The sequence below is a fragment of the Ptychodera flava genome, chromosome 21 (assembly GCF_041260155.1).
Source record: "Ptychodera flava strain L36383 chromosome 21, AS_Pfla_20210202, whole genome shotgun sequence".
Taxonomy (NCBI): domain Eukaryota; kingdom Metazoa; phylum Hemichordata; class Enteropneusta; family Ptychoderidae; genus Ptychodera; species Ptychodera flava.
Window position 1 is genome coordinate 14,389,387 of NC_091948.1, and position 144,179 is coordinate 14,533,565.

Genomic DNA, 144,179 nt, shown 5'->3' on the forward strand with positions numbered 1-144,179 from the left:
TTACCAGGGGTATTTCCCGACAGGTACGTGCCAGTGATGTATGTAGCACTGTACATAAGCTTTCACATTTGACCAGGTGATCCCAATTTCGAATTTCAGGGTTCAAAGGTTAGATGATGGACATGTATATTATACGAAAAACAGTATCACAGAAAATAAATTATCAACTATAGCGTAAATGCTCTAAAAGATGCAATGTCACTTGTGGATGGGGTGCACTGCAAATACGTGCATAGTGACTTCATGATTTGTCTGAGAAAGAACATTTTAGTTGATTTCAAAACACTCATTCTTGGGTTGACAATAGTGTACATAGGATTTGTCAGGAAGGATTGTAGTGTACACAGTTAGTATGACATTTAACTGTTGTAATCGGTATTGTGAATTTCTCCACCACCCAGCTGTTACGTAAACGGCATAATATTGGACTTGACTTAACACGAGTCATCTTGTTTAAGGCCCTTTTTGTCTTTGTGCATCTATTATTTATACTGCTTTTTCTCTTCCATGACGTCATCAACGCATCGCAGGTGAAACTAATACAATTTAGAGACCCAACTAGTGGTAAAGAGAAAATAACTGCGACTTTTCCTAACGTCTTCGTTATTTTCCGTTCTCTAAAGCAAACATGTCTCCTTATTCCTCTCCCTCGAGTATCTATTGAAATACCAGTATTAATCTTGTCAACACAACTAAATGATCAAAATATGGAATGCTGTTGTTGATAAATGACTGCTGGCGTGGATAAATATTCTGTTGTATAACATCGGATACTACACACATAGACTTATGAGACTCTTCAACAGTGTGGTTGCTTCCACAGGAAATATATAGCATTTCAAGACAAAAGGTTTTGTTAAAATACTTGCCTGACATAAGAATCCAGAGAAAGAGACAGACAGATAGACAGACAGACATACGGACAGGCAGATGCAGTGACACTCGTCCAGAAACACATACAAAGAGGTCAATAACACTAATGTAAAGTTTCACCAGCCGTAATGTTTACAGTGTTTTTTCTAAAATTTTTGTCTTGTCTGTGCAGAGAGGTCAGTTTTTTCTTCTCCCATTACACCTTGATAAGTGTCTGACGTGTCAATGCAGCTTTTATGTGTGAAAGGACCAGCATTAATATTGTTGTAGACGATTCAATTTTAGTTTGGATGATTTACATTCATTGCCAACGATGACGTTACTTATTGTGCTCAATGAATCTTATTGTGAGGCTTTGTACGTCGCATACTTCAGAGAGGAAAATAGAATACATCTGTTTTATAGAAGGGAATCAACGAAATTAAAAGTTACAGCCGCAGCTAATGTATACCTTTTAAATCCTTTTAGCGCTAAAATCGATTTTTGACGCCCTTTACAAAATATCCCCTGTCAATTTTTTTTCAGATTTTTTGTACAATTTTGATAAAAAGTTTAGCCAATGAAATGTGATTACTGTTTGGTCCAAGATTGTCAAAAAAATTACAGAAAAATTCATATAAGCTTAGTAAAATGTTGCACTAAATTTTGGTAGGAAAAATTACAGCACTCCAAAGTGTAATTAAAACGGAGGAGAGAGATGATAATATTTAGCATCTGCAAGTAATATACATGCTTCATTGTTCATCACCTATTCATACAATATACCAGTAGCTGATTTACATTTGACAGCAATAGTATCGTACAACTACACTGATTGTCTCTTTGATGTGAAAGTTACTTAATAAAACAGCATTTTTTCCTTTTTGATGTCCAAGGCGTTTTCAAATTTGTCCTGTGGCTATGACAACCCTCACGAGTGTAAGTCTTCCCTGAATCATGAGAAAAACATGTGTCAAATTAAACACGCTTTGAAGATTTAAAGGATTGTACAGAAGTACCCTGCAGGGATGAAGGAAGAGCGACCACCCTGGATTCATTTTCTAATATCAGGCCTTGGTCTTCGCATGGCGGCGATCGGCCACATCAGCAAATTTCAAGTCAAGTGTGAGACTCACTTTGCCAATCCTGGCTGGTCAACAATCAAGCATTTCAAGCATTCGCCAGTTTGTGGCTAAAGCTAATCCCACACTGTGTGATGCCGGAAAGGTGTAAACAAAAATTACTAGTTTTCTCCTGTTTGTGGGGTCAACGGCCGTCAGTACAGAGTAAAAATGCCCGGCGATCATTTCGCAGCCTTGTTTAAATATTTGACTGACTGCAAGGACGACATACATATTACAGCTGGTATTTCACTCAATTTTAATCGTAAAATGATTTCTGCTTGAAGGTGTGAGCAAAAGCTTCAACCCTAAACGATATGTCTTAGTTAAGTTACAGCGGTCATTCAACTGAATTGTGTGCAGTTTGTAACTTAAGAAATTCTTGGGGTTTTTTCTAATCGAAATAACAGTCTTGTTTTCATCGCCCTTTAAATACTTCGATTTCTTTTCAGGGCTTATTAATTAAGTCCTCTTTTGTAACATGATCTCGTGGCGTGTCTCTCATTTCATCGTTATGGGAGGGCATTTACTTTGGACATTGTGGATTGTGTTTTTTATTAAGTGGATATAGTTGAACCTGAAAGATGCCCGACCAACAACTGGGCATACGCATCACTTGTTCGCAGGTTCCTTCTTCCTGGGTTCATAAATAAAACTGATTATGCAATTTGCAGGAAATCATTACGCTGTCACATCGCTGAATAACGCTGGAACTCATCGTATAATGGGATTATGATGGTTCATTGACTCTTTGTATTGACAATATAGTTTTATTTTGTCAGTAATTGGAAGGCTTAGGTATTGCTCCCTGTAATCGTGATCGGTTTGTTTTTCACATAACTCTGCACTATACAGCAAATCGGCAAATCAGTCAAGTGGAGTGATTTTAATTATATTGTGAGAGAATGCACGAAGGTGAACAGACTTTCGGTCAGTGACCACAATGTAGACTTATGACGTTGCAGAAATGGCATTTAGTTGGCCGAGTTTAAAATTTGGTTTAATGACTCCAACTCTCATTTGCTTTTCATTGACGTTTTAGATAACCTCAATGTCCCTGAATGTGGACTTTGTGATCGTTATGAAATGGCAAAATGTGCCCTATGTAATTACGTCTAAATGTTCACACTTTATGCATGGTGGGTTTTTCCAAACCAATATATCCATGTATATCATCTTGATTGCGCTGCACACTTTTTTACTGCATAATCACAAAAAGCAGCGAATTTTCCTGTATCGTGGCACAATCTTAAATTTTCAAGATGGTCTCAAAGTCTTAAAAATGGTTTCAACAAAATCATTACATGAATTCGCAGATTTTAACATGCATGAATGCAGTAGAAACTAAAGAGTACGAAGAAAGATGCGTAAACAAAAATTTTCACGCACCATGCCAGGCATTTTGCAGCGTCAATAACAACGCGCGCGTTCAAATATTTCGGCAAGTCATCTATATTTTCACCGAAATACTGCAGGGGAACGCGGACATTTGAGACGTTTTGCTTCTTTTTGTGAAGATATCGGCACTATTCCCGCTATGGAGAATCGCCGGTAAACTTCTCATAGTGTATTCATTCTTTCACTTTTCAATTTCAGTGCCTTTACATCGATACATATTTAAAACAATAAGATGGAAGGGCATGAGCATGTGGTCTGTTGTAAAAACCTACAACCTGGTCTTTATTCGGGCAATAGCACCTGTTTATCAACCTTCGTGGCCTTGCGGTACCAAAAACACATCGCTATACGCCTCGGCCTACGGCCTCGGGGAATAGCGTTGTGTTTCTGGTAACGCACGGCCCCTCGGAGTAATAAACGAGCATTATACTCTTTCATGGCCAGGTAATAGGTGTTTGATACGGGTGTGACTTTAAGATGCAGAGAAATATGGCCATGAAACTCATACACTTCTGTTGGTAGATTGTATCAACTGGAGAACAGGTGCCTCGACAAATTCTAAATTTCTAAGGTCGAGTTTAGAAAAGACAAAAAAATCTAGAGAGCGCCTCCATTGCCAACAAACAATACACGCAAGGGCTTTTTAGATTAAAGAGTGTAGCGGGCGCCACGCTGCCTGAGAGAAAGTATTGGTGATGGCATGCACTGTATTGCAGTGAACATTGCCTCGCACTACTCTTTCTCTCTGCTTCTCAAATAAAAATAGCTATTCAGTATCAGCTGTTCTCTAAAAAGTGTGAGTTCTTACAAAAGAGTAATGTATCATGAGGTATCGGAGCATACAGTTATTATGACCTGTCCGGAAGGAGACTTCACAAGAATTTATAAATTATATCGAACAGCATAGAGGACATGTGAATGTGCTTGTGAGTAGCAAACCTCTAGACTACGGCAGAGGCTTCGGGGAGAAGAGGAGCCGCTAAGCAAATACATAACGCAGCTCTTGTAGAGCGTTTTGGAGAGTATACAGAAAGCAATTGTCTACAGTCTATGCATACTTATGGTTTTGACCAATAATTGGAATTCCACTAGAGAGCGCCCCTATTGTCAGTATTAAGCAAAGGCTTTCTTCTTCATCCTCCTATAGTTTGGTTCCCTGCCCCCTTTCTACCGTTGGCTGCGCTACAGAAAGGGGGCAGGGAACCAGACTACATCCTCCTACTTAGGGACGAACCATTAGATCTTGGAAGGGGGTGGTCAAAAACAGAAAAAAAAAATTTCAGAGCAGGAAGTTAGGAAAAGAAATCTTAAAACTAGTTTGCAAAATAAAAAAAATAAATAAGAAGACATGCGTAAAAAAATCTGCAAAGTCTTTACAATCTTGAAATTGTTTTTAGATTTTTAACTTTCTGTATTTTTAGTACATCCGCCAGGCACATTTTTAATTTTAATTTATAATTTAGAGTGACTGTATCCCTTATACTGGAAGTTGTGATTATCTTATCTTTCCAGGACTTTTGTATTCTGATCACTTGAAAATTATAAAATTATAGAGCCTGTTTTCTACTTGTTTCCTGCGTACAAACCAAGCAGGTACACTAGGTAAAACATTAAAACTATGGTATGGTTGTCAGACAGAAAGTTATATTTGCCTTTTTAAGATCAAGGTAAACAGATGCAGGCCACATCGGGTTCTTTTTTTTCACAGCATTTTATTGCAATGTTGAATGCAAGAAGGGGTGAACAAGTAGAAACACGTCAATAATGATAATACAAAATATCAAGTCATTATGCATTATTTTGCTTTTAAAAAGGCATTTTCAATTCTTTTTTCTCAAAAAACAGCCTCAAAAAACAACAGCAACACATTTTTAACATTCAACAATACACTACGTAGAATGCCATCTATCCAACAAATCCCAACACAAAAACACACAAAAGGGTTGAACTTTGAAAGTTTCTCGATAGCAAATACTGAATAAATCTGCAGTTCCAGACCGAAGACCAAAGGCACTGGATGCCTTTTCAATTCCCTGGACCAACATGTTTGCGTACGCGTTTCCTCCAGTGTCTCTGATTCCCAGAGTTCTAAGCAAGATGAGACACGAGGAGTGTGTCGTTATTCTGATAGCGCCGAATTGGCCAAGACAACCATGGTTTCCTCCATGCTGGAGTTGCTAATAGAAATTCCAATAAAGTGACCAAAGACCCTAGACATTCTGAGCCAGCCGTTGTCGGATTTTCTTCACCCAGATCTATCAGTCCTCCAGTTGACTGCTTGGAAACTGTCAAGAAACGTTTTTGCTCAGAGTGATTTTCAGCGAGAGCTGCAGAATATGCAGTGAACTCTCGTCGATCATCAACCGTTAAAGCATATAATTTTACAGGCTAAGAGTATTCAGTGATTGGTGCAAAGAACATGATGTCGATCCCATGCATCCACCTCTAAGTTCTGTGAGTGACGTTTTGGTTTTTTCTTTTTGAGGGTAGATGTCTAAAACCCCAAGCTATTTCAACGTATCGTTCAGCGTTGAGTTCTTTCCTTCCGAGTTATGGTGAACATAGTGTAGGTCAGCATCCTCTTTTGGATCGTCTGATTAAAGGTTTTTTTGTTAAGCGTCCTCAGAGGAGGAGACTTTTGCCTTCTTGGAGTCTTCCATGAGTGTTAGATTCATTAAAGCTGCTCCTTATGAGCCTATTAGTGAATCTGATTTGAAGTATTTAACTATGAAGACTGTTTTTCTCGTAGCTGTGGCATCTGGAGGTAGACGTAGTGAAATTCATGCTTTGTCTATTAACAGTGCTTATCTCAGATGGGAGCCTACAGGTGTTAGATTGTTGCCTAGGGCAGGTTTTCTGTCAAAGAATGAAACTGTATCTCGTGTTGGTACAGATATATTCATTCAGAGTCTTGAAGATATGTCAAAAGTGATCCACAGGATAAACTTATTTGTCCTTGTAGGGCTCTTTGTTACTACATTAGGATGACTGCACATCTTCGTGGTAATATAGAACAGTTGTTCATTTAGGTGTCCCCAGGTCAACATGGACCAGCGTCCAAGGACACTATTTCTAGATGGTTAAGGGATACAATCCAACTTGCCTATGATTCTTCCGATGGCCATTGTAGACTTGTGCATTCCATCAGAGCACATGATACGCGAGCTATGGCTGCCTCGTGGGCTTTGTTTAAAGGTGTGTCAGTTGATAACATTTGTAAAGCTGGTTTTTGGGCTTCTCCAAATATCTTTATTAACTTTTACCTCAAGGATGTGTCTATGGAAGCTAGTTTTGCTTTAGGTTCTTTGAGGTGTGGCTCTTCCTAGGTTGGGAGAATTGTTTGACATACCCCCCTCCTTTTAAGCTTTGGATTCTGTGTAAACCCAAAAGTAACAGTGACAGGTAAGTGGGAGGATGAAGCAGAATGAAAGTTCCCCCCCCCCCCCCAGGAAACATCTTTCTGCGAGAACTCCTGCTTACCTGTCACTCCTCCCTCCCTCCTCCCCACTGTTTTCATAGTCTAGATTGGAGGTTGAGAACTGTTTGAATATGGAATCTCATGGCGGTTTCCGCCTGGGATGAGATCACGTGTATTTAAATTTTTGCCTCGTTCTGGAAGGCAGCAAATGAGATAACCCAAAAGTAACAGTGACAGGTTAAAGTAGGAGTTCTCGCAGAAAGATGTGTCCTGGGGGGAACTTTCATTCCAGCTTAAAGTTTGTAGAGGGCGCCTCATAGTTTAGGAGAAGGTCCCTGGAGAAAGTGCGGTATACATGCCTCACAATATTAAATCTTTCTTTCTGCTTTTCCTTACTTAACTTTCTCAAATAAAGAGCTATTCAGAATCAGCTGTGTTCAAAAACTGACTTCTTACAAACAAGTAATGTATCATGAGGCATTGGATATCTTGCTAACGGAGCATACAGTTTGCCAGTCCGGTAAGGGGGGTTACTGAAAAGGGGTTTACATTTTTTCACACAGCATACAGGACTTGTGTATGTGCTTGTGTGTAACATACCTTTAGAGCAACGACTTCCGAAAGCAATTAATGAAGAGAAACGAAGCGGCTCAGCAAATACATAGGGCTAGACTTATCAGTGAAGTTTTAAAACAATAAAATTATTTGCAACAGTTTCTATTGTGTCTCTTCTATTTTCATACAAACCTATTGGACATCAGGTTTGCCGAGCGATCGAATGTGTTACATTTTAGTCTGCGTAGCAATGAGTTATTTTCTGCCAAATGATTTTTGGTGAAACTCCCTGTATTGCGTTCAACCCACTCATCGCGTTCATCCGACTCCTATGTTTCATTTGAAAACAGAACCTAAATCATTGTCTTCAACCCACTTACACATTCACTAATTACATTGTCAGCAAGAATATTTTAGTAACTGTGTATCGTTCGCTTGTTGAGAGCATCTTAACGTTTAATATTGTATCCTGGTACGGGAACCTCTCAGTTAAGGACAAAATGAGATTAACACAAGTAGTCAATCTGGCAGGAAAGATTGTTGGTATAAAACAACGGCAACTTTCAGTAATATATTACCAATCTTTGAAGAGGAAAGCCATTCAGATCCATCAGGATCAAACACACCCACTTAGCACAGAATTTAAAATCCTCCCGTCAAGTCGACGACTTAAGGTACCTTTTGCGCGTAAAAACTTGTACAATAAGTCTTTTATACCTTCAGCTGTGGCAGTTTTAAACTCGGAATTTTATGCGTAATTTATTGATTTTTCTTCAAGACTGTGTATATATGTGTGTGTTTTTTTATTGTAAGTCAGGAGCTTTGTGGTGCCGAAAGAAAATTTTCCATTTGTGGAAGTGCGTGTTTCATTAATGGACAATAAAGTCATTTGAATTGAATTGAAAATGCTTTTCTCACAGAATAGAGAAAACAATGTTTTCACCAATAGTAGCAGATTTGGTTCAAGTCTGTGATTTGTGAATGTTTGAGTGGGTTGATCGCTATCTGTTTTCATGTGAAACGCGTGAGAGGGCTGAACGCAATGAGTGGAGTGGACGCGATAAGTGGGGTGAACACTATACAAGGGAGCTTCACCCGGAATCCGGCAGAAACTCACTACTGCACAGACTCAACGGTAACGCGTTCGATCGCTCAAAAAAACCGTACTGGGCTGTCAAATTCTGAATAGGGTTGTGCAAAATAGGAGAGACACAAGAGAAACTATTACAAATGATTGTATTTTTTTAAAATTCACCGACTTGAACCAAGTCTACAATAGTAGTTAAAATTGCCCTCAAAATTTGCATATGCAAATTTCATCATCATTTCAGCAACCTGAATGAGTTTATTCCCACGAACTTACAAACTTTGATTGCCGTAAGATAAACTGTTTAAAGAGGCCGATTTGACGAAAATTGTTGAGAAAAACAAAAAAATAAACTCGAAATTTGAAAGCACAGACATTCTGCAAATTTAAATTTCACTTCAAGTAGTACGCACCTCCAAATTAAAAACGTTTGGCTTAAACTTTCCTCAAGAAAACTTTCAACCATTCTCTTTCAAAATCAAGAATAAAACTTTGGAGTCATCATGTAGATGTTTGTATTATGGCAACAAGTTACCCCAAAGTTTTCGACATTGGAAATTCAAAATGGCTGCCATCTCAATGTTAGCTCTATGGGGAAAAATTTGATGTTCAATTGCCACAAAAATAAGCTGGTGAATACTGTTTATTCCAAGAGTTTCAAAATGAGCATCCACAAGTGGTAGACCAAAAACTTATTGCAAAGTCTAAATATCTGTCACCGAGGAACATTCCACCTTAATACGAGCATCCCTGAGAAGTTACACAAAGTTGAAGGCTGTCAAATAGCAGTATACCAGAAAAAATGTTTAACCAAATAATGAGACAATCAGCAAAAGAATCTGCATATGCAAATTTCCTCATCATATGACCCAATCCAAGTTTGTTCAAGTTTGTTCATGAGTGACTTGCACAAAAAATGTGAAAGTTTTCTGAGCAGTGGTTTCAGAGAAGATGGGCAAAGTTGACGAAGGACAGCAGACGATGTGGCCGGTAAGTCAACTCTACATGTATCCTTTTATAGCCTGGCTCTCTAAAAACTATATGAAACAGATTTAAAAGCTATCTGACTGGTGGCTTAAGGGATTGGGAGTGTTTTACTAGGAGAGATGAGATGAGAAAATGTCTGAAAAATTTACATTAAGGTAGTACGCTACCATTCTACATAGGAGAGCGCCCTCTTTTGTCCAGAAGATGTACATGTTCCTTTTAGACTACCTAACCTGGTGAGCGTGAATAACAGGACAAAATGGCAAAAAATCATGCTAGTGACCTTATAATATTTCTTTCAGAAGTTTTTAGGAATCAAAACAACCGAAATCATATTTTTGCACTGAAAAATCGACAGTTATTTTTATTTTGAAAGATCAGTAGAGAATAATTAACAATTGTAGCTCTGACATAATATCAGTAAGCTAGAGGGTCAAATCTCAGGTCTAACAAAACTCACCTTTTTTAGTCACTTTTTGCTGTTTAGTAAGAAAATTTGCATGGTGACCCCAACTTTTTTTGCTTCTAAATCAAAGAACACTGTCTGTTTGATAGATATTGCTGTACTTTTTAACATTTTGAAAATTATTTTGTGCATTTATGTGAAGTTATATTTTTAAAAAAGACTAATTTTACAGGTAAATGACAAATTTAGGGTCTAATATTTAATTTTTAAGACAAGACATCACAAATTTTAGTTGATTGTCCTAATTCAGCTGTCCTGGCGATGCAAAAATGTGGTATGCACACTGGAATCTGTTAATCGTTTGCGATAAAATAAAGATTCTGCTTGTAAGTGCAAATTTCACAAAATGGGAGATTTAGTGGTTTTCTGTCAATTTTGGCATGTGTTTTTTCAAAAATTTTGCATGGGTACCCCATATTTTTTTCATATCTTTGCAATGTACACATAAAGATTATTTCAGAAAAGTCAACTTCAAGAATGTCCCAACACTTTTTGGAATGGTAGCGTACCTCCTTAAAAGGTATATGTTAATTTGAAAAAACCTGGGTCTGGGCATTGTTTGCAGTACACATAGTTGGACCAGTAGTTCCTAATGTTTTTACTGTTTTCTCATTTAATGATCTCATTTGCTTATTTAAAACTGGAGTCATTTGATAAAATTGAATCAACGACTTGACTACATATCAAATGCTATAGACATTGGTGCAACAGTATGTTTTTGAAGTTATGGAACACAGATATACAAGCAATATGCCTGAATACATGGGTTTATGTGCCCAAGAGCAGGTGACAATTTGTCCGATGCTAGGAGGGCAAATAGTCTCCTGCTGCTAGGGCACATAAACCCATGTATTCAGGCAATAATATTTTTATTACATGCCTCTTCACAGTTAATGCTATATGACATTTAGTTACATGCAGGGCATTTTCAAACAATTTTACCATTATCAATCAGTATCAAGCAGATTTTAACGGAAGTCAAAATAGCAGTGCGGGCATGGATATTTTACATTCAACATTACGCGTCTACTTTGACGTCGAAAAGGTCGAAGGGCTTCACTGGACCAGGCAACCATGGAAAATGGTCAGTACATCGTCCACAGGCCCGTTAACTCCCCAGATGTTCCTATTCAAATCAATGGACTGATTTGCACTAACATTGAGGCATGTAATAACATAGATATGTACAGATTGATGTACATAGTGACTGATTTGCACTAACATTGAGGCATGTAATAACATAGATATGTACAGATTGATGTACATAGTGACAGGCTTTTGCTATCATTACAAACAGCTCCTATTGCTATGTAGCAAATGGCAGTTATAATTGCACCTATGCAGATTATGTCATCATATTTTGTGCATATCTTAATGAGGTCTTTCCTGAAAACCTAATTAACAAATTAGAAAGCATTTAGATTAGTTGCCATAGAGAAACGGTTTCAGGCAAACAAACAAACAAGGATATTGCAAAACAAATATTTTACATTTGCAAATTTCAACATCTATTAAATGAAATCATTTCTTAGAACTTAATGTTAAATCATAATATATTCAAAAGTTTACAGACAAGCTGTTTAAGATGATAGATATTTTGGAAGGAAAACTAAATTACACTGACGTCCAATTTCATAGCAATTAAACAAAAATTCAATGAGGTCACAGCTAAGAACCAACAACTAAATCTAAAATCAGACTAGCAATTTAAAAGAACTAAGTTTTGTAGAAATTTGAAAAAAATTTTAATTGACATGTATATAAATTTAATGTTGATTTGCATAAATATTATTATGGCACTCCACGGACTGCCTCTACCAAATACTGTAGTAATTGGACAAGTGGTTTGTGAGAAGTTCACTCGCATAAGTTAACTAGCACCTGACAATGAGCACTAGATGTAACATGACAGGCAATGCCGGCAAGCTACACCAGACAACAAACATTAGATAGCAGACAACTGGCAACACTGGCCAGCCCACTAATGTAACAAGTCATCGTTGATGACACAGTCCCCACTTGTTAATGGGTACATTGTTTACAGGTCCTGAGAGAGGATAGAGTCCTCTTCAATTGGTCTGTGATAAAAATACTTTGAAACAGATGGCACTCAATGGCCACTTTCCTAAAGGTCATTAAATGAGTCAACTGGGAATTAGTGTACAGGATGTTGCAAAACATTTTTTCATACTATCCTAACACTAATAGATTATCACCGGTACCATATTTCATAAAGTTTAATGCAGTATTTACAACACTATGAGATCAACATCTGTATCAAGTTTCATCAAATTTGACGTTGTATTGTGAATATATCACTCTACTTAGGAAAGTTCATTACATATGCAATTACAAATTAATTAAAATGACACTGATAAATGTCTTTTTCACTGTTAAAGCAATGTGAGCTTAACATCTGTACAAAGTTTCATGAAATTTGATGCAGTATTTCTTGACACATCAGCCTATTTATGAAACTTCAATAATTGACATGATATGCTGCATGACCTGAAACAAATTGACGAGCATGTATGAAATAGGTCAATGTCCTTGTACCAACTTTGAATGATACTGGTGGAAATATGTCTGAGTTATGGCTCAGTACATGAGAAAATCGTAACAAAATTGCCGCCATGCAGCGATATTTGATCTTACTGTTTAAAAAATCAACACGTATATGTATGACATAAGTCAATGTCCAGGTACAAACTTTGAATAAAATCAGTTGAGACTTGCCAGAGTTATGGCTCTCGACATGAAAAAAACCATAACAAAATTGCCACCATGTGGCCATATCAGACCATATTGAGAAACAAATCAACGTACATATGTATACTATAAGTCAATGTCCTTGTACCAACTTTGAATAAATTTGCTTGTGGATGTCTGAGTTATGGTTCAGGACATGGAAAATCGTTCAAAAATGGCCACACGGCAGCCATATTGGATCGTATCACAAAACAAATCAATGTGCATATGTATGACATAGGGCAATGTCCTTGTACCAACTTTGAATAAACTCGGTTGAAACATGTCTGAGTTATTGCGCTGTACATGAAAAATTTGTAATAAAATGGCCGCCTGGTGGCCATATTGGATCATATCACAAAACAATCCACATGCATATATGTGACATAGGTCAATGTCCTTGTACCAAGTTTGAATAAAATCGGTTGAGATATGCCTGAGTTATGACTCTGTACGTGAAAAAATCATAATAAAATGGCCAGCTGGCGGCCATATCGGATCGTATAAGAAAACAAATCAACGTGCATCTGTATGACATATGAAGTAATCCTTGTACCAAGTTTGAATGAAATCGCTCCAGGCATCTCTGAGATATGTGCGTGAACGGGCAGACGGACGCACGGACATGACCAAACCTATAAGTTCCCCCGGACGGTGTCCGTTAGGACTAATAAGCTCAGTGTCACTGACAATGGACCAAAAAAATTGACGCCAGATGAAGACATTCATGTAAAGAAACATGAATTTTTAATTCTTAGGCTGCAATAATGCATACAGTGGTGCAAGACAGAAATGTTATTGTTGAAAAAACTTTTCCTTTTTTTTGCAAGTGAGAAATGATCTCGTTTTCATCTTAGAGTAAACATCAGGTAAAGACAGTGAATTATACAATACAGTTTGTAGCTCAGTTTAACACAAAACAAAAGGATTATAACATTTGTGATACTAAAATATTCATATTTGTCTGTCCAATACTTCCACAAAGTTATCAATTTAATTGATCTTCTTTTCATAGTTTTTGTGATGGAATAAGGAAGAAATGTAATATTGGTTTCATAACTGCTGTTTCAATATGGCACAACACAAATGTTTACATGCTTCTATTGTGCAGGGAACTATGGAATAACTTCACATATGTTTTGTACAGTTTACAGAAAAGCATCCTTTCAGCTTGCAATAAAATTATGGTAATAAAAGACATGTTGTACATGAAGCATGTAGCTAAGCTATGTGTGTACATTTTTCTCAACCAAAAAATAGCTACTTATGGACACATTAATACCTTCAAAAATACCCCTACATAACTGCCATAAAATTCTGACTGTTACAATAAAAGTAATTAATTTTCAATTATCATAATTCTGCATTAATCTTAGCTTGGATTATAACATATATATTTAAAAAAAAACAACCATGTATACTAATAAATTGGTAAACGATTGGAACAAGTATTTCAGATAAAACTGGGACAACAATTCATGCATGAACAAGACTAAATAAAATTACCGTACGGTAGGAGTCCAAGATGAAGATGTTATTCCACACATTGTCTGGTCTGAAGTCATTCATTAGCTCATGAACAGATAAATGCACAACATGTAAGTGATACGTCTGAACCTCCAGTTGAACTTACAATGGGTTGGATAATTGTTGTTTCAACTACATGCATATATATCCTGGGAAAAAACTGAGCTACAACAGCTATCTGGCAAATACCGACTTGGGTTGGATTTGTGATGTCAATACAGTTTCTTACAGTTGAATAAAAGGTCAGCACTTAAAGTCCTCTTAATGTATCCACATTGTAAACTGCATATTTCCTTTTTTGGTTTTAAATGGACAAAAGCCACTTATTTAAGCTATCAATCTCAAAAAATATATATTCAGACTACGCTGTTGACTACCATCAATATTGCTTTGCGAAATCCCCCTATTCTATTCATTCTTGATTCAACTGAACTGCATTTTCACAACGTTAAATATCCTTCCCTCCTTCCATAATCTTCCAAAGGACTGATCTATCAAAGATAAGACTAAGATCAACCCATAATTGAAGAAGCAGTGCTGTTGGGTTCCCCCATTTGGATTGTACTTTAAAATATGTATATTTATGAAAAGCAAATAAGAATTGTCCCTCTCCATCTAAATTTTAGCACCAAAGAAATCTGTTCATTTTTTTCATTGAACAACATGGATTTCTAACTTCAAGATGTGAGTATGTTTTGCATAGTCTTTCTTCAGCACCTGTTCTAATTCCACTTCATTTGGATTGGCTTTCAAGAGGCCAGAAATTTCTAAGTGGAAAACAGATGGCCTGGTGACAGTCTTTGCAAAAGACACAATTGTAGAGCCATGCTTGTGTCGAACATTGAAGTAACCTTCTTCATTACCCTTGGTCACATTGTACTCAATGTCACCGACATATGATGCGAATGATGAAACAAATTTCAGCACACGGGAGCGCGACTTGGCTTGTGTTAGTTTGACTTTCACTGCTATGGATTTGGGATGATCAATCTTCTTTTCTGTTTGGCCATCTGCGACAGTGTTCTTCTGTTGACTATCTCCATTAACTTCTATTAGTTTCTTATGGTGGTGAACTGTATCAGTTTTGTCATTCTGCTCTGAATCTGTCTTATTGGCGGATCGCTTGTACCGACTGTAACCATAGTAGTTGTCCTGAGGTTGTTGGTAGCCATAACCACGACCTTGAGCTTGTTGGCCAAAGGGCTGTCCATACGAAGCACCACCAGGCTGTCCATAGGAGGCACCACCCGGCTGTCCATACCCGCCTGCAGGCTGTGCATATGAAGCACCACCAGGCTGTCCATACGATCCACCATTTGGCTGCCCATATTGTCCACCGCCATACTGGCCGCCAGCTTGCTGACCGTATTGTGGTTGGCCATACTGTTGATCGTATGACCCACCATACTGCTGCCCATAAGGTTGACCCAGTGGCTGACCAAAAGTGTCACCACCAAGAGGTTGACCATTGCCTTGGTATCCTTGGCCATCATGAAACTGCTGCTGGTTGCCGAAATCAGCTCCTTGACCTTGGTCAAAGCCTGCATTGGCACCGTCATTCAGATTTGTTTGTAGTGGTACTCCTTCAGATGGTGGTTTATCAGATCACACGAGTAGCATCCCTCAGTTGCCTCCCTGCCAAGAGCTGACACACATGACCTAGCATGAAAACACAAAAATTTTAAGAACAAGGTTTTGCTGGAATGGCATATTCTTCTCTCATCACCACTATAAGGACACTGACAAGAACTGACAAAGGTAGTCACCCAATGGGAAACATATTATCTATTACCAGACTTATAAAGTCCTTGAACAAGGCGTGATCCATCACCAAACTGGTGCATTTGCAAAATATTTATAATATTCAAGCACTGCAAATACTCACTATCCCTTAAAATGAAATTGGTTTAACACACTATTCTTTGTCTTTGATGAGAGATCTTACCTTGATGCACATTCTTTGAACAACATTGCAAAGAAATTTGACATAACTGAGTAGTTTATGTTTTAGGTACACAACCAAGCAGTCAATATTTTGTTTGTGGATGCTGTCATAAAGTGTTTCCTGGTGACGTGGAGTGATTTTGATACTAGAATTCTAATAAAATACATGCACAAGTCACAACTTGATTCTACATGCTATATTATGTCAACAGAGATTATTTTTGTGACATATTACAACACTTGCATGAGGTAATTGTATGGTGCATTTTTATATTTGCTTTCTATAGGCTTATAAATGTGCTTCAGCTAATCTTATTTGAAGTGCTTTTGTGCAGGCCAATACTATTCTTCTGGTGATTTCACAGAAAGCAAACTGACATTTGAAATCCTCTTCCTCTTTCTCTACTGTGGTTTTACATCTTATCCGGACACCAAACTTGCTAATTACCCAGCAACTTCGCTGATGATATTGAGACTTTGATCAGTAATTACCAAAGCACTTCGGTAATTCACCTCAAAGTTGATACTTGATCTGGCTGCAGTAACTCCATGGGTGGCAAAGTGTAAACACAGACGCCGACATCTACAGTGCATACAGTGATAGCATAAACCAATTTGAGACATGAGTTTGCACTCAAAGTATTCAACAGTGTACCCATACAAAAATTGCTGAACAAAGTGATGAAAATGGCACAGGACTAATACAACTTGCAATGCAGTAAACCTGCCCACTGCACCAAAAAGATTTCTGTAACTTCAATGGACATCATATCTGATTGAACAGTCCTACTTAAATACTTTTTCCGCTCAATTCGTGCTGATTTAGGCACAATTATTGAACACCACTCAAACTTTCAGTCACTTTCCTAAATCAACTTACGCCTGCAGAAATGGTAAAGGAAGCTAGAATACAGAAAAGATTTTCAATCTCTCTATCTCCATGAACTGGCATTCCTCGATCACATTTATGCTGATAGACAACCATTACCAAAAGGCAGCAAAACTCCGCAACGATTTCGAGCTAAACTGAAACAGTATTTCATATCCCTGCATCAAATGAAATTGAAAACACAATCCTATCAGTGACATTTGGTAAAATTTTCACATGAATCACATCTTGAAATAAAAAAAATTGACACAAAACCCCTTGTACTTTGCCAATCAACAGCATAGTGTGAACTGTAAAGTGGCATTCTGCATTGCCTGCACGTAAAAGCAACTCAGTGTACTCAGTATCAAGTGGTCTGCATCTTATGAAAACAACAACTGGCAGTGAAAGTTGTAATAGTCTCGGTAAAAACTCTTCACAGATGAAAGGATAATAGCTTCAAACAAATGAAACTGCAGGTTTTATAGGAGGACAACCAATGGCGGATGCGCGGATTGGGACTATAGGTGACGGAGACGGAGGGTCATAGGATTATAATAAGGGGAGAACCATTTGATTTCTGGGGGGGGTATGGAGGATTTTGAGAAAAAAAAATTGTCACCAGGTGAGAGAAGAAAAAAAAAATTGATCCTGTCATGGCCTGAGAAAAAAAAATTGTCATAACAGACAGAAGAAAAAAAAAAATTGTCACAATGCACAAGAAATAAGCAAAATTTGGAAACCTTATTCTCATGTATTCCGCCATAGGCGGCGCAAATGTTTTACCACAAGCAATTCTTATGTTTCTTTTCCCAGCACTATGATATAAGCATGCACTACATGGGTCTACTTTACACCTCAGTACACTCAATGTTTTCCTTCCATTTTCTGACCCAAGAAATCATATTTCAGGATTTCTGTTGCCATATCTCAGTAGCGTAGGCACTATCTAAAGGGACTATTTGACTTCTGTAAATTGTGAAAATTTAAAACACAAGACAGGAGTCAATAAACTAGTGTTAAAACCAATATTATTTTCTCAATATGAATTTGTTAGAAAGATGTACCTTGACAATGAAAAATTGAGGAACAACAAATATGATGAAATACAATGTGTGAGCCTGTTTTTCTGACCACAAACACCGGATCGCAAACATACCATATTCAGGCTTTTCATTAGAAGCTGGTAGCTGGAGAAATGACACAAGAAGGTCACAGATTTCCGTTCCTGTATATTCATTTGTCTTCAGTCTCTGGCAAACAGAACTGTTTTTTCACAAATTGTATTGTCATTGTTTGGTTGTTGAATATTGTGACTCAAAAACTGATCATGCAAAAAATGTAAAAAATATCAGTGTTCAATGTCATTTTCAAACAGTTTTACCGAGTGCAAAATAAACTGAAACTCCTCTCAGATTGCACCATTAAACACATCAATTTCTCAAAATTTCCAATACGAGAGGGGGAACCCCCCTCTCGTGCTCTCCCCCCTTGGGGTATTCTAATAGTTTCACTTAGTAAACAAATTAAAAAACTCTCAGATTGCACCAGACTGCACCATTGCACACATCAATATCTTAAAAAATTCCATGTAAGATAGGGGAAAGCCCCTGTGACACTTCCCCCTAAGCCTCTCTCATGTTCTCCCCTGTACTTTCAAATTTTGCCCGTCAGATATCCTACTGGAAACCCTGTCATAATATCCATCCAAATTAAACAATATACTATATGGTTAGATACTGCGTGATCTTTTATATTTTTATTTTATTGTGACTTTGAATTTCATTTTGATGTGTTCACCTTTTTGAAACCATCATGAGATAACTGATGATAGTCTAGCAGGGTACATCAAGATTTGAAAGGTCTTTACTGTTGCTGTAATTACATGTATTGGTATTTAACTTTTCTAAGTGGGAAATGGTCAAAATTTCAGAGTTAGAGAGGGAGGTTACTTAAATTCATCATGGTTGGTGAAGGGGGGAGGGTCACTCAAATTTCGGAGTTTCAGGCCATCAATAATGACGGCTCCCTTATATACAACACATTACAAACTTGATGACCAATAAAAAAAATTTGCACTGCTACTCCATTTGGAAAAAAAAATTGATGCAGGTCTGACAGTAGAAAAAAAAAATTGCTGTCACTCTGACAGGAAAAAAAAATTTGCTCCCATACCCTCTTCCTCCATACCCCCCCCCCAGAAATCAAATGGTTCTCCCCTAAACTGGATAATGTAGGATTTTCCTCACAATACTGTAACAGGAATTCCAATGTCCCCTTGTTTTAACGTTAGTAATAGTTTTTCTGCTCTGAAGAGTAATTTAACAAACTCTAACAACCCATTATACTCTCGTAACCTCTCTGTAGTTGAGTTTTACATGTAACACGGATGAACAGCACACATGTACATATCTATTTTTACATCCATGGTTTTACTGAGGAATGCTGTTCAGTGGAATGCCAATCCCTGGTCACAAATTAGTTTATGGCACTACTAGTATGATACTTATCAGTGACTTTGTATACACATTGTGTACCCCATGGAGCACTCATGCAGCCAGATCAAGTATCAAGTTGAGATGAATTACCAAAGTGCTTTGGTAATTACTGATCAAAGTCTCAATATCATCAGCGAAGTTGCTTGGTAATTAGCAAGATTGGTGTCCGGATAAGTTGTAAAACCACAGTAACTCATTTTTTAGACCCGCCCTCTCCCATCTCCATCCTGTATATCTCAAGACATAATATAACACTGAACTAATGATTGTTGACTCACCCTTGGAATGCACTGCTGTAGCCTGGTGGACAACCACAGGTAAAACTGCCTTGGGTATTTGTGCAGTCATACGAGCATGGACTCCTAAATCCGCTACATTCATTGATATCTAGTTTTAATAAACAAAACAAATTCATCAGATATTACAACTAATTTCAGTGCACATTTGATGAGATACATAAATATCTTAGCTAGCGACTAATCTAGGTTGTAGACTAGGAACAGACAGCAGCAATAGCAATGTGATTCACAACACAACTCTAGAGAAACTGGAACATCAATTTAGATGTGAAGGCAGTCCATGAAATGAAACACTGACAATATGTCTACAAAAAAGTCTAACCACATTGGAAGCAGCTGTAAACCTGAGTAAGGCTGACCTTGTGATACATGATGTTTGGGCGATTATGAGGATATCATGTCGTGAAGGAAAAGAATTTCATTGTTTTCAGTTTAAAGAGACAAGATGGCATCATTTACACTGTGGTTGATTGCTCACCTTGGCATGACAGGTAATAAGAGTTGAAGTTAAACCCAGCAGAGCAGCCACACCTGAAACTTCCTACTGTATTGTAACAGGTAGCAGATCCACATATACGGTTGTCAACACACTCATTGTCATCTGAGAAAAAAGGAGGAGAAGGTTTCAAATCTATAACTACTTTTGTACATCGTTACAGCAGTTATAACATGGCAGTACTATAGCTGGACAGTAGGTCCGTCATATTATATTATTATTATTTCACTTTATTTCGGACTAAATATGTCCATAGAATATACTTATTGGTAAATGTCAAGTTATATAGGAGGACAACCAGTTACCACCATTTGAGTGTGATTTAAAACTGGGCAGATACTGTCCTTACAATTTCAGTAAAGCTGTCTATTCCTCGACAAGTTTTTTTCTATTTCCTGATTTTGATTGGTTATCCGCTTGTGGTCACTATGATCTACTCTGAACGTGCTCCCATAAGTAAACTAATTTTTCCAATCCAGATAAATCAAAGAGTACCATAAATGTGTTTGACAATGAAGGTTTATAGGTGATTGTTTTGATGTCTTGCTAAGCATGGACACTTTGGTCAAACAAACACATCTCAAACAGTTAAGAACTTAAATTTTTAAGGATCTGATCCTGGTTGCTTAATACTATATTTTTTGTCGTGAGAAACTCTCCACTCATCAGCTAGTAATCGGCACATGTTACTGTTACTATCAGCTAAATGCTATTGAAGCAGGATGACATACCAACACACTGGTTCCAGTAGTAATGCTGAAGGAACCCTTGTGGGCAAGTGCAGCGGTAACCTCCAAGAGTGTTCTGGCAGCCATGTTGACAAAGGTGATTTCCAACACATTCATCGACATCTGTTGGGAGATTGTCAGAGAGGAAACAGCCAATAAAAAAAAGACTAATTATGGTATGTTTGGTGCACAGCATGACTATTATTGAAGCTTTTTTTCCAGAATGAGGATTGAATACCCCATGTTCAAACACATTTATGCTCATTTGTGCATTGTCTTCGTCACTAGTTCTTTAGTAGCTGTTGCCATACTCTATAAGTTTGATCCTTGTGAGAAATAAAGGAATAGATAGCCATCTAAAACATGTTCAAAGGTACCAAGCATTTTGTGTACAAATTTATGGTCATTATCGTTATACACAGTTGATGCACACACTTCATGAATATCAATACATAAACAGTAGACCTCTAAAGTGTACTCAATAATATATTCATGATAAACTTTTGTCAAATCAGGAAACACATAAAATACCGCAATAAATTCCACAGAAAGTCTATAGATATCAGGGACAAATTTCTACATTAATCATCAACTTCTGTCTATACAGTGAAAAAGAAACAAAATTGGTATTGATGTAAACTCAAGGATCAGATTCTCTCAGGATATAACTTACCATGACAGATAGCGAGATGTGGGTCAAATACGTAACCTCTTTGGCACTCACATCGATATGTACCTTGGTCATTCTGACATGTTCCAAAAGGACCACACAGTTGAGGATTTTCAGCACACTCATCAATGTCTTTGGATGATGACAAAGAGGCAATTTGTAAGATTCATGCAGAGACTGTTTACATAATGACAACTATTGCAATACAACCCCTTCAATAAATTGTTGAAACTATAACATATCAGTATGGCTGTATGGCTAGTTTGACAATTGCTGATTGAACATCACTGATAGTAACATCATAGCATATAGGACAACTGACATAACTAATGTCCTATACACAAACATTTCTTCCAATGGGCACTACAAAAAATCAAGAATACACATATTACTGACAGTATTTTCGATTTCATGGTAATAAATATAATTGTTGTCATATCAGACATCAAATCCACATAGAGGACAATCAAGTTCTGTGATGGACCAGGATCAAATATACTGAAATGACAAAATGACAAGTTAGTCACAATCTGAATGAATCTTATAAGATAACCTTGGAGACTGATGCGTTACTACAATTGCAATTTCAGTTTCTTTCAGAACAGGTGAAAAATTAACATAAAAAAACACAATGATCGATTGCCTTTTTAATGAATTGAAAATTGTCAATGAGACCTACAATCAATGTAAAATCTAGTCTCTTTCCTTACCTACACAACCCATGCCATGTTGAGTGAAACCTTCTGGGCATGTGCACTGGAATCCTCCAACAGTGTTCTGGCAAAGGTATTGGCAGTTGTGTGTGTCTGTGGCACATTCATCCAGATCTGTATGAAAACAACCAGGTATATAAAGAACACAGAACACTCTTGCCATATCAAAAGCTTTCCAAAACTAAGAAAACTTGCCTGTTACATTTGCACTAAATACTAAGCAGAAGTTTATCACATGGTAGTATTGGTAAGCATGTATATGGTAATGCTTGTAAGGTAAACCATATAAAAGACTTCTGCTTTCAGAATTTGGTGCAGAGGTCTCACCTCTTCAGTTTTGACATATTCAAAGAAGTTGGAGTACATTAACTATTTTGTTGATGAACGCAAAGCTATGTCCTCTTACTTCCTAATCTGCATTGAAGATGTCCTAAAACATTTTTCACCAAGGTACAAAACTAAGGATTGCAAATAGATAGAGCTGTTATAGATACACATACCTTTACATAGGCCATCTGGACCTTCCACATAACCTTGAGGACAGCCACATGCATAACTGCCTTCCATATTGACGCATTCATAGTCACAGGGAGCAGGAGTCTCCTCACATTCATTCAAATCTGCAGGACATTTTTTACACTCATTTAGAAATGCATTTCACACAAAATAAAGTAACAGAAGTTATCACTATTGAGGGAAACAAAATAAGGTTGTTTCCAGTTGATGGAGTCAGGTGAACAAACAAGTCAGTGATTTCTTCTCTCTCTTAAAGGTATACTGTCACATGTTCCAATTTTGCCACAGTTACCTTGGAAAGAGAAAATCTAACAATCACAAATTTTAAGCAGGTGGCACTTTTAAAAACAGCTCCCTCAATGGGCATTTTGAATACCAAGGAACGCCCCTTTGACCATATATGGACATATTTAGATTACAGGTGACTGTATACCTTTAAACTACATAGCACATCAGCTTCATATCAGCAACACCCTGACATCATTTGATTACTTCAAATTCAATATTCACAAACTCACTTCAATACTTTTCTTACAAATTTATGAAAGATCCTAAACATCTTGTTTTTTCTGTGGTAAACTTTGTGGAAGGAATCAACATACAATCACCATTATCATTTACCTTCTTTCAACTATTTGTAAGCACAATAATAACAAGTCATCCTTGATGACACAGTCCCCACTTGTTAATGGGTACTTTAATTACAAGTCCTCGGAGAGGATAGAGTCTGTGATAAAAATACTGCGATACAGATGGGGCTCTATAGCCAAGAATGACTCTGAGTTCCATGGTGGTGAAAACATAAAACCTCATTAAATGAGTCAAATAGTAATTACACGCCAGGAAATTGCCAAACATTTTTGCATCCTATCCTAACACTAACAGATTATCACCGGTACCATATTTCATAAAGTTTGATGCAGTGCTTCTGGACATTCACCCTAAAAACAAAAATTCATTATGTAAATGCAAACTAGCAATTAATTTATATGATACTGCTAAGTGTCATTGAATTGTATTTACAACATTATGAAATCAACATCTGTACCAAGTTTCATCAAATTTGACGCAGTATTTGCGGATATATCACTCTAATTAGGAAAGTTCATTACATATGCAATTTCAAATTAATTAACATGACACTGATAATTGTCTTTTTCACTCTTAAAGCAATTTGAGCTTAACATCTGTACGAAGTTTCATGAAATTTGATGCAGTATTTCTTGACATATCAGCCTTATTACGAAAATTCAATAATTGACATGATATTGCTACATGCCGTGAAACAAATGGATGTGCATATGTATGACACAGGTCAATGTCCTTGTACCAACTTTGAATGATACTGGTGGAAATATGTCTGATTTATGTCTCTGTACATGAAAAAATTGTGACAAAATGGCTACCACGCAGCCATATTTGATCTTACCGTCTAAAAAACCAACATGCATATGTATGACATAAGTCAATGTCCATGTACCAACTTTGAATAAAATCAATTAACACTTGCCAGAGTTATGGCTCTTGACATGAAAAAATCCATTACAAAATGGCCACCTGGCATATGGCCATATTGGATCATGTCGTAAAACAAATCATCATACATGTATAATATAAGTCAATGTCCTTGTACCAACTTTGAATAAAATCGCTTGATACATGTCTGAATTATGGTTCCAGACACAAAAAAATCGTAACAAAATGGTCGCCATGCAGCCATATTCAATCCTATCGTAAAACAAATCAATGTCCTTATGCATGACATAGGTCAACTTCCTTGTACCAACTTTGAATAAATCCATTGAGATGTGCCTGAGTTATGGCTAAGGACATGAAAAGATTGTAACAAAATGGCCGCCATGCGGCCATATTAGATCATATCATCAAACAAACTGACGTGCATTTGTGTGACATAGGTCAATGTCATGTACAACTTTGAATAAAATCGGTTGAGACATGCCTGAGTTATGGCTCAGGACATGAAAAAATTGTAACAAAATGGCTGCGGATCATATCATGAAACAAATTGATGTGCATATGTATAACATAGGTCAATGTCCTTGTACCAACTTTGAATAAAATCAGTTGACATATGCCTGAGTTATGGCTCCGTACACGAAAAAATCGTAACAAAATGGCCGCATGGTGGCCATATTGGATCGTATCACAAAACAAATCAATGTGCATATGTATGACATAGGTCAATGTCCTTGTACCTACTTTGAAATAAATTGGTTGAGACATGACTGAGTTATGGCTCAGGACATGAAAAAATTGTAACAAAATGGCCGCCATGCGGCCATATTGGATCATATCGTGAAACAAATTGACGTGCATATGTATGACATAGGTCAATGTCCTTGTACCAACTTCGAATAAAATCGGTTTAGATGTGCCTGAGTTATGGCTCCGTACATGAAAAAATCGTAATAAATGGCCGCACAACGGCCATATTGGATCTTATCACAAAACAAATCGATGTGCATATGTATGACATATGAAGTAATCCTTGTACCAAGTTTGAATGAAATCAGTCAAGGCATTTCTGAGATAACTGCGTGAACGGACGGACGGACGGACGCACTCACGCACGCACGGATATGACCAAACCTATGAGTCACCGTGTCCGTGGGGACTAAAAACTGACATTGGTATTGGTTTGAATTGATAATATAAAACAATAGAAATTGCACATTCATTGCTACATTTATTTTTTTTAATACACTTTATAGCATATTGTGATATCTTTTTCGATGCCGGTTACTTTACATTAAAAATATCCCTTTGAGTTTAAAATAATTCAGTGTTGGAAATGTTTATGTGGGGAAAAAGTGTTTGTTAGAGTTTGATTGATAGCTTTTATAGGGACATGCTCTGAATGTTTCTACCATGTGTTTTATATATGTAATGTAGTTGCAGGGTCCATTATGCTGACCAAGAAACATCGCTGTTCATGCCACTGCAAGTTTTAGAATATATCATGAAATATAAGTCACAGCAACAATGTCTGTGTCTCCGAAGAGTGTTGACTGATTTCTACACAACCAGGATATGTAATTGGAACTTTCATAAGAGACAATACAACTTGATCATACTCACCAACGCACTTAGTTCCCTCGGTGTCACTAATGTAGCCATTGTTGCACACACATCTGTAAGATCCCAGAATGTTAACACACATGCCATTGATACAGAGATTGGGAACATCTGCACATTCATCAATGTCCTCTCCACCCTTGCACAGTTCTTCAAAGGCAACTATGTGAGATAGGACAATACAGTGTATTGCAGACTTAAAGCATCATTAGCTGTGGCATTGATGGTATCTTAAAGGCATGTGTTGGCACCAGATTGTCTCATCAGAAAATTTACACACCAGATTACAATTTCAATGGAAAGCAAAAGGCTATCACACCTCCATAATCCTTTAACAGACAAGAACAAAAGCAATCCAAGGGATCGCGAACAGAGCCTTTAAAATATGCTTTCTTCTTCTACTTCAAAGATAATCATGTCCCAATGCCTGGAGTTCAACATTTTTAATGCTGTCAGCATCTGTGCCATAAACAATTGTTGATGACAAAATTTCAGTCTAAAAGAGAATTCACATGTCAACAATAACACTGCATATTGTATACAGTGCAGTATTGGTATGGGTAATGCTTTGCATGTATTTTTACAGACGTATTTTTTCAAGGAACAAAAGTGATTACAATTCTGTAAAAAGTTACAGCTACATGCCCTTCACCACTAATGCCATACATCCATAATATTCACAACTATAGAATAGACCGTCAAGTCAGAAAGATGTGGTCAAATATGTCAACAAGTGATGTAAACAAGACAAGCTTCACAACACATTCACTGAAATCTTTTGAAACTTACTTTCATACTACAATACTACAACAACGATTAGCAGTACAACTTCTTCAAACAAACATTACACTCAATCATATCAAGCAACCAAACTTTCAAACAACCCTGTAAATTAATCTTCACACAATTACCAGTCCCACATTTGTTTTGTTTCATAGAAATAATATATCTATATATATCTATATCTATACTATATATATATATATATTAATATATATAATATATATATATATATATATATATATATATATATATATATATATATATATATATATATATATATATATATATATATATATATATATATATATATATATATATATATATATATATATATATATATATATATAAGGATATTTCATTTTCCAATAGAACAGATAAGAAAGAAAAATACAGACACATTAAGGATTAGTAAATTGGGTAGGGAAAACTATATATCTATCTATCTATCTATCTATCTATCTATCTATCTATCTATCTATATATATATATACATACATATATATATATATATATATATATATATATATATATATATATATATATATATATATATATATTATATATATATATATATATATATATATATATATATATATATATATATATATATATATATATATATATATATATATATATATATATATATATATATATATATCTCTCTATATATATATATATATATATTTATCACATGAACTGGCCCGTATCTCCACCTGTGTGACGTACACCAGCATAGACATAGATAAGAAATCCATATTACCCCTGTTGTACGTCATCAACCGGAACTTTTTCCTGCATGGTACCGTTCATACCTGCACGTCGCGACGGACACAGACTGATTTGTCGTGATCGATGCCGTGCTGTCATGACATTTTTACAAAAATTTGACTTGACAAATCCATACATGGAAACATAGAAGGCATGTCCAACGAAAATTAGAGTCGCTAAAACTATAGCTATTCCAGAGAATTGAATAGGGATACCATCGATCGTTATATTTTAATGGCTCAGTAACGTCGCAGCGAGGCTTCAGTCGAGTTATAAGGCAAGGCTCACTGTGGACGTCGTACCTGGGGATCCCGGTTGGTGATAAACCTGAAACCTACACCTGAACGTAAGTTCACAACTGAATAAATGAGTACAGTATAATCTTCAGGAAAACGACATAGGAGGCAAAAGCATAAAGTCATTCGACTAACAACGATAAGTGTCCTTCATCACACAAAAAGTTCAGTAAATTCTTGCTCATAATCAAACCTGCAGCATAAGGCTGTAGCGAAGACAGCTGTCAAGCTGTATCTTAACTCTGCAGTGCAGTGCTGTGGAATCCGATGTATTTCAAAAGTTGACTCTAACGACACTCACAACAGAACAGAGTTTCTGTCAAGTAACAAAATTAGGATGTATCTACGGGTGAGATATGTGTGTCACTGCAAATATAAAAGTCCGTCAGAAGAAAAAATTGACGAGAGATCAGGATCCGAGTTGACACTGGCGGAGACCGGTGACGGCAGTGTTGTTGCCACAAACAAACATGCAATTGGCCTAATATGTGTGTCATCGAACTGAATCTTTCGCGCTTGCCAAGGTCGAAAACGTGTGTGATACTTTGAAAAGCCACTGCATCCCTAAGAATGAGAATTACTGTTTCGATCATGTTGTTGCATTTTACTTCATAAATCTATTCGTAAATATTCTAAATCACTATGGCTATCTGTTGCTAGCGAGGTGAAAGCTATGTTTGCCGATGGCCGACTTGCCTTGGCATCGACAGCACGAGACAATGATTGACACGTTCACGTGACTGAGTCCGTATGTCTGATTGGTAAAGATACCATTCCATGTATCACAATTTCGACTTAATGGGATTTATGAATGAAAGTATCTCCTGGGTGACAGGCCGCTTTACCCGTTAAATGAAAGTACTCCGCGTAAATAAAACACAAATCGCGACGAAATTAATGCAATTTGTTACAATAATTTTGATCCATCTACGTCAAAAGAAAAATAAGAAGACTGTTCATGTGATAAATATATAATCGCATGGAATTTTTTCTGTTTGACGTCATTGTACACTCATGTTTTTCGCAGAGCCGCACAACTTCTCTCACAGAGAAAAATACCATGAGATTATATATATATATATATATATATATATATATATATATATATATATATATATATATATATATATATATATATATATATATATATATATATATATTATAAACATACATATATATATATATATATATATATATATATATATATATATATATATATATATATATATATTATAAAACATACATTTATGAGAAAAACTTCCAATTGTTCAAACTACTGTTAAGTTGAACGGAGACATAACTTGAACATAACTTGAAAAGTCTAACCTGATCCTCTCCTTGGACAAGTATCACAGTCTGGACCCCAAGCCATACCCATTCCGCAGCAACACCTGGCTTTGGTCATTGGTATTGCAAGATTAGGTGTAGTCTGACACATGCCATTGTTGACCGAATAGAAACAACACCTTCTCGGAAATCTAAAGAAATAATGATATGTGTATATTAAAGTATATTTGTACAGAGAAGAAAAGTACAGATGAGGTTGCTTAAACAACATAAGTGTGATTGAAACAAATACCCAACTATAGAACTACCAATGTGTTTTTCTTTGCCAAGGTTTAGGAACATATGAACAAAGTAATTAGAACTACCATGATATTTGAAAGGTTTCCTAATGTGAAAGTGAACAAATACCTTAATGCAAGACAGAAAGTAACCATTGAATTGTCAAAGGGCATTATGTTCACCAGATGTTCATTATGAATAAGCAACTTTGCTTTTTGACTCTCATATAATAGTAACCATTACGTTTTCAGTAGTTAACAGATAACAGTTGCCAATCCTTGAATTAATACTTCAGCAACTTGTGGTCAAAATCGTGACTTCAGATGCATTATGTATTCTGGAAACACTAAGTGCCATACCACTGCCAGACCACTGCCAGACCTTAAAACAAAGTACACCTTGTGGATTATATGAAAATGTCATTATTTCACATTTCTGAGTTGAAAGCATGGTTCTTACCTATACATTTCTTGCCTGAGTCATCCACTTCATAGCCTTCATTACATTCACATTGGTAGGATCCATCTAAATTGGCACACTCACCATTCAGACATATACCTGGATCAACTTCACATTCATTGATATCTGGTCAAAATAGTAATGGACAGATTTACTATACTCAAAGTTCATTAAGCAATTGCATGAAAGAGAGACAACAGGTGCTGTTGACAATATGCAGCAGCAATAAAACATAGAGGAATGAAGAATATAAAAGTAACATATTATTTAAAGATACAATTACTATTTATGACAGGCTCACTTACCAACACAGATATCCATGTTTGATTCAAGAGGTTCAAGGCCTTCTGGACAGAGACACATGTAGGAACCAATCAAGTTCTTACAGATGTACGGACAGTCATCTAGGTCTGCCGCACATTCATCCAAGTCTGTATGAAAGAAAAAAAACATGTTCATTTTCATGTTGTACAGTGCTAAAGGAACTTGCCATCTGTGTGCAAAGATGGTTTATCAGCTCACGGGGTAGGACGTAAAAAAGCACACGGCAGGAGCTATACAGTGTGACTGATATTTAATGAATGATAATGGCTCCTACGTCTTGTTTACCATATATGGATGTGTGTTCATTTGTTGTGACATGGTGATCTAAAGTTTAGGTAAATTGGTCACAATAAACGACTAAGGCTGCGTTCACAAATAACGGTGAGGTGAAGGGGTTGGAGGAATCAAGATTAAAATCTTTTTTTTCAGATCCCCCCTCGATAGCCTCAAAAAATTTTCAAGTTGTCCCCCCTGTCTAAATGATCAAAATTTTTCAAGTACCTTCCAAACTATCATATGGCCGTATATTTATTTGGGATGCACGCAAAGAAAAAATAAACATGTTAGCAGTTCTGCTTACAGATGTTCGACACTACTTTTTATTAGCAGTTTGTAGAGCTATATTCCTACAGCAAGTTCTTAAATTGATTCATTTTCAAATGCATCAGTGACTTTTTGGATTTAGCAGTCTAAGCTGACTTGAGTTAATCCAAATCTGGCCAGGTCAATGGCACCTGCTGAAGAGCACATAAAATGAAAGTCATTAGAGAGTGTGCAAATTGTGAATTCCTGGCTTCATTTTGCCAAATTGTGAAAAACTGAGCACAATGACCAACCAAAAAATATTTTTTTCAAAAGTATGAGAAATGTATGACTTCGATGTTACTAAAAACAAGTCATCGCTGATGACACAGTCCCCGCTCATACATGCACATGCACACTACAATACAATGACTGTGTGCCAAGTTTGAACGAAATCTGTTCAGAGATAGTTGAGTTATGGTTCAAAACATGAAAAAATTAAAATAACAAAATGGCCACCTGGTGGCTATATTGGATTGTATCGCAAAATAAATTGACGTGCATACATATGCAAGAGTACTTTATCTGTGTACCAACATTGAACAAAATCGGTTCAGGGATAGTTGAGTTATGGTTCAAAAACATGAAAAGATAGTAACAAAATGGCTGCCAGGCGGCCACATTGGATCATATCACGAAATAAATTGACGTGCATATATATGCCATAGTACTTTATCTGTGTACCAACATTGAACGAAATCGGTTCAGGGATAGTTGAGTTATGGTTCAAAAACATGAAAAATTCGCAACAAAATGGCTGCCCGGTGGCCATATTGGATCGTATCGCAAAATAAATTGACGTGCATATGTATGGCACAGTACTTTATCCTTGCACACAGTTTGAAGAAAATCGGCTCAGGGTGACAGACGGACGGACAGATGGGACCCAATCTATAAGTCTCCGCTAGACTGCATCTGCGGGGACTAATCAGCAATACTGGAAAATTAAATATTCCATCAAATAAATGTTTAAATCTCTGAAATTTTAGGTGTAATAATGGCAAATTTGTTAAAAAATAAATGTAGTTCCATTTAGTCACATGTTTTTTCATTGAAGTTTTAGTCTTTACTATTCAAAGTTTTACTTTTATGTTATTTTACATTGAGAAAGTAAAAATTTAGAAAATCAGCATGGTGACCCCATCTTTTTCTTTATATAATATTTGATTATTCTCATATGCCAGAATTCAAAAATCCCCCGATAGCTTTCAAGTCTCCTGGTCTTTCATGTGTTGCTCTGTGCCTGATCTTGTGTACATGTTTCACTGTCATGAGTGTCATATGACCAAAACTCTTCTTCAACTACAAATGTACATCAGAGTCAGCGCTATCTCTGTCACTACTGGTATGCAGTGACAGTGACACTGTAGTAGCAGGGCAGTAGCTGTATAAGTTTGATAATTTTGACAATATTTTTGTACAGTTTACACCACTACGTTCTTGTTCTACTCCTACAGCATGTTGTATTGTCCAGTATTCAGCTTGCTAACACAGCATGTATATGTGTACCGTGCATTTGTATCATTGACAAGTGACTTTCAGTCTGGACTCAAGTTCAATTATCACTAAATACATATTTACATATACAGGATATTGTATGTACTGAATATTGTATGTTGCAGCATGTCGTAGGGAGACAGCAAGAAACTGTATTTGATATAATGCATAGAAATACTGAAAAAATTGTCAACAGTTGCAGCTTCTGCCCCGTTACTACACCCCACTCGTTTGTTAGTTTACAAAAATTCATACATGTTAAGATTTTGTCAAGATAAAAGTCATGAAATGTGACAAAATGGTTCTAGATTTTATTATTACATACTTAACCTTGGAATCGGAAAACTTTAAAAAGTAAAAGGGAACCACAAAACCCGTTCAGGCAGAGTGAAACTTTCAAGTCCCCTTTCTACAACCTCAAAAATTTTCAAATCCCCCTTACTATTTTTGTGTACACAGCCTTAATTTTCTATGTTATGTTATCTAGGTGTTTTACTCATGTGACAATATGACAACATGACAACTAGTAATTCTGATGTTTGTTCCATTATGAATATGCAATTCACATTATTCTAGAATGATAGCTGGCCCAGTCAAGTGTCCAAGATATCAGGTTCCTTAAAATGATTAATGGTAAAAAACAATTACTGCCTCTTAAAGGTTTTATTTTAATTCAACAGAAGCATCAGTCTATGATAACGCCATACAAGGAGCTGGCAAATTCTGAATAAAAGATTAATATTCATATCGTGCTGACCAATCAGTGATAGTATATACCACGCGCAATAAATTCACAGCAGTTAATTCCGGGTTACAAACGTTGATATATCTGTACCCAGAAATCGTTACTATGTAAAATTTCAATCAAGTTTCGCATGTATAATGTGATATAAAGTCTTTTTTTATGTTTTCGACTTAGCTTATGATAATATATATTGCCCAGTAAATGACAAATGTGTAGCATAGCACCTGTGGGCAAACCATGCATCATCATGCTTGATTGTGGGAAAGCAGCAGCGTACTATAGTAGCAGCATGTTCATGGTTTTGTGGAGTGGCCGTGGCCGTGGCATGGCTGGCCACTGGTAGAGTAACTATGCTTGAGCTATGATGATTGGACATCGAATGACAGGAACACACAAAAAACCCAGAAACTCATGAAAACACTACAGAAGCTGGAGTGATGATGCGATGGTTGGGGGGATCGAAGCGTAGCCCCAAAGGCCAGCGAGTAACCGTAAGGCAGCTACAGCGATGACCGTCGTAATTATCCGACTGTTGTAAAGGCATCGTCTTGGTGACTTTCAACCCTATAGTTGGTCGTTACCAAAAGGACATACATGAGTGTCATGCAAAATATTCATCTTTGGCATTGAATTGGATGAGATGATCAGCACCAGTGCCTACCTCCACAGTGCTTTCCATCCGCTAAAACAGTGTAACCACGAGGGCAGGCACAGGTGTAGGAACCGTCTGTATTCTCACATCGGAATGCACATTCAGATCCAATGAGCGCACACTCATCAATATCTGGAATCAAGAGGAAAGAGCATTAGGGCATGGCAGAAACTAGTCAGTAATTGGCAGAAATTATGAAACTAATGAAAGGGTCAATTCCATTTTCCATTGTGCTATGAACAAGTACAGGTGGTTGTGAAATTTTCAACTATTTGGCATCTACTATTTTATATAATGTCAAGAAAATGTTTGATAGCTTTGAACATTGCAGATCATCAAATTGCTTTTATGATGCCACACAATAGACTGCAATCCGAAATACTGTTCACACACGCTTGATCATTGTTACATGTATGTCCAACCCTTTGAACCCTGCTTGGATGAAATGGGCTGTTTTACATCTACATATCATAGATCAGCAGGCACTTAGGATTGAAAGGAATAAGAAATGAGGTAAAGTAAGATACCTTTACAAGTGTTATCCATTCCATTATCATAACCTGCATCACATTCACACTCGTATCCACCATCTACGTTATTGCACACACCATTACCACATGGGTTAGTGCCAGCAGCACATTCATCATCATCTGTTGGGAAAAGAATGATAAGCCTTCACTCTTACATTCTCCTACGATATTGCTAAGTCAAATCATACAACTTGAACTGGATTGCCCAAAAGTAGATGTCCTTGATGAATCCTTTTGGCCTGATATTAGACTAGAGAGTGCTCAAGTTCACAGTACTTCTACAGTCTATGGTATTTCTAAACATGGCCTTTAGTAGAAGTTTACTAGACATTTGTGGGGAAATTTATGAAAACTAACATTCTATAATTAAGCAATAAAGCACACCCAGAGACGGTATACCACAAGAGTTTGACCAGTTCACGACATATATGCACGAGCGATAGCGAGTGTATATATGAAGTGAACTGGTCAAATCGAGTGGTATACCGTCGCTGGGTGTGCTTTATTGCTATTATATCATAACAGTATATTGAAGTTCTGGTGTGGAACGTCAAAAATGGATTTTTGCTCAAGCTGAGAGCTCGAGCATGTGCCAGCCGTGGTATATTGCCAATATACGAACAGTTGTTTTCGCGTCTCGACCAATCAGATTGCTGTATTCACGCCATCAATATACTGGTATGATATAATACTCTATATTTCTTTTAGTTATAAAACTAAGAGAAATATAGAGCATTTAGCACCAACAATGATGTTAGCTCTCAGTTAGGTACTCTGTAAACATGGCCTTTAATAGAAGTTGATGAGACATCAGTGCGAAACTCATGAAAGCTAACATTCTATTATAGCTAACAGAGATATAAAACATGTAGTACCAACAATGATGTAAGTTCACAGCTGGGTATTCTATAATCACATGAGTTATCACTTGGCTTGGTCTTCCAGAATCAACAATGATATTAGAGAAAATAAGACTTTTGATCATGTTAAAGTTAAAATTACAATTTCCTTTTCTTTAACCGTTTCCTTCTACATACCAATACAATTTTGTTCAGTGTCATCTAGGACATAGCCCATGGGACATTCACAACGGTAGGAGCCATCTGTATTAATACAGTATCCAGTGCCACAACGGTCAAGAAACAGTTTGCATTCATTAATGTCGTCCATAACATCTGGATCAGTACCAGGAGCAATGCCAAACCCATCTGGACATAAGGTATTGAATTCGTCTGCAAAGAGAAGAACATAATTACTGTACTTGCTATAGGTATACTAACTTTAAGAAAACTGCATGTGACTGCATTCAAAAGGAACAGTTCATGTTTCAATGTGCTCAGGAGCAGACAGTCACAGATACTAACGTACTATATCTTGTCCCTCAACTGCTGTGATTACACTATTTGAAATGTCCTGAATACAGAAAGGGTACATATATTTCTTTAAACAGGAAATTGTATTTTATGGAAGATGTCTGGATGTAACCTTCCAGATACCTGCTAGATAAAATGAAAACAATGGGAACTCACTCTCAGCTGGATCTGGACAGACTTCACATTGGTCGTCGGTGCCCCATGCTTTTCCCTCGCTACAACAACACTGTGCTTTGGTGGACACTCCCACTCTTGGATCTGTACACTGACCCTCTTCAAACGTATCAAACATGGGTACTTGCGCATATCTGAGGACAGAAAATAAGAGTTGCTGAAATTTTAAATATGCAAAATATCAGTGGAAAAAATATTTATCAATCTAACCATTTTAGCATAAATTAAAAAAAGGCAAAAGTTACTAATATCTTTGAAGCAAGGGCACAGTAGATGACCACTCATTCTATACCTTGTCTGCGTCTAACTTTGGAGGAATTGAAACTACATTTTCCATCAACAAATTATCCTGTACAACAGAGTAATTGCTTTCTTATTAATCTATACTGACAAATTTGCAAAAAATGATTAATTCTTGCGGACATGTCACAGTGATCAGATACAGATTCATCAAATTTTTTGCCTGGTTATGTCACTGACTCAATGCAAGTAAAATTTTGGCATCATCTTGACATGGACAATTTTATACTTTTCTCATGGAGTTTTTTTAAATGTCTTTCTACTCTTTTTTAGATTTTAAGCTTGCTTGCATTTATCAATTGGTTTTAATGACACTCTTTTCTCTCTCTGAGTTATTTTGTATTTTCTTCAAATTTTTTATTTGTACGAGTAGTTTTCTGTACTTTACAGACCAATTAGACAAGGTGTAAAGTGTTCACGTTTACACAAAAAATTGCGTATTTACGCATTGGAATTGACTTGCTACGCATTTTTTTCATTGTTATGCGTTTTCTATACACAAAGGAAAATAGTAAAATGTTTCAAAAAGCACTCCCCGTGACTGAGCTCTTGTGACAACCAGAGGATATTAGTGCCCGCTTGACATTCAATTTGTTGCAATCTGTCAATCACTTGTTTTGTGTGGAAAGTTTCAGATTCTCTGGGCGTAGTCTGAAAAATCAGCATCCTAGTTCAAAGGCCATGTCATGGCCATGTCAGCTGTGCCTATGAACTACGTTGCTAATTTTCAGGAAAGCAATAGTTTCTGAAACTTATGACACAAAAGTAAGTGATTGACAGAAATGTTGCAACAAATTAAATGCCAACCGTGCATGATCATCGCATCTTGCTGTCCCCAAATTTGATCGAAGTACACGCAGGATGGTGTCGAAGCAAAAAACTCTATTTTCTTTCAACTTTGCTCAACGAGTCCGTGAATAAAAATGATTCAGAGGGTCAATCGAAAGACACTACTGGGCAACCCAACATGGAGAACACGGAGAAGCGCAGTGAAATTGAACCCATGTCGGAATCCATGACGTATTGTCCTGTTGTCGCCGATACAAAAACAGGGGATCAGCGCCATAGTGAAGCCGTGAGCCATGATGATGATGCACTGGTTACCAAAAAACCCCATCCACAACCACATGCAGGTTACACTTACCAAGAGCAGTGGAAGACTGAATATCCATTGTTACGTTTTGATGTATAAATATAAATGTATAAATTTTGAACACTGCTAGTGCCTGGATTAGCTGCAATAACTCTAACCTTTGGGTTGCCCGATGTGTTTTGACGGTTGCATGAATACCCTTCGCTGTTACATTTCACGATGTTTGAAACACAGCCCAGTTGTTCAAGTTGTTCATTGAACCGTTTTCATTAAAATAATGTTACATTTACATCGTACAATCCGAATTGATAGTGTAGATTAATTGAACAGCCCATCGTGTTTTGTAGTCAGTTTTTTCCATCGATCGAGTGTAAAAGTGAAATTACATATGCAAATACAGCCATTATGCAATTTTAGCAGACCAATGCTTATGCTGTGCACAAGGAGGAAAAAGTTACTGCGAACACTGGTGTAAGTGGTCTTTAAAGCCATTCCTTGGGTAACAAAGTCATCGTTGATGACACAGTCCCCACTTGTTAATGGGTACTTGATTACAGGTCCTCAGAGAGGATAGAGTCCTCTTCATTAGGTCTGTGATAAAATACTTTTGAATAAATTTGCTTGATACATGTCTGAGCTGTAGTTCAGGACATGAAAGAAACGTAATAAAATGGCCACATGGCGGCCTTATTGGATCGTATCACAGAACAAATCTATGTGCATATGTATGACAGACATCCAGCTCTATGGGTTTGCTCAGAATTAGATATATGCATAATTAATGAGGTACAGTATGAAGCATCATAAGGTCTCCCATCATACCATATATGAAGGGTGTACCACTTGTGGTTCCTGAGTTATGGACAAATATGTATATTTAAGGTCAAAGGTCATCGACGTCATGTGACATTTTGTCAAAAAAATTGTAGTGCTAAGTTATCCCTATATACCAAAAATCAGACCTCTAGCTCTATTTGCTTGCTCAAAATTAGATATGCACATAACTAATGAGGTACAATATGTGGCGTCATAAGGTGTCCCGTCATACCATATATGAGGGTGTAGCACTTGTGGTTACTGAGTTATGGACAAATATGTATATTTGAGGTCAAAGGTCACCGAGAGGTCACATGACATTTTGTCAAAAAAATTGTATTGCTAAGTTATCCCTATATACCAACAATCAGACCTCTAGCTCTATTGGCTCGCTCAAAATTAGACATGCGCATAATTGATGAGGTACAATATGTGGCGTCATAAGGTGTCCCGTCATACCATATATGAAGGGTGTACCACTTGTGGTTCCTGAGTTATGGACAAATATGTATATTTGAGGTCAAAGGTCACCGAGGTCACGTGACATTTTGTCAAAAAAATTGTAGTGCTAAGTTATCCCTATATACCAAAAATCAGACCTCTAGCTCTATTTGCTTGCTCAAAATTAGATATGCACATAATTAATGAGGTACAATATGTGGCGTCATAAGGTGTCCCATCATACCAAATATGAAGGGTGTAGCACTTGTGGTTACTGAGTTATGCACAAATATGTATATTTGAGGTCAAAGGTCACCAAGGTCACGTGACATTTTGTCAAAGTGTCTGAGATATCTGCGTGAACGGATGGACTCATGGATGGACTCATGGACGGACATGACCCAATCTAAAAGCCCCTTGACTTTATCTTTGGGGACTAAAAACTGTGTAACTGCATCCTTTTTGCAATATGAATACGATGAGAAACTAAATTTTTATTTTTCTTGGCCTTATACATGGGAGTCTATGGACTGCCTTATACATGGGAGTCTATGGACTGCCTTATACATGGGAGTCTATGGACTTCCTTATACATGGGAGTCTATGGACTGCCTTATACATGGGAGTCTATGGACTGCCTTATACATGGAAGTCTATGGACTGCCTTATACATGGGAGTCTATGGAGGTGAAAACTAAAAAGTCCTCTAACACGGCCAAATTTGATCGCATTGTGAAACAAATCGATGTGCATCTGTATGAGGTAGGGTACTATCCTTGTACCAAGTTTGAACGAAATCGCTCCAGGCGTCTCTGAGATATCTGCGTGAACGGACGGACGCACACATGCACACGCACGCACGGACATGACCAAACCTATAAGTCCCCCCGGACGGTGTCCGTGGGGACTAAAAAGGAAGCAGAACCCTAACTTCGTCGGTATACTAATTCTTTTTGACACCAAAAATATGGCTTTTTTATGGTTAATGTTATGATGGCTCATCCCAGGCCTGCTGAATGATTCCAACCTGTGATCGCCATCAATATAATAAACACGAACCACGGTATGATCATGAACGACGTGACCGGTGGAACGAAACTGACCGCACTGTCATCTCATCCACAGTACATTATGATCCACAGGCTCTCCGAACGTTTCAAGGCAATAGTCTCAACAGTCTTACAACATTACATTAGAATCCGTTAGTGGCTAAATTTGAAATACTGCTGGGTCTGAAACCTAAACGCATTGTTGAGTTGACGTCTCTAAGAGAAGCCAGCAGTGTACCCGGTCGGCCTTAGACAGCTCGGTACTGTACAAAACGATTTTTGAATGTAACGATCATGACGGTAAAAACTACCCTGTCTTCTTGTAATATCGTCTGTTTTGTTTCCTTGTAGTATATATATATATATATATATATTTGTATTCAAATAAAACAGTCTGGATTAGGATTTCCTACAAAAGTGGGTTCTTATCTAAGCTGATACTGGCTGCAACACAATGTCAACATTGATTTGCATTCATTATTCATTGCCACTCCTGGACTCTGGGATCGCGAGCGATGGCTTTAAACAATAAATAATTATAAAACTAGAATTAAGGGGGACTGGACAAGCATTTTTAGAAGGTAAGATTTTTTTGAAAAAAACAAATGCCAAAGAATCACAAAACTTAGTTAATTTCATGTAAACGGCATGCTAATAAAGACCAAAGTTAAATAAGAGAATCATTAGGAATCAACAAAATCAAATCTGAGGTCTGTGGAGATATTTCAACCAAAAGTGATGAAACAAGCTTTAAAATCTGAAGGCTATTGTATGAGTATGGAGATCTTCCAACCAAAAGTTAGGAAACAAGCCATGAAAGATGTCATAGTTTCAGAGAAGAAGTGTAAAAGTAAGGACACTACAAAACAGACAATCAGCTTTGCTGTTAAGCTTCACTTTACTTCACTGACAAGCAAAGGGGCAATTTTTGGATTTTAATTATAAATTCAACATCTACTTTTGACAAATGAAGATGATCAAATTGATTATTTTTCAGATAATCAGTGAAACTAATGGAACATGTTGCAGATAGTTCGAGTTCATGAAAAATTGGCTACACTTGCTTGTGCATTCAGAAATGGCTATTGTGAACATGAACCTCTTGAGAGAGAAGACCAAGAAGTCATTGTTCAGCCACTAGGAGTCTTGACTTTACAGCTCCATTAGTTGTAATGGATTTTTTCCAGCACTTTACTTACAGTTCAATGTCGTACACCAAAATTTTGTCAAATGCCTGGTAATGGCTGTCAACTTCTTTTTTTTATTGACAAATGAACTACAGTCCAGATTAGAATTCAATTATTTGTCAACAAGAACACTGCATATTCTACACATACATTGAGCTGGCAAGAATTATTGCATTTCGACACAACGGAGGAAGAAGCTAGTGTTTTGGTTTTACAGAACAAAAATAATGAAAATGTTATAACAGTAAAAGCTTCTTAATTGTACGTTTATAAGCTGTCGGATGAGCTGAAAACAAAATGTAAATTGAAAACAGTAACATCCAAGTACACACATGACACACGATGTGCTCTTGTATTTGATAAGACAGACATGGTTTACTTTACCTCGGCAAATCCTCATGTCTTCTGTGAGCATGAAACCGTCTGGGCATGTACAGGTAAAGCTGCCGTCAGTGTTGCTACACTCACATCAACACACACCCTGTTGTCACCAATACACTCATTAATGTCTGCAAAACATTAAATGTAAATAGGAAATGGTGAGAGAGAAACATATGGCAGGAAAACATATCTGTATTTCTATTGGTGCCTCACACCTTCACACAACTTGCAAACATTTTTTATTTCATTTGAAACATACAGTGAAAATTTTTCATTTTCCCGTTTTCTTACCACCATAGCAAGTAAGATGTAAATATGAACATTCTATCAAGTACATTGCCGAAATACATTTTCAACATCACGTTAACCTGAAGGAGATATTTAATATCTGAAGAAGCATACTAGCTGAAACTGCACCTTGAAAAAGGGTAAGGATACAGAGAAAGACAGCATCTTTTGAAAACTTAAATTACTTTCAGGAAACCTAATTTCCAGGGTAACTTGAAAATCAAAATACCCCATAAATGACTTGACCATATGATCCTATCAACATTCTGAAGACTGCAACGTCGAGCAGTTCTGTGGTGGCGTTTGTCCTCTACAACTTTGTTAAACCTGTAGCACTGCTGCAATTACAGAATACACTATAAACTGTGGGAAACAGAACCTACCTAGGCAGAGGATTTGTGACACGCTCGCTTCATATCCATCTGGACACACACAGATGTAAGAGCCGACATTGTTCTCACAAGAACCTACACCACAGATATCAGGTTCTTCAACACACTCATTGATGTCTGTTGGCAAGAAAATGTGTTAAGAGAGTGGCAATCTTTACACAAAGGGCCAATATGGCATTTACAGCTTATCATTATATAGTAACTGGCAAATGTATTTTCCAAAATGCTCTAGAACTATTCTTTCTTGTGTTACCATAAGAAAATCAACTGATACAAAAAGTTTCACATATTGACAATCAAACATGTCAAGCATGGATTGTACATTTCGTATATTGTATTAATGCCAGAGTTACTGGGTATTTTGGTAGCCTTTCATCAATATAATTTATGACAAAAGTGTTAAAGTGACTAAAGTAGTCAAATTTTTGTGTACAAAAATTATCAACAAAAACAGTAAGAGTATACTCAGGCACAATAAACTTGTGAAAAGAAAAGTAAAATGAATTCAAAAGTGTAAAGAGATATGTGAAGCTCCTTCTGTGACAGTACAGTGCACATGAATATACATTCTGTCACATGCATGTGTAAAAGCTTAACTAAATGTTTGGGAGGTCCACTGTAATGTGATTGTACTGTTTTTTTCAATTGTTTGAATTTGCTAACAATCATTTGCTTTGCTTTTCTTAACCATGCACAAAATACCTAACTTCAAAGTCAACCTATGAAAAATAACTTGTCATTATAATAATTTTATAATTGTAAAACAAGGGCTTTTGGACCCATTGCCTCTAACAAATAAAGCTCTTGCATGAATTTCAGTGACTGTGTTACTGTTACCGGTACTCTAACTTCATCTTTCAAAGTAATCAAAACACTTACCAACACATCCATCTCCATCTTCATTTAAGACAAAGCCAGGTAAGCAGACACAGATGAAGCTGCCATCTTCATTAATACAATCACCATTCTCACATATACCTGGTATAGTTTCACACTCATTGACATCTGAAGGAAGAATCAAGTAATTATCACTAGTTACAGGGTTGATCAACACAAATTGTGGCACAGTGCAGCTGCAGGACGGATTTTCAGACTCTCAAAATCTTATGCTACTTTGGTGGCCTACAGAATTGTAGTTTATACCTAAACTAATTTAGGTTAGGAAGTGACAATTTCCCCAAACTACTAGAAGAACCGCCAGGTGCAAAAAACAACCAAAAAAATGGTTAACCAAGTATTGAAGGGGTACAATACACCAATTAAGGTAGCGGTAAAGGCTAGAGCGTCAATTATAAACTTCAATAAAACTATTAAAACATAAAAGTAGTCAACAATCTCTGTGAAATAAAAAAAACTAGACATTTGGGGTCATAGGCATTGCAGAGTTATAGCCCGTTGAAACTTCTGAAAAACTGACCAAATAAGAGGAAGTTGGGGAGTCCTTAGTGTATTAACTATGGTAGAGGTCCCCTAGCTTTTAAAAAAATGTTTGAAAAGGGAAAGTCTTTTCTTACTGTTTTCAGGAAAGTTTGACAAGGCAGTGCTTGCATTCAGAATGCGGACTGCTATTGTAAATGCATTTTTAGATTCTTTGAGTGTCAAAGAGGTGTCAAAAGTGAGATTAACCAAAACGACTGCTCTGTGACTTCAAAAGAGGGGTGCAAATATGGCTTGTTTTCAACATTTTTGACAGAATAACAGTTTTCCTACATAATTTTATACCAATTTAATCCAACCTTTGAAATGAGATATGGACATGGAATTTTTACAGCCTATTAACAAGGTTACAGATAAGATTTGTACGGCACAATTTTCCTGTATTTGAAGTACTTTTTGAAAGATCACATTTTGAAATTTGAAAGAATTTTTAATAATTTTTTGATATGTAAACCCATGTAAAATCATAAAAACAAATTTTATCTACAAATCCTGCTGTACAAATCTTACAATTAATAGTGTCAACATATTTATAACTTATTTGGTAATATTAATACTATCCAAATTCAAATATGTAAAAAAAATATGAAAAATTAAATTTTAATATTGATTGGTGTCATATTTCAAAATCATGGCTACAAATATACAATTTTTATATTCTTTGGAGAGAATATTAACTAAGGGAGTTATCCTGAAAATTTGAACTAAATATCTTGATTCTAACACTTGAAACTTGACATTAACTCTGAGAAAAGAATTGGTGCAAAAATAGCCTTTACCGCTACCTTAACCACAAATTAGTGTAACACACTTCCCCAAGTTATACAAAATACCAAGTGGGGAGGTGGGCGGGTGTGCTGGGTGAGTATTTCTACATAGCAGAAATTAGTTTAGGTATAAACTACAATTCTGCTTATTTGAAATACTCACCCAGATACTATCAGGAATCAAGTTGTCACTACCTGGCTTATATCAAAATTAAAGGATTGTTTTTCCAATGGAGTTGATCAGGAAAGAGGAAACTAGTCAGGATTTCAATTATCAGTAAAGTTTTGGTAATTTGCTTTCTTATCAACTTGTTTATCATAAAGACTCTGATTTTTGTTCTGACAATTAAAGAGAATGTCCTGAATTTTTTTTGGTCCACATACGGTATTGTACAAAGGTTAAATGTAAACCTACCACTGTGTGCTACCTAAGTGGTATCTTTATTGCTGCATATTATTCAACTGTACAACAATATCTTTCGGACAACCATTGAGGAATTACAGTCATCACTGATTTTACGATGACAATATGACATCTAAAAGATATGTAGTATGACATTAGAATTACAAACTGCTGCATCGTAAATGGCTGAATGTTTCTGCATAAAATACATGAACCACTCATGACCTCAAAAGACATTGGGTGTTGAACATTAAACAGCATTTTTTGCCCCAAATCACGTTTTTAAATTTTCACTCAATTTTCAGTGACTTGTTCACCCAATATTGATGGCGTTAGCATGACAGGCAGTCATAAATTGGGAAAGAAAGAAGTGTAAATTTATGCAGATGTTTGCAAATCACCCAATTTCCTGGCTTCTTTGTTGTCCTGTTTTCAAAGTTTCTATAGAATATACATGTAACTCCACTCTGGCTGCATCAGACTGTTTGGAAATTTTCACATTTCATTCTTGAAATACTATGTAACAAAATAGCAAATTTTAATTGGCAATAAAAGTTCTTACATTCAAAAGTTATGTCAGGCAACATAGTTTGGTTTATTTCACCATACTTTGAATGCACTGCTAAATTTTGATTTGGGAAAGTTAAAATTTACATGCCTTTCTGCACTAATGGTTGATGTCTATATCAAGAAATCTACCTTACATTATGCTACTTTAGGTGGATTGTAAATGCTGTCAATTTCAAGCTGCACAAACAACACAATGGAAGTTCCTGACTCCTTTCATTTGTGATAGACAATCCTAGAAAAGTTTTATCTTCATGGGTGTGTTAGTATCTGTAATCTTATCAGTCTTTCAGGTAGAGTCAGTGGCCTTGAAACTGAAATTTTTAAACTTTTGTTCATACTTTGCTCAAGATAAACCTTAAAATCATTCTCTGTTTTAATCAAGGATAAAAATCAGGGGTCATTGTTTAAATTTTGGGATTAGAGAAACAGATTACCTAAAATTTATTGCCATTTGAAATTCAAAATGGCCACCCTACCTTGGTTAAACTCTATAGGGGAATTACATTTATGATTTTCTCAAAAGCAAGATGCTGAAAACTTCATTTACTCCAAAAGTTTCAGAGCGAGTCCAAAAAAGCAACAGACAAGAAATGTTTATAAAAATCTGAGAATCTGAATATCGGTCCCTAAGGTACTTTCTACCTCAAAAGATCATCGTCATTTTTGTGTCACATTTCAGAATTATTGATGTCTGAAAAGGTTTTAGATACACTTGAACTAACACAAAGTAGTTGGTATGTTTCATTACTAACTGACTCTTGGGCTTGTCTGATTCTAAATCATTGGCAGTATATTCTTGAAAAATTAAATAATAGCCATAGGCTGAAGAAAATATTACCTTGAGAAAAGAAAATAAAGGAACACACAAAGAAAGAGTTGAAAGAAATTCCTACCTCTGCAGTCGTTATTATCAGTCAGTTCATATCCATCGTAGCAGTTGCAATCAAAACGTCCGACGGTGTTAACACACTCACCGTTGACACATATTGGAGGTTCAATAGCACATTCATCCTTATCTGTAAAATAAGATGAAAAGTGTCATATCAATTTTCAGTCTGTATGTGGCTACAAGTAATCCCTGAGGCTCATAACAGATTACATAATGTATACATAATATGTGGGTCCAACAAAGTAGCAGACAAGAAAAAGTTAGAAAAATCTGAGATGTGTATATGTGTTCAAGATCACACACTTCACTAACTAGTTTGATATTTTGAGCCAAAGAGAGTACTATACTAAACATCTTACTACATGCACAACAGAATGGAACCCTCTAATTTTAGAGAATATTTGAAATATTTAACTTTTCCTAGCATGGAATTCACCTTTTACATCAGCTACATTTGATTGACCAGTTATACCCTAATTTCTGTAAGCTATTTTCCTTTCAAAAATGTCTCTTTATAGATGAATGAATTTGCTCTGTAAGGCTCCTGCCCTTCCCTGGCCATCTATCAATCCCTACAGTAGGTTTATCACCAGTGTGCTGTATGTTACATTATAATATGCCCTGGACAGTACATTTCAATACGCCGTGTGTGCATATATCCATCTGGTTAGCTCAAACCAGGGTTCATATTAAACACCTATTACCTGGTCATGAGGGCTATAGCGCCTGTTTATTACCCAGAGGGGCCCTATGTTACCAGAAACACATCGCTATGGCCCTAGGCCGTGGGCCGAGGGGTATTGCAATGTGTTTCTGGTAACATACCACCACGAGGGTAATAAACAGGCACTATAGCCCGAATAAAGACCAGGTTATAAGTGTTTTATAACACACCACTCACTCATGTTGTATTATGTTATAGTTTTTAATGTGTTTTGATATTTTGCACCGCTAAAATCCATTGTGACAAGTTTACTTGGCTTTATTTCCACAGCGGTTACAGTTGTACGTGGTACCACTTTCCTTCAAAAAATATTCTAAGCATACCTAGCGACATCCTTAGTTGCACTTAAATCTTTATCGTCATGAGCTGTTCAAGTTCCTACACTGTTGGAATGTTGGAAAATCTGTTTTAGAGAGATGCTCGCCGCTCATCCCGGACGCACATCACGTTCTAATCACCTGCCATTGTTGCACGTGACAGGGCACTTTTCCAAATTTGGTCAAAACCATTTCCCTAGGGAAACAGCTTTTCAAAAAATACCCTCTGATGTCACTTTTGTAGATTCTGTGGGGACTAGACGTATCTATTTTTTCGTCACGTGACGTATTCTGGCAAATCGCGACACAGAATGAGCATGTGGCGTGTTATAATATAAAATAGAAGACTCTGGCCCTAAATGATTAATTATAAACTAAAAAATGAAACCTAACAATAGCTGGAATTGCAGTCAGTAAGCAGGAAGAGTGTTTGCACAAGTATGTATAGTTCCTCTTGACAAATGTTAAAACATGAGACATGCCCTTAACTTGTTGGATTTATCCTAAAGCATAACATTTGAAATATCATATTCTTATCATGTTTTGCCATATTACAAGGTTCACACAGTGATTTTAACATGCAAAGTATATCACTTTTTCCCAAGACAAGCATATCTACTACCAAATACACTTGCTTGCCCTTGATAATCTCTACTTAAGCTGGTACATTTCAAGCTTACCTACACATGTCCTGTTGGGTGATGTGATCACTTCATATCCAGGATTACAGAAACAGAGGTAAGAACCCATTATATCAAAGCATGATCCCTCTCCACAGATGTCTGGGTTTTTCCTCACATTCATTAATATCTGGGGGAAGAAAACAGGCAGTAGTGTTGGACTGATACTGATGCACAAAACAAAAAAAACATCAGTGACAATGTACTCTAATTTGATCAGAACTGATTTAAGATTAACATACTAAACTTAGAAGCTGTCAGACTAGCAGCTTTAGAGAAGGTGCTTTGACCAATGATGAATATACTTGGCTTAATCTTTTAAGCCAACTTATCACCACACAAACAAATCTAAATGAGGTCCTCTTTTAATTTTGTTCCCATTTTCAATATACCTTCCAACCAGACAATTCAAACATCTATTGAATGAGCAATTAATATTCATTTATTGTAAATACAAAGAATTAAACAAAACTAAATAACAATTATTCCTTTATTTATTTTTTATTTTTTCATTGATTTTATTTACCTATTTATTTATGGCATAATTGATAAATATGTAAACATTTTCTACCTGTATTTAGGGGGTGATGAATGAGTGCATATAATAAAACTACACTAATTCATGGTTGGACAATTACCACAGTCATTTTATGCTACCAAATAAATAACTTACCTATACAGCTTCGCTTATCTGATGTCAATCGCTTACCAGCCTCACAATCACATCTGAAACTTCCAGGCTCATTGACACATATTGCAGTAGAATAGCAATTAGCCATTCCCTCAAGGCATTCATCAACATCTGGAAAAAGAAATTTCAATCTTATCAAAGTTACTTTAAAAACAGTCATCGTAAATGACAAAGTCCCCTACCAGTAATTTACGTGATCATACAGATGTAACTGTATTGTAATCAAAATTCTATGCACCAATTAGAATGTGTGACTGGGCAGCAAAGGTATATAAAGTCAAAACACCTTGTCTTTGTGCAAAGTTTAAATGGAACTGGGCTTGTAGTGTACATCTAAGTAATGGCTTCAGCCTGACAAAAATTAAAACAAAATGGCCGCCCAATGGCCATATTGGATCATATCACATGATCAATTACAGTTACTGAAATCATCGCCATCCAGACTGATACCTCATCTCACATTTCCAAAGGTACAAGCTTGATTGAGCTGTCTTGGCATGTCTGGGCACTGGCTTGACACTGACAAAATCAAAACAAAATTGCCACCAAGCATACGCATCTAATTGTATTGCAAAACATGATGACAAGCAGATGTATGTCATCATACTACATGTTTGTGTCAAGTTTGTATTAAATCAATCTAGTCATGTCTGAGTAATGGCTCTGGAAGCACAAATATTAAAAAAGAAAATGGCTGCCAGGCTGCAATATCGAATGGTATTTTGAGATAAACTGAGATGCATCTGAATGCAGGTATGTGAGAGGTCAGAAATCGACAGTCTGCGCCCCCAATCTGCGCTAGCGCATTTCAATCTGCGCTATCAATCTGCGCTCCTATTCTGCGCTATCAATCTGCACTCCCATTCTGCTCTCTCGTTCCATGAATGTTTTGATTTTAGTCATTACGGTGGCATTTGTGACACTGCCGCGATATAGCTGCCCGCTAGATAATAAGACATGGCATGGTTTAGTGTTGAAATAGACTTGTATTTTTGTACACCATACCGACACTTGTACACCATACCGACCGTCAGGAAGACTGGTTGTAAGATCGAATGCAATTCCGAATCAAGCGCGACATACAGTTATAGTCTCATGGATCCTTAGGGCTATGAAGAAGACATTCGATGAATTTTCTTTCTCATATAAAAAGGTTGAGAAATGATCAAGTACATGTAGTAAAAAGGAGTGGCAGGGCTTGCTACCAGCGACTACAGCAACCTTGCGACTCGCGACATTGATTGAAGCAGTTTGTAGGATGGCCTACGGAAGCGCAAGTGGATACAAACTTTTGGTTTGGGTTACCGTCACTATTTAAACCTTTTTTTACGATTTCTCTGTCGATATTGAGCATTTCTGTTCATGTTCAGAGAAACGTTTGAGCCCGACACTTCTAACGTTAACCTGTTCGCAATGTCCGTGATGATGATTGACAAGTCTACGTCAATTGACGTCAAGCTAGCTGAATACACGCGTGTGCGGCCGGTGACCTGTAGATGACGTGACACAATGGCTATCTGGCTATGTACTGATCAGGAAGGTAGGTTGGGAGTAAACTTGCCAAAGTAATTCACAGTAATTGTGCACAAAATCGCGAAAATCGTAAAGGGAAATGTAAATCATGTCTTTCTGTCTCACATAACGCAATACAATGCCTGGCCTGTCACTATAAATATTGTTTCTCTGACTGAGTGCTCACGTTGTGAGTTTGACTCCGATTGAGGATTTAATGAATTTCTCAAATAAAGATGACATCACTGATCTGAGAGAGTGATGTCGAAGAAACTGATACTATGACGGTGACGATTAGGTAAGTTGATGCCATAACACATCGCAGAAGACAAGTAAAAACAATGATATATTTTCTCGAGATGTTTTCGATTTTTCAAGATTTGCACTTGATAACAGGAAGACGATTTACATGTAGTCCTATCATGCAAGAAGTGAATGCCTGTGAACTTGGAACCGCTCTGATTTCTACCAGTCATTTCAACTTCAGTGGTTGGTTCGAACTGTAAATAGTTTTTTCAATCGTCCACAAGGACGACCCACGACTAAAACTGCACAACTTTTGTGGCACTTTCAATGCTGCTCCCTTGTTTTCATGTATGATCGTAGCTGGCATTGATCAACAATTATGACATTCGTTCTAGCTTTATGTTTATATCATGCGAGGAGGTCAGAAACGACAATGTACTCCCTTGTCACCGCATCAACCTGTCCTGATATAATCAAGGCAAGGTGGTGTCACGTCTGCAAAGATAATAAATTACGTACTATAATTCCATAGACACACGCTCTCTCATAAATGTATGTACTCCTCTTTCGATTGTTGAAACCATGTTAATGCGGAACGATTGGACTAACAAGCACAAAATTGCGATTGAAGTTCCGCTCTTGTAAACAATGGTCAGTCCGTAAATCTTTCTCTGGTCACAATCCCTCACGAGCATGTCCCTGTAATTTCTCAATAATTTCACAAGCTGAGCATCTCTATATCAGCTCATTTTCAACCCAACTATCACTATTACAGTAGCTAAACCAATAAAATAGTTAATTTGAGTGGTGAAAACTAAATAGATTCGTTCGAGATTACTGCAAACTTTTCCACAGATGTGAAGACGAAATATCCAACTCTAGCCAAAACATGACTCTGCGTTTTGGGCGGTTGCACTCGACGTCTTTTTACCAATATTAGCTACAACTTTATAGCAAGGAAAACGGTTGTGCGACAGGGCACGTTCAATTCGAAAATAGAGAGCAACTTGAAGGCAAACTTGATCGAAACATGGAGGTTTAAAAAGACCTCCTTTGACTAAGTTATGATTGGAAAAATCTCGCTGTAGGCCTAGTGTAGCGAAGCCCCTTCAGACAGCTTCCTGCGTGAAATATTACATATAAATGGACAATATGTGGAACTCGCGGTAGAGAAAGTCATGACCACTGTACTGTCAACAGTGCGCACGACGTAACGAGTCAATCATACAAGGACGCCGTGTAATTTGTCTTCGCTACCGCTGGTAGAGTGCCCAGTAAAATGTTTTACACCCTTGGTGTTTAGCTTTTAATTTTCAAATTGAGCCCGTTTGCGAAGTGAAACGTTCATACAAGAAAACAGCTGGTATAGTCTTTGTCAAGAAGGATTTTATAAAAGAGAGATTCGTACATTCGTACAACGCAACGCATCAAAAATAAAGGTCGCGGTTCTGGTTCAAGGACGTTCACGAGAAGACTACGTCGACTAACGTCTATCCCAACATTTTTTTTTTGACGTTCTTTATTTGGCTACGAACGCTTGTTGCTCTGAAGATCAGTAACCTAAAACTGATACAGATAGTCCCGAATTTAGTTCTTTAGCTTGCTGGGTCTGTAAAAGCATCCGGTCATCATTGCACATCGCATCGACATGAGTTTCTAAGAACTTTTACGCTTTGTATCACGGTCCCTCTGTCATAACTTTTGTCACTGTCCCTCCACAAACTGTGGAAAGACGATGATTCGTAATACCATGGAGCTAAAAACAGAAGAGGTATCCCTCATGGTAATTTAGAACTGTCGTATCTCTCGTCATGTTTCCTGGTCAAACAAAGCCGCATATGCAGCAGTATATGCTTTAATCCATCGAAACCTGGAATCATATCTTACAAGACACGACGTCATGCTCAATTGCAATGGTATAGACAGTAGACACTAGGATACAGCGACATTGCACTTTTATGTGATATCGGATATTTTCAGGAAATTAGGATTGTTAAGACAGATATGAGGAGAGGGGAAATCTCCAATATATCGGATATTTACCCGTGATTTGACAAGTCTGTAGTATTGTCCAGTATTGTAAATAAAATCAGACTGACGACGTCGGGCTGAACCAGATCAATGAGGTGGTGAAATCTTCGGTAGCACCTACATTGGATATACTTACCTGAGTTTTGGTAAGTCTCGTATCACCCAGGTAAAGCATATGACAAATGTGACTTTTCGTACAGTGCTTGTATCAAAGTTAGAGTTAGACTGACAACGCCGGGTTGAGCCAGATCTATTCATGGGTGAAATCTCTGATATTTATCGGATAGAATTACCAGCGATTTGACAAGTGTAGTCTCGGTATTAGAGTCCCAACATCGCCGATAAAAATCGGATAATCGACGATTACGCAGACCCAGCGTGCCCACATACAAGGTACCTCGTTGTGGTGACGTCTAGTATTGACATGGGACTCAACATATATTCCAAGTCTGTTATCTATAACAGAAATATATATCTATCTATAACAGAAATATATGGGACGTCAAACTTCGATAGTGGACAGTAAATAACCAATATTTAAAAATTGTGCAAAGTCGCTCCTTCATGTGGAAATACCCGATCGGTTAGGTTGTGCAGTTGACTTTCCCGATACTTTGGTGACTTATTAGTCATTTTTGGAACTAGATTTTCAACATAATGACACGTCAACGATGACATTTAATTTAGTTTTTTGTTCCACAACTTCTAGCTTTTCAGTGACCACAGTTTAGTGACCACAGTTAGTCCCGCAGTGTTCTACCTTTCTGAACACAGTTCATGCGTACGTCAGTGCGAAGATATTTTTGAAAACAGACACGACAGTCAAATTCGGTGTTCGCGTGTCTCAGCAAGATGTTGTGCCGATTCGGCAACTCAGAAACTGTTCAGTCCGATCTTTTTTGAATGAGGTAAAGCAGATTTTAGTGAGAAAAAGAAGTTAGCCAGTGAAAACACTTGCATTCACCAATGCACTTTTATTTGGGGACATTAGGTTGACCTACTGTGCGGACACATAAGCTTATAACGCAACAAACCATCTACCACAAAGTTACTATAGACAGTTTGAGCAAAGTCGTTCGGAAAAAAGTAATGGACAAAAATACAAGTTTTCAAAACAATAATGTAAATTGTTGTCCCTTTTACCTTGGATATTCTTTGAATTCTAATCACTACATGATCTGTACCCTGAGAGTTGGAGAGCGCAGAATGGGAGCGCAGATTGATAGCGCAGAATGGGAGCGCAGATTGATAGCGCAGATTGAAATGCGCTAGCGCAGATTGGGGGCGCAGACTATCAATTTCTGACCTCTCACATAGCTCCTGAATGTCGTGGTACTGTCCTTTTGAGAAGTACCATTGAAATCAGTCCACTTATGTCACAATACTGGCTCTCGACCAACAAAATTAAAACAAATGGCCATGTCAATTCAGTGAATTGAATTTGATTTGTGGTCAAGTGTTAAATAATTTGTAAAATTATGCAAAGGAGCTCATATCTGTTAGTCATATCACCAAATCTTCAGCATGGTAAGACAATAGAACAATGTGAGAGCGACTACATCACAGTTGGTCATATAATTCTTTTAGCCAATTGCACAAATTCATTAATTATGCAAATGACCAAAAAGTGCAAAATTATGCAAAGGAGCTCATATCCGTTAGCCATATCACCAAATCTTCAGCATGGTAAGACAATAGAACGGTTTGGGGGCAACTACATCAGATAATTCTTACAGCCAATTGCACAAATTCATCAATTATGCAAATGACCACTAATTATGCACACAACACCCTCCAAAATTTTATGAGAGCTAGATATTTCAATAACTATGCCATAGGCAAATTTATAACATTCTGAAAAGTTATGATGGCATGTGTAAATCACACAAAATGGCCAATTGGCAGTCATATTAGATGATGAAACACATGTAAATTCTTGAGTACATGTATGCCATAGTGTCTTGCTCTTATACAAAGTTTGAGAAAAGTGGTCAATTCTTGTCTGAGAATGCTCTGGACAAACAGACAGACACACGCAAAGGAAGATGAAAGACAAAAATCTTGATCATTCTACATGTGACACCTGCAGTGACACTGGACATTTCATTGGTTATCACTCATGTGAACACTAGTATTTGGGAAATATATTGAATTTTAAAAGAAGTCCGTGTCTTGATATACAGACAAATGATATCAAATTTTGGATACATTCTACTGAGGTAAAATATGCCAAACAGTCACTAAAAAATATAAGGTTTTCCGAAAGTTTTCTGTTTTGAAACGTGAAAGACTAACAAGACATAGGAATGAAGTATAATCGAAAAAGTTCATCCTCCCATTTTTCGAAATGTAACAATTTATCCTTTAACCTGAAATAGGACTGTAGACCAAAATTTCAAAATCTTTGATTTTGTATTTTTGACAATTACTTGTCCGATAAAACAAATTCAATCTCTAAACAAATTGTTTGAGATCTGCTATAGGTCTCTGGTACACATTGTCACTGAAGATGACAACTCAACTTTTCTTGGCATTTACAACCTCAATCTCATGCTTTTACCCCTTTCACCATCACGGTTTGAAAAAACTCGATTGTTACCAAATGTGATTATGGACCTGTTTATAGGCAATAGAAGGTGAAAAGGTTAAGATAGACAGAATTGACAAGTTCCTCTTACCTTCGCATATCAGTGATGTAGGCCAAACGATATCCTGGAGGACAGTCACATCGATAACTACCCATGGTGTTGATACAGATTCCATTTTGACACAATTCAGGAATTTCTTTACATTCATCCATGTCTTAAAGAAATATAGCATTATATTTAATCAATATTTCTTTCAGTTGATAAACACACAGGGATACAAAAAGGCCCTCTGAGTTGTAAGACAATGAATGCCACTTATTCTGTTTATTATCATTTCTCAAGTTAAACTTTTTCACAATTATCATAAATCTTGATTTGAATGACATGCATGAAAACTGTTTAAACACGTGCATGGGTAACCTGGAGGAGATGAGATCACAAGTTCAATAATAGCCAAAAAGATCAGTGGCAGCATTTTTGTACTTCAATCAAGGACTAAGCCCATATCTGTTACTTTCACAATATTTTCATTATTTCATTTTCAAACTACTGTAATACATCAAGTTTTTGCATTCCAATTTTGTGTCTACTTTAAATTTATTTATAATTAGTAAATGTAATACATTGCTAAATTTAAATGATTGGTTCATATGTCAGGTGCATCAAGAATATACCTACCAGTATATACGTTTCATATAAAAATTGGACACAGTGGGTTTGTCATGCCCATTCTGTGTAATAGTACAAAGCTTTGCAATAAATTGCCCTCCTACATTCACTGACAAACTCTGCAATGTAGTTATAGCTTTCAGCAGCTTTTCTAAACCAAAGCAAAATAGTTCTGACGGGAGAACTGTGCAAGTGGCAGTAACAATCTGAACATGTCCAAAGTTTTCATGTGAGCCCTAGGTAGTCAGTGGTATCACATGACTTCAACACACTGCCACACAAGTTTTGTATATTGATTCACAAAAAAATTATGCTAGGAATGTATAACTCGGATTAAGGAGAAATCAGAATAACAATGAAGCAAACTATACAGAGTTGATTCTGTAGCTTGTGTCTCAATTGAAAATTGCAAACCCAAGAGCACTGATGAGATGAAGTTTTCTCTTCAAATGTAATGTACATACCATCAACTGTTAACTTGGTAACTCTTCCACAAAGCCACCTTGACAGAAATACTGATCACTTAGAAACCTAATCAATACTTACCCATGGTTTCACCAGTTTCAGGGTCAATAATATATCCTGGTCTCTCCCCACAAATTTGTTTGAAGGCAACTATGACCAAGAGATAAAACAAGGTACGAATTAATGAGAGCCCTGTCATCGTGCATCAAGTGTTTTTTCTCACAAACTTATGCATGAAAAGACACATACTCAAGATTTTGGAATAAAAGATTTAGACTGAACATTATCTAACTGTGTCTAACAGTGATTGTTTTATTGGATGCATACAATGTAATTAGCTGGATTATCTCACACCCGATTGTGTTGATTAGCATCTGCACTACCAGTTAAATTCTGAGACCTTGATCTTTCCTTCTGGACACAAATTTACTTCTCATCAAATGGTAATCTGTACAGGGTTCACACACTCTTATTGCATATCAAATCAACAACTGAATAGTGAAAAGCTCCTGCCTTTAATCAAATAAATTTATGGAGCTTGTCACAGGGCTTGCTGAACGGTAGAGTAGTTTAGTCCATTAGTCTCTGTTTGAAGAGGTTAGGACATTCACCTTGAGGCTTGATTAAATACCTGTGATGGCCATGAGTTTTGCATGTCTTTTGTTCAGAGACATAAATACGCAAATATGCATGTCTTTTGGCAGCTGAACACTGTGTGACATATTCTGTATAACATCTGACATCACAAGTCTTTGATATGTTCTTATTGTTTTCTGGAGGTTACATGGACCTAAATACAGAGAACTGTGGATAAAGGGGTCAAAAATGGTCAGTGCTTACGTGTGTAGGGCTGCGGACAAGCCTCACATGGAATATGCCAAGCCACTCCAAGGGCACAACAGCAAACCTTCTTGGTAACATTGAAAGACAATGGATTCTGGCAGAGTTCAGGTAACTCTTCAGTTGCATTCTCATACTGTCTGTAACACACACTGAGTCGCATATCTGAAACAAAGTTCCATTGGCAAGATTATTAAAAGCCACGTCAAGACTTTTTGATCTCGCCAGGCCTCCTCTGTTCCAGTATTTTCTATCTAGGCTTTGGTAAATGTGTCTAAGTATTGTGCTGAATAAAATCGATAATTAAAATTGGAGTAAGCTGAGTTAACTGAGTTAACCAAGCCTTTCAGTAATTGCAAACTACTCTTTTCCCCTCTCCTCTAGTGATGGGATGCCTTTCTTAATGGCAGACTAGTTCCATTCATAAATGTAATGAAAATGAATGGGTAGAACCCTATATTACAGAGAGCTACATCTGATACTCTTGTTTTGTTAATTTCATGATGGTATAAAACTAAAATTCTTCCCATAGAAAAAAAGTCACTGTTTTTGGCATTTTTTTTAATGAATCAAGAAAAACTGCAGTATGCTCTTTAAACCTACCATGTGCTGAAATAATTATGATAGGGTGACAAATAGAACCCCGCAATACTAATACTATTAATTTGTCAGAGCAGCCACAAAGTTGCAGGAATACATTTCTGGTTGGAGCAAAACATCCAGCTACAATAGTACAAAACTGACAAAAGTGATGTCCCAGGATGGGCTTGTACTTTGTCTCTTGACCCCTTTGAGTGCTGTGCTTGTTCCCATCAAAATTTTAGTACAACATTTTTTCCAGTTTTTATGATTTTTTCTGTAATTTTTTGATACTTTTGGACCAAATAGACATCACATTTCATTGACTAAAGTTTGTTATCAAAATTTTGACAAAAACCTGAAAAATTTAACTGGAGTATATTTTCTAAAGGAGACAAAAACTGACTTTGGCGCTCAAAGGGTTAAGATTGCCTGGGAAATGGGGTTACACTGCTTCATCAGGATAGGCAAATAGTTTCCACAAAAATTGTGATATGAAAACCTACATGTATGTACAGTTTAAACAATGTATAAGACCAAAGAGAAAAATTCTCCATAAACATTAATAAAAGCCTTTTTATTTATTTGTTTCGCGTTTTGATAAAGTAGCAAGACAAATTTTTGACCAATTCCAAATGGGTAAGCAAGTGGATAGCTGCAATGTATAAAACCAGTTTATGTCTGTACATGTTATACTAATTCACTGTGATAGATTTTGTTGAAACATTCATGGAGCCATTACATAGCCCAGAGGTCCACTCTGTCATGATGTAGAAAAACAAACTCAGTTACGTCAAAGCAAACTTGAACTTACCCATGCAGTTCTTCCCATCATACATCTCCATCATCATGTGACCCTCAGGACACATACAGGTATAGTCTCCAACTTTGTTTGTGCACGTGCCAGCTCCACAAAGATATGGTGCATTCTCACATTCATTGACATCTGAAAAGGAACAAGTCATTTTCAATGACATAGTCCCCACCAAATATAAAGTTTGTCAATTTGCTACGGTGAATGTGTGGAAATGTGTTTGTTTATAAATGCACTTTCAAGTCAAAAGACCAGTTGTGGAAGATAGTCACAAGGGTGTGTACACACTTTGTCAGGATACAAGCGTTGAAATATGCTGAAACTGCCTTGTGCTCATTTGAGTAAATGAGATGAGAACATGGATTACTTGGTCAGGAAAGGTTAGCAGTGAGACTACAATTGACTTGAAGTTGTATAAATAGGGGATTGAAAATAACCTTGGAATTGTTTTCTTGACCAAATTTAATACAGTTCAATACCAATTATGACTATGTTACACTAGTAACATGTTTTATGTTGCTATAGGTCTTTTAAGGTGGTCAGAAGAAAAAACCCCAAAAATATTCATAAAAAATACAAACTTAAAAGTATCCTGACAAAAGTTACACATTTGAAAAGGACTTGTGAAAAGTACCATGAAACATGTATCAACCTAATCTACAAATTCAGAGTTTTGGCAATTTTACAAATTTTACCTTTTTAACTATTTGCATATTTTTGACAAAAGCATGTTCAATAAACAAATTCACAACTTCACCCTATGCTGCACCTGCACACCTACCATGGGAGCTGTAGTTATTAAGTTTTCCATATGGACATACATACATACATACATACATACATACATACATACATACATACATACATACATACATACATACATACATACATACATACAACATATACATACATACATACATACATACATACATACATATATAATACATATATATACATATACATAATACATACAGACATACATACATGCATACATACATACATACATACATACATACATACATACATACATACACACATACATACACATACAAAAATAAATACAGAATACATACATACATACATACATAACATACATACATACATACAAACAGAGACTTACAGACAGACCATACATACATACATAAATACAAATATAAATGCATAAATTCAGACATACATACAGACAGACAGACATACACACATACATGCATGCATAGAGACATACATGTATGCACATACATACATACAAATAGACATACATACAATATTCAGAAAATTGCATTGCATCGCATTGGATTCCGATTCGTTTTATGATTCAGAAATGTTTACATTGAATAATGAGAAATTGTTACATCATATCACAACAAAATCAACATACATATGTATGCCAGCAATGACATGACAGCAGTAAACAAATACAATGTTGCAAAGTAGAAGTCCTTGTCGTCATTAGTTACCATTGCCACACAGTACAATAATTACCCACAATTCTCTTTGATTTGTATTCTTGAAGGTTACTTATCTCATAACTTTTTCAGTTCTACATATAAGCAATAATGCTCAGCATCATAATAATTTTTAAATAATATCTAGTAAAAGTACGTTTAGATATTTAGGTGAAAGTTTCCAAAAAACCATTGAACAACCACAAAAAGTTACATTCTGTAGGTACTACAAATGCCAAACTTTTCAGGCAGCAAGTAATGACGAACTGAACGGGTTATTCTCTGAGAAAACTAAGAATGCAAATTTCTTTTGTCATTTCCATTGGAAAAATCAATATCTTTTTGTTTCAAAAAACAGGTGCAACTAGTCTCCCTACTTTCCATCACATTATTCTGTATGGCTGAAGACACAATCAGTGAAAAATTTTACGAAAATGCTATCTCCTCTCTCAATCTTGCATAATTTTCCAAATCATTTAAAATGTGAAATTGAGAAGATTGGTGTCCTTAAAAGTACGTTTTCAGAATTTTTACAACTAGTCTATGAATTTGTCTACACATGGGAGACATGGCACAGTACTATAAATTTCCCATAATTCATTGCGATTTGTATCCTCAGAGATTCCCCAGAGAAGTCTACCAGGTCTCCCATGTGTAGACAAATTCATAGACTAGTTGTAAAAATTCTGAAAACGTACTTTTAAGAACACCATTCTTCTCAATTCTCATTTTAAATGATTTGGAAAATTATGCAAGATTGAGAGAGGAGATAGCATTTTTGTAAAATTTTCCACTGATTGTGTCTTCAGCCATACAGAATAATGTGATGGAAAGTAGGGAGACCAGTTGCACCTGTTTTTTGAAACAAAAGGATATTGATTTTTCCAATGGAAATGACAAAAGAAATTTGCATTCTAAGTTTTCTCAGAGAATGACCCCTTCAGTTCGTCATAACTTGCTGCCTAAAAAGTATGGCATTTGTAGTACCTACAGAACATGACTTCCATGGTTGTTTAATGGTTATTTTGAAACTTTTGCTGAAATTTCTAAACGTACTTTTACTGGATATTATTTAACAATTATTCTGATGCTGAACATTAGTGCTTACATGCAGAACTGAAAAAGTTTTTAGAAAAGTAACCTTCATGGATACAAATCAAAGAGAATTGTGGGTAATTTATTGTACTGTGCATGGTAGACTTCCCTAGTGAATCTCCCAGGATACAAATCATAATGAATTATGGGACATATACAGTACCATGTGGCATAGGAGGGGGGTTTGTAAGTCTGCATGTCATAGGTCACCTGGGGTGAGGGTTCAAACCATTAAACAATTAACAACCATTTGAACCTCTCATCACCGTAGTTTGGCTTAATACAGTTGTTATCTGCAGCAAAACAGGATCTGATACAATGTGACATGGGGTAATAGGGTTTCAGTTACAGTATGCACAATTCAATATCATTTAATCAACTGGTTCAGTTCTGTTAGGATGACTTAATTGACACTTACCGATACATACTCTCCCAGTATCATCCAATTTGTAACCCATAGGACATGAGCAGGTGAAACTACCAAAGGTATTAGTGCATGTTCCTCCAATACATGCACTTGTTAACTTTTCACATTCATTGATATCGAAATATGCAGAGGAACGAACTTCAATGGGATTATAATTTTGAAAATGTAATAATCAATTTTTAACATTGATCTACATAACATTGGCCTTAATCTAATGGTTAGAGATATTGGGAGTGAACTTACAAGTTTTAACACTAACTTTTGAATCTAAAGTTCAACTACAGATTTAAAAATCCCTTCACACCATATATCTTAAACTTCACTTTCACTAGTGACATATGTTGATGAATAGTTGCAAGGCAACAAACACCTAGGGCATGTTCCCAGGGTTAGAACAGTATACTTTTGGCTATTCTAAAAATCACATTTCTACATGGGACCCTCTTTATACCCTCTATCTGAAGCAATTCAAGACAGTAACAAAGCTCAAAGCTAAGCTCTAATATGGCAAAATCCTGTACTATGAGGAAGGGTTCATAATCACAAAATTTGACATTCACAGATATTCTGACATGATAGTACGTATGACTTTTAAGTCCTTTGATGGTAACTGTGGATAGATACAGTTTTAAATGGGGTACACTTTGTCCGATGTTCAGAATTGATCATCACAGATTCACATAGAATGTATCAGAAGCATCCTTGTAAACTGTACTTCAAGTTAACGTAATACTATGATAAAACTTCCAGAACTGGTAATAGTAATTGCTGAGATGAATACTCTGGAAAACTATAGGCACAAAATTTAAGTCAAAATTGACATTGTACAACAATGCCTCTAATTATAGAGGTAAACATGTTTGCAATAACCTTACCGCCAATTTCAAGTGTAAAGTCATCCGGCGTCGTGCCACGACCTCGTGGACAAAGCTGCCTATCTTCAGCTGTGAACAAGGACAATGATAGAATATATAAATTCTACACTTGAATTCTTCTGAGGTAAGCCTACATAAGATCTATCAATAAATGCATCATCACATAAAAAATATACCAAGCAAAATCTGTTATAATTATAAACACACGTCTTTTGAAAACTTTTTCAAATACAGATATTGACTATTTCTCCCTAACATTCCAAGTTGCATTATAGATATAAAGTTTTGTATTTGTACCAAACAAAACCAAAAACAAGAATGACAAAAGTAAATAAGGTCTGAAACTTTAGGTACTGGAGGTCAACTTCAGCAACATGCATAGCAAAAACAGCTAGCCACTCTTAGTTTGAGCATAGACAGTCTTCCCCCCTCTACTGTCTATGGTTTGAGCAGGTCTGTTAATATGTAACAGTTCATAAACAATGACAGGAAATGACTAAAGGTCAGTGGAGTTCCTGTTTCAGTCTCTGCACATTTGCAGGATTTCCCTTTTTCTTACCTCCTCATTTGCACATTTTTGACACTGACGTGTTCATTTGAACAACGTCACATTTCAACCCCTGCATCTGCCTGTACACCAAATACTGAGATGGTAGCTTTGGCGGTATGGGAGCCTTTGCGTGTGACGGGCATACATCCGCACATACATATCCACATACATACAGACATACAGCCGCCACCGACTCATCATATAAGCTCTTTTTGGTATTTATATTAATACCAAATATGAGCTAAAAAAATTCTTCTGTGACACGTCCATGTTTAAGTGATTATTACATATTGAAAGGGGGTGAAAAATGTTGACATCTTTTTACAAACTCAATCCTTAAGAAGTTTCATTGATATTTTTCGACTTTTTATCTGGTTTTCCTGTTTTTTCTTTACCTTTTATTTTTCATTATTTTTTTATTATAACTCGAGTAGCATATTCATTTCAGATTATTTTAGATCTTTTACTGTATGCTGCTGGTACTGTACTTCACAGCATCTTCAAATTATTAAACAACTCAGTGACTACTTTATTTGTCCATGGAAGACAGTTACAATTAAGTCCTTCTTCTTTCGCATTATTTAACTGAGTATACATGTGTAGGGAAGTCTGAAGTGCCTTCTTATGTCTTTGGCATTTTAATTTTCCCTTGTGTGCATTCAAACAATGAGTAAGGCTTATGGTAATTAAGTCTTCTTTAACGTCAATTCATAGGGCTTATGAGATCGATGATTATGATAATCAAAGTGACAATTAGATGACAATAGATAATGATGAAAATCATCATCAATATCATCATCATCATTAGTGGTAGTAGTGGCACTTTCAAACTGATCATTTATTCATACTAAAGTCCCTGATCACATAAATACTAAATTTAAAGAGAAGTGAACTCATGATGAACAACACATGTACAAATCAGTGTGATTGTACTCGATTAAAATTCACAAAGAGGAAATCAGTGTGATTGTACTTGATTAAAATTCACAAAGAGGAAATCAGTGTGATCGTACTTGATTAAAATTAACAAAGTGGAAAAAGGTTATTATGGTGCAAAGAAAATGAACAAGGTAGTAGCAGTATTTAGAGGAAAACTGTCTATACACTGAAAAATTATTGTTCATAACTTACTTGAGTTTTATAGCAGGACACGGTTCACAGGGTCTGTCTGCTTCTGCCCAAGCTAAACCAAGCGTACAGCAGCATTCTGCTCTGCTAATATCGTCACCCAATAGAGTAGTACAAACTGAAGTATCCCCTCGCGTCCCTACATAATCCCGATAGCATGTACCAGTTCTAGGATCTGGATACAGTGAGAAAAAGTTTGTGTAAAGTTTAGCAGATATTACAATATCAATGATTAAGAAGAAAGAAAACTTTTTTTTACATTTTTCAAGCTAACATTTCTCACCTATCATGTAACTGCAGCATCTAAAGTCGATAGTTTGGTTAAATAAAAGTCAAATGGAATAGAGCAAAAAAAAAGTAGATCTAAAACTATCTGGCACTTTAAGAACTTCTGCATTATACTTACAGAATACAGAGAAGAAAGAATAATGATTTCAGTATTCTCTATCAATATTCTAGGTAATTTTGCTTTCTTGTCTGATAACAGGCACTTTGAAATTTTCTTCCTTGCCATTTCAAATATGAAAGAAATAAAAGTTCTCCAAAGTATAAAGGCACTCTGATTCTGTATTCTATTTTTTGATGACTTTACCATCAGCATGTACAGTAAGCAATGCAAGTGACTATAAAAAAGGGATATAAAGTATTCTCCACAGTTCTAATTACTGAAGAAAGTCTCTGAACTCTAATCGAAAGGAAATGCAATCTTGACAGAGGACACTTGTGCAAATATTAAAAGAGAAAAAAGAACAATATCAAATGATTGGTTCAAAACTCACCTATGCATCCTGTTCCAACTTCCGCAAGAACAAAGTTGGGAGGGCAGGTACACGTATAGCTGCCAAAATTGTTGATGCAGATGCCTCCTATGCAATATGTGTCTGGATCAGAACATTCATCGAAATCTGGAAGGAAGGAAATTTATTGATAAGATTTCCTGCCGAGGGAAAGGATGTAAAAAGCTGATTGCGTTCCACAGGAAGATCTAAGCTCATAATGAGTTATTTTATAGAACAGAAACTTCCTGCTTGAAATTTGTCATACTTTGTCTCCTTGAACATACTATAAGTTCTTGTTGAAGCACTATTTTTTACATCACAGCATGACATGTAATTGAAACAACGCAGGCAAATATAAATGAGCGCAAACATGCACAAGTGTTTTTGATTATAGGAAAGAATATTTAATGCCCTTGTTACGGTGTGCGGAAGTAACATTACGTACCTGTACAGTTGGCTCCACCATTGTCTAACTCATACCCCACATCACAGTCACACTTGAATTGACCAGGCAAGTTGATGCAGCGTCCAAACACACACAGATTGGGGAAGTCTGTACATTCATCAATGTCTTCAAGACAAAAACACATTTGCAACATTATAGTGATGAGGGGAACAGAAATGTCTGCTCCTTTCTGCTAAATGAAGATCATGAAGACTGACATTAAAAGCAACAGAGGGCAATGACTTTATGGCCAGCATGTAAGTGTAATTTCCACAGCCTTACACAATTCTGCAAATGATAACATCATGTGTGACCCCAAGTAATTTGTACGGCATTGAAATAAAGGAGGAAATTTCTTCAAGATTGAATTAAGGTAGTGTGTTTATTCTTGATTTTGAAAGGCAATGGTTCAAAGTTTCCTTGATTTAAGTTCGGTAAAATTTTAAGTCTTTCAATTTTGAAGTGCAAACTACCTTGAATGTGAGTTTATTGGGCTATTTTAATTGTTTGAGATTCTTTTTCAGAGTGAGTTAATTGGTCTTACCATCACACCTATCCTTATCATCAGGTGCATAGAATCCCATATCACATTCACATTCATATCGTCCTGGGACATTAAGACACTGGCCATTGGTACAGAGGTTGGGATCAAAGGTGCATTCATCAATATCTGAAAGACAAAAGAGGAAGCAACATTTGCTTATCTGACATCCTACCTATGCTTGCCTTTGTAACATTTCCTTTCTGATGCTATTTATAAGTTTATCATCACAAAGAGACAACACCGTTAAAGACATCTCCTCTTGCGCAATGTCATAACAGATTGGGACAGGCAATTTTCAACCACTGTACTATTTGTCTTATAGACTGAAGTACACCAGGCCAGTGCTTGGCTGTATTACAAATGTCTTCCATATAATTTTGATCAAGATTTAGACTACCTTACTGATCCTTGAAATCTTTACAGAAGAAAATGGCTAACTATAAAAAATGTGGTCTACGCTGTACTTTCTGTACAGAGAACACATTAAAGAGAGAATCTCTAACTTTACCTTCACAATCAAAGCCATCCCCTACAAAACCGCTTTTACACTGGCATTGGTAGGATCCTGGTGTGTTCACACAGTTTGCATCATCATGACAGTCATCCGACTCACTGGCACATTCATCAATCTGATGAAGAAATGCACATAAATAGAGTTAGAATGGTTCAGAAGCAGACACCAACAACATTAATGTATCCGTATTATCGAATCATCATGACTTTCTCACATTCTTTATATCTATATTCTCAGTTTCTATCTTACATGAAGACACTGTGATTCAACAAATACAGTTTTTCATTATAAACATTATTGGATCATAGTTTTATAAATAAAGTTTTCCTGAGCACAAGAAGCTTGGCCACTCAACAAAACTTAAATAAGTAAGAAAAGTTAATAACCAACTTTCTATTTGTCGGATGATTACCTGAAAGTTGAAGTTGAAATATTCAGGTTATCTGTCAGACATTGGTTACTTCACATTTTATTCTTACATCCACATACAATCTTTCTTTTAACTTTCTTTCTCTTTGATTATATATTTGTGGAGGCATCATGGGCCAGTGGCTAGAGCGGTGGACTCACGATCAAAGGATGGTGAGTTCGAGCCCCGGCATGGCTGTGGTGTTGTGTCCTGGGCAAGGCACTTTATTCCTCATTGCTTCTCCCCACCCAGGAGTGATGGGTACCTGGTAGGACAGTGGTTGTTATGTGTGCGTTTAGCTCTGCTGCGCTTATTGGCTGCACATGTGAGCTGTTGTTTGCTCCCCAGGGAGTTGAGTGGTATCATATTAGGTCCAGTGACCAGGGGTAATAATAATTGTAAAGCGCCTTGATCACATCTACTTGTGGATATGTGCGCTATATAAGAACCAAATATTATTATTATTATTATTATTATTTGCACTAATTAAAAAATACATTCTCAGCATACTGCAAAGCCGGACAGCTACTGATTACTCACCCACACAATTGACTCCATCACCAATGAATCCAGGACTGCAATTACATTTGAAAGAGCCCTTGGTGTTGGCACATTCTGCATTTATTGCACAGTTATGTACACCTAATTCACACTCATTGTTGTCTGAGAAAAAAGCAAACACAGAAAGAAATTAATCAATCCGTTTTGGTATTAGCAACAAAGATTACATGGAGATATACTAGTGGTACATCCTTCTGTCTTTCATACTTTTCTGTCTCAGCATTACGATTTGTCCGCAATCTATCCTCCAGTGCACACATGTACATCCAGCTACTGTTTTAATTTTTAGCTAGACACTGGACAACCTGACCATCTCTTCACCAAATTTGCAGGATTATTCCCTTAGAACATTTTCTAATCCATATGAGACATACACTATATTGAGTTCTCTGTTGCATATTAAATACATTATGCTGCGTGTATGGAAATCTTTATGCACATACTGTTATCAATTTTATGCCTCCTAACCTAGACAGTACAATATTCTTTTGCTGTCCAATAATTTGATGATGGTATTGTGGACAAGTTAAATAATGAGTGTTACATACCAACACATCCCATTCTGCCAGGTTGCAGAGAGTACCCTTGATCACAGAAGCACATGAATGACCCTTCAGTGTTTTTCACAAGTTCCATCAAGACACAGATTCCCTGGGAAACTGCACTCATCAACGTCTAAAAAGAAAAAGAAATAAAAACCATTGCCTTCAAATGGGCAATACTTGTGGTACGATATTAATTCAACTTTTTTATTGTAGATGTTTAATTCATGTCTTCACTGATGGAAGCATACGAGGAAGTCCGGAATGCTAGAAAATGTAGTTATAGGTTCCTCATATTGTTTACAGGGAAGATAGTCAGCAAACTTCTATAGGTAATTGGCTAGATTACCCACTCGGAGGACATCTCAAAAACCCACTACAGCTAATTTTGACATCTTATTCATTAACCTCAGGTGATTTACATTTCCCTATTCGTCATTTATGAAAAGTGTAACTCCATATTAGCTTACCAAGACAGCTCTGCAGATCCTCTGACGGTCGGAATCCATCATAACAAGTACACTCATATGCACCTGGAACGTTCTCACAGATGCCACCTGGTCCACACACACCTCAGGACCACGAATGCATTCATCCACATCTAAGCAATGGGTATGGAAAAAGAAAGGCAAAACACTGTAGCTATAAATAGGTGAAACCTAAATTTCAAATGAACAGGCAGTGCAGTACAAACAAAACCACATGCAGAAACTTACACTGAACTACGGATATGTTTATCTGTCTGTATTTGTTTGTATCTCTATAAAACATGACTATTTCCTCTGCTCCTGATAAGAAAATGCATGTAAAATCAAATGTCAAATGTTTTTCTTTCAATCATACACCATTCTTCATCGAAGAGACACTCACCAAGGCAATCTTTTCCGTTTTCCATCAGCATGTAGCCATTATTGCAACTGCAATCAAAACTTCCCTGGATATTGACACAGTTCATTTCACAGCCTCCATTATTGATAGCACACTCATCCAGATCTGTAACAGTAAAGAAGCAGACAAAAACTTTCTTATAAACTCAGTATCCACATGGGCACTGACCACTCCACAAGAATTATTTCACACATGGTTACAATGTACCTCCTGTCCAAAGTCATCGCACTGATACATTTTTATCATCAAAGAGATCTACCATTTTGTGAAACTTAAATTCAATACCTAATTTTTGTATCATCCAACAGTGTTACACTGCAGATATATTCCTGCCAATATCAGACACATGCTGGTAAATCCTACAGTCACCTCTACCATTACTGAGATGTTGTTGTACAGTAGTACATGCTAGTGTATAATGATAATGAGAGACTTGAAAAATAAAGTTACTTTTCATATCTGTGATCTGCTGATATCCATGTATCGTGTAAAGCAATATTTTTCATGTAGGATAATTGTAGCCCCATGAACTGTTGCTTTTTGCACTCTTTGCTACTAGATGGTTTGAAATAAAATGCAACTTATGTAAAAGTGCTTACTGAAGTGTGACCACCAAAATCTTTTTCAAATATTGGTGATGAATGCACAACTTTGACTTAAGGTAAAGGGCGACGAATTCGGACGCGCACACGCTTTTGAACGTTTCTGCGCAGATTTACTCCAGCCTGTGCAAATGGGTTATTTTGTAGCACTTGTATTTAACATCACCTGTCATTGTTGAAATTGCGCTTTTACCTAATTTTTTGACCCAGTGTCTTAGAAATACATGTGACCTATAACCTTGTCATATTTTGACCCCCTAGGAAGCTGGTTTTTATTCAATATGAGCGAAAAATTAACATTTCTCTCCCATTTGTATGGCGCAAATTACCCATTCACCTGGAGATATTGTAAAAAGTAGCGTGGTGACACCCTTTTATTAAAAGTGTAAACTGAATGGTATTATGTCAGGTGTTTATTTGCCAAGTTTGGTCAAAATGACACCATTCAAAGCGACAGGAAAAAAGTTCGAAAATTATGTAGTGATATAATTTCGATATCGTCATTTTGTAATCGATACTTGTGTTAAAATTTCTTCACAAACATCATGAAAACTATACATTCGATAGATATGGATCTTAAGTCTTGGTATTTATTAAAATTAACTCATTTGCTAAGCGTTTTATAATTGCTTTCTTTAGTTTAAGTGAATTATATCATTTTTATGTATTTCTAACGACGCCATTTTAACGTCCGTTTCCATGGAAACGAGCGTGGTGACCCCCATTTTTTATTTCATTTTTGTACTTGCACAACTTCCAAGAATATTTGTGTAAAGTTTCAAGAAAATGACACCACAACTTAATTTTGATGTGATTCGTAGTACTTCACCTTAAAATGCACAACACATAATTTTCAAGTTGCAAATAATTTACGAGTAGGCACCAGACTTAAATCAATTAAGGCAATCATCAAGGATTGAAACAGCAACACTTTCAAAGACAATGCGACTAAATACAGGTCATTGCTGAAGACACAGTCCCCGCTCATACCATTAATTGACATGCACATGCACACTACAATACAATCACCACGGCCCAAAAGTATGCCTCAATGTACGGTACTCCGTGAAGCATAATTTCTATGGAACAGCGCTCTCAGCCGGTCGCTATTCACAACAGCGAACATTGTATCAATTTATTTTCAATAGATTATCGATCGAAAATCTGTTTGGGCACCGCTTGTGCCGGGCGCTCGTGTGTTGAGGTCACGTCATAAACATTTCCACAATAACCCGTATATTGACTTATACACTTTAACATCAAGGTATCCGTTGGTTTCTTGTACTGAAATTAAATCGACGACACTTTTTTCAGTTTTGGTGATACTTTTACGTACGTTTCAGCACATTTTGGCGCAATTTGGCGTAGTTTGGCGCCATTGTGAACGGGGAACTACACGCAAGTGAGCGAGACAACAATGATCATTTTGGAAAAAGGATATCCATCGATAACGTTCACTGCACGATTACAGTGGAGACTCTACGCCCGTTCGCCTCTGTTCTGTGTTATTTTTGCAGTTTACTGGAATTTTCATAGTTGATATTCGCCAAAATTTGGTATAAATTACAACAACCTGACTGGTATTTGGTCTGTACAATTTAAGAGACGCTAACCGATTAAAATGGGTCAATATTAGACCCTGATTCTGCATATGCAAACGCCGTAAGATCGCCATTTTATTGAGGGCAAGAGCAAAAATTCAGCGATCAGAAAAATAAAATGCAACTAAAACAAGTTTCGTCGAGAAATTCAAAAATTGTATATATATCAAGAAAACACCGTGCCACTTTTACTATAAGTGGTTCAGAATTGAGAAATTTGAACGAGCGAAAGTTGTACGGTCTGTTCAGTACATTAAACGCCATTGTTTTCTATGGGAAATCGAGCAGATTAGACACATCGTAAGAAAAATACATCTGAAAAACCGTTGGTTTAACTTTTTCATTTCGCTGTTATTTTTTATAATAGTTGGTATGACACATATCATGAAGGGTAACTAAAACTCTATGGTTTTATTTTTTTGAGTTTTGCTCTTATTTTTATGAAATGACGAGTTGAAGATCATTTTGCTGTTGACTGTGTTTTTACTTGATTTTGCATTTTGCATATGTCTGTTATCGCTTACGTATTTTTGGAATTCCCTTGTGAAATTCTTCCCAAAATATTGTAATTGTAAGGGCAGCATATACGGGAAATAGGACCTGTTGCTCTTTCATTAATATTTAGATGTGCAGCAAGGAAATACGGCGAAATTTTCAACATGACGCGGGAGGTGAAATTGACTCTCTGAACGCGCACTCCACGTATGTGTGGCGAAAATTCGGGACGCTATTACCGTACAAAATGGGGCGCCTTTGGGCCGTAGTGAATGTATGTGTACCAACATTGAACGAAATCGGTTTGGGATAGTTGAGTTATGGTTCAAAACATGAAAAAATCGTAACAAAATGGCCGCCCGGCGGCCATATAGGATTGTATCACAATAAATTGATGTCCATATATATGTCATAGTACTTTATCTGTATACCCGAAATCGGTACAGGGATAGTTGAGTTATGGTTTAAAAATAGGAAAAATTTGCAACAAAATGGCTATATTGGATCATATCGCAAACTAAATTGACATGCATATGTATGCCACAGTACTTTATCCTTGCACACAGTTTGAAAAAAATCAGCTCAGGGGTGACAGAGAAACGGCTGTTGACAGACGGCTGGACAGACAGACGGGACCTAATTATCTATAAGTCCCCGCCGGACTGCATCCTCGGTGACTAAAAAAGAAACCAATGCATAACTCCAAAGATTTGTTGGTATGCAAATAGATGCAGATAATGGGGCTTTAAGTGCTATCATGTAAGTATTACATCAGACTGTCTGACAATGGTTCATAGCAATATCATGTTCCGTAAAGTTTAACCTAAGTAGGACATGAATCCCTTTGCATAACATGTTCATTACATTCATACCAAATAAGTGTATGCATGCATACATACCTTCACAGGACTGACTGTTAGCTGAAGGCGTAAATCCAGGGTCACAGATGCACTGGAAGCCACCGAAAGTGTTGTGACATCTACCATTAGAACAGATGCCTTGGGTTGTGGAACACTCATTGACATCTGATGACATAAAATAGGAAGGTGAAGGTCTTTTCCAAAAAGTTTGAATATATATTATTGATTTGAATGTTCTATATGTTAACATACGAGATCAGGAAAACTAAATAAATGTTCTTGAAATAAAACAGTCAGCATTAGTATGCTAATTAAGTGACAGCTCAACAAGAAATAACAGTAGAAACATTGGCTGGGTGTCAGAACACTCTGTTCATCTGCTCCTTGATGAAATATGTTACAATCATGCCACTTTCAAGTTGCGCACTTCTGATGACAGCAATGATTTCAACCAAATTTATCATTGAAACTACATGTATGAGGATCATAATCCTTCAGCATTGCAAACAGACACGAAATCAAAACAAATCTCATCAAAGCAGTTTTTTTCCCAGTATTTTTTTTTTAACTGTATGAGTACAATGATGAGTATTTTGCAGTTTGCCAGAATTGAAACCAGACAAATAACTCTCAGTAATAGATAAAACACTAATGGGAAACTGGGTAGAAGTGATAGGACACATGTCTCAGTCACTTAAGAGAAGCTAGTGATAACTCACACCAAGTTCAATTACAATAGACTCACCAATGCAAGACCTTCCATCAGCAGACACTTGCCTGCCATCAGGGCAGATACATTTAAAGCTTCCAATGCTGTTGATGCAGTCACCCCCTCTACAAAGACCAGGAGACCGCTCACATTCATTGATATCTGCAAGAGCGAAAAAATGATACAGAAATGAAAGTCTTTAGTATACCCATACAAGTAAATTCTTGTAAACAATTCAAATGTAGGATGCTATTAGAGACTTTTACATTCTCATGAGATAACAAGGGATACATAATGACTGTTACATGATATTTTTCCAAAGTGCTTCCAAATTAATGAAGAGATAACTTGCACATGAAAATAAAGTAAGTGGTTTCCACTGTGACTTTAACGTTTGAAGCCCATAAAGACTATTACTATTAGACTACAATGATTGAATAAAATTTTCTTCTGCAAGACAAGCATTTGGGATTATTTGTGAAAATGTGACATTGTTTTCAGACAAATCCTTACTTGATACGTGCTAGTTTTCAGGCATGGTAATATTATTTTACAAACCTATTTTTTGCAAACTTGTGAACATTTGAGTATTTAAGAAATGAGTAACTTACCCATGCAGACTTGCATCATCATAGTTGATTCAAACCCTTCATCACATTCACAGAGGAAGCTACCAGGAGTATTCACACATGTGCCATTTCCGCAGATGCCTCTCGTGATGCGACACTCATTGATATCTGGGAATTAAGATTGGTTTAGAAAACATAGTCATTGAAGACTCAATGGAAAATTTTGCTATACTTGCTTACCCTAACCCCTTTGTGGTTGATTTAACACTCAGATGAATAAAACAGCATCACAGATGTAACAATTTACATCTACAACAGAATCGATCACACATACACGAAAGCAGTATTTATTATTATTACAAGGGCCCTTATTGGATAATAAACAGCCTTTCTCTCCAAATGCAAAATATTATCCAATGGCACGATGAGTGGCATACAGATCGGAACTACAAAGTAAGCAGTGGCAGACAACAGCGTTGTCACGATTTTGGATAATGTTGTACGTCGTTGGTGACAGACTCATAAAAGACAGTCAAATTTCTAATAACTAGTGAACATAAGCCACTTGCAATATATCACTAATTTTTCCTATGGAAATATCATATCAAAAGCAGAAGTTGAGGTATCGGCAGTGAAACTCGCCACAGAGTTCGTGTTTAGTGACGCGGAAGAATGCATGGGCCATAAGTAGGATAGTCACTGACATAGTTCAAATATTGATTCGGTGTTTACAGAATGAATCATGACGGTACATCTACAGGACTGCTATTACTTCCAAAGTACTACATTTATTCTTTGAGCTGTACCTATCAATTTCACAATCAGCTTTATTGGAAATAAGTCATATACAATTGGTGAAGAGTACAATGTGACTAGCAAAACTGTTTGTAATGTACCAACTAGATAATACAGCAAGAGTAGCTATCAAAACTGCCCCCTCCCCCCCCAAATGAAAGCATCAAGTAAATGATGAACAGGAGACTTACCGGAGCAGTTCATGCCACTTGGATCTAGAGAGAACCCACTCATGCATTCACATTTGAAACTACCAACTGTGTTGCGGCATATCCCATTGGCGCATAATGATGGAAACGTTCCACATTCATTGACATCTGGTGAAACAGAGTATATATCAAACGTGGCAGAAAATCACAACAACATCCAATGCAAACTATCCAGTACTGTCTTGGTTGTGTTAGCATCGATACACATGTATAATGTATACATATAACATAGTGATGCAAACAAAGTTACATATCCCTGAGATATGACTTTGCATAAATGTAATTTATATTAGTGAAACTGATTTGCAACACAGATTTGAACATGGAAATGTTGGCAAAATTCGGGTTACACAGCAGCATTCAATATGTGATTGGTTGCTAATGCTGACAAAGCATTCTTGCATCCGAAAATTTGTATAATTTCCAAAGCTTTTTTAGAATTTGGACCTTGTATCAATTAAAATCTACAAAATGTCCAATTGTAATGATCACTCTCGGTTAAAAACTAAAACATACAGCTCCCCCGTTACATTCATTTGCAAAAGTTACAGTACAAAGCTGATGCAACAATGCGTACATTCGTATAAATTACTGTACAAGATTGTACCGCTTCAAACTTTCATATGATTGCTGTCTTATCAAACAAATAACAATCACTTTTAAATTCATTCAAATTTGCAATGTGAATGTGAGAATAAACAGATAACAGGTGCAAAAAGCTAAGTTCTCCAAAATTAATGAAACCCAAATGAATATCTGTATATCAAGCACATTTGCCAAGTTTTATCCTTGTGCGAACTAAGGTTTAATAAGTGGCTCAAATTTCTGCAGAAAGTGACCCATGGAATTGACAAAAGCAGGTTTACCTGTGACAAGTCGTTTTTCTTCCTTCATTATCACAGAGATCGGGCGAACATCAGCAAATCCTGGGCCCCTTGGGCATATCGCAGTATATTCATCTGTTGAGATAAAATATGCAACATTGCTCATCACAGTATTAAATCAAAAAGGTAAAATATAAAATTACAATCCTGACCTTCAGCATTCCATATATGTAGTCATAAAAGATGTATACAACATACTTTCAAACAAGTATTGAACTGTCAACAATGCTCAACTTCAGATTGAGAAAAATAAAAAAAAGGATAGTCTAAGGCAATGTAAAACATATGCAAAAAGAAATCCACATTAAAGAGTGCCGGAAGGACTTTTCATTGATGGAGACACAGTTATTGCTTCATGTAGAAATAAAGACTCACTGGTTCCTTTCAGTGGACACAGTTCACAAGAAGCACCCCATGCAACACCAATGGTACAACAGCATTCTGACTGCCTGTAAAGACCACGCAGCCCATTTTCACAGGATGATGTTTTCTCATTGTAGCTGAGACTACAAACGTCACTTCTGAGATCTGCATCAAAAACAGGGATGTAAGAGATTGTAAGAAAGTACACTCAAAATTTAAAATAACTTTGTTCTTCATTTGCAGCAAATTTAAGTGAGAACATCTAAAGAATCTCTCATCAAGGAAAGGTTGGCTCACATTAATAATTTTAACACCTGTACTGTACACTATGCCATTCCAAACTTTAATTGGTAATACATGTCACATTGAAATGATAGGAAAAATTGTTAACCCTGGTGATTAAACATTTCACAAACTAAACACATAAACCTCGAGGTACAATAGCCAACTGTCACTCTCTTGTAATGAAAATGAGTGTTCTATATGTATGACACCTGAAATTTTCAAACACATAACACATTTATGTAAATTCGCAAAAAGAAAGAACCTTACCAAGACACCTGGATCCTGTAGTGTCCAGAGTCAGACCAAAATCACACATACAGTTGTATGAACCTTCAGTGTTTTCACACTGTCCATTTAGACATGCCATTGGGTTGATTTCACATTCATTCACATCTGAATGGAAAGAGGATTACAAAGCGATACTGTCAAAAACAAACAACATGAATTTTGATGCGCATTTATTAAATTGTTTCTGTCATGTCTGTGACAGAAACAATTTAGAAAAGTTAGAAAATTTCATTTAACAAGGCTTATAACTTGTCTGTTGGTATGCATGTCAACCTCATGCACCACAGATAGTAAGATTAAGTATACTTTCGTAAATCTGTTAACCCTTTTGAGTGCTGTAATTTTTCCCACCAAAATTTTAGTGCTACATTTTACCAATTTTTATGATTTTTTTGTATTTTTTGATAATTTTGAACCAAATGGACGTCACCATTTCATCAGCTCCAGTTTTTAATCAAAATTTTGGCTAATATGTAGGAAATTTGACTGGGATGTAGTTTGTAAAGGCAAAAAAATTGACTTTGGCGTGCAAAGGTTTAGATTTAAATCAAATGTTTGGCCACACACTAGAAAGTAGGAGACTTAGTTTTGGTGTGATACATACCTTCACAGTTTCCACCTGGCTTCTGATGATCCAGGCTGGCATTTTCTGTCTGCTGTTGAACAACGTTCACAAGGGCTACCCCAGGCCAAACCAAAGGTAGCACAACATTCTGCTTTCTTCATCAATCCCATCAGGTCTCCCTCACACCATCATCACGGAGTTCGGACCAACATTTGCCCAGTCTGTTATCTTTAATATAGACGTGTTAACATTTTGTAAAAAACTTAAAATTCAGTTGATGAATTGAAAAAACTTGCTCTTCTCAGCAATAGCAGTGTTTTTTGCAAAGGTGGAGAGCCAGTGTTTTTGCTAAAGTTAGGGAACATTGGTTAATGATTTTGGGAGCACCAGTAAAATTACTGCCATCCCCTTATTCTATTGTATTAATATACCAAGGGGAACCCCAGTAAAATGACTGGGTAACCCCGGTAACATTTACCTACTTACCGCCCTTAACAAAAAAAACAGAGAACGTTGGCAAATCAAATGATTTAGGAAGCCAGGAAACATTTCAACTGTCCCCTAATCTGAATGCATTGATACACAAAGGGGGGACCTTGGTAAAATGACAAGGAACCCCGGTAGGATTTACTTGCTTCCCACCACCCTTAAAACTCTTATTAGCTATGGTTGTATTACATTTCAATATCTTGCAAGTTGTCAATAAAAGTGAGGACTAAGTTTACTCAATTAAGACCCTTAATTAAAAGCAACTTAGATTAAAACTTACATGATCAAAGTTCTACAATTTACAATTTTATATTTATTTCTTACAAAAGTTTCACACGTCCACAAGTTTCACAATTTCAAATGTTACAGTCATTTTCTTGATTAAAATAAATTTATTCAAGCCATAAATAGAAACTCAGAAAAATATAAATTCAGCATCTGGGAAATATTTCAAATTAAGTTTTATACTCTGCAGAAGGAAGCTTCCTCACAATGCTTTAGGGCTGATATGATACAATGTAAGAAAGTCATTTTCTTTTTTACAATGATAAGCAGTATCATTCAGTGTTTTGTACATTCTGCATAAATGTAGTAAATTTAGTGAATCCAGGAATTTGTCTTTTTACATCATGCAACATCAGTTAATTTCTTTGCTTACACATGTAATATCAGTTATTTCTTTGCTCTAAAGGGAAAGAAAATTTTGCAACTACCGTTAAAACTGGGCAGTGGTGTTACCATTTTTGCCCTTAAACAATTAAAGTGCTCAAGGCTTTAACAAAAATCATTATCATTGTTAACTGTCTCTCAAATACAGAAATGACTTAAAGCAGCATCTTGAATTAGTTGAACTATTTTTCCAGTGAACAAGAATGACAGTGATTTTATTGTGCAATCAGACAACATCAGGGCTTCCAATTTCAAAACCACTGACATGTGTTCACAAGCCTAAGCAGAAACACAGCATGAAAAGGGTGTAGAATGTTTGCTATATGCCGTATAATACAGCAAAAGTAGACAAAAGTAATCTAGCAAATGTTCAGAGGGTACTACATGGTCTTCATGATCTTAATAGGCTTGTTTTGTCCAACAGACATTATTTAGATTTAAACCAAGAGTTTTTAAAGTGCTTTATTCTCCAATGCACCATTCTCCTTAAGATTGGTGGTGTCACTGCACTTTGTACAATGCACGTATTGATTAAAGGAACATAAACATCTGCATTCTCAATCAAACTGCTGTATCTTAAAAGGCTGATTTATGATGACTAACCCTGACAATTTCAGAAGTAGGTCGCCAAATTCCCATTGAAAACATAACCTGCAGATCCCAATAATCAAAAGCAATGTGATATCAAATAACTATGTGATAACTTCTGAGAAATCCAATTCTACGCTAAAAGTACACAATTCCCTGTGTTTTCATGATTTTAACAAACTCATGTAGATCATCCCTGAGGACCTTCATATTGAATTTCAAAGCAACCTGATATAGTGACAAGTGGTGTCAGACAGAGAAGAAGACTGTCCCAAAAAAAGAAAAAATTTGCTCAAAAGATACAAATACAAAGACTTTACCTCTATTTCAACAAACCTGACTGACATCACCCCTTGGAACATGCATACCAAGTTTCAGAGCAATTAGAAAAGCGATTTCAGAGAAGATTTTTTGAAAAAATTGTGGAAAGTTGCCCCAAAATACAAAATATGAAAATTTCACCAAAATTTGAACAAACCTGACTGGGGTCACCCTGAGGAACATGCATACCAAGTTTCGAAGCAATCAGACAAGCACTTTCAGAGAATAAAATTTTTTGACCAAAAGCAGAAAAATTACTCCCAAAATATACACTTGCAAATCTCACCAGAATTTGAAAGCACCTAACTAAGATTACCAAAAGAAACCTGCATGCCAAGTTTCAACTAGTTACAGAGTTTTAGCAATTTGCTGCAGTTTCCTTTTTTGACCTCATATGCATATTTTTGACAATGGCATATTCGTTTGGACGAATTCATATCTCCACCCCTGGGTACAACTGTATATTAAATATTAAGATGGTAGGTGCTGCAGTTTTTGAGCTTTGATGAGGATGGACATACATACATACATACATACATACATACAGATAGATATAGATACAGACGTCATCGACTTACCATTTATATATACATGTACATACATTTTGGAATTTTCCACAATGAGTTTGGAAGGTGTACCCATAGGTAAGTAAATCTTTTTCACATTTTGTGTTCCGATAGATAATATGACAGTTTTAAATTCCATAGTGCTGTCCTGTGGACAACATTGTTAGTCAGTTATACTTTTACAAGTCAGTTAAGTTATACCGTTACTCTCGGTGGTCTGTCAGGCCATGACAAATCATTGATCAGAGGAAAAAGCAGGGGGTCCTAAACCAGTGGATTTGCTCACCCTAGGCTAGACTGGTGTAACAAACCAACAGATCACTCTTTACCTCAGGATTACCTCATGAGATCTGGAGTAACTGTGGTGTTTGCAGAATGATGTGTGGTAACATGGGACAAGCTGCACATCATATAATGCACTGAGTATTGCCAACAAGTCACTGGTAGTTTTTGTCAAATAAGAGACACCACAACTACACAAGGACTAATTGTTTCATCCATTTGCAAGCAGCTGGTAAGTTTACTGAGTCCTGCAAGATGTCACCACAAATAGAAATTCATCTATTTATCTACTCTGTAAGGACACTTCCAAATCTATCAATATTCTCCAAGAGTTGGCTGGCCGACATCAGGATTGTGTTATTGATGGCTACCAATGTACATCTCTCATTGAAGCTTGGGATTGGACACTTACCAACACAGATCCTCTGGGTGGAATCCAGTTTAGTGCCTGGTTCAGTACACTCACATCGGAAGCCGCCTGCATAGTTGATACAGATACCATCAACACATTGGGAGGGGACAATATTGCACTCATTGACATCTGTGAAGAATAGATGATGAAAGCAAAATAAGCATTCTTGCAACATCAACTTAGACTACTTATACAAGATCTCTTCTCCTCATATCACATCAGAAATATCATTTACTTTCCAAACCCAAAGATCATAATTTCGGCTTTAACACAAAAATCCTGAGAAGGAATAAGATCAGAAGATTTGCTCTGAAATGTTCTGCAGCACATTACATCTGAAGTTGGATCTTACCACTGCAGCCAAGTGTCAAGGGATCCAGCTGGTACCCAGATGAGCATTCACAGTGTAGCTACCCGGAGAGTTACGACAAACGCCATCAGCACAGAGGAGACGGTTAACAGCACACTCATTGACATCTGGGAAAATACGAGCAAAATATTATTAGTGTGGTGATAATTATTTCATTTAAATACTGCTATTACTTTCTGAGTAACTCCATACTTTGCCTAGTACACCCTATCACTTCACATTCTGCAGTTAAATTGCTAATTACGAATTTAAAAGTCACTACTATTCTCCTTCTTTTTCGCTATGATTTTGGCTTTTTTCTCCTTTAATATGGTATGAAGTTTGAAAACATGCAATAATAGATGGTAGGAAAGCATCGTAGGTTAACGTTATCTGACTATCCATACGACTGATCTGATACCTTGACTGAATTTGTGTTTTCATCAGGTTTCACACAGTTGCCAGGAGCACCATATGCCCAGAACATTATGAATCTCCCTTTCATATTTCTACGGGAACACCAATAATAAATAGAAAAGATTCTTACCAAGACACTGTTTGCCAGTACTATCCACTTGGTACCCATCGTGACAGCTACATTTGTAGTTGCCATTCATGTCTTCACACACACCATTCAAACAAATGTTCGGATTAGAGCACACTCATTGATGTCTGAGGTATGATGAGAAAAATTACAATATAAGTGAATGAAAACTGCTGATCAATGGAGAATGTTATCTTTAACTTCATCAGAAAGCTCTGATTGTTTGTATTTGCCCTTCGAAGTATGCCCAACTGTTTTTAATGGATGATGGTTGAACCTATGAGTGGTAAAACGTGGGTGAAAAACAGATCAAGTATGCACTCTCAAACATTCAAGTGATAAACCTTTTCCAGGGAAATTTTTAAGCAATTTTTAATGAAAGTGTAGAGGTTGTAAATCAACAAGACCATATTGTATTATAAAGGCTTAAAATTGATAAACACTAGATGATAGGATAAGAATGCTTGGACAATGTTTGTGATTTTCAAAAACATCAGGCATTGCACCTCTTTGAATTCAAAACAAACTGTTCCATTGTATACAAACTTTATGTTACATGAACTGCATCAAGTCAATATTGCTAAAAGTATGACAAATAAATCACAAAGACCTACATATAGAATAACATATAACATGTGCATTAGATAAGCACACGCACAAATCAATAGGGGTACAACATCAAAAATATGCCCCTTTGGCTTCCAAAACTTTTATGCATCTGGTTTTACATTACTCTACCCTATCATATGCATACTTTAAATTAAATACACGTTTGGTCTAAAGCTACATATGTTAAAACAATGATATAAACATCTAAAACAAATTCATGGAAAATCACTGTACACTGGTAATTTTCATCACAGACAACAACATTTAATGAACACACAACTTTATACTACTATACCCACACACATACACACATACATACATATATATACACATACATACACACACACACACACACACACACACACACACACACACACACAGATACACACAACACTCACATTTATAAAATGGTAGAACAATGTACAAAAGTATAAGATGTACCAATATATATTGTACAGGATGGCCAGCTTATGAACAGAACAATAATTGACAACTGCATCTACTTGGACAGACTACATGCTCTAAGAACTAATTAAAGTCAAAATTTGAACATTTCAGGAAAAAAATCAGATATCATGGCATTTTTTGAGACCATGCACTTTCCTTACAGAGGTGTGAAATATGCCAACTAGATTTTAATTTGCCAACCATAGATGCCCTAGTCTGTGTTTTGTCTACTTTTATCAAATTTTGTACTCAGGTCAAGTCAATCTTGATAAATTGCCTTATCAGTCACATTATTTTCAAAATCATTTTTTTATGTCATACAAAGATGTAACAATGAATGAGATTTTCATTTTCATTTCATACCCTTTAATGATAAACATTCTTATTCAATTTCATATTTACACTACACATCACTTGTCTGTTCAGAATAAAAGTTTTAACTTTTTCCTGGACCACACTATTATAGTGAATGCAATATGGTTTTACTATCACTTAATTTTTAGTTTTGCCAGGGTTAAATGGTGTGCCTGATGTTGGGGATGAAACTGTGACTAACTTTTAAACAAATGGCTTGGTAAAATGGTACAGTCCACAGCAATTTTGGTATTGACTGGAAAGGGAAATAATCATATGTCAATCAAATTATGAAATGCAAAGGGAAGAAATCATATGTCAATCAAAATTATGAAATGCAAAGCTGTTGAAAATCGCTGACCTCATCAAGAGATTGTACAAGTGTACACCTACTGTAATGATGTCACAGTTAATTGACACTGAGGTTCTGTACAGTCATGAACAATATGAAAGGGCAATTCTATTGCTGTGTGGTTAAGACATGGATACTGATACTGGGTGGATGATAATCACTGGCTGCTGCCTCACCATCAACCAAAGAGGAGGGACCACTTGGGGGGTAAGAATAAAACACACTTGCAATTCATTTTTTTCCTCCTACGTCTTTATTTAGAAACTTCTAATGATGTTTTCTTACGACAGTTTGATTTGGTCTTTTAGGGGAAAGGGTCAGAAAATAAAAATACCTAAATATTGCAATCAATAGGGATGTAAATTGTAAGACTTCACAACCTTTGTACTTGGTATTTGAAATCTCCTACTATTAAATCCCGTGGCATAAGAAGTACATGGTATTTCTGAAAAAAATAATACATTTAGAACTTAATTGGAAATATCAGAAAGTACAGTTGCCGCACTGATTTTTACTTTTCAAGACGAAGCAAACAGAGAATTTCCAGCTGTTGTATGCATCATCATACCAGCTTCTTTGCGACAGCTGCTAATGCATAGCCATTTGCAGTGAGCAAGCAAGGCCTATTATAAGCCACTGTTTACAAGACTTGGGTATTGAGCATGCCGGCGACTACTGCATGCATAATTTTTAAGCAAATGAAAAACAAAAACATGAAAAGAACAAAATCAATTCTCTTTTGGGGTATGGTAGTTACTTAATCATATTCTAGGCAAGAAAAGAACATGGCTGAATTTCTGACAAATATCACAAACATATACCAAACTTTTGCTCTTTTGAGTATAAAGGGTATAATGTACTGAAAATATTCCTTATCTATTTGCTCTTCCAATAGTTCAAATCAATTTTTAACCATGAAATTTCTCACCAGTTCAAATAATTATAATCCTATCATTATAGAAATATTGCACTTGCTCAAATCCACTTGTGCAATAAGGCTAAAGTCACTTGCTCAAAAACTCAAATTCAAGCTCTTAATTAATATGGATTTGTGAAAAACTTTCACTAAAATCCATCAGCAGAACTTTAGACAGATATACAAACACATAGAACAACAAAAATACAGGCAGACAGGCACACAGACATTGTCATCAGCTCATGTTGGTGCAGCAGAACTAAAACTATGGAAGAAATGCTTAACAACATTCAAGACTTTAGCAGGACTGCTCAATCACACACACACAAACAAACTTTCACATCCTGAAATTACTGACTGGGGACACTAGAAATGCTAGCAAGCTGCAACATAGAATCAATGTAAAGCATTTCACATTTGTTATTTGCATGAGCATTCGAAGCCTAATGCATTACTAATATCTATTCACATCATTTGTGACTGTGTTCAATGACACATTTACATTGCAATGACTTGAAATAAATACATGACATTCCTTTACTGGTGGAGTGAAATTTTATTTGTGACAAAACAAAGTTCCTTGGATGACTGCAAATGCCTCAGAAGTCTGAGCTACCTTTCAACTCCACATTCACAAACAACTTGGCTACTGGAATAGAGTCACTTTTGCACAAATGTTGTATAATGAAAGGCAAAGGGTATGAACGAATGATCCTGAATTTTTGACCAGCAAAGAGAAGAAAGATCAAAGCTTACCTTTGCCATCTGCATCTTTGCCATTACCAAATCTGCACAGCTGATTAAACTCCACAGATTGCTCTGATGGACACCTTGAGCAAGGGCTGCCCCATCCCATGGGTTTATCCATTGACACCATGGAACAGCAACAAGAGGATTTTGTCACCATCATCAAAGATGGATCAACACAGCCTTCTTCGGTAACAGAGAAGCAAGTACCCTTTCTGGCCTCTGCAAAGCAAAAATTAAAAGAACATCACAGTCAGACTAATGTTTAAGTTTCTTTACGTTTGTTCATTATTTTACTTTTTTAAAATATAACTTATTTAGCCATTCTGTTATATAAAGCGAGCAACTATTGTTGTGAATCCACAAAGAAGCACATATTTTAGCACTCTCATGCCATGATCTACTTCTTTACAAAGGTCAGACTTCAGTTTGTAGAAAACAAGCAAAACTATTTACTACTATTTGATTTTTTAAAGAGGTTTCGCTGTTACTTAAACAAGTGAATTCCATTCCCGAAAACAACAGTTTTTCAAGTACATCCAGATACACAACAAAAATTGGCACCGTACAGCTAGACCTTTAGAGTTAATGACTTGGAGAACTTAATCAAATCTATTGTATTTTGAGATTATTTACCTAAGTTCTCTATTGTGATTATCTGTAATAATGACTCAATTGATTTCAAACAGAACAGGAAAGGCTATAGACTTTCAACTTCACACATCACTGGCTAAATGTAAATGGGGCATAGCCATTGGGCTTGAAGCTACAGGACTTGTAGCAGCAGACTGGTGCTTATTATTTTTTCAATCAAAGAGTTCATGCCACGGCGTGCAAGTCTGGGAATGCTTTTGTTTCAGTGTGCTACAATTAAAGGTAAAATAGCAGAATAGGAAATACTTCTGACTGGCATTCATTGCATTCCAGCAAGGAGAAAAACAAGGCTAACTATCAACAACATGAATGGCCCGGCAAACCAAAAGAATGCAGTTTTCCTGCATACCATCATCAACTGAATATAACTGTTTCATCATTTTACACTTGATAGCCAGCATTCTAATAAAGACATCTATGTTACATTGACCTGAAATTCTTGGTTATGAAAATAGCCTAAAGATAATGGTCATACTGCGAATCATGGATAATCTGTTGTACATATCCCTTTTTTGCAAAAACACACTTGTTAGAGGAAAATAATGTGTGGCTACACCACAGTATTATATCAAAATTGATATTTCATTGTACGATTTTACACATTCATATTTTCAAACTGTAAAACTCAATCATTTAAAACGTCGACAAATTTTTTTGATATTCCTATGTATTTTTTAAGGGATTGGATTCAAACTCTACAAGTTGAATGTCTGTCTACTACATTGTCACAAGGAATGCTATTCATTTGCTGATACATCAATGGGGAACCTCATCATCTATTGTATTTGTGCTGGAAAACACGGGACCAACTTGCTTTGTATGTGTGTTTATAAGGTAGAATGTCAGTGACTGGTGCTGTTCTCATGCATAATAAGGCAACTATGACAAAACATGAGGGCTGAGACTCAATGTAAATACCCCCAGGAGAGTCTTGAGTGGGTACTACTATGCATCTCTCAACCTTGGTTTCCTATAAGGAAGATTGGATAGGGCCAAAGATTTTCATGAAGGCAGACATTCTCTCCATAATCAGTGATTGTGAAAGCCAAAATACTGGTCTAGCAGATGTTAATAGTGGTGAGTTTGTGGAAAATGTAAAATGTGGACGAAAAATCTCACTATGAAAACAACCTACATCACCACCATGTAAAAACAGGATTTGGTCTGATCTTGAAACTGAAAATACCAAGGATAACATTACAAATTACAGGGCACGGTGGAGAGTGATATATGCAGTGCTGGCACAATGCACTTGCTTTTAGTGGTCCCTACTGAGGCATTAAGACTTTAAAATCTGAAACAAATACACATTCAATGATGTTTCCCCCTCCCTGACATACTAGTGTTAAAAAAAATGAGAAAAGATCCACAGGTGGTTTAGCTCAGCTCACCACCATTAATTAACAAATGAATCACTATACTTCCATATTGAGTGATAACAATTCAGTTTTTAGAATTTCAGTTCATGCCAATCATGTATGCTTGTAGTATGAAATCACATATTAAAGAACTAAACTTTGCGTCTTAACTTGTACAAGTGTGGTAACTACTATTCTGATCTCCTCTCTTGTCAGAGATAGGATACGATGGAATTACTTTGTGAGATGTAGACCTCACTACAGATATTCATAGCTTTCTATTTGGTGTTTTCTGTAAAGATTGGCAGTTTAGCACAGCAAATCAAAACAAGTTTTGCACTACCTGATCATGGCACTAAAGTGAATTCTGCACCACTTTTCTCATTAATTATGGGTGAATCATTATTACTTGAATTCAAACCCACTTCTCTATAAGTTTAGTGATATTTCAAGTTACATTTCCCATTTGTAACATCTTTAAGCATGTTATTTCAGCTCTAAAGGTCAACATTTGACCTTGCAATTATGCAAGGGAAATGAGAAATCAACAGAAAAGCGATGGTGCTTTCAGAAGAGTTTGCCAAGCTAAAAAGAATTTTCCGTTGTACAGATTCAATATTTGTCACTGGCATTTGTGTGATCTAAACCAGGGAGTATAGGCACATAATAGAAAACTTTCAAATATATGATATGGTTCAGGCCAGTGCTATGCATGCCTTAATTGCTTTGGATTCCTCAGCGGAAAGTCAATGATGACAGGAGCAAATCTTTGGACTTCATGTTCAAAGTCGGAAATGGTCATGAAATATTTGATTCTGAGATTGGCATCAATAACTCATCCTTTGTTTCTCAAATTTTGCTGTCCCTGCACATAATTACAGGATCAGACATAGACCACTGGCACTAATATGGGATGTTTAAAGTGTTACAGAAAGAGAATGCCAGTTTAGCATAAAAATTAATGACTGCAAACTTGATACATCACAATATCCAGAAGAACTTTATTTGCACACACTACTCTGCAAGCAGAATTTGAACATTACCAGCCAGCTTTTTTCATATGCTTGCCTAGTTCTATAAGCAAAACATAAACTCTGTTTACCAGTACCTGGACACTGCTGTCATTGAGCTCCACCAGGGAAGAGATGAACGAGACTTATGCTTGCAATATACATCAGTCGCTGGCGCCCAATAAAGAGCCAGAGTAACACAAGGTCACATTTTGACATATATGTCCTGACTTTGAGACCGGTGGCAGTGAAATGGAGGATGCACTTCTGCTTGTCCAACAACATGCATGGCAGAAATATTGACATTTGAACGTTTTGTCTGTACAATGTCGGCCTAAATGACTGTTATGGGATGGATTTGTCACATCTTTGATTTCTAGTTATCTGAATAAGATATTGTTGTAACTCACGACCTGGCTGTAGTAAAATTGTACGCTTAACAGAGCCATGTATGAGCATATGGCTGGAACTTTTATTCTACAAAGTGAAATTGGCGTAATCATTTGATTTGAATGAGAAAGAAATAGCCTTTTGTTTGCATATCATGTCACCATTAAATGAATGATTAATGGGTTTTTTGAAAGAATCCTACAACTAATTGCTCATTATTGTGACTTAACACCCTTTGCATACAGTCTTAAAAAGGTAAATCACATGTAAAACAACATACTACAGCTACCTCATCTGACACATTGACAGAAAATTTACATCCTTCTGTTACGAGTACATTTATGTATACTGCAGCTTAAAGTTCAAAAACTCACACTCTCACTCACTTGTGAATAGAAATTGTGAACCAGAATAATGCAAGGAAAACTGAAAGTGGAATGAAGACTAGAATACAGACCACACTTCTGAGATGATCAAGATACAGCTCAGTACACTTGTGTACCTAATTTGTTGGCATGACATCAGGTAAAGTTTATACCTTGTCTTGCTGGGCGAGATACGCTCTGTACGCATCACATCCTATTAAGTGACAACTGATTATGAAACTGCAAAAAACAAAGTCAAACGTATGAAAGTCGTCATACTATACCTTTACAGTATCGTCCATTGGGGGCGAGTTCAAAGCCAGGGTAACATCTGCAGGTGAAACTCCCAGGATTATTCTGACAGAATCCATTGTCACAAATATCAGCCTCTTCCAAACATTCATTTACATCTGGAAAATAATATGATATTAATATGAACAACAACAGTCTAATTAATTAGCATTATGGGCTACAGATTAAATCAGATTTCTTTCCCACAGAGTGTACCTGTTTATCTCAGAAACAATTCCTCATGTCTAATGAAGGGTAGATTTTGTAGCAGCATTGCATCAAACACAGTAATATTTCCTTCGATGATACACTTGAATATTGAAATTGGAGAAGTTCATTCCGATTGAAAACTGTAAGGAACACTACATTGAACAGTTCAGCTTGTTGAACTTGATGGGAGGCGACTTTTTCATCATTCTCAGGTCCTTGAAATACCATATTACAAAAATAATCTGGTATTGAATTCATGGTCAATAAATTCAAAAGTCATTTAAAATTCAAGGAATTGAAAGGACTGTTTCAGCAAATCTTCAACTTTCTTGGGTCCAAAATGCCATTGACAAGGTATCATTTTTACGATAAATCATTCTTACACATCATTTTCTCTATTATATTTTTGATATCATGACCGATCATTTCATCCGTTTGAATTCCTGGTTGCTTATCAATTTTCCACAATTTTCCAGGACTCAATTTCGATTTTAAGGCCTTTTCAAGGACTTTCCAGGAGGACTGAAAATTCAAGGACTTCCTCCAAGGAGCCTGCAGACACTGATTGATGTCCATATGTCCTTTGACTACATCATAGAACAAACATTATTTGACATTTCATCAATGAATACCCTTTCCACATTTTTTTGTGCAGGTCTTATACATTGTTGCATGAAATATTTAAAATACATATTATTTGAGCAAAATGCATTCATCTAGCATTTTGCTTGATGTTTATACATCCCATTTTCTATTTGTATCTGCTAGGTACATGATGAAGTAGCTAAGGTCAGGTGTGGGCAACCGATGGTTGGTCGCCTGAAAACATTACAGTAACCTTCTATAGGAAATCGCATTGCATGAGGAATGTAGAAAGAGATACAACTCTTTCCATAGGCCTAAAACTTGTGAAGATTTTCTGTACCCTATCTCTAACCTCAAAAAAGTATGTGAACAAGCGACCTAAGGGTTGATAGAGTTTTGCTGTATTATGTAGAGACTAACTATTTGTGACACATGTTTTGATGGAGGAAATCTTTGATAATTCACTTCAGGATGGCCCAAAAAAATGCGAAATTAGCTGCAAGTATACACAAGTGAAGATTTCATAATAAATTTCAACACATCACATTGAGATCATCCCTAGGAACATGTCTACCAAATATCAAAGTTATCAGATGAGAACTTTTTTAAAGAAACAAAGTTTTTGACAAAAATGGCAAAAATTGCCCTAAAAATACAAAACTGCAGATTTCATCTTAATTATAATATATCACATTTATATCATCCCTATGAAACTGTATACCAAGTATCAAAGCTATCAGACAAGCTTTTTCGGTGGAAAAAATTCTAGACCAAAAACGACAAAAACTACCTTGAAAGTACATATTTGCATATTTCTGCATAATTTGAACAAATCTGAAAGAAGTCATCCCAAGAAACCTACATGTATATCCCAAATATTAAAGCTCTCTGATGAGCAGTTTTGAAGAAGGAGAAGATTTTAAAAATTTGTTAACCAAAAGCGACAAAAATTGCCTTGAAAATACAAATTTACATATTTCATCACAATTTGAACAAATCTATGTAAGGTCATTGTTAGGGACCTGTATACCAAATATTAAAGCTGTCTGACCAGCAATTAAGGAGAAGAAGATTTTTGCCCAAAAATAGCAAAATTTGCCTAAAAATTACAATTTGCATATTTCATCAAACTTTGAACAAATCTGATTAAGGTCATCCCTGGAGACCTGTACTCAAAATATTAAAGGAATTGGATTGGCTGTTTTGAAGAAGCCTGGAATGTAATAAGTTGACTGACTCCGAATGATGGACACCGCCACATATCTACATTAGATAAGCTTCACGTCCCTGACAGCAAAGCTAAAAAGTGTAAGACTATTTCTTTCTAATACAGAGCAACTTCATTAATTAAACTTACGTACTTTTTATGGAACTATTGTCACATCAAATAAATGTCTACAATGTTGTGAGTTGAAAATAACGAAGAGATATCAAACACTGCAGGTTATTAAGTCTTGAAGTTAAGCAAGTGCCTCTATTTAAAGGAAGTCTTCATTAAAATATTTTTACCTTCACATCCCTTAGATGTAAGTGTAAATCCATCATTACACTCACAACGGAATTCACCATTGAAGGGGATGCAGCGTCCATTTTTGCACATCCCTGTACTCTCACATTCAATTGTATCTGAAACATAAACATCAAGATAATTTTTGGGTAAGTGAACTGCTTTTCTATGGAGCATGTTGACAAATATTCAAATCTTGTTACTCATCATGTATTAACTTTAAGAATGAACACCTGGGTCATCCAACTGTTCACATAAAGAGATGCGATATAAGATGTTCTCTAAGACATCATTTCCCACATCCACACATACACATGCACCTAGGCAAATAGACATGATGAAAGGTATCTGCATTTTTGATGATAAAAGTTCAATTATGTCTCCTTGAATAAGTTAGAAAAGTATTTTGATGTCCACATTAAACCTACTTTTGTTGTTTGTAAAAATTCATACCTAAAAGAACAAATAAGTAAACCTACTACCGTACTTTAACAAGTACTTTTGCATTATATCAGGCAAGATCGAAGTTTGTCCTAGCGGATATATTTGTCTTGCAAGGCTGATGTAACTTTACGCAAGAACTGACAATATAAAAAAACTGACTCAACTCTTACCTAAACAGTATTTTCCGTCTGGTGATCGCTGATAACCAGAATCACAATTACAGTTGTAACTTCCAGGGATATTAAGACACTGGCCAAACCGGCATATCCTTGGGTTATCTCTGCATTCATCATTATCTGAAGAAAACAATGAAAAACACAGCTAAATATGTGTATACATGCAAATGCATACCTACACACACTTCATGGTCAGATATTACACAACTTTCAACAAATTTCAAAAGTATTATCAGCTGTAGAAATTACAAATTACACAATGGCTGTGTCATCCTTGCTCCTTCTATTCTCCATGACTTAGACAAGATATACTGGTATATTTTCCCAAGGATAAATGGAAGAAAATATTACAAATACATTGTTCATTTCATTTTAATTTGAAAATGTATGGAAACACGTATTCTGTCATCCCCTCGCTATAACCTCCTAACAGTTACATTTATGAGTTGACATTTTTCTTTCCAGTTTAAGGTGAAAGTGTTTGTTTCTTACAATTATGCAAATATACAAAACGTAATTAAGTCTCTCTTTATCAATTCAATCAAGTGCTTTTTATCCAACACTCTAAAGGGGCAGCTTAAAACCAAGTGAAATAAGGTAGCTGACGGCAAAAGGCATTTCCAATTTGTTTTCTTTTTTGCACCATGGCAGGTCATTTACACAACAGTGGATTGCATTAAGTAAGAATAGCTGAGACTTAAGCTACTTGAAGCAAACAAAGGTGAGGATGTTAGCTATTGAAATGAGCCTCACATGAATACAATACTAGACCTCGGTACAATTCATGGTATAATTAATGTTGCTGCTAAGGCGATGGAATTTCGTCTCCTGTTATGGTTGACGATCTAATTAAATTCTGAGAAAGAGGGCTTTGATTGTTGATGATCCCAATTACTCAGCTGGTTCACAAATTGAATCTGAAATTAAAGTTGGTTCCGCCTACTAAGATCAATTAGGATCACATTCAAGGTGTATTAAGATAATTAGAACATTCAAAATCTAAACCATTAGACATCAACTGAACCAAAAACCATCAAAACCTGTGGTTTAAACTATGAATCATTTTAATTACTTTAATTGAAGTTGCATACAAGGATTTGAAAGCTCAAAAAAGAGTGCCACATTACTACCATAGGAAAACACCTTCATAAAACAGGCTCTCACTTATTGTATCCTTTCACCAAAAAGTTCACAAATTACAGAGCACTCTCATCATTCAGTCATGCACAATCGACAGAAACTGGAATTTAGTTAAGATTCATTCATTTTTAAATCTGTAGTTAGTTCACAGCCTGAGAGGGAATACCAATGTACAACAACAAAGAGCAATAGAGTAGCAATATACAAATTCGATCAGCATCAGAAATGTCTCACTGCATGTCTTATCTGAGTGTCTTAAGGGTGAATACCCTTAGTGGAAAGATATTCGGACACTCTTTAGTTTTACAATTCTTTTCTAGTCTACTTCTGGCGGGGATCATTTGAAGCTCTTAGAATACGTAAAGTTTTCACCATCTTAGTTTTCTGACAATCAAAAATTAAACTTTTCCTTTCCTTTCAGCTTTCAGGATGTATATTTTAAACTGAAATGACAACTTAACTTTTTGTGCATTTACAGTATTGATGTTATGTTACAAAATAGTTTTTTGTTCCACTCCCCAAAGGCCACTGAAATATCTGGTGTTCAACTTGTCAATGCAGCTTATGCATGCTTTTATCTCTTGTGTTTATGTTTGGGTGTAGTTTTTTTGATCACATGTGAATTCATACATTTCTTTTAAGTAATTATACTAATTTATGCTTAAGTTCAAATTACAGAACTGTTAAGATTAGGCTTTATGTTCCTGGCTGTAACAAGCCACACACCATCTTTGTGTTTTCCATTATCTTACAAATTAAACAGTCAGCAAATCTTACAGTTATTTTAAGGTAGTATGCACCTCGAAAGTAAAAGACTTAAACTTTTGCTCTAACTTTCCTAAAGGAATCTTTCAATCACTCTCTTTCAAAATCAAGAATAAAAATAGGGGGTCACCGTGCAAATTTCGGTACTAGAGAAACAAATTACCCAAGATTCAAAATGGCTGCCATCCGTGTGTTATTACTGTTGACTCTATGGAGAAAAATGAAAATTTTCGAATTTTGAAAAACTAAGCCGCTAAAAAGTTTCCTTTCATCAAGAGCTTTAAATGAACCCCCACATGTGGTATATCAGAAGAGAATTGCAAAAGTTTGAGAGTCCGAATGTCTGTCCAGAGGTGCTTCTACCTTAAGCCATCATGTAAAAACACAATATGAGAAAGAAAGTCTGTAAGCTTTTTCTACCACATACGGAAGTCCTTCTGACACTATATGGCAATCTTTGCAAATAAGTAATCTTGATCCTAGGGCTTACTGTTAAGCTTCAATTAGTAAGCAAGTTATTTGCCTGCAGGTAATTCTGCCATCAATGCTGTTTACAATAGGGATCATATGAAAATTTGGAGACCGGCCAAAACCCACATACTCATGTTATCAAATATCCCTGCAGGTTGCCAAATTAGGCCATTGGAATCTCAGATTTGATACAACCTCGCTAGTTGAAGTGACAATTACTGTAAAATCAGAAGTTTTGATCAGAAAAAGTATACATGTCATACAAGAATATTCAGAGAGTTTATCTTGAATATATATATATATATATATATATATATATATATATATATATATATATATATATATATATATATTATATATATATATATATATATATATATATATATATATATATATATATACACTGTATATATTAAAGTTGAGCTACCTCCAACAAAGGACCCGTTTAGATCAGAAGAAGTACACATGTCATACAAGAAGTATTCAGAGAGTTTATCTTGAAGAGCGTTGAAATGACAAATAAGCGCTAAACATGCTAAAGCTTATGCCTTTGGACACAGTAGCTCTCGTCTTTCACTCTGAGGGTCTTTGCAGTCCATCAAAGATTTAGGTCCAACTCTGTGTTTAAACTGATTGACAGAATTCTTGGCCCTATGAGATTTTGTAGGGATTGAAATGGCTTCTACATATGTATTAAACAGGATTACTATATGTGTGGCCACCATGACTGCCAGTTTAGATGCCCACTGTGACAGATTGAAAATGATGCTTTCAGTTTCACTGTGATTTCCTTGATGTAGTACACCACTCAACCCCACTTATTGGAAATCCACTCAAACAGAAAACTTCATCATAAGGAGTGCTGGCATCCACGAGAAAAGGAAGCTAGGTAGGTTACATCAAATATGTGAAAAGTTTCACATCAGTGACATTATCAATAAATTTTTGGCGCGTCAATCTTATTTGCAAATTGCATTTACAGAGACCTCTAATATCAGGTAAAAGAGGTAAAAATATAAAGAGGTTAGACCATGCATTCTGTAGACAAAATAAGCATTCCTAGGATTCCACACCTTGTAATGTAAATTTATTGAACGATTCACTTGTTTCCCATCAAGCTTTAGATGTGACTTGATAGAAAACCTGTACACTTTATTTTAACTTTCATTGGCCTCTCTCCATAAAATGAATAAGTATTCATGCTCTTAATTAATGGGATATGCCACACATGAAGGAACTCCAAGTCTTGGGTCCAATTTGTCCTGAACACTAAGGCACAACAGGGATGTAACTCATTCTTTGGTCAAAGACTAGGGATTTCCCATTTATTAACTTGTAATCAAAATGCACTGTCTGCCAATATCTATGGGAATATGTTCATCTGGGCAAAAGGCTTTGTGGCCAATTTTGCCACTCTCATGCATTTAACTAATGGCTAGTGAAATGTTAGAGATATACTTTCTGATATACCTTTTCATCCCACATAGGTCAATGACAAGTCAACACTCACCATGAAAATTATGGGTTTGGGCCAATTATCATGGTAGTGAAAGGGTTAACTGCCTTATATCAGCTGCTGTGCATACATGTGAAGCATGTGAAGTCAGATGAGAAAAGATTTACCTCAAAACGTAGCTTGCTTTTGTTTTTTACAACTTGAAGAGAATATTATGTACAGAAGAGCAAATAAACAAATATAGTTAGCTGAACCATGGAGTTCTTTGACTTGACATGAGATTGTTGGTGATTGAACCTTACTGGATAACAGAGATGGAAACTTGGCATATTATCCTTCAAGAACTGCAACCGTAACCATCAATCGAATTTCAGGGAGATCGAAAAGTTTCATTCCTGCATGCACTCTCTTTCAAAGACTACAACGTAATCATCCCTTCCTAATTCTGGGCGAAAGTCTCATACCCCAAGGCTCTGCACTGGCTGCTATTCAACAGAGTTATCATCATGAATGTACTTACATGCATGATTTAACTGTCTCTCCTTTGAATTAACTATTGTAGTCTATAAATAGTAAATTGGTATTAGTCTCAACACAACAGCATCAAAAACTCTGTCTAATATTTCTCCAAAGAAACAAATGGTACAAAAATCTACCTTTTCCAAAAAGACATCAAATCTTCATAACAAAGAACAGATTAGCTGCACTGAGACTATCAACGTACAGTTCTATTATTTCACCCAAGATCCCAAATGCAAAACACTGCTCTGTAACAAAACAAAAGTCTAGAAGGGCTAGTACACTGGTAGGTCAAATTCTCTTCCTTTATTTATGCCGGTAATCCCTGAAAAACTGACTGTTAGGTCTGAGGTCTATTTTTACTACTTTTGTACATTAGCTTTTGTTTGAGTGAGTGAGGTTCAGAGGTGACAGACTATACAGTAGTTGCTGACACCAGTTCCATCGACTTCACAATTGTCTGCAGTCGTGGATAAACATGTCTGCAGAAGCTGGTAATTCCTTGACCCCTGACACACTCCCTTCATGATATTTCCTGTACAAATGATCCCATGCAGGATCTGGTTATCGTACAATGAGCACTCTACTTGATTGAAATATCACCGGATGGAGAAACTGCCACCAGTATCCTTGACTGCTTTTACTGGTGTCTTGGACACCTCCAACAAGTGGGCTTTGGTTGAATTCAACAACATTGGAAATCTGAAGCCAAACAATGGGTATGGAAATAGGGAAAGGGGAAATAACAAACATGATAGCAAAATAGACACACATTATTGCAATGCATACACACAGCTAATGTTTGTAGTCTTTTTTTCACAATTCTCAACCTCAATAATACTTTAGTAGTGTTGCACTGTACAAATGAAGCTGAGCAGAACATCTCACCCATCTATTCTTTTTGGAAGTACCGTAATAAATTTTTTACTGTGGTAAATGTTTGGTCAATCAATGTCGAAACATTAATGTCACTACAAAGAACCACACTTCCCATAGTGTGCTGTGCTATTTTACATAAGAACTGTAAACATAAAAGGCTTGCACAGGAAAAGCCTCTCTATGCAATTTTCTATTATCAGAGAACTTTGGCGCATCTGCATTGAACAGGTCCCCATCTGCTCTGAAATACTGTATACTTCTGCAATAGAATGAATTCATCCTGCAATTGGACTGTTCTGGGAAGGGCAGGTTTTGTTCATCCAATCAATATATATACTGAAACTGCACTTGCAATATAATTTATTTTTGGTAGCAAATTATGTGGAGCTGGAGACATGAGTACTCACTGAAAAAACCAAACAAACACTATTTAGGAAAATGGGCCAAGTACTCCATTGGTATACATTTCCAAACATTACAAAGTACAAATTACTTGTACATTCATATTATTTTCACCAAAATAAATATTATCATATTATCAAGAGTCTTATATACAACTAGAATTTACTTATTAAAGATGCTTTTTTCCATGAAGATGTCTACTTTGGTTAGCACGAACCAAATTCCTTGAAATAAAAGTGGCTTACCTTCACATGTTCTTCCGTCACTACTCACACGAAAGCCACTTCTGCAAGTACAAAAGAAGGAACCTACTGTGTTCTCACAATTTCCATTGGCACAAATGTTTTCAAGAGCACATTCATCAATATCTGAAAAGGAAGGAAATACTTACACATATTAGTAGGTTATTTTGCTTATATTTTGCAAAAAAGTAATATCTAGTTGGCTAAAATACTGAAGTAGAGTATTGTTGGAGTAGCCAACTGTAGAGATTCACTGAAGTATTTAAATTTGGAGATTTGTGTATTGTCAACAAGGCATAATTATTAGAATACCGTTTCGACAAAAGATGCTATCTGATGATAATTTCACTTAATAAGTCATGAAAAATGGAGGAATTTGTTCCTATTCAAACTAGCTAGTAAACAGTACTTGAAATATAAAAACGATTCCTTCGAACTGTAAACTTTAAATTTCTAAAACTTTAAATTGAATTGCATATTGTTTCAGGACAATGTTACTTTGATGCTGTGGAGAAACCTTATTAAAATAACACATTGGAATTACATCTAGATTTCTTATCTCGGCATTTGCCCTGTTTTCCTGCTTACACTTACAGTATTTTGGGACACGATATAGCGTTAAAACAGCACCTGCTTTCAATCAAAGTAAGTGCTTGAGATTTTAGAAGTAGTCCATATGGAAAGCAAATTCCTCAATGTTGCAAAAACTTGAGAAAATATTCCCAGACTGCCTTGTCTCCATCATCACCCTCAATTTCAAGTACTGTAACAGACACTATTTATTCACAAATCTTACATGTATGGAGGTTATGCTATTTGTAAAACATGGCAAGGTTTATTAAAGGGTAAACACTAAGCTGGTGAAATCATTAAATATACAGAAACCCATCATCATAAATCTTACTTCCTAGACACTGTTAATACATAGACAGTATAGGGGGAATTCCCCCTCGACTGTCTATCTACAGTCTATGATTAATACAAGTCTTTGTAACATTGCATGATATGCTACTAAAACTGGAATGAGTTCAAACAAGAACATCCCTGGTCATTCCATGTGAAGTGGATCACTTAACAATGTTCACAAATACTCAAAGCTTGAATTTTAAACTTTACATTTTGAAACAGGCCTTCATTTCAAACACCAAAACAAATTAATCTGAATGCATCATCAGAGCACTTGATGCACACTTTTTGCACTATGCACAGAAGGAAACTTGAATTAAGCTGTAAATCAGATCTTCTTTGATTCTACTAATCTTTGGTATTAACCCGTCTTCTCCCTTTCTTTCTCATTTTTTCAAAAAAACAGAACTTAAGAATTCGTGCATTCAACCTTGAAGCTTACAAATGAGAAAATCCTTGCAAGGTTACACCCTTTAACCACTACTGTGTGGTCTCGGCCAACAATCTCAAGGGGCCTCGCTGAATCAATACATCAGGAATATAGGGGTGAAAGGACAGACTTTGGCTTGATGCCAGGGTGAAAAAAAGAATGATGATGTAAATGACCCTGCAATTTTGAATACTGCATCCCTTTTCCTACTTAAACAAAGGCAAGTAGTTGAAAATAGAACCTGTGTAAGCATGTGACTTTGTCAGTACATCCGTTAATACTCTGTATCAAATTATCCATACTTCCTATTAAAATTTCCGCAAATATTATAGCACTGAGAAAATTTTCCTCAGTTAGAATTAAAAGAGGAATTAATACTTTCTGATATCTTACGTTCAATAGATTTAGCAACAGGTGCTTTACACAGAGAAACTTGATGCTATATACTTTGTAGAAGATAAATAAAATTTGCAGAATGATTTAGTGAAGCAGTATTTTGCAAAATGATACAAAACAAGGTAATTTGTAGATTAAAATAGTGCAATTGGCTCATTTGAAACTTGGAACTGTAATCGTAACTCTTGCTACAATTATCAATTATAAGTTTCACTTGCCACTTACTATATTAAGTGAGTTATTTTTATTTCAATAAAGCTATGTTTTAAGTGAGTTAAAAGTTTAACTTCATAAAATGGCAATTCTTGGATAGTTCCATGAATTCAGACATTCAAAAGTACGTAGCACCAGGTTTACATCTGTACAACTTCTTGTTCTGTAGTTTACAGAAACTGTGCCTTTATGATACTAATCAAAAAGTAGTGTTATGAGATGGTGCAAAATTGAGTGATTTTGTTGTGAATTTACACTCTCAAAAAATGCAATAAACAATTTCTCATGCTCAAAACACTACAGCCACATAGACAGGTAGATGCTCTATCATTGAGAGTGAGACACTTAAATGAACAATACACATTCATCTTATGGCAATGAGTGCTGTTTACAAAGTAAGATAGTGAAAAGTGAGTTGCAAGTACATGGAAACAATAAATATTTTCACTTTGAAGACGATCAGCAAACTACTGCTAAGCAATTACATTCATTTTTCAAATGTGGAACCAATTTAGCCAATAAAGAACTCATTCAATGAACAAACTTTGTAATTTACTTTAAATTCAATTTTAACCAATAGGATTCAAGAAATTCATAGTTAAAGCAAAATCTGAGTTCAACTGCTGTCCTTGATGCAGGAACTGTCTGCAAACAAATTCACATAAGCAAAAATGGACTTTAAATTGAAAGGTTACAGGGTGAGACAGGGTCTAAATGGAAAGGTCAGACATCTGGTGTAATTCAAACATCACACCACTGTGAGACATCCAAAACTGCACAAACTGTATAAACTGTTTTCCCAATGGTATGTCCACATACAATCAGAGTTTCTATAGCAGTCAGTAAAGTACAGCAAAGGATTCTGAAAACATGTTAGCCATGAACAAGCTCACTCCAGGGTTTGTAGTTGTTTATGTGCAAATATCCTTGCCTCAGTGTGCATTGTATAGTGGGTCTTTGAGAAACAAGATAGATTGACCGTTTTGGTACATTTTTTGAATTAATTCACTGATCATCATCAATCTCACTCAAAAGTTTGATCAAAGAAGTGAGGTCTGTTGATTTTTTTTCCTACAGAGAGCCTACTCTGAAGTTTTTCTCTATACCTCTTAGATTGCTACCATTATTCAACATGTTATGCAATATGCCTTGTAGAAGAATACTGATAAAGGATTTAGTGACCTAATTGGCTAATGTAAAGAACACACCAATTTGGCTGACGGCCACAAGGGCTTATGAATATCTATCTTCTACTCAGAAGGTCTTACTGCAACAGATGTCTTGGAGGTTCTTCCTCAAAGCATGAAAGAAATGCAAACTTTGACCACAGGTCTGCAATGCATCAAAGTCAATGAACAATTGCTAATGCCTACAGGGGAGATGTATAAAAAAGTTTGTTCCTAGTAAGATTTTTATGCTATGTAACATATCAGGCAGCTTTAATGGGTCAATAGCAGTAACCTTTGATAACATTTTCCTTTTGTTCAATGAGAGAAATAAGTTTTTACATTCTTCTTGCAAGAAAATGTTGAAATGCAAGCTATAAGCCTTGTTAACACAATATACTATGTACAATATATATGTATGACACACCTCATCCACAGTCTATGTTCTAATTCATCAATAGATAGTCACGTGGGATGAGCTCTCTTTGTGTAGAACTGTTGCCTGCAGGGCATCAGTTCTGAAAATGATGCTCGCTGACTTCAAAAACGACATTTACGCTTGCGCAAACTGGAATGTAAACAAAGATGTCGTCTGCGGCCAGGCGAATCAACAGTCAAGAAATTTCTCGGTTTATCCTACTTACTGAAGAACTTAATGCTCTGGTTTCCAACAAGGACTTGAAATGGACAAAAATGATAATCAAAGGTGCATTGAACGTTTTGCAGAAGTACTGCAACACTGTCAGGGAAAACTTTTTCTTGTCGAACCTGTGACTCCAACATTTAAGTTTTGTGTAAGCTTATGGTACTTTCTTATGCATGACAGCGGATGAGGTGTGTTGTAAAACACATATCAGTCAATATGTGTATAATATTACAGAAGATGAATTAATGTTAATGATGACTAGAATTCACCTGTCAACGACAACAACCGACATTCCATATATACAAGCTGTCTTATCAGGTTAAACATTTGGCATGTCGACACAATTTGCAAGTAGAGCTAGAAACTGCATTTAATAGACTGTCAGACACTACAAAAATAGTGTCAATGACACTTTGCCCTTATTCAGTTGATGTGGCAGGCCCAGGTGAGTGTATGTACAATATTTAATAGCTTCTATGGGCCTTAGCTTGTAATATTCATGTCAAGTATCTGAACACTTTTGATGCACCGTCCATCAAATACCATGGTAAGGTGAAGTATGTAATGGTGTTACAAGGTTTCAGAGAAAATAATTTTTTGACCAAAAGTAGGCAAAATTGCCCCAAAAATACAAATATGAAAATTTTATCCTAATTTGAAGACTCTCAACAAAGGTTGCCCCTAGGGATATGAATATAAAGTTTCAAAGCAATTAAACTCCCAGTTTCAGAGAAGATTATATTTGACCAAAATGGGAGAAAATTGTCCCCAAAATACAAATTTGAACAAATTTAACTAAACATGTCTTGTTCTACACTCTAAAGCATGTTGGACATCAACTATGTAGGTTGTCAACATCGCATGTTTAAATGCACAGTTATTATTTACATTTTTAATTATAATTTGGACCAGACTTCTCTTGTCAACAATAACAATCTAGTCTACACATGTAAAGGCTGAGCTGACAAGCTCGAAACTCCGTATTTCAACATGCCTGGATGGGAGGGTAAGAATCATAGTTGACATTAAAACAAAATGTAGTTAAAAAAAACATCAAAACTTACAGGTACGGGCCCTTTAATGGATAAAACTAGAAGTGTTGCCAAGATTTAGGCCTCATTAGCTTTAAATTAACATTTGAAGTGATTTATAGTATTTTTAGCTCATATTTTAATATGTGTATATATACCAAAGAGAACTTATCTGATAAGTCACTGGCATCTGCATGTTTGTCTGTATGTATTCATGTATGAATGTCTGTCTGTATGTCCGTCCACATCAAAAACTAAAAAAACTGCAGCAATTACCTACCATCTTACAATTTTGTGTATAGAGATGCACCCAGGGATGGAGATGCAAACTTATTCAAATAAACATGTTAGCGTCAAAATATGCGAATGAGGTAAAAAAAAGGCAGAATCCTGCAAATGCTTAAGTTTTGTAACCACAGGCTAGATTTGGTTGAAACTTAGTATGCTGGTTCCTTAATGTGACTGACATTCAAAAAATATCATCAAAAGTATAAAACTGGAAAAGACTTTGGTATGAAGCGACTTTGATTTCTTGCAGGATAGTTTAATAAACGGACATTTCATGCTTTTCCATCATCCATTATTCATCTTTGGCAAAGTACAAAACCATAATCTCTACTCATCCTTTAGGACTGCAGATTAGCAAGCGTCATTCCTCAACAGATTCATATGCCTACACAATGTTAGCAGAAAACATTTAAGTCTCTCACGCCACCAACCTTTGGTAAATTCCAATGTTACCAATGGGCTGGCTTGATAATTATAAATGGAAATGGGATGATAGGATTAGAATAGACTTCAGATTAGCTGACTTTATACGGGGATAACACTATATTTTCTATCTTTCTACATGTGAATCATTTATATTACATTTCAATATCCATGTTCTTTTCTGGGCTAATTGGAAGAATTCTGTTTCCTTTAGTATGTCTGGCTAATATCATAAAATTGATCTCTGAAAATGTCACTATATACTATGGTCAACAATTAGGTGTACCTGGTATCATTGCAATGATATTTAGAATTTACTTGAAATATGATAGGTTGATTATAACCTAAAGGCTATCAGGCTTTCACTCGATTTTCGGTACCTTGAGAAGCAGTATGAACAGCTATTTTTACATATAAAATATGGTCCCTTCTTGAAAGATAATGAAAAAAACATTCTTGAAAGAATCAGTCTGTATAATGAAGTTAAAAACTGTTGGGCATACCTTCACACTGGCCATCAAGCAGCGCATTATAGCCAGGTCCACAGGTGTCTATGACACATTGTTGGCTTTCATTCAAGCGATAGCCATCATTGCATTCGCATCTGTAGGCACCATTAGGTTCATCAATGCAACGCCCATTCGAATCACAGAGGAAATCAAACATACTGCATAACTTGGATTTGTAACTGGGGCAAAACGACAGACTGCCACATATTCCACTGATGGAGGAAAAAAAGACACATACATTAATAGCACACTTCCACTTTACTCATTCATTACAAAATGATATTTTGAAAGAAGTTAAATCACCAACAAATCTACAAAGAAAATATTTGTATGTTTGTTATTGTTTGTATCTAAAATCTCCTAACCAGCTACTTGACACCTTGTCAAATTCTTTATTTCAATGAAATATTCATTGCTGCTGTTTGGCTGGTCCCTGCCTCAGTGACAACAGCACAGGTAGCAGGTAATGGGAAACCGCCATATATTGAATTACGAAATCTGATTGGTTGAACCATGGGGCGCTGTCATTGGCTGTTCAATTTTACTTGGAAGTAAAGCTAAATTTGTCACAGTTTCATGATGCGAACATGGCCAGAATTTAATCAAGGATCTAATAACCATACTTACAAGTTTTGAAATATTGGCAGCTACCAGACTAGACTAAAAAGCATGCGACAAAATAGGATACTATGTGCAGACATGCGCAATTAACAACTTCTGGGAGACAAAAAACTAGCATATTTCAAAATGGCGGTTTGCCTGTATCTGCGTCTTATTATGTGCTGCTTGTCTGGTCACGTGAGACACAGTGATCAGCAAATGCTGCTGTAAACAAAACTATATCAATTTTTCCTAATATTCCAAACTACTAAATGTTCTTTGAATCTATATGATTTGCATTTCCTGTGAAGTTATCAACAACACATTCAACTTTTGGTTGAACTTTCCATAAACTCATTGCCTCATGTATGATTATTGAGCGTGATCAGGATTTCATTCTTATTACTATTGTGTTTTTCCTCTGCCTTACAACTTTTTTAACAGATATCTTACCCGAGTCTCTTTCTGGACAAAGTTTGCAAGTCTTGCCACCCCATCCTGTACCTACTCTTGAGCAGCAGCATTCCATGTATGTTGTCTCCATTGAACTTGGATTTGTGCACTGATCAGCTCCATTTGAGGACAAGTAGCATAAACCCTTGTTTAGATCTGCATGAAACAATTACCAATAAATTATAAATGCTACATGGCACAGGTACATGAAATCAATGCACAATTTATGAATAGGACGTGCAAATTTGGCCACTACAAGGTAATTTTATGTGATGGAAAATACAGTTTTTATATATGTTATAATTCTCAAGTATCATCTCATTTCATTTTCGTTACTTATGTCTGATTCTCGATTATCTTAAAGGGACAAAGTCGGCCATTTTCTACAAATTTTTCAATTGCAAAAATCCCAAGTCAAACCAATAGGTGACCCAAGTAGTGACCATAGATGACTTCAAGGATATATAAAACCGCTGTCATGCTCTTTACGGCAATTTTCAATGTTTGTCTGAGCGTCCACGCGATTTGAATTAACCGACATGATTTGACCCAATCACATAAGGAATTACTACGCACACTATTTCACGTAGTCGTTTGGAAGAGTGCGTGAGCAGCCTGTAACCTTCATACAAGCTTAAGCAAAATGGATGACGAGGAGCACAGGCCAAAACAAACTACTGTAAAACATTGAAAATTAAAGGGGCATTTGTTTGTAAGTTTAACTATTGAATGATACGGACTGTGAAACAGAAATAAAACCATAGACCAAACCAACCACACAGCCCTGCCACGTAGAGCCTAGTAACTGCTGTAGAACATTTTTGTATGGATGAAGCCCAGGTTGAAACATATACCCGGGAGTGAATCAGATTTCTAGGGGGTGATGTTCTTTGTCTGACTGTTGTTTCATTTAGACATGATAAGAAAATAGTAGAAGCATGTCTCGCCATAATAAAGCAGTATCGAGCGGCATATTCACGCAGTCATGACCAGTGGACCAGGCATACACAGCATGCAGTACCGGCATTCACTCCACAATATACGCGTCAGTCGCCAAAGTATTGCTTCAATCTCGCAATCACCTCAACACTAACGTGACAGTCTGCTTAAGTTTATTCTTTCATTTTACTTCATTTGATATTTCTATGCCAACAGTCCATGGGCAAGTCTACATAGAGGTACAAACAAGATGAAAACAACTAATTCATTCAGGCAATAGGTCACAGTGAGAGAGACTGTGGATAGGTACTGTCGTCGGCTAAGGGCTCTGCGATTGTTGCAGCTTGTAGGTATTTGAAATGCCCTTTCGAAAAATGCACTCTTTTGCAGCAAGAACGGTATCTCGATGAACAAGATTGGTTGGCAGGTTCTGCATGCCAAGCTGACCGTCAAAGGTCAGCTTGGCATGCAGAACCTGCCAACCAATCTTGTTCATCGAGATACCGTTCTTGCTGCAAAAGAGTGCATTTTTCGAAAGGGCATTTCAAATACCTACAAGCTGCAACAATCGCAGAGAGCCCTTAGCCGACGACAGTACCTATCCACAGTCTCTCTCACTGTGACCTATTGCCTGAATGAATTAGTTGTTTACATCTTGTTTGTCAAAATGTAAAGGTCAGCTTGGCATGCAGAACCTGCCAACCAATCTTGTTCATCGAGATTCCGCTCTTGCTGCAAAGAGTGCATTTTTCGAAAGGGCATTTCAAATACCTACAAGCTGCAACAATCGCAGAGCCCTTAGCCGACGACAGTACCTATCCACAGTCTCTCTCACTGTGACCTATTGCATGAATGAATTAGTTGTTTACATCTTGTTTGTATTACGGCATCAACAGTAGGGGAATCCTGAACACTGCGTTCTTGATCTAGAGCCATATAATTATATGCATGATATGCCACTGTGTGTTTTTTTCACATGCAGATGCTAACCAGCAGCTGAATTAATGGTAATGACCATTTGTTCTTACTGGCAATGGTTTCCTTTATCATGTCTAAAACCAGGGTCGAATATATGCATGGTCACCCATTATTTAGTATCTTTCGACAGGTCAAATTCAAAATTCATGGAAAATGGCTGACTTTGTCCCTTTAAAATCCAACTGCCTTTATTCATGTAGACATCATAACAAGGGTTCACTATCAAATGTTGTTTACTTATTTGTGAAAGCCTCCTGTGACCTCAACGGTATCTAGCGTGAACACAAATATAAAGCAGTACCTAGAGATATATGAAAAATATTGTACAAAATGACCTGACCCATGCATGGTTTTGATCCATACAAAGTGGGCGAGACTACATCTCTTGCTATGTGTGAAGTTGTGGACATGGTTATTTCTGTTGACTGTGCAACATGTACTGTCTGAACCCTGGAGGAGCTCAGGTAGTAGTGGCTAAATCTAGATTACATAAGAAATATACCGATAACAAAAGAACTATATATCCAAAGCAAGTTCCATTGAAACACAGAATGAGAATTTTCATTTTAGAACTCTCTCCTTTTCAAAATGTTATTACGTTGTGAAGCATAACCTTAACAAGGCTTGCAGATAGCTTGCATTGTCACATCAAATTTTTCCAGTACACTTGGGGTGGAACAGCTTTTGTTATCTTGTCCTGTGTGATGATGTAATGTGTGACTTAATCAGCATTGGCAATGTAGAATTGAATTGTCTTCTATTTTAATTGTTCTTGAGCAGTCAAAAATTTGTGAATATATAACATGCAAATTGAATAACACAGCTGTTACTACCCCAAAGAAGTGTCTTCTACATTACTTTGCAAACGGCAGGCACCAAAAGAAAATTTGATTTGTTTTCACCACTGACTGCAACATATCACGTAAGCAGCAAAGTTATGCTTATAAGCAACTCACCCTTGCACTTGGTCCCATTTTGATTAAGTTCAAAGCCATCTGGGCACACACAAGTGTAGCCATCCTTCTCATCGATACAATCACCATTCTCACATAGATCAGGTATGAGTTCACATTCATTGACCTCATTGATAACTTCTACATATAAAATACATGCATAAAGCAACTAAGCAGCAAGCTTAGGTGCAGCAATGATTAGGTAGCACATTCTTTATTAACCCTTTGAGTGCTGTAAATTTTCCCACCAAAATTTTAGTGCAACATTTTACCAATTCTTATGAATTTTTCTGTATTTGTTTTGATAATTTTGAAGCAAATACTCATCAAATTTCAATGGCTACAATTTTTCGTCAAAATTTTAGCAAAAGTCCATAAAAATTTGACTGGAGTGAGTATTTTGTAAAGGCGACAAAAACTGAATTTGGCACTCAAAGGGTTAACATGCAGCAGCAAATTTTATTACATGTTATCTAAGATGTAACACTGGTCTACTGCCTGATTAATAAGGTCTGCCTGATAGTTTGAAAAAAATAATTGACTACAAATATTCAATGTTTTTGTCCCAAATTCACTTGAGTCATGATCTTTTCTCTCACATAAACTCACAGTGTACTCATGAAACCTAGCAGTCAACACAGTTCTTGTAAATAATTCACAATAAAATAATTAACAGAAAAAGATAAGCACAAGTTCATGAAGGTGTAAACTTCAAAACAGTGTCAAAAAAACCAGCTAACATAACTAGTTCCTCTTCAACCAAAAAACAAAGATAGGCTACTGTAACAGTTGTTTTGATGACCTTATTAAGAAATTTCAAAAAATTGCTCATTTGACCACAACTTACATGAATCTAAATGAGTTCACCCAATAGGACCTGATGACCAAATACTAAAGTAATCAAATCCATGGTTTCTGAATGGCAGACTTGGTTACCAAAAATTACTAAAGTATCATCAACACTTTAAAATGACTTTGCCACTCTCAGCATACTTTTCATAATCTCAATGAGATTAGCCATTGAAAAAATACACAAACTAGGAAGTCAAGGAAAGCTTCCACACCAAAGGTTTCTGAATGGATGATTTTGACAGAAAACTACAACATAGCTATTATCTCATTATCATATTGGAAACACACATGTCATCTCTGCTGATCATGATGAAGACCATCATAGAATCTTAAATGCTGCGTTATTATTTGAACAGATTTAAATGAGCTTTTTGCGCACCAGACATCAAAGCATATGTATGATACTAAAGATTTGGCAAGGAGCAATATGTTGACCTTGCTGACAGATAATGATGGACGATGAGATATGACTAATTATATTATACCTGTACATGATGGTGCAAAGACAGCCATCTGATGCGCCATCTGACGCACGCCAGCTCTCATCTATAGATAATTTACTTTTTGACATTTCATGCCAGAATATCCATATACTGTCCTGATATAATAGCAATGACCACCTCAGCAACGGGTATACCACTCAGTTTGACCAGTTTATTCCACATATGCACTCACTATCGCTTGTGCATATATGTCAAACTGGTCAAAATCTCGTGGCATGTTGTTGCTGGGTGTGGTCTATCGCTCCAACAGTCATAGAATACACCCATTAAGCTCAACATGATTGAAATCAGAGCTAATGAACAAGCAGCTTCAACTAAAGTAACTATACTTGCTCAATAGCCACTGAGCAGAGAAAACCTTCCAGCTTAGGTTCAATCAACTACAAGGCAGTTAGACCATGCTACCCTTAGAAAACAGCTAGCATATTGCTCTGCATATTGAAATATTACATGGTAAACATTGGGTTGTAATGCATCCTCATATAACAGCATTAATATTCAGCATATTAAAATAGCATGGAAAGCACTGGTCCGTGATGCATCCTCAGATGATAGCTATTGTAAAATATTATCTTGGATGTAGCTGTTATAAAACATTGACTCATAAGCATTTGTTTTCTAATGGTCAGATGATATTGTTAAAACTTACCATCAAGTACACACTTTGCTCCATCTTCACTAAGTACAAAGCCAGAAGAACACTTACAACTGAAGCCACCTTCTTCATCAATGCATTCACCATTCTCACAAATAAATGGGATTGTTTCACATTCATTGATGTCTAAAATGAAAACATATGTACAAGTAACATCAATGATGGTGACACTCCTTCAATGACAAATGTGTAAATGGGTTCTGCATATGCATGTTGAAAAGTACATCTAAATGTAATGGAGCCCCATCGTATTGTGATTGTCTTTGTTTCAAATGTTCCTTTTTTTGCACAAAAAATTTGCTTCCCCTAAACCAGACAAAAAATTAACATAAAGCTTTGAAAAAAGATTTGCTGCAATAACAGTTAAAAAGTTTGCTTTAGACAGATTTCCTCCTGCTATACATACTCCACAAAAATAAAGGTTCATCCCTTTATTGTATGCAAGATGTTTATGGAAGGTGATTATCACAAAGCCTATCGTTTACTGATAAAACTTGGGTGTGCACTATCTGACTTTGTTGCAAAGAACAAGCACAAAGGAAACAGTACCCAATATAACCTTTGAACAGATGGGAATCAAAAGTTAACAACAGAAGTGGCTAAAAAATTTACAGAAAGAAGATTAATAGACGGAAGCAGTTCAGACTGACTCTTACAGCTTCCTCTCTACTGTCATACTTCTGAGCTAATAAAAAATTCTTAATTTGCTGCTTTCTTTGTTTAAAATTAGGGCAAAGATTAGCGAGTTCAAAATACATACCCCTTTAACCATTTAAGGCATATGAAAAATTGTGGTGACCAGGTAACTTTGGAGTGTGTTTGACGAAGTGACTTACCTTCACATTCCATTGTTATTTCATTTCTCTCTTGACCATCTGCACACTCACACCTGTATGATCCAATGGTGTTAATGCAAATACTCTTATCACAAATTCCAGGGATTGCTTGGCATTCATCGATATCTGGTTTGTAAATAAAAAGGACAAATTGAAAAATACCATTAACGACAATCGCGTTCCTTCGGTGACAATCTATGTATTATAGATCTACATTCAGTGAAATACATGTGACAGCAATATTATATTTTAAAAGCTCAATTGTACTGCAACTGTGTTGCTGTAGTGAGCGTAGGGCTTACATTATCACTAGGCATACTAATAAGTTACAGCGCACAAAACCACAAATTGCCCACAAGTCACTCCAATTTGTACAATCTTATATTAACTTTTCAATAATTTCTGGTCTTAATTATCATACAATGAAAATCAAATAAAAGTGTGTTCAGACATTGGGGTAAAAACATCAGATTTACAAGTACATGGCTGTAAAAATAAAGTTTTACAACAATGATCAACTGGGGCAATCATCCCCTATTGAACTGTTAAAATGTAAGTTTCTTATCTAATGTCCTTTGGGGAAAAAAATCAATGTTATTTTTCTTTGCTAAACCAGATGTCAGTAGTTAGCCCCTTTTATAAGTAAACTATTTTATATGGCTAGCTCTGAAAAAAGTTGATTATTTTGCTGTTTCCTTCTCAATTGAGCATGATTTTCAAGATAATTAAGGTAGGAAATGTGAAAACACAGTCCTTAACAGTACCTTTCAAGAATTCACCTAACATTGTTTCAACACATGGGTACAAATCAAAATAAATCATACAATATCTCTGACATTATATAGCAGTTCACTGCTCTAAGTGCACTGTATGGCGAAAGCAGTCCAAAAGCTATGAACTAGGACTTTGAAGTGGACAGTAATCTAATGGACAACTTTATGGAAGTAGATTATCTGCCAGAAGTGGGCTCAGACTCATCGTGATAGTTTCCTGAGTTGTACTTCAAGGCTAAAAACTACACTTTAAACATAGTCTTGGATGTCACAAAAAAAAATGAATATTACGACACAGGATGAACTTACAGACATCCTAACCAGCACCTATGACTGCATTGAACAAACTACTTCCTACCATGTTAAAATTTTTTCTCTATTTAAACACAAAGGAATAGGCCTTTAGTACCCGTGTAGTTTACATGCGCAGTTATGAAATCCTGACTTTACTTGTACACCTGACAACATGCAATACCCTGAGTTTAAGCAAGTTCATTGGTCAACATTTAGTTACCAGCTGAACAATTCACTCACATAGTGTGCAAGTAGGAATAGTTTAGGATGCTAAATACTTTAACACTATGTTGAATCTTGGTATGGTTCTTTCCACTCAAGGTTCTTAATGTAACCTTTTGAAAATGTTGGAGCAATCATTGGAATTGCATCAATATCTCTTTCCTTGTTTTGTATCAGCATGCATGCTATTTGTGCTGTGTTAGATGCTTTGACTTCATTCATATCTGACTTTGCACAAATGATTGTCCCGCTGATGTCATTGGAACAGGTGATATTAGGTTATCATGTCTAATGATTTGCTGACTGTTGCCTTTGATTACTTGTGCCATACCTATGCAGTCACTATTTGTGTGCTTGGAATGTATCCCCTCTGGCATGGGTGTGGAGCAGCTGGACAAGCTTCACATGGAGTTCCCAGGCTCTACCTAGGGATGCACAACACAGGATCCTGGTACACACCACACCTTCCAATGGATCCAGACATAAGTTGTTTTGAACCTTGGTAAAACATGGCCCTGTCCTGTAATCTGTAAATGAAATGTATACAAGCATGGTAAAAACATGTAATAAAAGTCTTTCCACACCGAAAAGATGGGAAAAATTTCTTTCATTATCAAACAACCATACTTTGTGCCTTTGAACTAAAGGTATTTCATTCTGATGAACCTGAACTATACGTGAAACAATGTCCACTAGATTATGAAACACATAAGAATTTGACCAGCAACTAAACAATCATTAAACATATTATTTTCATTTTTCATGGAGAGTCTATTACATGATTTCTCTGTGGTTTACTTAGCCGAAGTTTTTGCTTAAGTTGAAAGTGAGTCCAACGCTTTATACACTTGCTCTTCAAAATACCTCAATAAAGTTACGTTTCATTTGATTTACCATGTTAACTATCAATGCCCATTATAGTCTAAGCTGAAAGTGAGTCAGACACTGAATGAACTTACAGTTCAATGTAATTCTAAAAAAAGTTAGATTTCATTTGATCTACCATGTTAGCTATTAATGTCCTTTAAGATTTTTTTTAGATATCAAAATTTGCACATTATGTTATGTACTTGAATGTGCGGTATCCTGGGCAGAAAAACTGGAGTCCGATAATTATAAAGTTTGTTGTTTCAATGTTTGGTGAGGATTTACCAAACACCAAACACCACAAGACTAGACTTTAATTGTGGCTTTTACAGTGTATCAGTGCCTTTTTCACATACCTCTCTCGCAAGTTCTTCCTGTGAAACCATACGGACAGGAACATCTTTGTGGACCAACACATCTGCCTCCATTCCGGCAAGGTGGACTGCAGACAGCTGCATGAAATACAGCAAATATCCTTTTGTTTTGAGAGTGTTTGGATATTCGAAAAATGCAATGATTCTCTTTCCAAATTATTTCATCAGTTAATCAACCTGAAGTACAAGCCATTTGTGGAGTAAAAAATGGCTAACAGCCAATGCAGATAGGGCCAAATCAAAATTGAAAGGCAAACTAACATTAAACTTGTCCCACTTTTATTTTTCAACAAATTTAAACTCTCAAGTGGAGAAATAGATTCCAAACAGATGTAAAATCTAATCTATACTTCTAAACATGCGTTATCATCTGCAATAAGCCACGAAGATTAATTAAAACAGTGACTGATTGTTCATTTGCATTTCACACAAATTAAATGTCATACATGATCACCAGCATAAAACAATGCCTACAAGATGTTTTAATAGATGCTAAGCTGTCATCAAAACTTATCAATTGAAAGTGAACTAAGCCAGCTTGCCTTTTCTTATTTTTCGGGTCATTTTAAATAAAAGCTTACAGCATCTTCTGTCTGCAGTCATTATAACTTGTACTTGTGGCATTAGAAAATCACAATTCATATTGCTTCACATTTAGCAAAACATAGTTCAAAGGTATGTCTCGTGAAGAAAGTTATAATCTCCATACTTACGTTGTCCACATGAGGGACCCGTGAAACCATTCCTACAGTTGCAAGATTGACCTTGACATACACCACCATTCAGGCAATTGACAGTGCAGCCGCCTGGACCTAGATTTCAGAAAAGAAATCCCAAACTGACATTGTAAACTTTGGAAGCAGAGTGGAATATCACACAATGTTCCTCAAACTTACGGTAGAACGTGCCTCAGGGACACAAATTTTGACTCTCAAACTTTTACAAATCTTTTCTGATATACCACTTGTGGGAGGTTCATTTTAAAACTCTTGGTGTAAGAAAACTTTTCACTGGGCAAGTTTTTCAAAATTCGAAAAATTTATTTTTCTCCATAGAGTTAACACAGGGATGGCGGCCATTTTGAATGTTAAATATCAGTAAATCTTGAGTTACTTGTTTCCCTAGTACTCAAATTTGCAAAGTGACCCCCGATTTTTAAGCTTGATTTTGAAAGAGAATGGTTGAAAGATTTCTCAAGGAAAGTTTGAGCATAAGTTTAAGTCTTTCACTTTTGAGGCGCCAACTACCTTAAGTCACAGGAGTATATGAATGAAGAAATGGTGAATTTTGTTTGCCTTTTCATATCAAGTTATTTTGGTAAATGTTTCCTATAGTATATTGGTGCGACACCGTGATAAGTAGAAACTGTAAAGGAGAAATCTACATAGTAAGCCTGATGTACTTGTGTCGAAAAAATTATATTTTCGAAGCAAAGACATCCACCGCGCCATGCTCAGACATGCACTTTCCTTTTCGTTATTTTTTTAGGAATGAACACGTTGTTTTTCGAGTTATCGTATTTTCTTGGGGTCACTCTGCAACCAAAGCATTAAAAGTAAATATATTTCCCGGTAACATTCTAGATGTATCGTGTAACGATGGAGGTGGGAAGGAAGGAGTTACAACGCCTTTGTAATGCTTCGTTCCATGATCGGTACACCCATGGTGTAACCTACATATCATTTTGTACACTCTTCGTTCTTCTGTCTGAACGAACTCAGTGAATTCTCGTCCTGTAATATCCAAGCAGACTGCAACGGCCGGGTCTAGAATTGATCCTATTCTACAAACACCTGAACATATATCCTAATTTGGTTTACACCTGATTTCATTAAACTCTATTTGGCTGGGAAAATCCGTGTTCTTTCCCGGAGTTCCGCTGGAACCACGCTGGGATATGGAGAAGAGGAACGCTTGCAAAAATTGTCGTCTGCTCTTTCCAAAAGAAATGGTCGGATTTTTTTGGATCAAATTAACCATTGACACGTTGGTTTCTGATGAAATTGGTGAACGTACGATAACTTACAACAGTGCTCTTCAATCTGTTACCACTCACTTGATATTTCGCCAAGAAGTTCACATTTTTAGTCCTCACGTCTCGAGACTTATTCGGGACAGCGCCATGTTGAAATACGATTGCATTGTGGGTTTACTACAAATTGACTTGGGCAGCCAATCAGCTAATTCTACGAAATTGTACGCGGAGGTGTTTTGGCCGATATAAAATACCTGTTCTAACACTTTTTAAAACAGTAAAAATTTGGAGGGGAAAATGACAGTTGTTTGTTGTGGCTTCTATGAGAACACTGCCGGTACATTTTGACTGGTCGACGCTGGAGGTAAAAATATAAGCATCACAATATAAGCTAAGCCTTATTTGTTGTAGGCCTACCATGGGACCGTAGTTGTGATCAGGAGGCAAGACATCTGGTTCGAGACGACCCTACTAAAGCTGTTTAACAGGTAGGTCTACATGACGAATGATAATTAACTTTTCACGACAAAATGTTTTGTAGCAGTCTCTTTTTAAATCCATGTTCTAGTCAAAACCTACCTGCTACGCTTGGCATAACCCCTTTGGAATTTATCTCGCATCTTTTCCCCACGACAAATTTCCCACCCGCGTCTTTATATTCTCGCCCGCGGGCTATCAAGGTACTTGCGGGTACGCCTTTTTTGCATCACGGCACGATGCATTGAAGCTCTGATTTTTCAACTACTAATATTCAAAGTTTCAACATATATAAAATGCCATAACTCTTAGTTCTGCTTCTTTCACACAATTTCTGTATCATTCGCTCTTCTATATCATATCGTCTGATCTCTCATTCACCTCGCTGACGTGCGTTTCACCTACTGACGTCACTCCGCGGTCGAGAATTACGACATGCTTTTCCTCTCTCCCTCGGGAAAAAATAAGGTAAATAGGCCTAACCGATCAAAACTCCATACCGCCAATTTGTCCTTCTTCAAGTTGCCCTCTGAGCAAAAGAGTGAAATATTGGATGATAATGGCCCGCTTGCCTGATAGGAAATAATTTTTTTTGAAAGAAAAGCTTTGTTGGCTGCCCCTGGTGACCATTCACGAATCACCTCAGAACAGCCAATCAGCTGCTACCGTCCAAGCCGGCGCAAATAATAATTGGTCTACATGGAGTTTCTCACATTTATGCAAATTGGTTTGAGCGAACCATGAGCGCCGCGCTAACAAAATGATCTTACCTGGTGCTTGCGGGCCTGGGCCTACACCTCTGCAAGTTGGTCCTGTTTGTCCGTTTGAACAATGACATGTGTTCGGCCTGTAGCAGTAACCACCTTCTCCGCAACTGGACGTGCAACTTGCTATCGTTGTTGAAAGGAGGAAATATACAAAACGTTAACTTTTCTCTGCACGCAAAGATCTTTAAAACGCCTTGCCTTGAAATTAAGTACTTCTGGTGGGAACGCTTTTGGTCGGTGCTTTTCGAAAAAGCAAGTTCTGTCTTGCACAATGTTCACATACATATATAGATCAACGCCTATCCGGTAGAAACGGCATCACAGAATGGTCTCCAAAACATGTGATGAGAAACAAGTCGAGAAAGAAATAAGTGCCGAATAACAAATCGTAGGCTTTATACACGTGCTAGTATAATTGAAGCTAAATGAATTAACTGAAGTTTGAGGAAACTCCGTTATTTTGCAATATAATGAAAAGCCAAAAGGAAAGAATAATTGGCTTTTGGTGCCCCCCCCCCCCCACCCATCATTAATTTCATAGACCACAAGTCTATATCCCCCACCCCACTTCGAAGATCAATATCACACAAGTGATAATGTTTAAATAAGCACAAAATCTTAGTCAATACTTATGTATAATTTCGATAGTTGGTTAGTTTATATAATTTGCTGACCGTTTGTCGTTTTCATACTTACGAACTATACATTGTTTGAGCGTCTGGTGTAACCTCCATCCGGGGCAGCAGTATGATCGAGTACGAGGGCCGCATACATTAGGACTGGGGAAAAAGAGTAATAAATGTCTAAGTTTGCAAATGCGAAAAAAAAACTAAGATCATTGTAATTTTTTGACTGACTTTCAAGTTTATATCAACACAGAGTTCAACGCCGTCATGTTGAATTTGTAAGTGAATTGATATTTCTCTCCTCTTACATGGTTGCGGTAAACCGGCATTTTGGTTAGCCGATATATCATCATTTACATTCACATGTAAAGAGACATCAAGTGCCAAATACCAAGTCAGATTTACAGTATATGCTGTTTACATTCGGATACCCATAACCATCCGTTACTGGTCAACGTGGTGATGATGAAGGGGTGTCAGCTTCCGGTGTCGGCTACGTTAATAACACCGACACTGACACTGACACCGCGTCAGGGTTTGGAAGAGAAAAGAAGGCATAACATTTAGGCCTAATTTGTAAATCAGTTGCATATTTTCGGCCTAAGCATTTTTTTTTAAGATTTATATGTAGGCTAGACGGGGTCGACTGAGATCTATAGCGCAAATATTTTTCTTGCTCCATCAATGTAAATCTGTTTCCTTCTATCGGCGCATTTTGATTTATTACATGTATAGATAGGGTCGACTGTGATCTATATCGCGTAATTTTTTCCTGTCCCGTCAGTTCTCACTTATGTGTACCGTATTAAGCGGGAGAGTTTTGTGCAACGAATCATGACTTCATTTGGCGATGGAGGGGTCGACGCCCTGGGGCTGGAGGTTCACATATTCCCTGAGGCTAAGTAACTCCATCTGCAATGACCTATGATGCCGACGTGACGCAGAGAAACCGATCGTTCCAAGAATCCTTATTTTTTTGCATAGAAGCGGTGATTTATGTAAACAGAAGTGGAGACGTTTACAGGTGGCCCACATTTCAGCTCGAACGATTGAAAACACAGCAGTTCATTTATCCATTCTATTATGCTGGCTTTTCTCCAAGAACCCTTCTGCCGCCATCCGTAGAACCACAACTCCCGTGGTTATGTTGTGCGGGAAGTCCCATCCCTAACACGACACAACCAAGGCAGAAGTTGGACTACGGATCGCGGCATAGTCAGGGTAAAGACAGAAAACACATCATCGTACGCAGGGCTGTCTTTTACATACATGTATACAACATGTAACATACTTATCAAGACTTTAACAAGCATTGTCGTATCTAGTATAGTGTTTCCCCACACCGAAAAATGTATTTTCGCTATGCTCCTATCAATTTAAATAGATATAGGTATTTCACTTTTTTATCGTACAAAATAAATTACCTCTATGCAATCGCCTGCAACATTAAAGTAAAGTTTATGGCAGATCCTGCTCAGAACAGTTTTGTTTGCTCGGTCATGTAATTGTAACTGTAATCCGTCAACCGTGTTTACACTTCAAACGTTTTTTTGTTTACAACAGCAGGGAACACAACATTGATTAATAATGGCTCGTTGACATGTCCCTCCGTTAGCTAGCTGTTGTTCTTCGAGCAAAAATCCGCCCGGCCGCCGAGTTTCTTGCCCGGGGTTTCTTGTTATCGGAGAAGCATTATCCTCTGGCCGTCAATCGTCCGCGCATTGCAAGCATAACCTCTGTAAGCTTTACATGTATAAGGGAGGATCTAGATGGTTTGAAGCATACCCGATTACTCAGATTAAATGACTGCGCCAACAAAAATACATATATGCATGGAAACATTTCTTAAACTTGAGTCCTTGCTATTGGGTCGCAGAAGACGACGCCTGCTAGTTGTCAGTAAATGCTTAACAACACCAGCTTTATCGAGATAGGACCAGGTTACTTTCACTAATTAAGGTGGAATGCTGAATGCAGTAACCAGACTGCACCGAACACAGCGGGAGTGTTTTGCATACTGAACAACAGGTACAGATTCTATAAAGGAGTCATTCTTCCAGCAGTCATTCTTCCAGCGATCGAACCAACAGGCTCGGGGGCTTTAACAGTACGATAAAGCAAATATGTTTGCGAGGTTTGACCGTCTTCTCTGTCCGTTTACTTCAGTCACCACATCGCTGTAGCGTGGATCAAGGGCTATTTATTAAGTGACCGTGAAATGAGAGGTAAATTTCTGCGTCGTCTCCAAGGAGACAGTAACGGTTTCGAAACAATTACATTTCTGAAAGCGCTCCATTATACCTCTCAAGACACGGCATTTATTGCTGTGATTTATCTCAATTACAGTCGTCCATAATCGATCTGAGGACGCCAATCACTTTTTACACGCTGTCTATTTTCGTCGACGTTTTCGTACTTAACATTGTTTTTAGACCACTTCCTAGTCGTCAAGGGTATACAAGATGGCATTGGTAGCATAATGGTGAGAAGCTTCCATCTAAAATGTGAGAGCGTTTTCATTTACAAATTGAGTCAAGCTAGGGCAGACGAACTTTCAGAGACTCGCTTGAAAAGCGCAAAGAAAGTATTGTGCTATGTGTTTTGTTTGTATTGCTCTGGCATTGAGCCACCCCGTGTTAATTTTCTGTGGCATAGCTCTACGGTAATCTTGAGGGAGATTCTTCGCTATTTCGTACAGACACTCGCAAACATTTTGGAACAGAACATACTCTGCACTGAGACTGAAAGACACAGTATCTATATAGAAAGATAACGACATCTTTGTGCGTTTACAAACAGAGAAATGGGTGGCTGGCAGAGGCTCTTTTCTTCGCGATCACACCACACCACAAACCGGACAATAGACAGCGAACCTAAAACTACTGACAAGACCAGTATTTTAAAACCTCGTCAAAGGAGGGGAGATAAACTATTTCCTGTCACGTCGCTTTATGTTGACCCTATCCAACAGCATGTCAACATGTTCTTTCTAACAGACCTTCACGCAGGGCAGGAACTGCGGATCTTTACCCGCTTTAATGGCGTTGGCCGGGTAATGAACACCTGGTATTGTCAATTTCAACCCTAGCCGGTCAAAGGTCGACGAAACGACAAGAAAGACTTTCAATATCGTTTAGACCGCTCGAGATCGTGACAGAAAACATGTCAAGGGCGAGCAATTTTGTTCTCAGTACATCAACTTACAGAATTGAAATCCATGCAGTTTTCTCAATAAACAACATTTGCTATGCAGTCTCATTCGGGCGACCTCCCTAAGATCAGATAAGAGTTTTCCTATAAACTCCATTCATCTCGGTAAAAGTTTCTCCTCAAACACTACCGTGCGTAACAGAAACTACTTCAAAGCATGTTCCCTTTTTCCTTCTTCCCTCTTTTGCTTTCAACGAGATCACGGAAAACCATCTTAAACGCTCACAAAACGATTTCTTGCCCACAGAAAGATTCCCGACCCTCTGTTCCTCGAGGTACGAAAGATTCCGACCTTGTGGACCTCGAGGTACGCAAAAGAATTTTTATTGGCGTTTCATGTTCGAGTAATCAGAAAATCGGTGGTTCGTTTTCGCCTTGTTTATTTTCTGCGGAAATCAGCATGGTTTCTCACGGACAAACAATCGCGATCCGTCATGGATTATTGGTTATAAATCACCGTCTCTGGCGAAGCTTTAGTCGATACTTCACTCAACTGCAGCGCTGGACGAACGCGAGCGTTGACAGCAAAAAAAAAAAGCCCGTATGTAGAAAGTTAAAATAGGAGATGCCGCTGATTGCAAATTACCTGTGTGTGCGCTCAGCAGAGCGTGAAGTTGGCCCATTCATTGTTGAAACTATGCCAGAACTGTTTAACATCAGTGTTGTGTTAGTCAAGTTGTTTAGACATCTAGTCTTGCGCGATGTGCAGCGAGCGCGCAAGCCGTGTTAATGAAGTGCAACGTTAAAACCTGACTTAATAGCTTTAGAGTGATTCCCAAATTCAATCAATTTTTCAAAGATCTGTGCAAAGTACGTTCTACTCACCCGTTCAAAACCGTGAACTGGCTATCAGGGTCTTGAAAGCCGTTTCTGGACTGTGCAAACACAATGGAAGTCAGTGTGGCAGCCACAAAGACTTGTATAAGCCATTGAAGAAACATTTTGTCGTATGACCTATTACGGCCCTGTTGTCGAGGAAAGAAGCGAGAGAGAAAGAAAAGTTACAGCTCGGCTCTGAGTTAGGTTTTCGGCCAGTTGTCTACCAGCACTCCACCCACGTGAAGTCCGGCTCGGAGTTCGCTGACTTGTGACGGTGTGACTTGTCTCTGGGCTTCGTTATTGCTCTTCCAAAATGAAGGAAACCAGATGATATCGGTAAACCAAGCAGTAAAAATTACTGTATTAGGATTGTCCAAACTTCGTGAGGTGTACTTAAAAATCCAAGTTGAGTAATGTTATGGAGCACCCTGGCGCGTGAACTTGAACTTAATTGTTTAGCGAGCACCACTGGCAATACTCCAGATAGTGTTTTACTGTTTGAATCAGGCGGAACCAGTGTTTACAAAGATAAATGGGCGAACTGAACGGGGGTGAATATAATGTTGAAAAAGAAAAGGAAAACCTCACCATATTTTGAAAACGAGCTTCTGTCTGATTGGTTGGAGTTGGTTACTTCAAACTGATTCGTATAGATAGTTCACAAAATATCACGCAGCCTCAAAACACATGTCGAGTCATAGGAAGTTCACAGGCTTCGGTCAGAGCCCAGGATCCTTGTGTGTACAGCAGTGCTATGCCAATAGCACCCTCCCAATCGTATATATAAATACTGGAATTCCTGACGTCTCCGGGAGAGCTTTAAGTTACACAAGAGGAGCAAAAACAATGGCACTCGTCAGACCCACTGAATGCTCACAGAGAAAGGGGGGAACCTATACGACTGAGCTCTGCATAAGACAACCCGCTAAGCACCGAGCGTGGACCAATCACTGACGTCGGAAGTACCCCTTGATGCATACAGCTATCAGTTTACGGACAGGTAGAAAATAAAGGAACTGACGTGAAACAATAGGGCTTCCCATCTGTATGCGACTCGGCTGCTGTCACTCCCATTGTCATCCGGTCATGCAAGACTACGCCTTTCTGTCACTTTTATGGGTCTATAGCGACCAGGAGGCCAAAAACGGGGTTGAAAAGAACGCCACACAGTTGATCCAACGAAAAGGGATCCCCCTTTTTTTGAAAAGATGCTGACTAGGCTGGGTGATAGGGAACTCCAGAGTTAATGCAATCTCTGCTTGTGTAAACTCAGAGAGTGACACCTATCGAACACAAGAAAAATGTAAAAGATTGCTCAAAGTACAAGTAGTACCCCGACGACAAAATTTGACATAACAGTCATTTTGTATGTTACTTCACAGGAAAGGGATGTTGCGTCAAAGATGATAGTACAACCCGTGACAGGGAGCTACTTTCAAGGGAAGAAGAAAGAACGTAATATGACGTCATGATTCTGTGAGATGCTGATATGAGTAAAACCATGAAAATTCGTCTGCAAGACTTGTAGAGCACTTTATCTCCGTCTGTCCCGTTTAATTCTATTTACTATTCCCGCCAAATGCGATAGCCGGATGATCTTATCAGGCATAAATTTTGTTGTAAATCAGAAAAGAAAACACACCAATCTTCCAATCTCAAATCTGAGGAACTGGCTTTATTGTTCCCAGGGCGACAGCGATTCTAGAAGAAAAGGGATGTGTTGACCTGTTGACCCGGTGTTTAGCACGTCATTCAAGCGGGTTGTATGGAGCGACACAGAAAGTGTTGATCTGGTCGAGCGACAGACTATAAAGTGATTTTTCAGAGCAAGACTGACTTCTAGGGCTTGAGCAGGGCTTTGTAATCAGAGCTGGCGACCAGCTCAATTTTTTTCACTACTCGGGTGGTTGCACATTAAATTAGCTTAGACCCTGGGAGATGCCAAACTATGCAGATTACGTAACATGGAGTAACTTTTATGTGTTCGCCGGCCGGGGCCGACTCTGTTGATATATACAGGAACCTTTGACCTCTGTTGAGTAGGCAGATCGCCTACAAATTCTTGTTCAAGCACCCTTCAACAAACACACCAGTTAACCTACATGTATATTATATTAGAGAATTCACCGATCTCATAACTGATTTGATAAAAACGTTAACATAATACGGAAATATCTCTCTCTCTCTCTCTCTCTCTCTCTCTCTCTCTGAACATATTATTTATTTTTTTCATTAGTGTCTACGATTGTCCTATCACTCCATTGCCTAATTGGCACCGAACTCAATAAAACAACTTGTACAGCATACTTTTTTCGAATCTGAGCCCATGAACACCGGGTCCGTGCCAGAAGTTGCCTTCAGCCCTGCAACCTCAGGAAGGACTGCGACTTGCCTCGGTAAAATGGTCTGAGCCTTTTCAGGGCTTCTGCAGACAAAAAGTGAAGCGTATGATCGCGTTTATGATCTCTATCGTGACCGAGATCGTAAGGTGACCGAGGACGATCTCGATCTCCTTGCGTCTCTTTTCTGAACAACTTTGCAGGCTCCACTTTTAAGAACTGGTGAGCGCTTCTCAGGGACCTGTCACTCCTTTAAAAGGGTCGTGGAAAGAACTTGTACGGAGAGGGCCGTATCGAAAAATGCATCGACATTTTATTGATGACAAATGTTACTACAAACTGTGAAAGTTTTAAAAATGTGTCAAGGGTCATGATTTGAGCATCTTTGATTTCAGTCTTTCCGTCCTGCATGGGCATTGTATAAATAATATTCACCGTGTTCTTCTGTTTCTGAATAATCCCATAACTTGACAATAGGATTCTCGAAAATTTCACAAAAATTCAATTTCAAATAAAAAAGGTTGCTTTCATCAACATAATTTCCCTCTGACAAATGTTTTTGAATGTCTACTTTTTGGATAAACATTTGCCTTATGAGTTACGCTTTCATAGAGGGTTCATTATCTTTACAGTAAAACACCTGGTCCCTAGAAACATGTTCCTAGGGTCTACGCTACGAGTTTATCATATCTTATTCGTTTCTTTCTAATACTTTTCCAAATGTCATTTCTTTGAAGAGATTTTCATCCTCAGTGAAAACTTACAACACTGAAAAAAATCATACCGTTCGCTTTTCACAATGTGAATTTTTACATTCGCTTGTATAGCAATCATTGCATTTAAAACACAGAGTGGCACATTGCAATGTGCCACTCTGTGTTTTAAATGTATCTTTCAGGGTTGATTAGAGAGGAATAGCAGGTTGCTAGGAGTTAAAGGGCGAGATTTATTCGAAGAAGACTCCGTCCGAAACTCAAAATGTTTAACTTCAACTTCAAATTGCCATTCTACCCCATCCTACCCCCCCCCCCCCCCCCCCCGCAAAATATTGAAAGCTCCTTTATGTCTGGATTGGAATGGAAACCGCAAACCTCGTCCATTCGTTCAACAGTGAATCATACTCGACCCAGTGCGCCAAAGAGGAGAAAACGACCGGTGTTTAAAGAAAGAAAAATAACAAGTTTGACCAATTCGATCACAGTCGAACCACACGTGAGGCATGCCTACGAAAGGTACCGTTTGCGACAGAAACCCGCATTTTGATTTATTTGATAAACATGGGAGATTTGATAAACATGGGAGATGAAGAGGAAAACACTAGTCGCGATTCAAAGGTGCTTTTTGCGACAGTTTTTTTCTAACATAGAGGATATTTAAACAGAAACAGGGGGAGAAGTCACGGACACACGTCTGTGAAAATGTCTATTTCAATTTTGGGAGACATACTTCCCGTCGAACACAGCGGCACAATCGATTGAATTTTCAGACACATCCATGCTGTTCGCAGAGACTGTTCTGATGGTTATGTAAAGCTTCGTGTGCGTGAAAAGGGCATTTGTCGACCAAGACAGGGTTATTTCACAGAGAGCTTACGGTCGTCCGATTTGCATTATACTGAACAGGAAGTTGGTTGACAAACAAACTGTTCAAAGCCAGACCGTGCGATGCATAAACACTGTTCTTAAAACCTCGAATGTGGTCGTTCGGTCCGTTCAATTAATGTAACCCTTATGCGCCTTACAACGAAATGCAAATATGCTCACGTTTGAATGCAATTTCCTTTCTCATTGCTGTTTTCCACACTGACCGCAAAATTGTCAGCGACTTCAGATTTTGACACAGTTGCCACTGAAAGACGACATTGCCCGTTGCGACTTTCGACAACTTCTTGAATCGTTGGCCACATAACCTCCCACAACCAGTGGGCATAAATGGTACCAAAGCTATCGCGTACTTACACCAGATACGCTGAACTACATTAATTTCTTACATTACATAAGCATCCCCCGCTGTGTATATGGTCACAGACGGATGAAAGAGATAACATCTATGATGTAACCAATTATACTGCGCAGTCAAACGTTTATTAATCTTGTGAGGACGGTAAAAATTCTGATATGCGGGGCACTGCCCTGTGCTGAGCTTCACTTTTCTCCTCCAGAGATGCTTGTGGAATAGCAAAGTGAATCAACTGTTTTAGATAAATCTTTGCTGAAAGAAACAGTACTAGCCACAGCATGGAGGGAGAAGTGAAATCCCTCATATACCTCCGTGGTCACTCGAACTGTAGTATTATTAGTACAGACCCTCCCTTCCTTCCTTCCTTCCTTCCCCAATCTTGCGGACACGTATGTGTTCCCGCTGTAGACCGTACGAGTTTTTGCACCGACAAGAAACAGGGGGCCTGTCCCTCGGGCTATGAGTGAATTATTCTTTAAGAAATGTAACTCGCTGCCTCACTCCAGTCCCTCCGCCACCAGCCATCCCTCCCCAGCATCCCCCACCTAACTGATAGCTAGCAGAGATAGAGGAACCGTTTTATACTGTGGGTAAGGTGGCGCTGCACGTAACAGCGTATTTTGCTCAAAATCACTTTTTTCGCAAAGATTCATTCAAATTTAATTAATATTTCAACCCAAGATCAAACTATTGGTTATGTTCACCTTTTAGCTTGTAAAGCAGTCGTAAGTTGGGCGAGAAAGAAGTGTAAATATATGCAAATTTAAGCAAATCACCCAATTTCCTGGCCTCTCTTTTCTCCCATTTTCAAGATTTCCGAAGAATTCAACTCAACTCTGGCCGAGTTTATACCCCTTAGTAAAAAAACCCAGCGCCTGTATTTCTGTTTTACGTCAGCCATCTCGGAAGAATTAGTGTAATCAACCTACAGTTATTCTTTCTCGTCATTGACTCCATTCGCCCCAGGACAAGTGGCCATTTTTCATGAATCTCGTTTATTTGTCTAAAATCGGGGTCGGATATATGCATGGTCACCCATTTATTCCGTATCTATGTCTCAACATGTCAAACAATGTAAGTAGTATCTTGTATCAAACAAGATTCATGACTTTGTCCCTTTAAGACCACAGGGTTCTCAGGGTCCGTTGTAAAGTGAACAAGAAATTAAACAATCAATTGTTTCGCTATTTATTTACTTATTTGTTTATTATTTACTTATTTATTTATTTGCGTGTTTGTTTGTTTGTTTGTTTGTTTGTTTGTTTTGTTGTTTACTTTTAATGTTAGGTATTGCAGAGGTTCACATTGATTGATAATAACTCTTGATTGATAGAGATTTATGAACTCTAAGCTATATAGGTAACAACAACAACAAAGTGAACTGAAGGCTGAAGTCAATCCCGTTCGGAGGCACTTCGGCACTTCACGGACATACAGAAGGCCACCCAAAACATTTGGCACTGAATCTTTGGAGACACTGGCTCAGAATTGAAGGGCCATCGATCTGATTGCTATGGAGCTGCCGCTCTTCAATAGGCGGTATGTTGAAGAACAAAGAGAATTATATGGAGCGTTACTTGCAATAGAGATCTTTTGGGACGAAAAGAACAATTTCGATATCCAAGTCTATACTACGTGTTTCCATGGCAATCATTAAGGGCTCAAAATATGTTTTCCAAAATCCAATTGATACTATTTTGGATTACTCAGAAACTTGGGCTGCCATAGTGAACAAGGTTGATGTCTCTTTCCATCCTACTTGTAATGATAATAATAATAATAATAACAAGGCAGTATTGCTGAAGGCAATGAGTACTTGGGCCGTGATAGAGTAATTTTGAGGACAATATATACTACTATTCAAATATGGTCTTGAATTTCCTCCTGTCAATGAGGCATTTGATTAACTGGTTATTAAACGAAGCAATGGCATGACAACGGCAAAATATGTCTAGCAACTTTTGTGGAGTTTGAGGCAGGGGTTCTTTATTTATAGCGGGAATTGCTTAAACTCCTTAAATATTCAAATTACGGCAAATTTCTTTTGTTCTCGATGGTAGATTTCTGATATTTAGATGGGCATATTTAGATTTCTACCCTATAGTTATCCCTATATACCAAAAATCGGACATCCAGCTCTATTGGCTTGCTCAGAATTAGATATGCGCATAATTAATGAGGTACAATATGTGGTGTCATAAGGTGTCCCATCATACCATTTATGAAGGTGTAGCACTTGTGGTTACTGAGTGTGGACAAATATATATATTTGAGGTCAAAGGTCATCGAGGTCACGTGACATTTTGTCAAAATAATTGTATTGCTAAGTTATTCCTACATACCAAAAATCAGACCTCTAGCTCTATTGGCGCGCTCAAAATTATATATGCGCATAATTATGAGGTACAATATGTGGTGTCATAAGGTGTCTTATCATACCAAATATGAAGGATGTAGCACTTGTGGTTACTGAGTTGTGGACAAATATATATATTTGAGGTCACAGGTCATTGAGGTCACGTCACATTTTGTCATAATAATTGTATTGCTAAGTTATTCCTATATACCAAAAATCAGACCTCTAGCTCTATTGGCTCGCTCAAAATGAGATATGCACATAATTAATGAGGTACAATATATGGTGTCATAAGGTGTCCTTTCATACCAAATATGAAGGGTGTAGCACTTGTGGTTACTGAGTTGTGGACAAATATGTATATTTGAGGTCAAAGGTCATTGAGGTCACCTGAAGTTTGTCAAACAAATTATATTGTTAACTTATCCCTATATACCAGAAATCAGACCTCTTGCTCTATTGGCTCGCTCATAATTAGATATGCACATAATTAATGGGGTACAATATGTGGCGTCATAAGGTGTCCCATCATACCAAATATGAAAGGTTTAGCACTTGTGGTTACTGAGTTATGGACAATAATGTATATTTGAGGTCAAAGGTCACCAAGGTCACATGATATTTTGTCAAAATGTCTGAGATATCTGCGTGAACCGATGGACTCACTGATGGACTCACGGACGGATATGAGCCAATCTATAAGCCCCCTGGACTTTATCCGTGGGGACAAAAAAACTGTGTCACTGCATCCTTTAGGCAATATGAATACGATGAGAAACTAAATTTTTATTTTTCTTGGCATCATACATGCGAATCTATGGAGAACTGCCTTATACATGGGAGTCTATGGAGGTGTAAACTAAAAAGTCCTCTAACACGGCCAAATTTGAAAGCATTGTGAAACAAATCGACGTGCATCTGTATGGGGTTGGGTACTAGGCGTGAACGGACGCACGGACATGACCAAACCTATAAGTCCCCTCGGACTTCGTCCATGGTGATTAAAAACAACGCAACAGTTATTACAGCTACACCGGCGGTAGGTTCATATCCAGAGCCCCGTACGGTCTGCCGCCGTCGCTTGAAAACAATCTCATGCACCCGGCCATATGGGCAGCTGGCCGGATGCATGACTTCCCGGAGAAGGCGAGCTGTCACGTTCAAGCTCAGGATTATTGTCGATCAAATCTCAGTAAATTTACCTTACCTAGATGAAATTGTGTCTATAGGCTGAAATTTCGCCGAAGTTTGACAAAATTACATCGATTTTTCAGGTTCATATGCGACATTTTTGAGTTTGAGTGCAGACAGAAGTAAGTTTTGAGGCAACATGGCTGCGACCCCATGTTGACCCCTAGCCCTGCGTACGATGCTATGTGCTACAGCTAACACACAGCATCGTACGCAGGGCCAGCGAGAGAGTTGCCGACATCGACGGTTATTTACGAGAAGTGAATAAAAGACTGTCATTTTTGGAAGCGATCGAGTAGCTGAGGTAGGCTGGGATACGACTTGGGCCCAAGAACGCTGAATTTCGGCAGTAATTTGGCTTTTTACGTCAAGTCCCAAAATGGATTTGAAGTCACCGACCCAACGTACGGGTCTTTGCAGGGCTGTGGTGAGCGGGGCGGTTAGCTGTAGCGGAACACACAGCATCCTACGCAGGGCTAGTTGACCCCCAAGTGAAAATGTGTTCGCGATCAAATCTTCCTATATTTTTTTTCAGAATTTCAACAAAATCATTGCTTCTTACATCTTTTGTAAAATATAAAATACTAAAATAAAACTGCGATGTGCCATGTCTCCAGATTTCTAAAATATCGTTCGTGACCGTTCGACGCAAACTTGTGACGCAGTTGAATGAAATTCAATACTGACCGCCAAATAATCTTAATGAGACGAGATCAGTCTAGACATCCTCCAAATTCTCCAACCATTCGCATTGGAGTTCAGCTCGCTTAGAGTATCATAACATTTTTCGGCCTTCTTTATTAGATCGACCCTAATATCTCCCATTTAGGAAATAAATACACAAGCTACCTCGACAAAACTTCGTGCACCATCCAAGACCAAACGCACTACAAATCTGTCTTGACGTCATCATCTCCTTACATGGTAATCGGCATACCGTATTTTTTAGCAAAGGGGACACAGAATACGTCGGAGTATTCAGTTTCAAAACGTATTACATTGTGTGATGTTGTCAAAAACAAGTCATGTTACTGCAGTGGTATAAATTACAAAACACAAAAGTTCAAATCAGTTTATTTTGGACTGGCTTTACCCAACATTTCATATTGTTTCTTATGCCAGATTTGACCACGTGCTTACTGGTGACCCCTTTTCATGCAAATTTTGTGTCAAATGATGTGTTCCCCTGGAAAAACAAACGTACGATTTCTAAATGAAGGAGGCGAAATTTGCCCTCAAGACGCGAAACTACCCCTTACGGGGTGTACCTAGCTATTTTTAACGAGCTTCTCGAATCTGCAGCTCTATTTCGAAATGATGGTCTGGTTTTCTCAGCTCAAGGATAAGTGTTCTCCATCGCTGTGGGCATTACTATTCTCAACCGGGGGTACAGTTTCCAGTCGTAATGTTTTTCATTGTGTCCGGGATATAAAACCTTTCCTTTTCAAACTTTCTCTTTGATTAACACTAATCCACATCTTGTCAGTGATTAAACATGTTTCAAGTTTAAATGTTAAATTCTGGTCTCGAGCCCTCCTGTTCGACCAAACCGAAATTACCCCTCCCACTTTGGCTCGTCCAGTGGGTGTAGCAAGGGTCGTGCCATCGCCTAGGAAACGGAGGGTGCATTAATTGTTGCATTTCGATGCACATTTTGATTATATTCAGAAGATTTTGTGGCCAGAACTCAGATAGAGAAGCATTTATATTCACATCTCACTTATTCAAGACTGGCTGAGAGCAGCACTTCGATTCAGTTAACATCATTACGCCATTTATTATGCCAAGAAAGATGAAGCCAATACATTTTGCCCTCCCTGGTCTCAGCCAGAAATGGTTATACCTTACAGTTTTTTCCCACGGAATGAAAACAAATGTACTTGGGCTGAGGCCCAAGTACATAATAATAATAAATTCTTCTTTATTTCACCCAAACTATGGATCAATGGGAACTCTGTGTTTGAACGGCTGAATAGTCACAAGAATTTCAGAGTGACTGACTTCCAAGAAAAACAGACCGACACACACCATGCGCCATGGCGTTCAAATGTTGACCACCAAAACAACAACAACGGCAAACTTTTGTACGAGGCGGTTTGCGACACTAGCTCAGAGTATCTGAGTCGGCGGATGTATAGCCGCCATCCTCTAGCACAGTAAACGATAGATGACATAATGAAGAATTCTAAGTCAACATAGAACGCAACAAGATAATGTTTCAAATTAATTGACTTCGTGTTTGTGCAGGGAGTGGGAGGAAAAACAGACAGACATCAGAGTAGACAATCATGGTTTTTGTCAGGTTGAACAAACTTTGCTGGTGTGAAATGCTTTCTAATCGTACAAGGATTGCGAGGCGAGACTGATGCGATCTGCCATCTCAGCGTTATTTTTGTCCTGCCATCACCGCCCAAACTCGTTGTATTGTACGTATTTTTATGTAGTCTGAGCCGTATGTTCACGCGGAATAAATATCTTTTATTGGTAAAATACACTTGATATAGTAACTACTAGGCTAAATGAAGAATGCTGGAAAAGTACTGAACAGGTTTCCACATTAACAAAGACCCGAGGGTTCCAGTTGCTCCTCCGAATTAGCTTAGTGAAGGACCCCCTATAGTCCAATCGTGTTCATATATGCAGATTGTACCCAATGTTCATCAAATGCGTCCTTCGAGCTTAGGGATCCTTGATTTCTCACAAGTAAAATCTATGGAGGCCAGAATACTTTTCGTGCAGTTTTCTTCCGATTATCAAAGACAGCATCGATGCTTCTGTTATTAGAAACTGTTATATTTAGACAGATACACGGCAACAACAGCAATCCAATCTTGAATTTCAAATAAATACAAAAAGCCAAAGATGGAAAGGGGATGGCGAACAACACAACCAGCATTCTGAAAATTACTGGCTACAATATATGTTGAATCGGACCAATAGATATCATCAAATAGTTTCTCAAGCACCTTTGATTCGGACATATTTAGGTATTAACGTTAGATATCCTCGGATGTCGCTGGAAGACGCCGACTGCCACAACCGGCAAGACAGAACCGGTCTTGAAGGGAAGGGATACAGGAGAGATCAGAAAAAATGAAAAGATTCAAAAGGGTTACTACAAATGCCAACTGAAAGAGGGGAGATATACTTCAAGCATTCTGCAAGAGGAATCACCTTAGTCATTCAACAAATGTTTATTACTGTGTTTGATGAAATAGAACATACAAATAAAGTATGCAAAATACTTTGGTTTAGCATCTTTAACATAGTGAAGATTTAACGAAAGCAACTTTGTAAAATATTGGATATAAAATAACACCACCTTGGTCTTTGAACCGTAACCTGTTAAAAGATCCGTCAAAGTTTGTAAAATGTAGGTGTAGTCTTAGAAGGCAGCTCTTCATGATTCATGAATGTGACATTGTTATATTATACCTTTGTCAATACCAGCGCATTTTTACGTCAGATTATTACTGATAGTGAACCCCTCTGGGCCCATGATGGACGAAAGCAAACTTTGCACTCCATAATGTACTCAGCTTCGCCTCGTACATTGTGTCGTCCAAAGTTGCTTACGTCCATTATGGGCTGGGAAAGGGTACTTTATTGCTTAAATATTGTTTTGTTAACTGCAAACATTCAAACTTTAAAGTATTTAAAATCAGTTGAAAATTCTAGTACAGTATTTCTGAACTGATTCAGTCTGTATACGTATAGAAACGTTCGCCATATGTTGGCCTGTATGGATTGTGCTTGCAAGCCAAATACGGCAATTTCAACACACTGTAGGATGTAGACTAGAACTATTTGTAAAAAAGGACAGAACAATGTATTAAAAGTTACTGATGCCGCCCATTAAACATTTTTTATTGTAAAAATCCTTGCATGTGTAACATGTAATCGTTATTTCTCTATACATATTGATAAAACTGGCAGTTTTTCGAAGGCTGGAGGGGGTCACTACATTTTTAGTCAGAAGGTAAGGGGTACTTGAACTGTTCAACTTCGGCAAGGATCTGAAAATCGGTCGAGATTTTAACTACAATTTCTCCGCTCTAGGCCATAAATAATGACAGTCCCTAAGATTTAGCAGCACTCGCACGGAATAGCCATCTCAGATGAGGAGAGAACGATACGCCCTCTGTCGTTTACTGTTGTGCAGTACTAGCGGTCAGAAGATTGTGGTGAAGTGCCAAGATAAAATACCGAAAGAGGGCGCTCTGTCCAAATATACTGATGTATATTATATAAAAAAGAGAGACAATAAGTTCAAATCATTTCTGGTTTTTGAACAATTTTCATTTTCCGTCGCTTACTTATGGCACCCTTAAGGTTTACAGTAGGGAGGGGCGTCAAATTCTTACGACTATCTAAAGAAAAGAACTCCCTGGACCCACAACCAAAAAATGACGACCCCCTCCTTTTGACAAGAGCAAAAGATATGATGATATTCTCCAAAATAGAAAAAAATTTGAAAACTGTGACAAAGTGCATAAAAATTGCAAAAAGATTATGACCTACTTTAAAAACTGTCATATTGCTCCAGTTTATGTACTCCCATCCAAGATCTAATGGTTTTAGCCTTGATGGGCGGAAACAATGATCAAGTCTCTGACAACTCTGCATACAGTTGGAAGTTTGACCGTTATTTTACAGATAACATAGCTAGCTTACTGCTTGATGAAGAAGCAGTAATTTGATTTTGACCGAAAAAAACAAATAAAAATGTTTTGTTTTAGGGGAGAGCTGGCCATCTGATTGGTATATTTTGCCCGCAGAAAGACGGGAGGATTAAAACGAGAATGGAACAGATATGAATATGAATTAAAATCGGGGCGAGCACTGGACAGAATGCTAAGAGGGGAGAAGGCCGTTACCTGGTCAATGCAATATCTATCGCTTCAATAACCTGTGTTACATCGCAAGATACCGAATCAAGGCTCGATAATGTCATGTGATCAATAAACATGACACTATATTCCTTATCTTTAGTGAAGATACGACGAGACAAAATACCGTAAGTGTTCGATAACATGTTGCCTGTTTATTGGATATGGGATGACAAGACCGATAATTCAACCAATTAGTTCTGCTTTTAATGATTGCCGAATTCTTTAACTTTGGCTAACAAGTATAGTTATAAAGTCCGCAATGATAAACGCAATTTCGTCTCATTTAAGTTCAATAAATCCAGAGATACAGGCTAATCACTTGAAACTCCCGACAGCTTATCATGATAATGAAATAAGTATTGACACGGATTGTCGACGATACTTTGAACAAACAATTTTGGTCCGGTTTATCTTCAGCGGGATAACATTTTTGTAATTATTAACTTTGATAAGTCATCATAGGAATGCTGTATCTAGATTATATTCTATAGCTCCCTTGTACAGGGGGAATATCACTTCTCGCGTTACGTGTCACAGCGTAACTGGACCGGGAAACTCATCCACTGATTAGTAAACACGCGACCTTTTGAACCTGCTTAATAATGGCCTGGTTTGAAAGCAATTTATTAAATACCTACAATGGATAAAAATATCCAGTATTAGAACTATTTGGGGAGTTTCAAGTACGATTTATTATCACCAAGTTTATTTCATCCTTCCAATTTCTTTGTGTTTTTAAAATTCTGATACATTGATTCAACCAGCCATCCAAATATAGTTTTAACACGATTGGAACTAATTTGGGATAATTGGATGGTGAAAATGCCGATTTAATCTACAAATGTACGCTCATCTGCTTTTTGTTTTACATTGCACACTAGCTCTGATGAGTAATTTGCAATATTGCAACATTCAGCGATACGGCACCTACCACTTTTGAGAAATTTGAAAAATATGAAAATCCAATCATCCCAAATTTACGGTATAATAGTTCCAATCGTGTTTTTTGTGGTTTATTTGGGTGAAGACATCCACAGATCTAGCTGCAATAATTGTAGCCTTGGTTGGCCGTGGGGTTGGGCTTCTGTCGTGCGGCTCGCGCCTTGCCCCAACCACCTTGCTTGGTTTGGGCAAGGCGCGAGCCGCACAACAGATAGGAAGCCCAACCCAACGGCAAACCAAGGCTACAATTATTGCAGCTACCACAGATCAAGCTTGAAACCCTGAAAGATATCTAGGGAGTCTTAACAGCTGATCATTGGAGTGTTTTGGTTGTCAGCAGAGGACGAATACCAAATTACCGTACAATAAATAGGCAGAATCATTGCCGTTTCATTTCTCGACTGCTCTTAGTAATAAATCATTAAACAATATTGTCAGCTTTGGAACTATATCGGTAACATTTAAAATATAATGCAATGGGTAAACAAATAAATAGCTTCCTATTTTTGCTCAAACAAATTTCCTTTTAATCCTAGTCTGCCTCAAAGCCAGGACACAATCTTATTCTGCTTTGTATTTGTGTAGTCTCCGTTCATTGGCAGCTTCAATAGATTGCTAATCATTATTGGTTTATCAATGCCATTATAAGGGAGCATTCAGTTATTAAGGCCAGGGGTAAGCCGGCGAGATCCAAGGGGGAGGGTCACCCTAAATTTGGAACCTGCAAAGGGGTCATGTATTTTTCAAACAGCACAGAGGGGCGTCACTTGATTTTCATAAGTATCCATCCCGTCAAAAAGCAGTTTCAGTTTACAAAAATATTCTGGGAAATAAAATGATTCTCTGCATGATTTCATGCACTGAAGTCTGCATAATTCCATTCTCGGAAGTCATTTCACGGTAAATCTGAATAAAAGTATCTATATTATTTGTCACATGAACATCTTGCCCTGGCAACCTCTATCTTATCTTCTTGTAAATTAAGCTCGCTGAGAGCAAATGATCAATTCCTATCGGCCCTTGACGGAGGTGGAAGAAGATTGCTGCGGATCCGTAGCCCTACCACTCCCTTTGCTGGTCGTGTTGGGGGACACAACCAGCAAAGGGAGTGGTAGGGCTACGGATCCGCAGCAAGAAAAAGACAGCAAAAGAAGGCAGAGCAAGAAAAACAGCACAAGGATTACGACTGAATGTCCATAGTGATGAATGGCTCACTTTCGAAATTACATGTACAAGAACGGAACAAATACTCAATTCATCACAAACTGTCAACCAAAGGGAACAATATCGAGACCTAATCAAAGCAGTACCTGTGATGTACTCAGGAGAGAACAAAAAAAAATGGAAACTCAAAGAAGGATCATAAATCATTTAGAAACTATTCAGAAGATCGTGTCTATAGGGAAGAGTACTTTACGCAAGGGTTGGCGAACCTTGGTTTGATTTTTTACTGCATGGGGACGATGATGATGATGATGATTTTCATATTTTATTAAAATTAATAATAATTTTCATATTTTTTATCCTAAATAAGCCTGGATTCCCTGTGGTGAGACATGACCGTTGGATTCAAAATGTCAATGGATACATTTGTTGGAAGCATCAGCGATGATCATAATACAGGGTTCAAAGTTAACAATAGTTGCAGTTATTTTGTATCAAGGTTAAAATGTCAGAGCGAGGAAAACTATCAGGGGCATTTTTTTAAAGTTTTCCTAGACTGAGAAAAATTTTGAGCGCCAATTGATAAAAGTTATGACATATCTAAAGAACGTTGGGCAAGGTCCAATTTTGGTAGAAATTTGTATTGGTCTGAGGGTACCTATGACGGCTCATAAATACAAACTTACCCTCCCCCCCTCCCCACCAAGTTAATGTTGAGTAACACTATAGCTTATAATCGGTCAAAGTCTTGCGGACTTTGTTCTTGGATGCAGCGAATCTTGGAATATCGCATATTAGCAGCTGGATGGTATTAGATGTTAATTCCGTTGTAATGGTACCTCATTCATACAGGAATATATGTGTAACTTTATAACCTGACTTTCACATCCTAAAAATCTATCTCCTCACTTCAGTTTTACTGATGTCATTGGTGTCAAACCAAACAGACTCTGGAAAATTCACAGTAGAAAGTGTGTACAGACTATGTTGACAAGCTAATCGCTGGGCAGGTAGGGATGATATAGGGAGTGGAACCATAGGGAACCCAGAAATCTGGATGTTGTTGTTGTTTGTATTGTTGTTGTTTATGTGTTATTGTTGTTGTTGACCAATAATATTCAACGAACATAACTGCTGTGTTGTTTTAAATGTTTCAAACATAATGTAGATGTCATAAGAAACGCTACAAGAACACTACCATTACTTAGCCCGATACAACTCTGCTAACGTACACTCACTTCATACACTTACCAGAGAGTTGTATCGGGCCAAGTAATGGTAGTGTCCTTGTAGCGTTTCTTATGACATCTACGTTACGTTTGAAACATTAACAACAACACAACAGTTATGTTCGTCGAATTTTATTGGTCAACAACAACAACAACAACACATAAACAACAATACAAACAACAACAACAACCAGATTTCTGGGTTCCCTATGGCGGAACAAGTAGTTACTGTGCTTTACAAACAGAATAAAGGAAAATAACCAAATGGAGCTCTTCAATATCACTGGTGTGTGCTATGGTTGATGGAACGTTGCTTCTCATGGATTTTCTCCAGATATATTTGTTGAAGACGGCATAGAAAGCATACAACAGAGGTGTATGAACTACTTAACACAGCAGGTGTGATTACTGAGCAGATGGGGACAAAGTCAAGGTCTATTAACATAATTTATTCGGCAAAACTGAAGTATGCTGGGGCAACACTAAGCTGTATTACTATTGAACACTATCTTAGATGGTCTGTTTGCATTTATTCATCATGAAAGGCACCCCCAGACGAGCATTCATTCCTACTACCAGTAAGGGTATGCAGGCTCTGTATTCTTCAAAATGCCAATCATTTTGGTTTCATATGATAAACTCCCTCCACAGAAAGAGTAGAAGTGGGTCTGTTTATGAGCATGTACTGGATCCGGATAGACCTGGAGTTGGAGCATGGAGACCGTTCATGCTGGACCTCTATGTCAGGTATCCACCCCTACAGTGTTCTGTACAACAGCCAGATTTCTAGTGAGATGGGTGTATGGCAGTTGTTTGATTTTTTTGCGGGTAGCACAATTGGAATGGAGATATGGTGCAGTTTCCTTGCTTTCTTGTGTGTGATGAGAATTGAAAATTGCAAGTGAATATTTTCAGCGTGGTATGTGCATTACTGGTTAAAAAATCGTTCATTCAAGTCCTGATGTGGAAGCCACTACTGTATGGAATGTAACTGCACTGAGGGAGTGACTTCATTTGTGGGGGGAAAAAAACACACGAGAGATGATCAGTTTCTGTACAAAAACCAGCAAAAATCTTAGATAATTTATTTATTCTGAAAATGTCAAGAAAAAAAACGTCACCATTTTCAACATTTTGTTTTCTCAAGTCCAAATTACTCCTGGTTACTTGAAACGTACACAGAGCCAAAACAAAAACAATGCACTCTCCCACTTGTGCACAAAATCAGCTACCGAGCTTCCACTACTCTTACAAAAAAAGAAAGAGAGCAGTTTCCATGGCAACTTCATCTGTTGTAAGAGTAGTGCGATAACAAGGGCTAAAAATTGCACTATTTAGTGTAACAGAAGCGTTTCAAAAAAAAAAGCAAACACTTCGGCTTTCAGCTTCTTTTTATACTCATAAATTCTTCTATGTGTTGAACTATTCAAGTGGCTATAGCTGGAACTACACATAGAAAGAGACAAAATTTACTATTTACACAGGAACAATAGCTATAGAAAAATCTACATTTTTCTTTCTTTAACTTACAGGCAGAAAAAAAAATATCATCTGAATATTCTCTTCCAGCAAAACGGTGTGACAACTTAAAGAGAGAACTGTTCATGTTTCTGAGGCACATTCTTTCTGACCGTCAAACTTATTCCCTGATGCTTTTCTTGTTTTACTCGGAGCTTTCCAGACTTTCCCACTTTGATTCACTGCGGACAGTGGCTGTCCTCCCCTCTATTGGTCATGTGAATCAAACGCATTGAAACAAAGCAAGTTACAAATAGTGCACTTTTCCAAATCTCTTAGTCAAAAACTTCTGTCACGGCATCACTTCAGTTTCCTCAGGCATCACCAGGGTTTATCACTGTAACTGGCAATGACCTACGACCCCCCCTCCCCCAAAGTCAAAATTTATTTGTCACACTTCACTGGAGGAAAGCATACCTACACTCAATCCTGGTTTTATAATCATATTTTTTAAACAGTGCATTAAAAAGCCAAAGATTTTACAAGCAAACTTGTCAAGTCTTACAAGAAACAAAAAAATTATTAAGTTTACAAAGCAAACACAAAGGCAGTTTTATCAGCCAAAAATAATATATATATATAATATATATATTCAGAGCTTTTCTTGGATATGTTGAGAAAATGGTACTGTTAGGGATTTTGCTTCCAAGGGACAATTGAAAGTTAGTTCAAAACAGAATCTGATGTTTTGTTCATTACCACTGTCAAAGTGCTACAAGAAAACAGCCAAACTTAGAGGTCATTGCGTTTTTGTGATTGATAACAGGAACAAGAATACTCCTTATAAACACGAGGAGTTTAGTGTTTGGACGCTCGATGGTTGTGCGGGTAGGGCTGGCCAAATCTAGTTTTAACTCGGGGCTCAACAGGACCAAGTATTGAGGTAAATCCAAACTCATGGTTCTGAAACTCTACAAAAAAGTACTCATTGTTCCATCAAAACCAGTGGAATTGTAGAGTCACTGGGTTAGATGATATGGTCCGAGGACCCCCAAGTCACAAGCTTTGCTCAGCCCCAGAATGTGTGCATCTGCAAGGTCTCATAAAATACAAAGCAAGGCTTTATGTGAATACGCCAGTTTTCAGACCTGTTCTTTCAGCATGGCTGTCATAAAGAAAACTACTGCACACTGGAAAGGATACATATATGTATACATATATGCATATGCATGGCTGTGTATTACCAAGTGTGTGTGTACATACATAGTGTACTGTATGTTGAGAATCACCCTTCACAACACGCATGATGACCCAGAAAAATAGTCTATACCAAAGTGAAGTGGGTCAGATTATCATCTTAGTCAAGGTGAAATGGAGAAGGTGGGGAGAAAATACTTGCCGACGTATTCAAAACAACACAGGTGCACTTTTTTGTATCACTATCGTATCATCCCTGAGAAAAAAAAGCAAACAGAGTGAGTGCACCACATTCCCCTAACACCGCCATCAGAGTGAGTGCACCATATTGCCCTCACACTGCCATCAGACAGAGTGAGTGTACCACACTGCCCTCACACTACCATCAGACAGAGTGAGTGCACCACATTCCCCTAACACCGCCATCAGATAGAGTGAGTGCACCAAATTGCCCTCACACTACCATCAGACAGAGTGAGTGCACCACATTGCCCTCACAGCGCCATCAGATAGAGTGAGTGCACCACATTGCCCTCACAGTGCCATCAGACAGAGTAAGTGTACCACACTGCCCTCACACTACCATCAGACAGAGTGAGTGCACCACATTGCCCTCACACTACCATCAGACAGAGTGAGTGTACCACATTGCCCTCACAGTGCCATCAGACAGAGTAAGTGTACCACACTGCCCTCACACTACCATCAGACAGAGTGAGTGTACCACACTGCCCTCACACTACCATCAGACAGAGTGAGTGTACCACATTGCCCTCACACTACCATCAGACAGAGTGAGTGGACCGCATTGCCCTCACAGTGCCATCAGACAGAGTAAGTGTACCACACTGCCCTCACACTACCATCAGACAGAGTGAGTGTACCACATTGCCCTCACACTACCATCAGACAGAGTGAGTGCACCGCATTGCCCTCACAGTGCCATCAGACAGAGTAAGTGTACCACACTGCCCTCACACTGCCATCAGACAGAGTGAGTGTACCACACTGCCCTCACACTACCATCAGACAGAGTGAGTGTACCACATTGCCCTCACACTACCATCAGACAGAGTGAGTGCACCACATTCCCCTAACACCGCCATCAGATAGAGTGAGTGCACCAAATTGCCCTCACACTACCATCAGACAGAGTGAGTGCACCACATTGCCCTCACAGCGCCATCAGATAGAGTGAGTGCACCACATTGCCCTCACACTGCCATCAGAGTGAGTGAACCACATTGCCCTCACACCACCATAACACCTTATGGGATTCTGAAATCTTTTTTTGTTGCATTTCTTGTGACTCAAAGCGAAATAACAGCTTTCTTCTATGCTAGGAAAAGATGAGGGATCTTTCTGTGCTCAAAGTTTGAAATACAATGAACTATAATACAAAGGGTACGAAGATCTGCACGCCACAGAAATGTCTGCACTCTAGAGTATCTTGTTAAAATGCAGGGAGCTGACAGAGGCCAAGTTAAAATTCCCAAGAACAGCACATGGTCTTCTGAAGCACGCGACAGAAGTTGCAGAACAGAGAAAAATATTTCCTTGTGGCAAAAATGTGTCTGAAGCTTGTAGAATCTTGAAGTGTTCAGGGATTTATCTTCCATATGAACTGCAAACATTGATTGTACGTGAAACTGCATGAAGTTTGTTTTTTTGACTTTCTTTTGTATATTGTAGCAAAATACAATAATAAATATCTTCAGTTGCATTTGTACATTTCACATCGCAATGTACACTTTTTTTGAAAATAGTCCATGTTTCACATGGGAGCAATGTCCACGCATTACAAAGTCTTGTCTCTATGTGAAATTTGACTCCACTCCTAGTAGATGACTTCGTACAACGTTGCTTTCTTGTCTCCACTTCCCGTCACAATGTACTTGTCGTCGATGGAAATGTCACAACTCAATACTGATGAAGATTCCTTGGACTGGGAATAAATGAAGAAAAATAAAAAAAAGATCAGTCAAATAGCTAATACTTAGGAAAAAGGGAAAGCTGATACAAAGTTCATTACTTGTGTGCTGAATTTCCTAAACTGGTGGCCTGGCACTTTCACACAAGCAGTCCCTCACACTTCATCTTCTTAAAGGTATACAGTCACCTGTTCCAATTTTGCCACAGTTACCATAGAAAGAGAAAATCTATCAAATCACAGATTTAAGCGGGTGGCCGCTTTTTAAAAACAGGGCCCTAACATGGGTATTTTGAATACCAAGGAACGTCCCTTTGACCATATATGGGCATATTTAGATTACAGGTGACTGTATATCTTTAACTATGATAGATAACATTGTATCTCAAGGCATTGGGAGTTCTATTAACAGGGAATCCACACATATGCTTGGATCTTCGATTGTCCAGGGAAGCTTACAGACTCAGCCCTATTATTCATATGATATTAACCCTTTGAGTGCTGCAATTTTTCCAACCAAAACTTCAGTGTAACATTTTATAAATTTTTATGAATTTTTCTGCAATTTTTTTGATAATTTTCAACCAAATGGACATCATATTTCATTGACCACAGTTTCTTATCAAATGTTTGGCAAAAATCTGAAAAAAATAACTGAAGTATAATTTATAAAGGTGGTAAAAAATTGCTTTTAGAAAATAACTTTAGTCCAATTCCCTTACCTGGAATATACTTGCACCATAGGGTGTCCTCCATGCGTTGAGCAAGTTGTCTTTCCCTGTGCTGACAAACCACTTTCCGCACTGTGCAAATTTCAGTGAGAGTACGCAACTTTCATGCAGGTGCAGCTGGTACTTGTCTGGCTTGGTGTGGTGTAGTACTTCAACGTTGCTGCTTTCCATTCTGGGAGGAGAGATGGTGAAAAAAATTCAACGTTAGAAAGCGGAGTGGCTGTGAGGGAAAAAAGCTTACACTGAGAAGAAGCAAAAAATCAGAAAGTACACACAAGGAGCACCATTTGTCGGTGTGTGACTTCTATCTTGAATTGTCATCAAATCTGATGCATTTCAAAATGTTTCTGATTTAACCTTTTCACCGCCATGGTTTAGCCCAAACCCATTGTTAGCAATGGTGATTGTGGACCTGTTTACAGGGAATTGGGGGTGAACAGGTTAAAGGGGCAGGTTTTTATCAGCTTTATCTCTGAGTAAATTGACTAGCTGTACACACTTTCAAAGGAGAACAATGGGCTAAAATTACATAGCCAATGTCAACAACCACTAATGTGTGAACCAGGGATTGGAAACTGCCCCTTTAACCATGTACAGAAACTATCATAGGGCTATTTCTCCTTCTTACATAGGATGACATACTTGTGATGCTTTGCTTGGTAGAGACAGACAGGACTTGAGGACAAGAACTTACCCAACAGCGAGCCACTCTCCCGTGGGGCAGTAACCCAGGGAGAATATCTGAGATGTGAAGTCATGCTGTTGCAGTTGACGACCCTGTGGTGAGAAAAAAACAAACAAATGTATTCCTTGATACACTGCAGGAACGATGTCAACACTGTATTTCAATCACCAGTATATAAAGTGAATGCAAAGTACATGGCAGATTGACGTCATTTCTGCATCAGTTTTAACTTAGTATCTTTGTGGCAAGCATAATTGCCACAACAGAATGATACGTCAACTGGCCTGTAATCATTATATGTAGGCACTTTGACCTGCACGTCAAACAACATGGAGGTAACCCTGAACCCAGAGATGCAATGCTTGGTCGAAACCAACAATAATCATCTTTCATGGATGGACAGAAGGAAGTAACACAGTGTCAGTCACTTACTTCTCGGAGGTCCCATGACCGTACTGTGTTGTCTAATCCGCCAGTCCATAGTTTAGTACCATCGGATGAAATATCGATACAACTGGCGCCATCTGTGTGGCCCTGGAATTGCCTGTCAAAATAATATGATATGATAGCGGTAAGAGGTGGAATAAAAATGCTCTGATATGCCATTTACACAAGTCTTGAATACCATTCACTTTAACCAGCTCGTAATTTTTCATTCCAGCTTTTCAGCACATTTTTCAACAGATTAATCCATCATTCATGACTTGAAGTGGGCACGGTACTGTGATACTGGAAGACAGTAAATTATGTGGGGTTGTGCATTCAATCAGTACACGTAGTTTGAAAATGTACAATATGTAACACGAGTAAGGATGATAAAATGCTTCATAATTTGGATTTGTTGAGTTGTCTGTACCCCTATCATACACCCGTCTCTTCTATTAAATCATTATCTGTATCATTTTGAATCCTGCGTGTTAAGGTAGTGTGCACCTCAAAAGTGAAAGGCTTCCACTTTTGCTTAAACTTTCCTCAAGGAAACTTTAAACCATTCTCTTACCAAATCAAGAATAGAAATCACGGGTCACCATGCAAAGTTTGGCTCTAGAGAAACAAATTACCTAACATTTACCGATATTTGGAATTCAAAATGGCTGCAATCCCTGTGTCACAGAAAATTAAATTTTAGATTTTTGAAAAACTAAGATGGTGAAAATGTTTCTCTACTCCAAAAGCTTCAAAAAGAGCCCCCATCCAATAAGTGGTAAATTAGAAAATACTGTAAGTGTAAATATTTGGGAGTTCGAATATCCGTCCCCGAGGCGCATTCTACCTTTTGCGTGCAATCTCGAAGTGAATTGTTTGATTGAGGGTGTTGACACTGAAAGTATAACATACGCAATTTTATGGTCCCATGTTGATAAAAGATTTCAACTCACCTGACAAGTGTCTGATTGTGGAGGTCCCAAACCGCTATGTTTCCATCACTACAGCAACTAAAACAAACTTTGGAGTCTGGACTAATGGCCAAAGCGTAGCAAGCGGGTGCGCTGGAGGTCAGTTCAGCTTTGATGCGAGGAGTGGGTGCCGCTAGATCCCATATTGACAGAGTACTGGCTTCGCCACCGACCAGAGAGAGTGCGTCCATCGGGGAGAAGTTTGACTGATCTAATGTAGTTGTCCCTCTGAAGGCAGTCGAGCTGGGACACTGGACTCTTATTGCCTGGCTGACTGATGTCCCATACTTTGACACAGCCCTGGGGAGAAATCAAATACAATTGCCGAAAAAATTTTAGAATTTTCTTGTAAAAATTCCAGAAGCTGGAGTTGTTTGCCTCGATGGGACAACTGAAAGTAACGCTTCCTGGAGGGGTTTGGGGAGTTAACAACTCGTGACTGCCGGATGTGAGCTTGAGAGCAGCTGGTTGGAGCGGCCAACAAATACAACAGTAACACTTGGATGGCTTGTGAGTTACAGGAATGTCGCAACAACACATAAATTATGTCACAATGGAATTCAAAGCTTCCGCGTACAGTGACAATGCAGTGAAATCACATTTATAAAGGATATAGGGACGTAATACATATGAACTCAAAGTACAATGACTCTCTGCGGCCTTGGTGTGGTCAACATACTTCAGAAT

At 37.2% G+C, this 144,179-nt stretch overlaps 4 protein-coding genes and 1 pseudogene across 4 annotated transcripts in view; all 5 read right to left on the reverse strand.

Annotated features, from left to right (window-relative positions):
* Positions 1–13,356: 13,356 nt before the first annotated feature.
* LOC139122154 (fibrillin-2-like) lies at positions 13,357–80,031 on the reverse strand. The gene is given in 40 exon segments (XM_070687572.1): positions 13,357–15,818; positions 19,748–19,856; positions 20,247–20,369; positions 20,996–21,115; positions 21,666–21,794; positions 22,373–22,489; positions 22,876–22,995; positions 25,991–26,149; positions 29,161–29,312; positions 29,832–29,985; positions 30,165–30,290; positions 33,669–33,791; positions 34,187–34,309; positions 35,227–35,421; positions 35,719–35,870; positions 54,629–54,752; positions 55,754–55,822; positions 56,513–56,677; positions 57,906–58,037; positions 61,748–61,816; positions 64,205–64,330; positions 64,650–64,775; positions 65,194–65,319; positions 65,702–65,822; positions 66,661–66,779; positions 67,226–67,298; positions 67,300–67,352; positions 67,690–67,774; positions 67,777–67,820; positions 68,090–68,212; positions 71,705–71,830; positions 72,411–72,536; positions 72,986–73,111; positions 73,930–74,055; positions 74,814–74,906; positions 75,207–75,359; positions 75,747–75,872; positions 76,372–76,560; positions 79,660–79,788; positions 80,012–80,031. Coding segments are annotated over 37 exon segments (4,407 nt in total). The 5' UTR covers positions 75,847–75,872; positions 76,372–76,560; positions 79,660–79,788; positions 80,012–80,031; the 3' UTR covers positions 13,357–15,718.
* Positions 35,733–48,274, reverse strand: LOC139121488 (fibulin-1-like). The gene is made up of 7 exons (XM_070686392.1): positions 48,144–48,274; positions 47,471–47,600; positions 45,754–45,876; positions 42,563–42,688; positions 41,675–41,800; positions 41,007–41,131; positions 35,733–35,870 (listed from the first exon to the last, which is right to left on the reverse strand). The coding sequence occupies exons 2-6, from the start codon at positions 47,592–47,594 to the stop codon at positions 41,019–41,021; spliced, it is 612 nt and encodes a 203-aa protein (XP_070542493.1). The 5' UTR covers positions 47,595–47,600; positions 48,144–48,274; the 3' UTR covers positions 35,733–35,870; positions 41,007–41,018.
* Positions 80,032–82,624: 2,593 nt separating the features above from the next.
* On the reverse strand, positions 82,625–98,477 carry LOC139122156 (fibrillin-2-like). Its single transcript, XM_070687573.1, has 7 exons — positions 98,447–98,477; positions 96,845–96,967; positions 90,962–91,087; positions 90,350–90,466; positions 88,039–88,164; positions 83,987–84,199; positions 82,625–82,759 (listed from the first exon to the last, which is right to left on the reverse strand). Exons 1-7 carry the CDS (start codon positions 98,475–98,477, stop codon positions 82,662–82,664), a joined length of 834 nt encoding a protein of 277 aa, XP_070543674.1. The 3' UTR covers positions 82,625–82,661.
* Positions 96,845–121,064, reverse strand: LOC139121490 (fibrillin-2-like; annotated as a pseudogene).
* A 16,079-nt stretch (positions 121,065–137,143) lies between these two features.
* Positions 137,144–144,179, reverse strand: part of LOC139121487 (transducin-like enhancer protein 4) — a 42,197-nt gene continuing 35,161 nt past the window's right edge. The window contains 6 exon segments of the mRNA XM_070686391.1: positions 137,144–140,694; positions 141,402–141,582; positions 142,105–142,187; positions 142,528–142,639; positions 143,475–143,668; positions 143,670–143,792. Coding sequence (XP_070542492.1) covers positions 140,587–140,694; positions 141,402–141,582; positions 142,105–142,187; positions 142,528–142,639; positions 143,475–143,668; positions 143,670–143,792 — 801 coding nt within the window. The 3' untranslated portion in view covers positions 137,144–140,586.

Excerpts from the sequence above, each read along its gene's own strand:
- LOC139121488 (XM_070686392.1), bottom strand. The coding sequence starts at position 47,594 with ATGAATGTGAGGAAAAACCCAGACATCTGTGGAGAGGGATCATGCTTT. Across the intron at positions 45,877-47,470 it reads ACCCAACAGGACATGTGTAG|ATAAGGATGAATGTGCTATT; the intron begins GTAAGCTTGAAA and ends CTTATTTTACAG. Across the intron at positions 42,689-45,753 it reads TGATAATAACGACTGCAGAG|ATGTCAATGAGTGTGAAACT; the intron begins GTAGGAATTTCT and ends TTCTTCCTTCAG.
- LOC139122156 (XM_070687573.1), bottom strand. The coding sequence starts at position 98,477 with ATGGATAATTTGATACAGAGTATTAACGGAT. Across the intron at positions 91,088-96,844 it reads TGACGGAAGAACATGTGAAG|ATAATGATGAATGCAGAGAT; the intron begins GTAAGCCACTTT and ends TGTTTTCTTCAG. Across the intron at positions 84,200-88,038 it reads CAATGGACGATACTGTAAAG|AGGCCAGAAAGGGTACTTGC; the intron begins GTATAGTATGAC and ends TTTGCTTTGCAG.